Source organism: Bacillus rossius, chromosome 14, assembly GCF_032445375.1.
Source record: "Bacillus rossius redtenbacheri isolate Brsri chromosome 14, Brsri_v3, whole genome shotgun sequence".
NCBI classification, from domain to species: Eukaryota; Metazoa; Arthropoda; class Insecta; order Phasmatodea; family Bacillidae; genus Bacillus; species Bacillus rossius.
This window is the reverse complement of record NC_086341.1, coordinates 48,600,289-48,744,467: the sequence shown is the minus strand read 5'-3', so window position 1 is coordinate 48,744,467 and position 144,179 is coordinate 48,600,289. Positions and strand designations below refer to the sequence as shown.

The 144,179-nt window shown below is 39.7% G+C and overlaps 1 protein-coding gene across 2 annotated transcripts; it reads left to right on the top strand.

The window, feature by feature from the left end:
- The first annotated feature begins 42,789 nt into the window (after positions 1–42,789).
- LOC134538907 (cAMP-dependent protein kinase catalytic subunit 3) lies at positions 42,790–132,040 on the top strand. Of its 2 annotated transcripts, none has more exons than XM_063380518.1 (8): positions 42,790–42,988; positions 77,179–77,347; positions 90,755–90,864; positions 119,875–120,028; positions 123,254–123,345; positions 125,551–125,732; positions 127,776–127,853; positions 128,918–132,040. In XM_063380518.1, exons 1-8 carry the CDS (start codon positions 42,874–42,876, stop codon positions 129,041–129,043), a joined length of 1,026 nt encoding a protein of 341 aa, XP_063236588.1. In that variant the 5' UTR covers positions 42,790–42,873; the 3' UTR covers positions 129,044–132,040. The 2 variants fall into 2 exon arrangements, with proteins under 2 accessions (XP_063236588.1, XP_063236589.1); XM_063380519.1 differs by having other exon boundaries at positions 42,895–43,173.
- Positions 132,041–144,179: the final 12,139 nt, after the last annotated feature.

Here is a 144,179-nt window from a genome sequence, read left to right as displayed (position 1 = left end):
CGCCCAGTCTACAGCCCGGGTACCCGAGGCGCTACAGTTTGGTAAATTTCTACTGCACGGCGAGCACTAATGTAAGTAAAACTTTAATTTATTAATGGTGGAAGAAGAAGTTGTTTTGGGACGGTAGCCAAGATTTCGTGTGGACTTCCCCCCCCCCCCCTCCTCCCGCGGCGTTGAAGGACAGACTTAGACTTATGCGATGGCAAGGTTTTTGTGCCGCAGGTAACGTGATCGCTACGGCCGGGCGTCACATATAGGATTTGTAAATTTTATTTCGTTTTTTATGTATTTTATTCCACTTGTCTGTAGTTCATGTATTATAATTTATCCGGAATAAATTTAGATGTTTGCATATAAAGTAATTGGTTTGAACGCTGCAATAACCTACTGCATACACAATCAAACTTGTAATTTAGTTTTGCGTCTCTACCGCGTTTTCGCAACTAGCCTTGGCGAAGTCAAGGTTAGCGGGGTTGAAAAACAATGCTTGTAACTGGCGGTGCAGGTAGAGATGGACGTGGGCTGTTTGCCCCCGCACGGGGTAATTTTTTACACCCACACAGTGAGCTAAGGTAGTTTTCACATTTTAAGACCACGTTCAAGTGACAAACTACAAAGGCAGCAATGTAATTAATAATATGATGGGCATATTCTGTAATTTCCTGAAGATTGAACGAATAAACATGATCTGATTCATCCTCTATTATCAAGCTGTTGGCATTTTCTTCAGAGTACAAGTATGCTGTAGGAGTTGTCAAATTTATTGTGTTGGCTGAAGAGCAATTTAATATGGTTATTTCCTCCAGTGGTATGGCATTTCCTGTTGTTGTTGGCTTGAGTTCCATATGAACTAAACACTTTGACGCCGACCGCCAATGCTCCTCTATGTCGCATAGACCGCTATGCCTCATCAACGTCTCCTAGAAGCGTGTGCACCGAACGCGCCCGTGCGCGCAGCTAAGTGTAGTGCGTGCGTCGAGGCGATCGCCGTGCAACGAGTGCTGCGCCGGCGGAAGGATCCGGCCGGGTGTGGCATATCCTTCCGCCGCACTACAACAAATTGTTATAATTATGTTTTTCCACAGGATTTTATTAAACATTATTTTTCATTAATTAATAATTCAGTCTTTGCAAAACCATGTTTCACCGTGCGATTTGTCCCGAACCTGGCCGGTTCAGTTTCCCGCGAAATTCACACGTTTCCGCGGGAGGGCTGGCGGGGGAGGGGGGTCGTGCGCGGCGACACCTGCAGTGTCCTTCCGGGAGCTCGAGAGGCCGGCAGCCTGCGCGCAACGCGGAACCTTCAACCTTTGCATTCACCGACATGTAGTTTTTTCCATAGTGTAATTTCTTTTCAACCTTTTGTACAGTTCCGCGGTCGGCCTAAATTTACCATGAGGTACTTAACTTAATTCAATCAGTGCTCCGAGATGAGTGTTTACGTCATACGTAAGTACTGTGGGGAGAGTATGTGTTTTTACGTCGGCGCTTCACGCCCAACCTAGCCTACAGGCTACTTAGTTTTGGCCCGCACGGGGCAGCCAGCAGGCGACACGTGCCATCCAACTTAATAACGATTCAGTCCCTGGGACACACCTAGACACCACGTAGAGTCGCCGGAGACACGGGCCTACGTGTTGCTAGCCCAGTTTATCAAGTGTAATGTGTTAGCGGAATAGTTGTTCGCCTAAGTGTAATTCGTCATGTCAGGGCTTATGTATCACCGTCGTACGGCAGTGCGCCACCAAACTTAATAACGATTCAGTCCCTGGGACACACCTAGTCACCACGTAGAGTCGCCGGTGACACGGGCCTACGTGTTGCTAGCCCAGTTTATCCAGAGCTAGGTATTAGTGTAGTGTATTGTGCTTCAAAATATCGTGTGCCATGTCAGAGTGTCTTTTGTAACTTTCGCGTCACATATACGAGTCTGCCCCTCACGCGCATAAGAATCGTGAGCCGCCACTGAGGAAGTGAGCTGCGCGTGTGACTAGTCGCGTCGGGCAAACCGTTACGGCCAGAACGGGCAGCACCATGTATTGGGCTGTGCTGTATTAAATTCACCAACTATCTGAAGAGGTTTTGTGTTATTATTCAGGCGTCCCGAGTGGCCTCAACAGCTCGGGGGGCCCTACTGCGTTGACCCCTACCTCTAGCCACAAGGCCGAACCTTCCCTGAGATCACGAACTGAACAAAATCACGTCTAAATACTCAGAGGTAGCGGGGACGGCGTCAACTTCTTATAAGCGGATTTGAACTGCCTCACTGTTGGATTGTTGTTGAATCCACCATGCATTCTGATATTACCAAAAAAAAAATTCAATGTGGTCTTGCGAAAATTTATAAGTTGGTATGTATTTCAAAAGTGGCTCACTGGTAGTACATAAATCACTGTAGCAAATTTTCAAACTTTCAATGCAAATCAGAAACCCTAAGAAACATGTCTTCCTGCATGATTGGATCACATTATGATAATTCAGTTTCAAGTTACGTAAATAATGTTCAGCTTCTCCTAAAAATTCCAAAACTGCATCTTTGTTCCCTTCATGTAGTGGTTTATTGAAATCTAACTGCCTCATGTTCTTAGTATTCAACACATAAAACAAGTTGTTCATAATCCTTATGAACCTTAATGTTTCTGCTGAACCTTGAAACTCAGTAACCCCTAATGTCTGTGTCAAAAAGTCCATTGCGTCTGCAACGGAACGACTAAAAAGTTGAGTAGCCAAATTGACTTTCATCTTTTGGTTTTGGAAAAATATGTGCGAGGACTTAAGCTTGTTTCCTAAATGCAACCCTTCCAATTATTGAATGTTATGCAATTTCTCAAAATACTGCCACTGAACAAGATCACCATTTCCATCAACAAGTACCCTTTTTTCTCCTAGTGTGTTTCGAGCCAACTTCACCATATGGCTGGGACAGTGGCGTAGCCAGGATTTGTGTATGGGGGCTGTTAAGAAGCATGCCCCCCCCCTGCCCGTATTAAAGCGGGGGGTCCGGGGGTCCTCCCCCGGGAAATATTTGGATTTTAAGGTGTAATATAGTGCTATTTTAGCAGTTTCCGGTACTTAAATTTAAATATTGTAATAGTAAATTTTTTATTAATTTTAATATGAAATTTGTTTGAGTGATTAATAAGAAATTAATTAATGATTTGGTGCTAAGGAGGGGGGGTTGAACCCCTTAAACCCCCCCCCCCTGGCTACGCCCCTGAACCCACTATGTCCATAAAGTAGTCCGTATAATCACTAGACTTGTTCATTAAATATGTTGAGACATTATATTGTAAATCAGATTAGACATTCCTGGCATGCAAGTTAAAAAACTTTTTACCAGTTACCAGTTGTAGTAGGAATTACAGTGCAAGCAATTTCGGCGCCCCCACAGCTTTGCGCCCGGGGCGTATGCCCCGCTTGCCCCCCCCCCCCCCTAGTTACGGCCCTGCGGTAACGCACAACACCAAAAATTAGGTACATTGGGAAAGAATCGTCACTGCTTACTGTTAAAATCACGAGAAGAGATTCAGGAATTGAGCCTTGTGGAACTCCACGCGTTAATTTACCGTTTACGTAATCAGTTATAACTATAATCGTGTTAATAATACATGCACGTTTTGTTTCATATATTTAAAAAAAAAATATCAGCTTGTTTGCAAACAGTGACATATGTCATACATATAACCAGTGGCGTAGCCGGGATTTGTGTATGGGGGCTGTTAAGAAGCATGCCCCCCCCCCCTGCCCGTATTAAAGCGGGGGGTCCGGGGGTCCTCCCCCGGGAAAAATTGGATTTTAAGGTGTAAAATAGTGCTATTTTAGCAGTTTTCGGTACTTAAATTTAAATATTGTAATGGTAAAATTTTTATTAATTTTAATATGAAATTTGTTTGAGTGATGAATAAGAAGTTAATTAAATATTTGGTGCTAAGGAAGGGGGGGGGGTGTTGAACCCCCAAACCCCCCCCCCCCCTGGCTACGCCACTGGGCTGGGATCAGGAAATATGACTATTGTCTGTTCCATGCCTGGTGGAATGAACCATGATTTTAAAGGTTGTGAAGGATCAAAGGAGCAACCTAATTCCTTGGCCATACTGAAATTGGTTGAAACCCCATCAAACGTGATGGAAACTATGCGTACTCCATTGTCATTTGCCAACTTTACACACTGTAAAACTAAGTTTGCCTTCTGCTCAGAATTCACTCCATCTATTAGAAAATAGCCAACTGGGACCTTCCACTACCCGTTAATCGCAACTAATAAAAATACTAAGGCTTCCTTTGCCAGTTGTCGATCATCATTGTCAACACCTGTGCCTGTATCTACAAAACCTTGGTAAGTGTGACCATCAAATTCCACATGTTTCCTGATGGCCAATTCATCAAAAACAAGGGAGCACAATATTTCACGATCTTCTTGACTTGCCCTCAGTTTTACGGCACGAAATGCCTCGGCTGTAAAACCTGGTTCCCCATCAACATGCTGATACCATTTGCTGATTGTTTTTGGGTGTGGTAAGCAAGAATCAAAACTTTTCCTCACATAACAGTAAGCGCGTGGTGAATAATAATGAAGTGTTACTGCAAATGTGCGAAGTTCTTGGCTATATTTTCTGTGAAGACTTGTGTTCTTGAACTTTGCTACTTGTCTCTTCAACAGATCCTTATTTGAAGTAGCAATACACTGTAGCACATCAAGACCTTCTCCAGCAATCAAACATTTCTTTCTCAAATCCTTAATTACGGCATCCAAATGCGCTACCTTTTTTTTGTACCTCCTATTCTTCTGTTGTATGGTTTTCAGTTTTCTTCTGTAAGACCTTCTCATTTCAATAATCTTCAACCGCAGGCATTTTTTCCTTGGGGACTCAATATTACTGGGTGCCAATGATGAACTTCCCTCACAATGGTATTCATTCTTCTTCTGGCTGCTGGAAACACATCTGTTTAGCTTGAACCTCTTCGGTACTGCCATCACATACCGTAGCATCAACTACACTTGAGGGTGGTGGTTTCCTTTTACGCTGCGCCTTTAACAGACAATGAATTTACAGTAAAACCTATTCAAACCTTATTAATACAAACTTCTTTCTGTCTCCTAGGAATGAGATATAAATTTTCTCAACAAATTAACTATTAACTTTGTTATTTATGCATAAACAATGTAACATTTAGTCCTTTAGTAAAAGAAAGTTATTGTGATGATGTTAATGTTTATATTTTGGATACTAAACAGAGTGGCAAGCATTTTAGAATTTTTCATAGTTGCTGCAAGCACCTGATAATACAAACCCCATTATTACAAAAAGTAAACATTTAGGTCCCTTCCGGTTTGTATTGAAGAAGTTCTACTGCAATTACAAATATACCTTTACGTTTTTTTATATTTTTTATTTAATTGCATTTTTATTTCTTAACCCTCCAAAATAACACAAAAGATATGCTAGAGTTTTCTGATGCAACCCTGGGCACCAGAAGTATGGAATTCCATAAACTCTGGAGCATAATGTAGGGCTTTTCTCAAGGCACTCCTATTACGTACTACTGTCTTCATTCAACTGCTGTTCTATCTTTATCTCATATCAAATGCCAACTCTGTGCAAAGATGTGCTGCCAATAACCACAAAGTAGTGGTCTCACTACATGACATTATAAGATAAATCATTCCATGTGCAGTGGGTTTGGTTAAATTGTAATTATAACATTTCTACTTGTCTCTAGTATCACATTTCTTTTTTGTCATTCCTTCCACAACAGTATACTCGTTAGGACATCGATAAATGGTAAATGTTAAGCAGAACCCGTATTCTGAAATATTATTATTAAAAATTCCAAAATAACTTCATTCTATGCTCTTCACCTTCCTGAATTTAATAAAAAAACTGAGATAAAATTCCAATTAGTTTAGGAGTAATCGCCATTTTCATTTCCCATGTAAAAACATGTGCATTCATTCTGTTGTTACCATTTTGTGCTTCCAATACAGTGTAATTCATTTCTTTTTTACATTAATAACAACCTAAATATTTCTGAATTTGCAAAAGAAATTATGTGAGTCCCTACTGTTTAACCAAGCTCTTGCGTCAACCCTTGACAGGGATGTTTTTTAGCAGTATGGAGGCGCAGACCGCCAACTTGATTACATGCGATAGCACGTAAATTGACGTTTAAAAGGAATAAAAATATTAAAGGAAATGTCGTATACAACGTAAGCATAGAATAGAATAAATTTATTTGGGGATTTTTAATAATATTAACATGCAAGAAACCTTTATTTGGTATTATCTATGTATGTGACATAATAAACCTTATCTTCAGAAACTAAGGCTTTATGAAGCACAAAACATGACTTAGATATTTACATGAATTAATACATAGATTTGAATAAGAGGTAATGTTGAAGGTTAAACAATGTTCATGCAAAGAGGTTGCTAAGAGGTTGCTAAGAGGTTAAAACCAATATCACCACAGTACGTTTTTAATAATTACTTTATCATTAAGACAACTGTTGTAGTCACCAAAAATACATTTCCTTAAGTTAGTTACCTAAACACCAAAACATCGAAACTGCTCATTAAATTATGATCCCATCATTACATTAAAAAAAATATGTTGCATGAATCAATTTTTTGTATCAATAAGTAGCGTTATACAAGCAAAATATTGATTTAAGTTGTCAGAACTGCTGAAGCAAAATTGTAAAAGAAGCAATTTAAACAACACATAGGTACAGGAAAAGCAGTTGGTACAGAACCTTTTGCAAGTGAGGTGGAAAAGCAGGAAATATAGTTGGAAGAGCATTCTCCCATAGTCTCACATAGCACAGAGATGTCCTGTCGAAACACTCATCAGCAATGTGAGAAGAGCATAAAACACTCCTAGTTGACGGTTCCCAGTTTTTCCTTCGCACAGCTTTTATCCACTGCTGTCGCTTCTCCAAGTCTTTCGGAAACCTGAAAAGATACCATTGCACATGTTAGAAACAGTAATTAACCCTCCGTCAGGCGCAATGTCGGGAGTCGCGAGTTTGGTCGCAATGTGCCCAGTAGGCACACATTAAAAAAAAATAATAAATTGCTGTGAAAAAAATGTTTTTATTTTACAAAACTGTTTCTGTACATATTTAGAATGCGTATACGCGTATTTGCCAAGTCTTGGATGTAAAATAAGTTGGCCATAATAACAAATTTAATCAACAACCATAAATTGATAAACATTTATTTTATTTTATTTTATTATTTCTGAACTACATTCTTTGCTGTGTAAACGTAGTTGGAAGATATAAAAAAGACATATATTACACAAAAAAAATTATAATACATTTTTTAAAAAGGTTTTGGCTTTCTACACATCTGCAAAGATGACACCTAAAATTTACAGGATTCAGTTCCTAAATAAATCTATATAATGTTGTCTTGCATATATAATAATTTTTTAACGTTTTATTTCATTATGAAGCACTACTAGAAAACATAATACATTTATGTAACACTAGAAAACAACGGATCACTTAACTTACATATTTTAGCTTCTAATTTAGCAGCAAATATAACAACCACAATCTACATATTTCAATTCCTAAAAACTCTCTTTTTCATGTTTTATGTTTTTGCTGTTTTTTCCTCTCACTTAAAAAAAATACAGGAAGACATAAGACATACATGGAAGAAAACAATTAATCACTTAATATTTGAGGCAGTTTTTGGCTGTTTATTTGTCACTAATGATGGCACCCAAATTTCACACATTTTAGTTCTAAAGTTGTCTTTCACTTTCAATGTTTTCATAATCATTTTATTCATCATAAAACACTAATGCATTACATAAGACTTATATTGCAATGAATAGGGATATGTATCACTTTTTTTTTACCAAATTATGCTTTTTATAGAGCAGAAAATCTTTACAATACATATTACCTGACAAAATCATTCTGTAAATTAAGCGAGTTAGGAAAACAAAAATATTCAGTCAATCATGAACCACCTATCATCTGAAGGCAATGATAGTTACTCACTGAGTGCTGAAAAACAAGTATCACATACATAATTTGCATGAGACAGACAAAGTGCCCGCTTACATTTTCTGCATTCGTACTTTGACAGTCTTCTTATTCCAGTTTCTGCGGTGCATGCAGAACATCGTCGTCGTTTCGATGATGATGATGTTGAAGGTGATGGATCAGGTTCATCATCTGGCAATGGTCGATATCTTTTTAGCCTTTGCTGTAAATCCAAGGGCATGCCAATCGTTTTTACACTCCTTCGACGAAGTTCGCCAATCACCAACTCATGTGACAGTTGTTTCAGAAAAATTCTTCTCCTCATTGCAGCAAGGCCATTACCAAGGTAAATAACTTGGGAATTGATGCCAGCTATGTTCAGCATAAAAAACAAAATGAGCATTGGCCATCTTTTGGTGTTTCTAGCCACATTGTACGTTGAGCACATCTGGTCAGCCGTATCTACACCACCCTTTGTTGAGTTGTAGAATGTTATTATTTCTGGTTTATTTTGTTCACCAGAATTTGGGTCTATTGCACTGTCATCATGAAGCGTTGAAACAAGAATGACGTATTTATGTGGTTTTGGAATATATGATACAATAGTCATTCCCTCACAAAATCCAAAAACACTGGTATGTGTTTTCCTCCCTTTTGTAGCGACGAAAGAAGGCGGGAGCTCTTTTTTATTTTTTTTCAAGGTACCAACATATGAGAGTTTCTTATCTTTCAGTTGGCGGACAAGAGTTAAGTCACTAAACCAATTATCTGACGTAATGTTGCGTCCACTACCAAACAAGGGTTCAGCCAATCTTGTCACTACATCAGCTGGCTTATAACTTTGCGCGAATTGCCCTTCCGGCTGCTTTCCTGGATAGATTTCCATATTATGGGTGTAAATCATTTTTGCATCAACTAGAGAAAAAACTTTCAAGCCATACTTATTTGGTTTGGAAGGTATATATTGTCTGAAAGGACATCGACCACGAAATCCTGGAAGCATTTCGTCAATTGTCACATTCTTCCCAAGAGAATAACTGCTCTTGCAATTCTTCACAAATTTTTCAAAAATCTCCCGAATCGGTGCAAGGCGATCTGTTGCTTTTCTCTGTAATCTAGTACTACGATCATCAAATCTTACACAACGAACTAGAGTTTTGAATCTTTTTATATTCATCACTATTCCAAATTTTTCGATGCCGTCACCATCAGTCCCCCACAATTCTTCCAAACTCTGCCGATTCCCTCGATAAGCTCCTGCTAAGTACACGAGTCCAAAGAAAGCCCTCATTTCTATTATGTCTGTTGTTTTTATATCTCTTTCTCTCGAAAATGATTCTGTAATGCTTTCAATGTGCTGATTGGTGAATCTGACAATATCATCTAACATGTCATCAGAAAAGAAGTTGTCCCAACAATCAACAGCAGATTTTGCGTTTCTGGCATCCCCTATTACTCCAGGCAGTCTAGTAACAATGTTGTGTGGTGGCCTTCGCACTTGTCTCTTAGGAGGAGTACTTCTCCACTTTGTCTGATTGTCTTTCCCCCAAAAGAAATTAGTACCTTCGTCATCTTCTTCATCACTGCTACCCTCATCTTCATTCTCCTGCTCACTTTCCGAGTCAGAATCGCGTTCTTCCTCCCCATCTTCAGATGCAATGTCACTTTTTTCGCCAAAATCTTCATTACTTTCATCATCATCCTCCAGCAAATAGTCCGTAATTTCTTTCCAATGATCAGGGTTATTCAAATCATAGAATTTTAGTGACATTTTTCATGAAAACCTGCCACAAAATAAAATGTATATCATATGTGGGCGCAATGTGTCTGACAAACACAGGGCAAAAACATGCATGTAATAAACATAACAAACACTAAATTTCAGTGCAATATCTTATAAAATGTACAAAATCATCAATTTACTATATATAATTGAAAAGTACACACTTCACAAATTATGATGAGTTCGGGCGCAATGTGCTTCTCAGGCCACTTTGCCACATGCGAGCATAATATTTGGTTTAACACTAACTCACATATACACACTGAAAGAACAATGAAAGTAGGTAATTATAGTATGTATGGGGACACCGGTGGGTGGTGGGGGAGCCGGGGAGCCACGGCGGCCATCTTGGTTTACGTCACTTCCGGCGACCATCTTGGATTACGTCATTTCCGGCGGCCATCTTGGATTACATCACTTCCTGCAGCAATCTTGGATTTGACCTTGACCTTTGAACCCGGAGGCCATTTTGTTTTTCTAGAACTTTCCTCCATTTTGTTTTCTAGATCATTCCGCCATTTTGAGTTTCGTCCGCCATCTTGAAAATCTTTATTTACTATCCGATTTTAATGAAAAAAATTTAAAATTTAAAAAAATTAAATAATCAAAATTTTTAAATAAAATTAAAAATATTATTTAATAAAATTCTAATTAAAAACCTACGCATCGAACACCCCACTCCTCTAAATTACAAATACATCATCTAGCACCCCCACCCCTCTGTTACAATGACATCGTCATCGAACACCCCACTCATTCCTGTTACAATTTTTCATTACATCCACCATCTTGGAAAATCATAATTATTAACTTAGAAAATCAGGAAAAAAAATATACCATCGTTGTCTGCTGGAGGCAGCCATCTTATTTAGTGGAGACTACCATCTTGATTTCATCTGGTGGGTGTCGTCATCGGTTGTAGGTTTCTAAAGTATGTTAGTGTATGTAAGGTCGAGTTACAATTCTCTACCAACATTGTTATGAACCTTATAGACCAAAATCCACAGAATCCACAAGATCCACAAAATCCACAGTCATTTTGTTGTTGTAACCGACATTTTTTCTTAAAGTCTTATCACTTATAGGTTTTAACTAAAATATATGTTATCAATACTGTCGTTGTGGATGCGTTAGTTAAAGTAATGATAATTTAAAAAACATTTATTACTCCATCTTAGCTGACCAGAAATTTTTCATAGTCCTATCATACATGTAAACATACTAAATAAATTAATGTTTGTGTATTCGTGTTTAAAACTGCATGGAAGCAGATATTTAGGTGTTTGTGTATGATAACATTTCTTAGTGTTCGTGTTTGCGTTCCTGTGTTTAAAAGCTGCATGGAAGCAGATATTTTAGGTGTTTGTGTCTAATTACATGATCATTTTACGATATCAAATTAAGTATAAGTACCTTGAGGAATATAGGGCATTAATTAAAAAAAATAATAAGCGATATGTAGGTAAAATTATATTTACTGAATCAAAGAAATATATTGTACAAAACAAAACCCTCAAGGAGAGAAAAATATACTTGTCAAACGAAGCTATAAAAAAAACAGAAACTATATACAAAAACGAAAACTGTTTACAACAAAAAGACTGGAACTATACAACAGATAATTCATCTCCAACATAGCCGTGGGGAACCGTATGGATGCCATCCTCACATATTTGGCGCTTATCATCCTCCCATGTTATGGCCAGCTTATTTGTGCTCTCGCTATAGAGCACCTGCTGCCTCGAGCGTATGGCCCTAACTGCTACCCGTCGTGTGTGGTGATCGTGCAGGGCATCCAGGTAGTCACTGAATGTTATGCGGTTTTTGACCACACACCGCTGGATACCCTTGGCCTTCTTCTCAACTTTGTCACCACACTTGTATGCATACAGTTTGGCCCGCAGACCGACAAACTCACTCATCACTTTCCCCCCACACTCATCCTTAAACTTTCCGACAACCTTTTTGTTGATGGGGGAGAAGCAAGGGTGGTCGGAAGGGTAGCAGCTGGTGTCGAACTTCTCCATGAGTGTAGGATCGGCTTTGAGGTCATGGTAGAAATCATCGGTTTGTATCTCGTATACGAAACTATCGGTGTCCATGTATGCCAGATGAATGTTTTCTGCATATCTGGGTTTCATTGTGCTGTAATGGAAGTCGTACATGAGTGTTTTTGAGAGATCAAGTACTGCGAGTCCGGCATAGATTGGCTTATCGAAAATTATGGTCTCATGGTTCAGGTGGACTAGAGTCAAGTTCGGTTCATACATTGTGCGGTCCTTGAAGGATGGACGACACACCAGTTTCTTGAAACGCTTCTCGGAACATACCAACTCCATTTTGAGCCTCCGCCTCTTGTTCTCCATCAGTTTCCCGAAAGTACTGTTTACAGCGAGCTTAAAGAACTCCTTCTCGAATTCGTTGGCTGCAGCCTTGCGCTTATTGGTGTTGAGCTTAATGTATGGCTCCAACCACGCCGACTGCTCAAACTGGAGGACTCTGTGTACCTTAGTAACTATCAACCCATGTGATACTGCTTGCTGGAGGTTTCTGTAGTGTACAATGTAATGTTCCTTAATTTCTAGTGTTGTCATTAGCTTTGATTGTTTGGAGCCGGGCGGACATTGATTGATGGGGAGAAACGGAAGGTCTTTGTGACTTTCGTGGAGTTCAGTAGGGTACTCCACGTCACATTCGATAATGTACCCGATAGGAGAATTTTCTGGAATAGTCATGACATCAATAGATGTGTCTGACCATTTGAAATGTCGAATCGGAAGCGACAGCGACATCGCCCACCCGTATAAATTATTTGCATCAATGTACTGTAGATATGTGGATGGCTTGGACACATCATGTGTCTCAGGAACGTATTTGTTGTTACCCACACAATGACGTTTGATGCTTTGCGCTACACCCCCACGAATACCTGCTTCCACAAACATATACATATCGTAATCTGTCAGAAGCTCGAGTTGTACTCCTGTGGTGCGAAGCATCGCATCGAAAGCGAACCCAGGACAGGAAATGTAGTGTGACGGGTCTAGACTGTACGTCTCCAAGCAAAGACTGCGAAAATTCTCGAATACGTCCGCCAAAATCAGGACATCCGTCTTTAGGTACAAGTCAGCGTACTCCCCCAAAGTAGCACACTGAAACTTGTCCCAGACATTTTGTGCGTAAGCGTAATCCGCCTCGGAAATACCAGAATCAGTCAGAATATTAAAGAACTCATCGATAGATGGAAGACTAGTATCGTCTAGTCGAGCAAAAGAATCAACGAAGTCGTAGGGGAAGACTCCCTTGCGAGTAACCAACTCCAACTCATCAGGAGCGAAAAACTTAGCAGTACTGACAAACTTGTCTGCAGGCAAGAACTCTGCGAGCGAAGCAAGACCCCGACTCATGAAACGGAACGTATCGACAAACTGAATGCTGAACTTATCATGCAACTTCTTGGAAAAAGTTATCAACTTCTCTTCCGAATTAGGAATGATGAAGATGTCTTTAGTGTCGTACCCCAACTTCCTGATAATGAAGTTCTGGTCGTACGCCAGGTTGTGGAAGAACACAATCATCTTTTTCGGTCTGCGCCTGAGAAGGTTGCAGTCATTACATGCAGGTCCAATAAATTCGCCGGTGAAGTGATTATGATCACGAACTTTCTTTACGACCCCTCCAAACTTTCCTCCACAGTAGCAACAACACCTTGCTTGCAGAAAAGCAGTGTTTTGTGCATGTGTGAGCGGAGTCATAGGAACAGACATAGAAAATATTTTCTGCACGTCATGTCCAATATCCACAATGCGGGATATGAATTTATCTTCTGCGTCACAACCGCGATACACTTCAGGCTGTGAAGGAAGTGAAGAAGTGAGGTGTACTGGAATCACGGAGTTATCTGCTTTCACGTAAATGCAGTAGCTGTACGCTTTATGCTTTTGATACTGCAGTGTGTATGCTTCATCAGGATTCGGGTGACATGTATGGATTTTCTCCAGAATAGCTTCAAAGTCGCAATATACCACGATGGGCATTTTATCACTGTGATGGAAGTTTTTGAACTTCAAAACAGGAGGCAAACCATTTTCATCAACCTGGGGCATTTCCATCCTAACAGCAGCATACTGTTTACAGAGCTCACTGTGTTTTTCCAAACACTGAAGACCAGTAAGCCCGCTAACCCTATCCTGATCATCATAATGCTTGAAGCATCTTTTGCAAACATGAATAGCCTCAGTGTGTGTAGTGATTTGGGACCGAACCAGAGCAGAAAAATTATTGATGTAGGCGAAATGGGACGAATTGTCATTGACCAAGAGCAGAAGATCGAAATGATGTTCTTTTTCTTCAGGAGCAACTCGTGCAGGAACAACATTCAGATTCTCGTCGATACTGTAAATGTTGATGGAGACTCCGGGGTTCTGTTTTTCAAACAGCGGTATTTGCTTGATTGGAGTAGGGGAGTCAATGTTGTTGAAGTTGAACTTCCCCTCCAAGTCATGGTAGCGCTGGTTGACACGTTCAGGATGCTCACCTTCCACGTACTTAACAAGAATTGACCACTTGAAGCACATGTGGTCTTCGAGGTTTTGCGGATTGATCACAGCGTATTTGTCTTTGATGGAAGTAGGTAATTCAATGTAGGAGCTGGCACGGAGTGGATCAAGCTTGTTTATTCGGAGTTGAAGTCGCTTAACGGCCGACAAAGTCCATCCGGACCCCTTACCCATGTAATCTTCCTCCTCCTTGCAGATCTTGGAGATGGACTCGGTAACTGCCTCCTCCACCTCATGAACTGCGTAGAGGGGAACATTCATGGTTTTGAAGGCCCTCTTGTCTTCACAGGCATCTACTGGTTTTTCGTAGTCGCACTCAAGAACGACATTAAACTTCAGCGGTCCATTCTCTTCAATCTCCTCCTCAAGTTGGCTTATTATTTTTGCCTTGATGGAGTCCAGGTACGTACAAATGTCCTTGGCAGAACTTGACGTATTTACAGCAACGTAAGTCTTCAAGTTGCCCTTGAATCCCACTTCGGCGGTGATGAAGCCATGGGTATTGGCCAAACCCGCGCCGGTCACCACCTTTGTTCGGCTGGTCGATGGTTTAGGCAGTACTGCTGGCTTAACTGCTGCCATCCTCTGCTTCTTTGTTGGAGGCGGAGCAGGCCCCTTGCACACCTTAATGTGGTTGCGAAGAGTGTCAGCCCTGACGAACTCTTTAGCACAGTTCGTGCAGGAATGTGCTATGCGGTTAGGGTTAAGACCGCAAGCCGACTTCTCATGTAGTCTGGCGACATCAGCACGGGCGAAGGCCTTATAGCAGAAGCTACACCGGGTGCCTGATGTCGTGGCGACAGCACCAGTACATGTTGACAGGTGCTGCTGCATCTTGTCGCTGCGTGCGACCATCTTGCCACATAGGTGGCACTGCTGGTAGTCACGATGCTGGTTCTCGGCACACTGTCGCTCGTGCCGGTAGCGGTTCTTAGCTGCCGTGAAGGTAGCAGAGCAGAAACGGCATTTCTGCGCGGTAAATGCCATCTCGACAATCGGTAGACTGGTCTCAACGTACGGAACACGCGAAGGAAGCTCGACGTACGGAGAACTATAACATAAGAATAAAGAAAACAATGTAGCTAGATGTTACATGAAAACAAACATATCCTCAAAACTCTAGCCTCAAGCTTTCTAACCTAAACTACTAGCAATGTTACTAAATAAAAAAGTTGCAAACATAACCTCAAAACTCTAGCCCTCAAGCTTTCTAACCTAACTTGATAGCAATGTAATAAATAAAAAAGTTACAAACATAACCTCAAAACTCTAGCCATCAAGCTTAATAACCTAACTTGATAGCAATGTTACTAAATAAAAAAAGTTGCAAACATAACCTCAAAACTCTAGCCCTCAAGCTTACTAACCTAAACTGTTAGCAATGTTACTAAATAAAAAAAAGTTACAAACATAACCTCAAAGCTACTCCTTCATTCATGTACAATCCTAAAAATGCTAGAATATTTAAAGTACTGATAAAAGTCAAAGCTGAAAAATATTCAATGTTAACTAAAAATGATTGATTACATAACCTCAAAACTACTCTAATGCACAACCCAAAAATGCTAGAATTTTAAAGTACTGTTAAAAGTTTAAGCTAAACAATTCCTGGTTACCCACACATAAGTGTACAGAGAAAAAACTAGTTAGCTGATAACCTACGAAAAAGCTGAGAAACATTCAATGTTAACGAAACATGTAGCATACCTCAGAAAAAGATGAAGTGGAGCTGTAGAACACAAAGTAGCGTTGGCGGTAGAAATCGTGGTAGCAGCTAAACTCACACACGAACTAGCTCACTCAAACTCCAAGAACACAATGAAGCTCCGACAGCTAATCCCGGCCTTTTATAGCCGCGGACCTGCTTGTTCTTGGAAAAACCATTAGGAACATAGTATTTTTACCGAACCTACCAATAAGAATATAGTATGTGGAGGGGAAGTACCATTGTCTTCGGAAAAACCCAGCATGACTCATGCGCAGGTCGTAGCAGGTCTGTGAGGGTTGGGAGGTAGAAATGTAGGTAATAACTTAACATAGGAAACCACTCTCGGGTAAAACCACTAATGACCTAGGTGATGAGAGATTAGGTCGCGAGGCACTTCATGCATCGTGACTCATCACTCAGGAATGTCGTCTCGCAGTGCCGAGGGGACCCGAACAATAGACTTGACCGTGCATGTCACAACAGATCCATTAGTCGCCCGACTTTGTGGCGCCATGAGGCGCTCAGGTAGCAGTCATGGTCTACGGCAACAGACTCGTTAAAGTTTCATTACGAAGCACTCAAGCTGAGTTCGAGGAAAATACAGCTAAATATTCATTATAGATATGTAAGGAAATAAATAAAAAATAAATCGGGTAAGTTTAATACATTTGTTAAAAGTAAGAACACATTACAAAACTACAACATTAAAAATTTAACCTACATTTATTATGACCAACATTCGTTTAAAATTTTTTAGCATTTCATTGCGAACAATCAGTTGAACATCCACAGAATGACACATTTTGCTGATGTTCCAGGAACAAACCCTTTTCACAACCATTTAAGGAGACTTTCCTTAAGCTCTCTTTTCATTGGTCAAATAAAACATCTCCCTCTCTTCCCCTCATACAATGATGCTGCTTCACCATCACGCTAAAATTCTGTAAGACCAAACAAAATATACTTCCCTTAAACCTTATGGTAGAAATTTCATCCTAGGATGCTGTTACTGCATCTAGAAATTAAAAATTATATTATCTCATACAGGTTTTATTTACATGTTAGACTTAACCATCCTACCACACACTGGCTCACACTTACACGCACATGCGTGCGCATGCGTGCACTGAGATGAAATACATACTTGCCCACATAATGTACTTTTATTTACAAAGGCAACATATTAAAACACATAATATTTAAATTTTGTGTAGATTGGATGGTACCAGGAAACCATACTGCAAAACGAGCGGACAACACTTGAGTCTTTACTATGATTGGGCTGACGGATTGCCTCTGAACGCCCTTACCTTCAACGACTTAGAATTAATACTTTTATCCATCAAAAAACAAAACAGTTTTACTAAGCAAACATACACCCCACACCCCTCAAAAAATTGTTATTACACAGGGCATTATTTACATGGCAGGAGACCGCATATACGAAGTGCGCAGCTTCAGGTTAGAAATATTGATTAAAATAACTGCTAAAGATGATAATTTGTTTATGAAAAAACTGCACATGAAATACAGACACTTGGTTATTTACACACACATACATACATACATACATACATACATACATACATACACCCTGCATCGCTTCAGATGGAAGTACGATATTTTGAAAACCACTCAAGACTTACATCTGTTTATGAAAAGGAGCTAAAAATTAAAAATTTTCAAAGTTAATTTTAGAGATGAAACATCATGTGCAAGTCCTTGCATGCGAGAACATTTTATTACGCAATTATCTTCATTTTTCCCAAACCATAGGTCTGATGTCTGGATACCACACAAATCTCATACTTAACATATGCACTACGAGATGACTGCGCGCCAGTCCAAGCCCCCTGCGCTTAGAGACGAAACTGCACTAGAAGCGTTAGCAAGCATTGCAATTATCTCGCTTCAGTAATGCAGATTCACCTCTGACTAGGTGGACCTCCTGAAACACTAAACATAGGACAGTGAAACACATTAAAATAATGCATTTCAAAATAATTGAATAATATAAAACACTGCATATTTCTCTAGAATCACCACGCAACTGACAGCCCTTTCAATCACAATTCTGCGAATGCTATCACAGAATGTTATATTAAGAAAGAAAGGATCATTCATTCCTTCATTATGGAACACAGTAATACATCACATGAAGAGAAACAAAAAAGGAACACACTTCGTTCTTAGACTCGTGCCGCCTCCTTGACAGAGAGAAAAGTTTTTACACATAAAATAGTATATATTTCTTTTCCAGCGATGAAGCTGTACTAATATCACCTTGACAAGCTTAGATGATCTAGGGAGAGACAAAGTAAATTAATTAACAATAAAAAAGTCGACTAAAATCATTTACAAACAATATACTTAATATTTCTTCGATTACATATTTTTCTCAATTTAATAAATGTGTGAACACAAAAATTTCCTTAAATCACTATTTATCAATTTTAAACTCTCATGTACATCAGGAAAAAATATATAGTTTCAGGCATTATTAGTTGTAATGTAAAAAATTCAAAACAGTTTCTTTGTGGGATGTGGAATGCTCACTCACGATCGAAAAAAGGAGGTGCTTCGCTGTAACACAAGGGGAGGGGGAAACCATCTTTAAAGTTGTTGTTGCTCATATATTTGGATATATAGTAATCAAGCAAGTAATAACATTTGGTGGTATAATCTCCGGCTGATTAAAGTTTATTTGCTAACATGAATTCACAAATTAAACGAATCTCTAAGTACATTTGCTTATCTTTTATAGAAAAAAAATGCACAGATTGATTTTTTATCATGAATAACCAGGAGCACACTAAAAAAACCAACGAAATTCTCGCCAATAATAACCAACAGCACACGAACAATAGAAAAAAAAACATTTTCTCAGTAATCACATACAGCATGCGGAGAAAATCACCAAAATATTGTCAAGAATATCCATTAATACATGTAGAATACCAATAAAGTCTTGACATAAAAAAGGCTGAAGTGCACGGACAAAAATCATCAAATTCTTGTCAGGTAAAAAAAGCAGAAGCACATGAAAAAAAAAACCAACAAAATTCTAACACAGTAAAGTTGAAGCACACGTAGAAATCTATCGAAATTTCATGTGAAAAAATAGGAGCACTCAGAGAAAACCATCAGGGAGAAGATGTTTAAAAACATCATAAATTATCAATTGTTTAAGCAAAGAGTTCACAAGCTGACTTGTGCTAGAACTCTCATGTTGCTTAAGCAAAGAGTTCTGGCACAAGTCAGCTTGTGAACTCTTTGCTTAAACAATTGATAATTTATGATGTTTTTAAACATCTTCTCCCTGATGGTTTTCTCTGAGTGCTCCTATTTTTTCACATGAAATTTCGATAGATTTCTACGTGTGCTTCAACTTTACTGTGTTAGAATTTTGTTGGTTTTTTTTTTTTCATGTGCTTCTGCTTTTTTTACCTGACAAGAATTTGATGATTTTTGTCCGTGCACTTCAGCCTTTTTTATGTCAAGACTTTATTGGTATTCTACATGTATTAATGGATATTCTTGACAATATTTTGGTGATTTTCTCCGCATGCTGTATGTGATTACTGAGAAAATGTTTTTTTTTCTATTGTTCGTGTGCTGTTGGTTATTATTGGCGAGAATTTCGTTGGTTTTTTTAGTGTGCTCCTGGTTATTCATGATAAAAAATCAATCTGTGCATTTTTTTTCTATAAAAGATAAGCAAATGTACTTAGAGATTCGTTTAATTTGTGAATTCATGTTAGCAAATAAACTTTAATCAGCCGGAGATTATACCACCAAATGTTATTACTTGCTTGATTACTATATATCCAAATATATGAGCAACGACAACTTTAAAGATGGTTTCCCCCTCCCCTTGTGTTACAGCGAAGCACCTCCTTTTTTCGATCGTGAGTGAGCATTCCACATCCCACAAAGAAACTGTTTTGAATTTTTTACATTACAACTAATAATGCCTGAAACTATATATTTTTTCCTGATGTACATGAGAGTTTAAAATTGATAAATAGTGATTTAAGGAAATTTTTGTGTTCACACATTTATTAAATTGAGAAAAAATATGTAATCGAAGAAATATTAAGTATATTGTTTGTAAATGATTTTAGTCGACTTTTTTATTGTTAATTAATTTACTTTGTCTCTCCCTAGATCATCTAAGCTTGTCAAGGTGATATTAGTACAGCTTCATCGCTGGAAAAGAAATATATACTATTTTATGTGTAAAAACTTTTCTCTCTGTCAAGGAGGCGGCACGAGTCTAAGAACGAAGTGTGTTCCTTTTTTGTTTCTCTTCATGTGATGTATTACTGTGTTCCATAATGAAGGAATGAATGATCCTTTCTTTCTTAATATAACATTCTGTGATAGCATTCGCAGAATTGTGATTGAAAGGGCTGTCAGTTGCGTGGTGATTCTAGAGTAATATGCAGTGTTTTATATTATTCAATTATTTTGAAATGCATTATTTTAATGTGTTTCACTGTCCTATGTTTAGTGTTTCAGGAGGTCCACCTAGTCAGAGGTGAATCTGCATTACTGAAGCGAGATAATTGCAATGCTTGCTAACGCTTCTAGTGCAGTTTCGTCTCTAAGCGCAGGGGGCTTGGACTGGCGCGCAGTCATCTCGTAGTGCATATGTTAAGTATGAGATTTGTGTGGTATCCAGACATCAGACCTATGGTTTGGGAAAAATGAAGATAATTGCGTAATAAAATGTTCTCGCATGCAAGGACTTGCACATGATGTTTCATCTCTAAAATTAACTTTGAAAATTTTTAATTTTTAGCTCCTTTTCATAAACAGATGTAAGTCTTGAGTGGTTTTCAAAATATCGTACTTCCATCTGAAGCGATGCAGGGTGTATGTATGTATGTATGTATGTATGTATGTATGTATGTATGTGTGTGTAAATAACCAAGTGTCTGTATTTCATGTGCAGTTTTTTCATAAACAAATTATCATCTTTAGCAGTTATTTTAATCAATATTTCTAACCTGAAGCTGCGCACTTCGTATATGCGGTCTCCTGCCATGTAAATAATGCCCTGTGTAATAACAATTTTTTGAGGGGTGTGGGGTGTATGTTTGCTTAGTAAAACTGTTTTGTTTTTTGATGGATAAAAGTATTAATTCTAAGTCGTTGAAGGTAAGGGCGTTCAGAGGCAATCCGTCAGCCCAATCATAGTAAAGACTCAAGTGTTGTGCGCTCGTTTTGCAGTATGGTTTCCTGGTACCATCCAATCTACACAAAATTTAAATATTATGTGTTTTAATATGTTGCCTTTGTAAATAAAAGTACATTATGTGGGCAAGTATGTATTTCATCTCAGTGCACGCATGCGCACGCATGTGCGTGTAAGTGTGAGCCAGTGTGTGGTAGGATGGTTAAGTCTAACATGTAAATAAAACCTGTATGAGATAATATAATTTTTAATTTCTAGATGCAGTAACAGCATCCTAGGATGAAATTTCTACCATAAGGTTTAAGGGAAGTATATTATGTTTGGTCTTACAGAATTTTAGCGTGATGGTGAAGCAGCATCATTGTATGAGGGGAAGAGAGGGAGATGTTTTATTTGACCAATGAAAAGAGAGCTTAAGGAAAGTCTCCTTAAATGGTTGTGAAAAGGGTTTGTTCCTGGAACATCAGCAAAATGTGTCATTCTGTGGATGTTCAACTGATTGTTCGCAATGAAATGCTAAAAAATTTTAAACGAATGTTGGTCATAATAAATGTAGGTTAAATTTTTAATGTTGTAGTTTTGTAATGTGTTCTTACTTTTAACAAATGTATTAAACTTACCCGATTTATTTTTTATTTATTTCCTTACATATCTATAATGAATATTTAGCTGTATTTTCCTCGAACTCAGCTTGAGTGCTTCGTAATGAAACTTTAACGAGTCTGTTGCCGTAGACCATGACTGCTACCTGAGCGCCTCATGGCGCCACAAAGTCGGGCGACTAATGGATCTGTTGTGACATGCACGGTCAAGTCTATTGTTCGGGTCCCCTCGGCACTGCGAGACGACATTCCTGAGTGATGAGCCACGATGCATGAAGTGCCTCGCGACCTAATCTCTCATCACCTAGGTCATTAGTGGTTTTACCCGAGAGTGGTTTCCTATGTTAAGTTATTACCTACATTTCTACCTCCCACCCCTCACAGACCTGCTACGACCTGCGCATGAGTCATGCTGGGTTTTTCCGAAGACAATGGTACTTCCCCTCCACATACTATATTCTTATTGGTAGGTTCGGTAAAAATACTATGTTCCTAATGGTTTTTCCAAGAACAAGCAGGTCCGCGGCTATAAAAGGCCGGGATTAGCTGTCGGAGCTTCATTGTGTTCTTGGAGTTTGAGTGAGCTAGTTCGTGTGTGAGTTTAGCTGCTACCACGATTTCTACCGCCAACGCTACTTTGTGTTCTACAGCTCCACTTCATCTTTTTCTGAGGTATGCTACATGTTTCGTTAACATTGAATGTTTCTCAGCTTTTTCGTAGGTTATCAGCTAACTAGTTTTTTCTCTGTACACTTATGTGTGGGTAACCAGGAATTGTTTAGCTTAAACTTTTAACAGTACTTTAAAATTCTAGCATTTTTGGGTTGTGCATTAGAGTAGTTTTGAGGTTATGTAATCAATCATTTTTAGTTAACATTGAATATTTTTCAGCTTTGACTTTTATCAGTACTTTAAATATTCTAGCATTTTTAGGATTGTACATGAATGAAGGAGTAGCTTTGAGGTTATGTTTGTAACTTTTTTTTATTTAGTAACATTGCTAACAGTTTAGGTTAGTAAGCTTGAGGGCTAGAGTTTTGAGGTTATGTTTGCAACTTTTTTTATTTAGTAACATTGCTATCAAGTTAGGTTATTAAGCTTGATGGCTAGAGTTTTGAGGTTATGTTTGTAACTTTTTTATTTATTACATTGCTATCAAGTTAGGTTAGAAAGCTTGAGGGCTAGAGTTTTGAGGTTATGTTTGCAACTTTTTTATTTAGTAACATTGCTAGTAGTTTAGGTTAGAAAGCTTGAGGCTAGAGTTTTGAGGATATGTTTGTTTTCATGTAACATCTAGCTACATTGTTTTCTTTATTCTTATGTTATAGTTCTCCGTACGTCGAGCTTCCTTCGCGTGTTCCGTACGTTGAGACCAGTCTACCGATTGTCGAGATGGCATTTACCGCGCAGAAATGCCGTTTCTGCTCTGCTACCTTCACGGCAGCTAAGAACCGCTACCGGCACGAGCGACAGTGTGCCGAGAACCAGCATCGTGACTACCAGCAGTGCCACCTATGTGGCAAGATGGTCGCACGCAGCGACAAGATGCAGCAGCACCTGTCAACATGTACTGGTGCTGTCGCCACGACATCAGGCACCCGGTGTAGCTTCTGCTATAAGGCCTTCGCCCGTGCTGATGTCGCCAGACTACATGAGAAGTCGGCTTGCGGTCTTAACCCTAACCGCATAGCACATTCCTGCACGAACTGTGCTAAAGAGTTCGTCAGGGCTGACACTCTTCGCAACCACATTAAGGTGTGCAAGGGGCCTGCTCCGCCTCCAACAAAGAAGCAGAGGATGGCAGCAGTTAAGCCAGCAGTACTGCCTAAACCATCGACCAGCCGAACAAAGGTGGTGACCGGCGCGGGTTTGGCCAATACCCATGGCTTCATCACCGCCGAAGTGGGATTCAAGGGCAACTTGAAGACTTACGTTGCTGTAAATACGTCAAGTTCTGCCAAGGACATTTGTACGTACCTGGACTCCATCAAGGCAAAAATAATAAGCCAACTTGAGGAGGAGATTGAAGAGAATGGACCGCTGAAGTTTAATGTCGTTCTTGAGTGCGACTACGAAAAACCAGTAGATGCCTGTGAAGACAAGAGGGCCTTCAAAACCATGAATGTTCCCCTCTACGCAGTTCATGAGGTGGAGGAGGCAGTTACCGAGTCCATCTCCAAGATCTGCAAGGAGGAGGAAGATTACATGGGTAAGGGGTCCGGATGGACTTTGTCGGCCGTTAAGCGACTTCAACTCCGAATAAACAAGCTTGATCCACTCCGTGCCAGCTCCTACATTGAATTACCTACTTCCATCAAAGACAAATACGCTGTGATCAATCCGCAAAACCTCGAAGACCACATGTGCTTCAAGTGGTCAATTCTTGTTAAGTACGTGGAAGGTGAGCATCCTGAACGTGTCAACCAGCGCTACCATGACTTGGAGGGGAAGTTCAACTTCAACAACATTGACTCCCCTACTCCAATCAAGCAAATACCGCTGTTTGAAAAACAGAACCCCGGAGTCTCCATCAACATTTACAGTATCGACGAGAATCTGAATGTTGTTCCTGCACGAGTTGCTCCTGAAGAAAAAGAACATCATTTCGATCTTCTGCTCTTGGTCAATGACAATTCGTCCCATTTCGCCTACATCAATAATTTTTCTGCTCTGGTTCGGTCCCAAATCACTACACACACTGAGGCTATTCATGTTTGCAAAAGATGCTTCAAGCATTATGATGATCAGGATAGGGTTAGCGGGCTTACTGGTCTTCAGTGTTTGGAAAAACACAGTGAGCTCTGTAAACAGTATGCTGCTGTTAGGATGGAAATGCCCCAGGTTGATGAAAATGGTTTGCCTCCTGTTTTGAAGTTCAAAAACTTCCATCACAGTGATAAAATGCCCATCGTGGTATATTGCGACTTTGAAGCTATTCTGGAGAAAATCCATACATGTCACCCGAATCCTGATGAAGCATACACACTGCAGTATCAAAAGCATAAAGCGTACAGCTACTGCATTTACGTGAAAGCAGATAACTCCGTGATTCCAGTACACCTCACTTCTTCACTTCCTTCACAGCCTGAAGTGTATCGCGGTTGTGACGCAGAAGATAAATTCATATCCCGCATTGTGGATATTGGACATGACGTGCAGAAAATATTTTCTATGTCTGTTCCTATGACTCCGCTCACACATGCACAAAACACTGCTTTTCTGCAAGCAAGGTGTTGTTGCTACTGTGGAGGAAAGTTTGGAGGGGTCGTAAAGAAAGTTCGTGATCATAATCACTTCACCGGCGAATTTATTGGACCTGCATGTAATGACTGCAACCTTCTCAGGCGCAGACCGAAAAAGATGATTGTGTTCTTCCACAACCTGGCGTACGACCAGAACTTCATTATCAGGAAGTTGGGGTACGACACTAAAGACATCTTCATCATTCCTAATTCGGAAGAGAAGTTGATAACTTTTTCCAAGAAGTTGCATGATAAGTTCAGCATTCAGTTTGTCGATACGTTCCGTTTCATGAGTCGGGGTCTTGCTTCGCTCGCAGAGTTCTTGCCTGCAGACAAGTTTGTCAGTACTGCTGAGTTTTTCGCTCCTGATGAGTTGGAGTTGGTTACTCGCAAGGGAGTCTTCCCCTACGACTTCGTTGATTCTTTTGCTCGACTAGACGATACTAGTCTTCCATCTATCGATGAGTTCTTTAATATTCTGACTGATTCTGGTATTTCCGAGGCGGATTACGCTCACGCACAAAATGTCTGGGACAAGTTTCAGTGTGCTACTTTGGGGGAGTACGCTGACTTGTACCTAAAGACGGATGTCCTGATTTTGGCGGACGTATTCGAGAATTTTCGCAGTCTTTGCTTGGAGACGTACAGTCTAGACCCGTCACACTACATTTCCTGTCCTGGGTTCGCTTTCGATGCGATGCTTCGCACCACAGGAGTACAACTCGAGCTTCTGACAGATTACGATATGTATATGTTTGTGGAAGCAGGTATTCGTGGGGGTGTAGCGCAAAGCATCAAACGTCATTGTGTGGGTAACAACAAATACGTTCCTGAGACACATGATGTGTCCAAGCCATCCACATATCTACAGTACATTGATGCAAATAATTTATACGGGTGGGCGATGTCGCTGTCGCTTCCGATTCGACATTTCAAATGGTCAGACACATCTATTGATGTCATGACTATTCCAGAAAATTCTCCTATCGGGTACATTATCGAATGTGACGTGGAGTACCCTACTGAACTCCACGAAAGTCACAAAGACCTTCCGTTTCTCCCCATCAATCAATGTCCGCCCGGCTCCAAACAATCAAAGCTAATGACAACACTAGAAATTAAGGAACATTACATTGTACACTACAGAAACCTCCAGCAAGCAGTATCACATGGGTTGATAGTTACTAAGGTACACAGAGTCCTCCAGTTTGAGCAGTCGGCGTGGTTGGAGCCATACATTAAGCTCAACACCAATAAGCGCAAGGCTGCAGCCAACGAATTCGAGAAGGAGTTCTTTAAGCTCGCTGTAAACAGTACTTTCGGGAAACTGATGGAGAACAAGAGGCGGAGGCTCAAAATGGAGTTGGTATGTTCCGAGAAGCGTTTCAAGAAACTGGTGTGTCGTCCATCCTTCAAGGACCGCACAATGTATGAACCGAACTTGACTCTAGTCCACCTGAACCATGAGACCATAATTTTCGATAAGCCAATCTATGCCGGACTCGCAGTACTTGATCTCTCAAAAACACTCATGTACGACTTCCATTACAGCACAATGAAACCCAGATATGCAGAAAACATTCATCTGGCATACATGGACACCGATAGTTTCGTATACGAGATACAAACCGATGATTTCTACCATGACCTCAAAGCCGATCCTACACTCATGGAGAAGTTCGACACCAGCTGCTACCCTTCCGACCACCCTTGCTTCTCCCCCATCAACAAAAAGGTTGTCGGAAAGTTTAAGGATGAGTGTGGGGGGAAAGTGATGAGTGAGTTTGTCGGTCTGCGGGCCAAACTGTATGCATACAAGTGTGGTGACAAAGTTGAGAAGAAGGCCAAGGGTATCCAGCGGTGTGTGGTCAAAAACCGCATAACATTCAGTGACTACCTGGATGCCCTGCACGATCACCACACACGACGGGTAGCAGTTAGGGCCATACGCTCGAGGCAGCAGGTGCTCTATAGCGAGAGCACAAATAAGCTGGCCATAACATGGGAGGATGATAAGCGCCAAATATGTGAGGATGGCATCCATACGGTTCCCCACGGCTATGTTGGAGATGAATTATCTGTTGTATAGTTCCAGTCTTTTTGTTGTAAACAGTTTTCGTTTTTGTATATAGTTTCTGTTTTTTTTATAGCTTCGTTTGACAAGTATATTTTTCTCTCCTTGAGGGTTTTGTTTTGTACAATATATTTCTTTGATTCAGTAAATATAATTTTACCTACATATCGCTTATTATTTTTTTTAATTAATGCCCTATATTCCTCAAGGTACTTATACTTAATTTGATATCGTAAAATGATCATGTAATTAGACACAAACACCTAAAATATCTGCTTCCATGCAGCTTTTAAACACAGGAACGCAAACACGAACACTAAGAAATGTTATCATACACAAACACCTAAATATCTGCTTCCATGCAGTTTTAAACACGAATACACAAACATTAATTTATTTAGTATGTTTACATGTATGATAGGACTATGAAAAATTTCTGGTCAGCTAAGATGGAGTAATAAATGTTTTTTAAATTATCATTACTTTAACTAACGCATCCACAACGACAGTATTGATAACATATATTTTAGTTAAAACCTATAAGTGATAAGACTTTAAGAAAAAATGTCGGTTACAACAACAAAATGACTGTGGATTTTGTGGATCTTGTGGATTCTGTGGATTTTGGTCTATAAGGTTCATAACAATGTTGGTAGAGAATTGTAACTCGACCTTACATACACTAACATACTTTAGAAACCTACAACCGATGACGACACCCACCAGATGAAATCAAGATGGTAGTCTCCACTAAATAAGATGGCTGCCTCCAGCAGACAACGATGGTATATTTTTTTTCCTGATTTTCTAAGTTAATAATTATGATTTTCCAAGATGGTGGATGTAATGAAAAATTGTAACAGGAATGAGTGGGGTGTTCGATGACGATGTCATTGTAACAGAGGGGTGGGGGTGCTAGATGATGTATTTGTAATTTAGAGGAGTGGGGTGTTCGATGCGTAGGTTTTTAATTAGAATTTTATTAAATAATATTTTTAATTTTATTTAAAAATTTTGATTATTTAATTTTTTTAAATTTTAAATTTTTTTCATTAAAATCGGATAGTAAATAAAGATTTTCAAGATGGCGGACGAAACTCAAAATGGCGGAATGATCTAGAAAACAAAATGGAGGAAAGTTCTAGAAAAACAAAATGGCCTCCGGGTTCAAAGGTCAAGGTCAAATCCAAGATTGCTGCAGGAAGTGATGTAATCCAAGATGGCCGCCGGAAATGACGTAATCCAAGATGGTCGCCGGAAGTGACGTAAACCAAGATGGCCGCCGTGGCTCCCCGGCTCCCCCACCACCCACCGGTGTCCCCATACATACTATAATTACCTACTAATGAAAAATATACAGCTACTGAGGAGCACAACCCACACTGCCATCTATTGGCATCTAAACGAACTAAAACATATGACCTGTGCCTGTCAGATCAGTTGCGCCCGACGGAGGGTTAAGGGCCACCAAACAGCTTTACACAAAGAATATCGAGATTTCAAGATAAAATGTGCATTTAAAAATTAAAGGGAGAAAATTTGTTTTCTTGAAAAAAAAAATAAAAATTTAATGTTCATACTGGTAGTTTCAACTCTGTGTAATGCTAGCTTTCAAAACATGTTAGCAGACCTACCAAAGTTATCTATTTCCTATTTCTCTAAAACTGTTGAAAACTATCATAGACAAAAGGGGTAAGCCTATACAATTATTTTCAAAACAAAAATTATATCTTTGCTGAACGGTTTTGTCTTAGAAAGGGTGCAAGTACAATTGATGCACTGATTAAGAGTATGCTGGAAGACTATGGAAGCAATTATGTAAAGATTGTATAGGAAATGTAGAAAAAAGCATGCAAAGTGGAAAATTAGTGGTAGAACAACAGCCAAGGAATGTATGAAGCAGATGGGAAGGGAGCTAGAAAGTAAAATAAAGCAGGCCAAACATGATTATTTAGGGAACATAATGGAATGAGGATAAAGGAAGACCTAGCAGTTACAGACCTGAGTGTCTCATATTATGTACGGGGAAGGTAACGGAGAGATTAGTGGTGCAGTATGTGGTTTGACATCATACGGCCGAAGGCCACCCCAAAGCCCGACCTGCACCCGCCAGTACTCGGCTCCGCTAACGGAAAGCACCCCTAGCCATGGCCCACCTTAGTCAAGTGAGCGGACCGCAGCCCAAGGTAGAGAATAGCGAACCATTTTAATTACACATGCAATGCATTCCCCGTCCCTAAAAAATTCCCCACACAATAATTAATTAATCAGAAACAAACAAAAGCCCCTAACTAATAGAGTGCGACGTAGGAGTGCCCGGGTCACTCACGTGTAGCTTTCTACTAAAACAGCTGTGAGTGCAACCCTTGCGGCCTTCAGCCTAAATCCAATAGTGAAATATGTGACGTAACTCAAACCGCCCCAAATTAGCATTATCATTCGCCACTGGAGTAGTTATCAAGAAACAGACAGTCTCTAGTATGACTCTAATATTCAAACTTATTTTAGACAAACTTATTAAATGTCATTTCTAAAACATATATATAGACATATAACATATATATAGATTAAGTTAATCATTAAGTTTTATTGTATGAATTTAGAGCCACTTGTTTTTTATTATTAATGTAATTTTTTACGAATAACGGAACTTTAGAAACTCTGGCGCGACAGGGAGCTCACCCCTCCCCTCGTGCCAGGGCCAGACGCCAGTACAGCGCGACTCGCGGACCGGGACGGACGCACGTCCCACGGGGAGCCATCATTTCTTTGTGTCCATCGAACGTCCATCTGGTAATTATAGTCACAACCGAAACCTTTTTTTAATACTCCCCGTGTGCGCCCGGTCCTTTTCCGGTGTAGGGCCTAACCCAGCCGCGTCAATTTAACACGCCCCACACAAAGCATTACATGGGGCCGTGCAGTATACGGTACGGGCCGTCTCCCGCCACCACAGACCTTTAATTAATCGCCAAGTGCACAAGCACTGGCTACATCCAATCGTAGACGTGTTTTTAATTTAATAGCGAGCCGTGGTCCACACAGGTGGGCCCGCGCGCCGCAGTTTACCAATTACGGGATTAGCCGACTCTAATCAAACACTCTCCCTCAACTGCAACTGGCGTGAGGGCTTAATAAGTAAACACACGTAGAGGCACGCAGGTGTCCCTCTAAGATAACGTGTGCAGTGTAACCGTGTACGTAAGAGCACCACAGGGTGCCGTTTTTTCAAGTGTAATTGTAATAATAGTGTAACCAAAACTTCTACGTGTTTTGATGCCTCACTGGCAGTCATGTACCGCCGAGTAGATATCGCGCCCAATGTAATGAACCAGTGTAAATCGTGAGCAATAAAACGTCCACCCCGCACCTCCCGTGCGCGACATGTGACCCATAAAACAACCAGAACAGTGTATGTAAATTAACCTAAACAACCCAACCTAATCAGGAACCAAATTCCATCACCGCCGACGGTTCTAGCGGGCCACGCTGGGGCAACGAACCCACGACCATCACACGGTTAGACACCGAGCTAACCTGGCGCCCCCCCGGAACAGAAATCTCTAAGAAAGCCAGCCACCCCGCTAGGACTTGCGCCCGACCTCGAACACGAGATCGCGGCGGACGGCAGGTTAAGATTATGAATGAGAGTAAATGGCTTCAGGAGTACCAACATAGTTTCAGAAAGGGTTATTCATGTGTGACTCAGTTGGCAGGTTTTTTTTAGAGGATATGGTGCAGGAAGCTGATATGGGGAAGCAGGTACCGGTAGATGTGTGCTTCATAGACTTTGAAAAGGTGTTTGACAAGGTGTCTCATGCGATGTTGATGAGGAAGGTAGATGATCTGCTAGAGGACAAGTCGTTGGTTAGATGAATTGGGGACTTTCTCAGGGGACTAAGTTTCAGAGTTTGAGAGTGGGGAAGGCAATGTCAGAGAAGGAAGAGGTTACATCAGGAGTACCGCAGGGAAGTGTGTTGGGATCTTTGTTAGTCACCATAATGATAAATGACATGGTATTCAATATAACATGCTTGTATATAATATGCTTGTGAGAACTGTGAGTGGTATGTTCTGCGGGAGAAGCACTATCAATGATAAAAGGCCCGAGACAGAACATTAAACGTATGGTAAACTACAAGGATGTTTAGCGCCCTTGCTGTTAAACAACACAATTAATGATCTTCCAAAGAATGTGATACCAAGTCATATTATTTCCTACCAATCTTATAAATGTTCATACTACTCGATATTGTTAGGTTAAATGACATTGTTAAAACTTCTTTGCATGAAGATCAAAAATAGTTTGTTCCAAATGGTTTTATGTTAGATATCAATAAAACCCTAACTATAGCTCCTTTTTTTTAACAAATGTTACAACTGAATACAGAATAAAAAAAATTGCTGGTTAGGTTTGTAAAAGATGTTAAATTAACTTGGTTGGCTCATATAAATGTAATGCAAATAAGACTGTCATCTATAGTACACTTCTAATGAAACATAAACTAGGCATGCATACTTCTGTATCTCGTTTATTATCAAAATTGTGTTGCAAAATGACAAAAATAGAAATGCAAAACTGTAGACCTACTTCTATTTTGCCAAAAATGTGTATGTATATATTCTGTATCCAGTATTAAAATATATTTATACTAGGCCCAAACAAGAGACATGTTTTAATCTAACCCTAACACTCGAGGACAATGAATAAACTTACTTGTGAAAAGTTAATTTCTTCTGTTTTTCTACTTCCCGCTGTACGGCCCCCTTCCTTGCACTCCTGTTCGTGCACCCATATGCTGAACAAGACGACATTTCACGTGAATACACACTCCAAGAGATCGAAGTCCCGCCCAACACGATCCAACGTCAACACAACTGTCCTAATTTCAGTAAAACACTTCCAATTTGGCGTTTAAAGTTTCCACTTAGTATATAGAAATGTATTTTACTACATACTCTTGTACAAATTCATTTTTCTCGAGTCAACTGTCTTTATTTATTTAATATTCATGCACTTTTCCAACACCATACATACATCACTTATGAGAAAATGTGATTTTCTTCACGGAACAATATGGCGGCAACCTGCTTCCCCCTTACGTCCCCTGGCTTCAGCAGAGATACCTACAAACTGTGTTTATACTCCATCTGTAACTTTCTCTAGTATCTATGTGGAGCGGCCAACTCACACCTCAGTTGAAGCTTGGTTATGGGAATGTCAACATGGCTGCAACGATAAACTGGCACCGAGTGACTATCACCTTTTCCCAACGTTGAAAAAGTGGCTTGGAGGACGACGCTTCAACACCAATGATGAACTGCAGAGCACTGTTAAAACGTGGCTGAATAGGCAGGAGGCATCATTTTAGGACAGCCTAAGATTCACCCCCATAGATCGACATGCCCGAGCACTCACTGGTTGTCCGAGAGTTACTAATTTCTTGTTCCATTCAGCATCATGTTGATGAAAGCGAGCCCCATGCTGATCATCAGTCTCTTCATTCTTTTAAGACAGAGAGTTCACATACACGTAGCTAGCAGCTGCAGAGGTGTGATTGGAAGATCATTGACTTCACTTAACCCCATGGACATATCAGGTTCCTCTCCTGATGGATATCCTTTGTGTTCCTAGCCTGTGTGTCCCATTCCTTTTCTCTTGAGGGCCAATAACCCATTTTAACTTAGTTGTAATTTTTTTTCCCTTGAACCTTTGTTAATCTTTGTTGTTCCAAGACAGATACTTTGTTGGAGATTAAGGTGCCCCTGGACTCATCCTTGGTTAGTTATGCTGTTTATGGAGCTGATAAAGATGAAATGTGGGGTGGATATTATTTGTGTTTCTCAGTCACTTTATTCAGATGTAAAATTTTTGACAACATTGTTTTATAATGATTTAGTGTGGTCATTTACATTTCCTTTAGGAATAATTTTGTCTTTTGCTACTCGTGGGAGACCTGTTATAAACATACTGCTGTGATAAAAAAAAATTAATAAGACAAACTTGCTCCATTTGTTTTGCCCTTTAACATGATATTGGGAAGTGTTGTGTTTGTTTGTTGGTGAGAATCTGATGCTGTGTATGAAATGTTTGTTCAGCTTCTCTTGGGAGAAATCCCTGACGGCATGCCGCGAGGAAGGCGGGCTGAGGGCAGAGCTGCTCTGAAGGCTGGATCCTGGGTGTGAGCTGCAGATCACACTTCAAGGACTCTTCTCTCCAGCTTCAACTAGGGCTGATCTGTCCACAGTTCATGCCTCTCCTGGTTGTATGTCGACCCAGTAATTTTATGATGTGCCAGCCACCACCAAGTTTAACAGGAAGGAATTGTTTCCTGGGCTGTTCAAATAAAATTGTTATTTTTTTTCTTCAGATGTAACATTTTGATTTAACTTATACTTTTCCAGTTTAGAAATTATTATAACTTTTGATGCGAACCCCAGACTCTCTTGTGCAAGTGAGCGTATACTTGGTAATCTTGTATTTCTTTTCCTGATTTAACGTTTGGAATTCTTTGTTTTTTAGGCTTGTGAGGCACAAGCCCTTGTAGACCGGGGTGATGTCACGTTTTGAAAATTCCGTTAATTTATTTTTTTTACAATTTTTCTTTTTTTGTATCCCGTCTGGATAAAGTTCTCCAGTTTGGTTCTCGCTTACGTGCCGGGCGGTGTGTTTGCGACACTCGGGTGATAAAATATAGGTTGCTACGTCCGTAGTTTGCGAGCTTGGCGGGTATTACAGGTCTGCGAGGTTGGCGAATCCTACGGGTTACTGGCCAGGGCTCGACGGGTTGTTGCCACACGCCGTCCTGAATTTCGCGCTAAGCTACGCCAGTGTTTCGTTCTGTTTCTTTTTGCAGTTTGCCATTGTTGCTTCGTTGCCCTTTGTTAACGTGCCCCGGAGACTCTGCGCCGGGCAAGTGTCGCCATCCATCGGCCGGTTCTAGAGGCTCAGCTCGAACAAGAGAGAGGAGGGGAAGTGGGGAGGTACGCTTGCACAGCCAGGGACTGTGAACGTGGCACTTTTTTTTTTCCTTGTGGAGGGGGTCGGGCACCTCTCCCGGCTTTTTGTTTACGCTGCTGCTGTTTTTCGGAGTGGCCTAGTTTTGTAGGTAAAACCTCCTTCCAGGGAGGGACCTAGACTTTTTGCCTGGGGACCTCTCTGGAAGCCGGGTCCACGTCGGTTTGAAACAAATTTTTTTTCTCCGTCTCAAGTCAGAGGGTAAGTGGTTAGCCATGGCTCGTCCACCACAATCTTTTCCCGGGCGGTCTCCGTCTCGATTCTAAATTCAATGTTGTAGTTTAAAGTAACTTAGCTTTTAGTCTTATCTTTTATTCTTTGTTTTTGGTAATGTAGTTAAAAGTAAACAGACGCGGTACCTGGGTGCTGCGAGTAGTTATGTGCCGGGTTGTAGCACAATTAATCTGAGTGGGTGCTAATGGCTAGCGGGCAGCCATGTTATGTAGTAAAGCGTGCTTAGTGAGTACATTAGAGTAATTTAACGTATTGTTATTTATTCATGAATATATTTGTTAACTTATTTGTTATTAATTTATTTGTTAAACATTTTCCAGAGTTTAATTATTGTTATCCTAGTATGTGGCCTAGTAAATAAAATCTGTGCTTGAATGAATTAATAATGTTTCTTTTCAGTGCATAAATCTTACCCTACACTCCCTGTATGGAGAGAAGACTTGGTCTTGGGTACAGGAGCTCTATCATCTTAATCAACCCCCAATGTATAGCTTATTTATTGTTTTATGTATAGGAGTACGTGGGATGTCTGGCGGAGTCCCGTCACAATATATAAACCAAATTATATTGTAATATATATAAGAATAACTATCACATGGATTTACTTCAATATAATAATGCAAATAACGTACCTTGATGACATCAGGTTGGGAATTTAACTCGCATTCAATTCGCGCCCAGGCATCTTTCTTGGCAGCCAAGTTGCTGAAGTCTGTCTTCTTACATTCGATGACATGTGCCCAGGAACGAACAAGCCCTAACATGAATGCTTCGTTCGATGGATGAAAATCGCTCGGATTTTTGAGAGGACGTCATTATGTATTCTCAAGGTAGTTTTTGATTTGAATATAAATATAACAAATACAAGCAACTACAATCAACGTATTATAAAAAAAGTAAACAAGTCAATCGTGGGTCAGTTCCTATTGGCTGTTAACCATGACGTATTCGTGACGTCACGGAGGTTCGGTTAACTTCGGACACGATCGGCTTCACTCGCAATTTAGTAAGAGGCGAACCTTCACTTTATAAAGTAAAGGAACGGGCTGTACTTCAAGCGACTCTGCACGAAACTTAAACTTTAAGGACAGTGTCTCCCTTCATGAAGTATCCCTTAAAGTTAAAATAAAGGAAGACCTCTGCATATGGCTGTTAGTCTCGGAGGCGAGACCTGAGCGTTGAGAGGCGTAAAACCCCCTTGAGGGTGGGGAGTGAGAAATGAGTCAGTTGAAGTAAGTCTTAGTCTCGGAGGCGAGACCTGAGCGTTGAGAGGCGTGCAACCCCCTTGTGGGCGGGGAGTGAGAAATGAGTCAGTTGAAGTAAGTCTTAGTCTCGGAGGCGAGACCTGAGCGTTGAGAGGCGTGCAACCCCCTTGTGGGCGAGCAGCGAGTTCCGAGTCCCCAGCAAAGAGGGCAAGAGACCTTCACCTACGAGTGACAGGACCCTAAAATGCGATCAAGTGGCATGCAAGTCTGTGCGAGTGAACAGGTGCAAGGTAAGAGGCGAACCACTGTTGAGACTGGCTCCAGTTAAGAGTGCTGACTGTGGTCTTGAGTGACAATTAGTGACTCGTGGACAGATATATTGTGTGAACTTTTAATTAGTTTTGTAAATAGTAAAAAATAAAGAAAACCATAAAATAATTTATGGGGCTATCCTTCACGAACTCTGTTTCCTCACAAACTCGTAACAATATTTACATAAGCCACATAGCTGCTGACTCAGTATCTTTAAATTAATTTAATAATGTCTATTCATAACTGTAACTTTTTATTAACATGTAATTTTTGGTATTAAAGCATAGTGTTTTATTTTGTAACAGCAGTATTTTATATTGATATATAGATTGAACACACTGAGCTCGTGCATGGGCGATTATTAACTTAATGTATCACTGGGTTGTACTTTTTTTAATGTGTTTCACGCTTAGGTGAGTTTTGTGGCTTGCATAAAATAGCACACGGCACGGCATTGTGAACAGATTTCTCAGCCAACGTCTTATCAAAGTACACTGCTATGTTACTTTTGTCTGGAAGACACGTAATATTTAAATGTGAGAATAAATATTTAACTTGCGAGAAATTACATTTGTATAGCAAATACTATATACAGGCACACGTAATATATAAAAGGGGGAATTAATATTTAACTTCACATAAATTTTTACTTGTAAATAATATTAAATGAAAGACTATACAGCTCTCTGTTATCCGCGGTGCCGAGCGCTGGTTGACGGCACACCTACGCGTGAGACTGTTTGGGTTATTATTAAAACAAAAAGGGGAGGGGGGAAACACGTCATGATGGAGAGCTAACTACAGGAGAAATTCGACTGAAGAAATGCTAGTATTCTTGACATTACAATACCTTTTAAAAATACTAAAGGATTATATTAAAGAAATCAATCACAATTTAAATAATAACAGCAAACACATAATAAGAAATCAAGAACTTTCTGGGGCTACAGGGGCTTAACTACGCGTTTTCGGCAACATGTTTATTGGCAAAAATGGTTGAAAATAATAAGAGCTTTCTACCCTCAAGCATTGTAACATGAATTTTTATACACTCTGTATATAAATACTATACAGAAATATTACTAAGTATAAAAAATATTGCTGTAAGCTATCACTGTAAGCATACTTGTAATCAATATGCCTATAGCTTTGTTATAGTGTTAGACAATGAATATCCAAGTCTTTAGTGTTTAAACTTTCTTTTTATGAATCCCACCATCAACCAGTACTATAAAAAAGATGGCCTCACTTTGAGCTTAACTGTGAACTAGCACTATAAAAAAATATGGTGGTGTCTTTGAACTTAACTGTGACCTAGCACTATAAAAATATATGGCGGTCTCTCTGACTCATATATATGCTTTTTTTTTAATATATATAAAACATTTTATTTTAAATATCTACCACTGTGGTATTTTATGTGACGCATTAATATAATTCTCTCAGAACTAAAATATATATATAAAGTGGTGAGAAGGAATTATTATTATTATTATTGGTGCGCACTGTGCATGGAGTCCCAGCAGACGAAAACAAGATGGCGGTTGACTGGCGTGCTGTCTGGGGCGAGAGTTGGTATTAAAGATGGCGGGCGATCTCTGGTGGCGAGAGTTGGTATTAAAGATGGCAGGCGCTCTTTGGTGGCGAGAGTTGGTATTAAAGATGGCGGCTTATATCATAGCAAGTACTCGGAGGTGGCATCCCCCCACCCCACCACCATTCTTAGAATATATGGCGACATACCTAATACTGTAACTTATATTCCTTATTTCTTTCTTTACTCTTCAATGTACCTCGTGGTCTAGTGGTTAAGAGTGCTGACTTCTAACCTCGCCCACGCTTTCGTCCCCCGGATAAAACCCCAGCCAGTGCCGCCTCGTTTTTATTATTAGTAAAAATAACTTCAGCGCTACACAGCAACGCCTCCTAGCTCCTAAGCAATGAACCAAAGCTGACGTCATCCACCGAGCTGACGACGAGTTCCAAAGATAACTCCACATGGTGACACACCCACCTGCCACGCCCACCCCAAGCAACCACCTGTTGATAGGAAACAAAATGTCTGCCTCTAGACCGAGAATAACACAGCCTCCTACCCCCTCCACCTCTTGGTGGGTCCCCTTCCCCCTGGGATAGGAATAGCATAGCCTCTTCCCCTACCCCCCTCTACTAAGGGGCCTATCCTTTACACGGTGATCTTACCGCCCCTATCCCCCCCGTAGATCCCACTGTCCCAGAACCAGTTCGGTACCCCTACTGAAAAATTTGCTTCCGGGTAGCGTGGAAGCTGCCGGCCCATGTCAGCTCGCGGCGGCGACTGACTCCCTTCCCAGCGCCATGCTGGAGGGGACATTAACTCCCGCCAAAAAGCATAGAGCGCGGTAAAACAGAAGCGGCCAGTTTTAAGACATAATCGCACGTTGAACAATCTATGTTTATGGCAAAAGCAATTCACAGCAGTTACAAGTTTAAGTCTGTCCCTTGAAATAAATATATGAACCCTTTTTTGTAGTTTGGCGGAAACACCTTGCCACTCCCGGCGGAGTGATATGGCCAACGTGGCCGGTAGCGACGTTATCTTCGTAGTGTTCGCGCGGGGACACACCACAATGCCGAAATACCACAACGCCGAAATGCCAAATTGACCACAACGCCGACAGCTAGAAAACTGCTGTGTACCACAACGCCGAAATACACTAACGCCAAAAAATGTCATTGCAGGACTGCCACAAAGGTTAGGTTAGGTTAGGCTAGACTAGGTTAAGTTAGGTTATATTACACTAGGTTAGGTAAGGTTAGGTTTGATTGTGGTATTTCGGCATTAAGGTACATTTAAGAAACACACACAAATTCATTCAGTTGTTATTTCGGCGTTGTGGTACACAGCAGTTTTCTAGCTGTCGGTGTTGTGGTAAATTTTGACATGCGTTGTGGTAACGACCCCTTTCGCGCACTGCTCATATCGGCACTCCACTGTGCGCACGGGCGTGTTCGTCGCACACGATTGTGGGCAGGTGTTGATGCATAACGGCCTGTGCGACGAGAGGAGCACTGATGGGTGGCGTCACAATAATAACAAAATTTAGAGTGCGAACCATCATACACATTTTGCCAGATAACCAATATCACTCAAATCGTTGAATTCCATGGTCTCTGTCACAAAACCTACTTATTTAAAAAAAAAACTTTTCGGACTTTTAAAATTATATATTTGAAAACCTTGATACATGTGTCTACTATCAACTAAAACTAAATTTAGAGCACAATATGGCCGCCGTGACGTCAGTTGTCGATCGGTCATTGACCCCATCCACAAACTACACTCGTAGGCTACTCCTATCCCTGGACCGGCTATTATATACTACTGATCGTATCATATCGAGTTGAATATTCGTCCAAATGTGCTTCCTTTTAGTCAAATTCGTGTCCTGTGTGTGTATTGAGTGTTTATTACGTGTGTAATGTGTGTTTATTGCGTGTTATGTGTGTGTGTGTGTATTGCATGTCAATTTCCTGTCCTTTACTTTTGTTGAATGTGTGTCGTTTCGTTAAATGTGATTCCTTTTTGACAAATGTGCTTCCAAATGCATTTCATTTTTAATATTGTTTTTACTCGTGTATTAATTTAAATGGTTCGTGTTTTGACTCACATATTATTCCGGCGACCGCAGGTATATAAGCGACACCCAGACAATGAGAATTTCAGTTTGTTACTAGCTACGACGGTGCAAGTTAATTACCTATTTTTTAAAAGATCTTGATTATATCTTTACCATCTTTAACACCGAACACGATGAAAGTTGTACCATCTTCTACGGGAGCCCTGTCGGCAGCGTCGATGACGGCGACGCAGATCCTATTGGCATCGTCGTCAACAACCAAGAAAACCTTGATGAAAGCTGTAGCATCGACTGCAGAGATCTCGTAAGCAGCGACTCAGATCCGGATGGAACGTGTATCGTCGTCACCTACAACACTAGAGGAGACTTCAACAGGCGTGGTACCACCAGCAGAAGAAACTCCAATGACTGCAGTGCTGGCTCCAGAGGAAACCTCGATGAATGACGTTTCGCCGTTGACGGAGACTCAAGGGTTCTTGATTCGTCAACATTTAGCGAGCATCGATGCCGTTACAGTGACAAGATTTTCTCAAACAACGGTAATGCTTGACGACACGAGAAGATAGGATCTACTAAGAATCTACCTCGTAAAACGTTTCGCTGTAAAAAATTTCGCTAGCAATTTGCAAGAAATGCTAAGTTAATAAGACACTTGTAGACATGCAAAGGTCCTGCTGCGCAACAGAAAGTAAAAGTTTTGTTACAATAGCGATTGACTGATGTGCTTAAGAGTAAACCGGGAATTGGTATTACATCGGTTACATCATCATCATCTGGTTCGAGCCTGAAAGGTTCGTTTTTATCAACTATGCATCCTTGCAGGTACTGTGATATGTCGTATGCATTTTCCCATGGTGCATGAAGACATGAGAGGAGCAGATGTGTGAAGAATCCTCGTATGAATTTCGCTATGATAAGTGTCATGTTTGGTTTAGTGCATGGACAGTTTGAGACGCCATACAAAAAATATAGTTGAAGTCCGTTTGCCTACTGCAGAACTACCTGCAGAATTTTGACTTTTGGTTTAGGTAGGAGATTCGTATGCGTACAAGCACAAAAACATATGTTAAAAGATATTTGCACTTTCCTTGATGATATCAAGCAGAACATGATCAGCTTACTGATGAAGTAGCAAATCATGGATCTTTAAAATATAATTTGTGGCTGGACTGCGTTTATGGCAACCCATATCTGTTCGGGGACAAAGTGAAGAAGTGAGTATTTAAGACAGTAAATACTTTCAATTACAATTCCGATGATGTAAAGCAGTCTGTTAAACAATGTATCGAGAAACTCTGTCGGGAAGAAAAAGAAGATTATGTAGGAAAAGGATCTTGCTGGTCTCTGTAATCAGTAAACCTTTTGGAGCTGAGAATTAGTCAGTCAAGCTATTGCAGAACTAAATGTTTATTAGATAGCTAACTTTAGGTAGCGTTCCTGTAGTAAATTAGAAATTATGTAATAAATTTTATTTAAAAAAAAATAGGTTTTTTTTTTCAAACCTGTCACTTTTATGTTAAATGGTTGTGATAGTCAATTAAATTAACTTTTTTTGGCACCCATCAAGGTTCGAACCGAGGACAGGAATCCATCAATTCCATCAGTAAATTAATTAGCTATTTTGATGAATTTTTTTGTTTTCCTGATTTCCAGGTCGATTAATATGGATTTCCAATATGGCGGAAAACATCATCATTGGCTTACTGTAGGCTGGTAGACTAGGAACCAAGGCTGATTTTAGGACTTTCCACCGTATTTGATTATATAAGAGTTTTTATCCTAAAATTATATTTTATAATCGAGCAAGGATTGAAACATGCACCATGAACAATCTAATGAATGAATTAAATAAGTGCTGATTTTTTTTTTATAAATTTGGTACTTTTTCCCGTATTTCTAACTTAAATACGGATTTCAAGGATGGCTGCCAAGATGGCAGACAAGATGGTGGTCGCCCTGGCAATAAATAGTTACTGCTCTCTAGAGGATGACAATAAAACTCGCATGATGATATTGCCCTCTAGCAGACGAAAACAATATATCGGATCCAAGATGCCGGCCTCCAGCAGCAGGATGGCATGGCATATTAGCTGGCATTGGTGGTGGGAGGTCAGTCTATCGTTAGCTTCTGTGGAGTTAGGATCCGTCGCCATTTTTATGTTTCCTCATTGGGTTAGAACCGAAGACTCCACGATGTAAGTAGTGCCTTTATTAGTTGATATTATATTAAAATTGTATTTAAATAATTGTTATATCAATTAAATTTTTTCTGAAATTTTCAAAATGGCGGACGTGACATAAATTCAAAATGGCTTAATTTGTTATTAAAATTTTATTATATAATTTTTTAATTAGTTTAAACATTTTTTCCCGATTTTGTTGCGTACCAAATATGGATTTTCAAGATAGCGATGGTAACAATAATTTCAACGGTTACATCATAATTCAAAATTGCCGGCCATGACATCCTAATGGTCAAGGTCATGACCTCGGCAGCTTAGGAGGGCTTGCCCAACGTGGAATTTAAGCCGCTTTGGGAAAATTTAAAGCCTCTGAATTTTTGATGACTAAAATGTGATATTTTCCCTCAAAACGGGAATTTTTCCTTCGAAGTACGAAATTTTTTATTTTTCTGATTTTTTTAAATTTTTGGCGAATTTCCCCCCCCCCCCCCTCAAAGTGGAAATTTTGGCCAATTTTTGGCGAATTTCGGTCAATTTTTTGTTAATTTTGACAAATTTTAGAAATTAATTAGGTCAGGTCAAAGTCATACAATATGGCCTCCGTGACGTCAAAGTCCAAATTGTCGGACACAAATCTCCATTCTTACTCCTACTCCTAGCATCGGACATAACCAATATATACTACTGTTATGATTTTCTAAGTTAAGACATTTCTAAACAGCGCGGTTTGGGGTTGTGAGTGTCTCATTTATGTGTTTCTAAATTTAAAAAAAAATCTCGGTAATGTCTTTCCAAGTTATTTTATTCCAAGTTGTGTGTTTCTAAGTTAGGATGTTATATGTTTCTTTTTTGTGTGTTTTTTTAAATTTATAATAGCAAGTTGTGTGTTTCTAAGTCATGATCGTTCTAACTTACGACAGTTCTAAGTTGTGGATCCCACCGCACCGCATGGAGGAGCGGGTCGATCGTGCCGCGCGTGGAGGGGAGCGGAGAGAGTGGAGGGGAGCGGTGAGTGTGGAGGGGCGTGAGTGGGTGGAGAGGGAGGGCGGCAGTCGTGCGCCGGGCGGCGAGCAGGCAGCAGTGTGCCAAGCGGCGGTGTGCTGGCAGGCAGCAGTGTGCCACGTGGCGGGCATGGCGTCCTCCGGGCCCACCGCGCGCGCCCGCTCCATCAAACCGGCCGACAGCAGCGACTCTGACGGCGAGAAGGACAGCGGCCTCGACGACTTCGACATCATCAAGACAATAGGCGAGTGTTCGAGGTGGCGGGTGCAGCACGTGTTCACATAGTTTCAGTAGTGTAGTGCCGAACACACCGAGCTGACAAGCTGTGTGGTCCTAGTCATCTGCGGATCTTTCAAAAATAAGCCTTGCTTGGAAAGGTTAATGTTGCATTATTCGTGCAAACGAAACTGACCAACAGATCTTAACTATGTAAGTATTTAAATTAGCATTATCGTTTTACAGGTTTCTCTTAAATATGAATTTTACTGACACAATATGTTTCTTAATTGCATAGTCGGTGTGCTATTTTATCTGCCTTGGATGCATCTTATGCATACAAACAGTTAAGTTGACATTATTAAAATGTGAAACATTATTGTACGTTTTACTTTCAGTTAGCTGAACTTTTTTTTGTTTCAGATATAAAAATTTATTATTAACAAAATATATACATAAATTAAGAGTCTCTGTGGGTGTGGCTATTTAATATATTTGTACAAATCTACATTTTTACTTCGAACTTGATGAAATTTTGCACACTTCAATTTCAAAACAAGATAAATATTACTAAAATCCATACTAAGTATCTCAAATGAATCTTAAAGAGTTTTTAAAGAGTCTTTTTATCTAATCTCGAGCAAATTTTAGCTGAAGTGCCAGTTCATGCTGGTTTCTTCTACCCTGAAGTTCGTAATGGGAGTTTTTCTAGAGGCCCAAAGGCTTAGTGTGAACCTCAGCATCAGAACGTTTTCTGCTTAATGAAACAAAGGACACAGCAAGTATATAATTTTGCTGTGTAAGAAAGGTCTCTTAAATTAAAATTTAAATACACCAACTTTCTTACATGTCTTAACACAAAAGGGATGTATATGCCCATAAGTTTTTGAAAAATTAAGAAATAATATATATAATTTGATAACAAAATGTTAATAGTCTGAGAAGTTTGTTTATAACAAACATATGCTGTCCATCATCTTCTGTATACCCCGAGCGATAACAAATTTTTATGGTAAGGTTGGAAACTTATATATGTTGTTAATGCCAACATTGCGTAAAATTAGCTTATGTAGCCTTGAGAACATATATAGGCCTAAGCTGTATAGTGCAAATGAGAAAATGAGTAGCTCTGTTATTTTCGTATTCATTTAGTTGGTAATCTTACTTACACAAATTAAAATTTACTTAATTATATGTTTTCCTCTAATTGAACTTTATTTAATATCATGATTTTCAATTTTAAATTATATTTTTATTTAATGGCTCAGTTCTAGTTTATTGTAGTTCCAGTCAGAGCCGGATTCTCTGTGCTGTCTCGAAGCGACGCCCACCTGCCCCTGCGTCCCACGTGCTGTCCACGTGATCGCTAGCAGTTTCTATAAAAAAAAATTGCCCTCTGGGCCCTTTTTTCTTCCCTTTTTTCATACCGCCCACACAACCTGGTGGCAGTTCCGTAAGCTTCCAAGCTCAATTGTTTCTTTGTTACTTACACACGTTGTCCATTGTCCAATGCATTCTTCAGGATGGGTACGGTCTGTGATGGTTGTTACTCATCGTGATTTTCACTCCTAAAATTTTGTGAGTCGTCTCACCTTAGCTAAGGTGGTTATTTGGTACTTAAAAATGCTCTAAATTTCTGGATTACTTTTCTCTGTCCTCCATTTTGGATATTTTTCGAGCTTTTATCTTTTATCTATTTATTGATGTCTTGTTGAATCTTCGTCTTCGTCATCTTGGGGAACATGGTTCTACACCGGCAGCTGTACGCAAGGTTTTTTGGTTTGAACCAGTCGCGGAAACGTCTCATCTTTGCTCAGTCCGTCCTTTCCATTATGAATTATTAAATCATTGTTGTTCGTCCGACCATTTAGATACCTAATGCCTACAAAAGACAATTGTCACTCAGTTTAATTTTGACGTGATAATGTCTTATAAATCGATGAACGCCGGCTGCACGCACGAAAAAGCATGAATCATTGTCACGTTCCGCCTGAGCCGAGCGTGCAAGAACCGGCGAACCACCGTGCAAGAAAATCTTCTATGATATCAAACAGGTTAAGGCAGGCTTTTTAAAAGCAGCAATTTAAAAATTTTGATATGACTTTATTACGTATAATTATCGTCCGTAAACCGACTTTACAGACAATCCCTTTTTATTAGTTGTTATTTCATTTTGTTCCTGAAGAAGCTTAATTTTGTAAACGTTAAAAACCCTAATACATATATATTTATTTTAGAATGTAATTCTTGTGTTATATATATATAAATAATAATGTACTCAGGGGCGTAGCCAGGGGGGGGTTTTAGGGGTTTAAACCCCCCCCTTAGCACCAAATCTTTAATTAATTTCTTATTCATCACTTAAACAAATTTCATATTAAAATTAATAACATTTTTACCATTACAATATTTAAATTTAAGTACCGAAAACTGCTAAAATAGCACTATTTTACACCTTAAAATCCAAAATTTTCCCGGGGGAGGACCCCCGGACCCCCCGCTTTAGTACGGGGGGGGGAGGCATGCTTCTTAACACCCCCCATTCACAAATCCTGGCTACGCCACTGAATGTACTGTATAACGTGGGATATTTACTTATTGACATTGGGCACCGAATTCTATATATGGTGTTTCTCCAGAAATAAATAATTGATTATGAATCCTCTTATTAATATTGCTTTATCCATGTTATTTCACTCATTTGTTCCTGGCTAATTTGTTTCCGCTTACAATACATGTAAGTGTCTAAAATGTGTAGTAAATGAGTGTAGCGTGAATCATAAACTAAATATTCAATTATGAATCCGATTTGTCAAATGTATATTAAAAAAATATGCCAAAGGTTAGGAATTTGACGTAACTAGTTATACCTTCCAAAATGTTAATTTTATTATCTTGCCTTAAAAGAACAATAAAACATAAATGAAATCTATTTGGGTGATCAAGTAGTCTAAATAACATATGTACTAGTTCAGTGATAGTTATCTGCATGCGGAAATATATTCCTAGAGAGCCAAAAATCTAAGTAAAGGTATTTCATACCAGTAATGTCACGATTCACGTAACCTTACGCCTAGTTCAGTTGTTCGGAGACACTTCAAACTCTGCAGCACTGGACCTCTGGATTGCGGTAACCAGAGACAAGGAAGTTTTCGACCAGCTGAAAACTAAGACTACTACTGTTCTAGTTGTAAAATTAGATGACGGCAGTCCAGCATCCTTCTCTGATCCTGAAAAGTCTTTATAATTAATGTGAAACAATCTCACCGACGTAGACAACATGGGATCTTAGATGTATGGCCGTCATGGTTGTGTCGGGATCTCAGGTCTCAAAATTCTTGTGACAGCGACTGACGGCACCGACCATCGTCCTTCAGGAATGGGAAATACGAAGATTCAAACCCAGGATGGTCAGGAACGTAGATATCGACCGAAGTGTAAGTTCATTCTTGAAGTTCGGAAAATCCATAATTCTGTCAAATTAATGCAGAATTTTATGAACTCAAATTGACGTCTATCAAAATAACGGAACTCCGCTGTAGTCTCTTCTTGTGAGCTGAACGGAAATGTAAAGAGAAGTACTACCCTCACTCAGTACATATCTTCCTCTCCAGATAATTTTCCTTATTTTATTTGCTTTTAAAGAATCCATATTCTAAAAACCACTATCGAACGAATACCTGTTTATAGCAACCATAGATGAATTAACCAAAGCCGGAATTGAAAATCCACAGACTTATGCAAGTAGGAATAACGAGAATTTAAACCGCGCTAAATATAGTAATGGTTTTATAAATGCATAGATAAAATAGCTTTGCAATACCATCTTTAACTAGATTTAAGGTTCTCTATTCACATCTTCTTACTTTGCTTTTAACATAAAACATTTTAAATAAATTACATCAATTTTGTACTCATAATCTCATAAAAAAAAGAAAAAAGAAAAAGAAAAACTGTAAACATATTGACGGTTTACAGTACTATGAACCATTAATAGCATGTAACTCGGGTGCACCCTAGGTTTTCAATACTTTTATAATTTTACTAAGTTAACATGGCTTATGGTTCTGCTTAAAAAGCACTGTGAAAGTCAGTCCTGCAAATGCTAACAGTTATTATGTTTGACATTTCCAGACACGAATGTGGGTTAAGATCCTAACCTCCCTCTGCAGGGTTGCATGCATAATTAAAACTACGGCTGCTTGCTTGCGTCAGTTTCCGCCATCGTGGATGGTTAAGACTGTTGCCTATGTAGTCAAGAATTCTGCCAGATTGAAGAGTCAAATTGTTTTCTTAACGGTTGGAACCGTCACAGTGACCAAGTCTGTGGCTTTATAGGCTCTACATGAAGAATTAAGACATAATTGTAATATTTGTTTTTCGTCAGTTACTACAGTATGTAATTTATTAGATCATTCCAATTCTGTTCTTAGTTCATGACTTAGAGGACAAGTGAGAACCTAAGAGCAATAGGAGATCTCCCAACCCCCAATACCCCTCACATCAAACTGGTCATCGGGAATAAGGGGCAATGTTGTCGTTTTCTTAGTCGATTTTAACCAACACGGCTGGTGTTTATGAACGATTTTAATATTTTTTTAAATTCATTTTGCATATTATGGCCTAATAATTGCGGCTAGTGACAAATAGTCCTATACTTAATCGCCGTTAGCTAAAAAATATATATTTCATATTAGTTGGCTATGATATTTCTTCCATCATGGCTAATTTTTATAGCTTTATTCTATTGGTATACAGGTGCCAACTACTTATTGGCTTTAAAATGTGTGTAACAAGGCATGCGAAGTGTCAGCACATTAACATCTAGAAATAGCCTCAACACAGAAGTCAACAGTAGGTAGTTAGTTAAAATGTTGTTCAGTTTTTCAAATGTAAATTATTTTGGGATTGGTTTAGCAGAAACAAAGTTTTATTTGAAACACGACATATGGAAGTGCATACATTAAAGTACACACATATCCCTGTGATCTCATACGCTATTCTTATAATTAATATGTATTATGCTTAATATTTTGTTCCAAAGTTTGTTTTGTTGATAACAATTTCAAAGACAGTGCTATTTTAAAATGCTGATTTTATATTGCATGTACTTATCTTGAAATTTTTTTTAATAAGTTTCAATGCATTATAAAAATTCATAACTGTTTACATTTTGAGAGAAATTATAGAAATACATACACCATTTCATAGCATTTTTTCAATACACATATGTTAAGACTGGCAGATAAAATATGTATGGAACAAATTAAACAAGCAATGGTTAGCTGATATCCTTAACAAATGATTTAATACAAATAAAACTATAGAGAATTGACGTAAAAATATCAATACAACACGGAAAACAAGTGATAATAAACCGACGAAACTACAAGGGCTAAATTGGGCTCAATTAGACTATACCACCGCTGCGGGAAGGCTGACAAGCAGACAATAGGTAAAGATGCAAAAAGAAAATATCTCAGTAATAAATAAGAAATAAAACTTTTGTGTAGTACTATAGAAAAAGTAAAATAACTGTGGTCTATGTCCAAGGTATCCAGGCAACTACCCATATATGTTAGTATTTGTCATATGTATGCCATATGTATGTGTTCCATATGTATATATCATATGTATTGTGTTCATGCATAATTTATTTCAAACTCATTGAAGTGAATAAACTTACCTGATTATCAATATAATATAAAAACAATATATGCTCATTATATCATATATCATATTGGCTTAAATCCTGCGGGTTCCCTACCGCAATTTCAGAGTATTGCAAAAATCCTACCATTGAAAGAAAAGGATGTGATTATTTATAAACAATTTTACAAAATAAAGATAGATGATGAATTTGACAAGTGTATAAAATATTTATTTTATAACAAAAGTTGTACAGATATAAGGCTCCTACTACGGGGTCCAGGGTCTGGATTGTGGATTGTCATAGATCCTCTAAGCGCTGGTTCCTGGTTGTGGATTTTCGATTCCTATCTTGGATTCTGATGTCACGGAGACCATCTTGGATAACCTCGACCTTTGACTTTCACCTTGGGTCCACTATCCTGATTTATGATGTCACATCCGTCATTTTATTTTCTGCCATTTTGGGTTCTATAACTTTCCACCACCATTAAATTGAGCGCCCCACTCACAAACGTTGCTATTTTGGTTATGCATGCCATCTTGGATGCGCATGATGTTATCGTTGCACTTTTCGATACGATTGCCATCTTGGATTCTATAATGTTTTAGTTATGGTGGCCATTTTGATTTCTGATCCCATATCTGCTATCTTGAATCTGACATCAAAGTCACTTTTTTCGATTCTGACATAATGTACACCAGCTTGCTGTCGTCTGCTGGAGGCCACCAACTTGGATGATGTCATGGTCGCCATCTTGTTTTTTCTGTTCTGCTTAAGGCCACCATCTGGGATTCCTCCATCTTTGTTTATGTTGTTTGTTCCTAGAGAACACCATCATAGCTCTGTCTCATGAACATAATGTTTCATTACCAAGCTGTTGTGGTCCTTATCGACATATTAAATAAATTTTTATACAAAATACTTTGGAAGCAATGTGATTCGATCCATTACAGCTCTGACATCTGTGTTGGAAAAGATATGCCTTTAACAGCACGGCCATCGAGAGATTTACCACACTGAGAATTTAATAAGGTATATAAAACAATAACACACACGCGTATTCAAACTTAAATTATTTTTTTTTAATTTGAAGGAATAATATCATCACTTACTAAAGGACATTGCTGCCAACTTTTATTTTTAAATACTTGCTACCAAGAGCGCTAGTTAACACACATCGCCTGCTAGAGAGCACTACTGACGCCATCTTGTTTTCACTAGTCGATATAAGGAGCACTAGTGTCAAGTAGTGTCTCTCTGTGTTGAATGACAATGCTCGTGTCATGTTGCACAAGCTGTAAGTGATCTTTTGCGACGGTGGCATTGGGAGATGTTGTAACACCCTCCGTACTCACCTGGCATGAGTCCTTGTGACTACGACCTCTTTTCTAAGATGAAAGAACACCTTCGAGGCATCCGATTTCCTGATGTTCCGTCTGTGATACGAGTAGTAGGATGCTCCGTCGCTGGCATCAACAAACAACACCTTGCCAACGGTATCCTACAGCTGCCTGACTTCTGGCAAAGGTACAAGACTGTGCTGTTGATTTAATTGAAAGAATGTAATGCTCGTTTTTTTGTACATCCATCAAAGTCTTTTTACCAGTTATGTTGCCTTTACTTTATTTAAAACCCTCGTATATTCTGATATCGTTTGGGAAATAAGTGTGTGCTCGTGTAAGTACACTCGGACAGCCACACAACAAGTACAGTGTTGTTACTCTGTGTAACTAGGTTAAAAAATAGTACAATTAGGAAATCAACATTTATCCATCACAGAAGGTTTAACCAAAACTGGTGTTTTTTTTCTTTTTCGTCTTATGTTAGACCATCTTCTCTATCTAATTGTGGTACTGACAGGTCCATCCTACACTCAAGTGGATCCTATTTCATCTACAAATTAATACATACCACGTATGTTAGTTAACTAAGTATTGGATAACTACCTATACCTGTCTATTAGCGATCAGCTCCTACCAACTTATCAATATTCGCAAACAAACAGTACGTAGCATGACAATATACAATGTAAAAGATTGTCATTCACTAATAACGTTAAATATATGGTTTATCTAGTTCCTGGTGCCGACAAATTTTTGCGTCACCAGAAGTGTATGATTGTTTAACAGACAAAAAATAATGATACGAAAGATGGTATCTTGTATAGCAAACAGGACGATTTTGTCACATTATAAAAGTACAGTCGTATTGATATATCATGCAATAATAGAGCTTATTTATAAAGGTTTGTGATGGTGTTAATCTGTATTTGTTGTAATTGCGGTGGGCGCAGAGTGGCGCATTTCTTTCCCTGTGCTGTACCGGGGGACGTGCAACACGAGACGTACTTTTTGAATAACGAGCGAGAAAGTGATAATTGTAAATATTGGTTTATTTTAAACTTATAGGTATTCACAAAACATAAACAAACGCACATGCTTTCTGGTTCAATGACTATAGTCTGGAGGTACACTCATTCTCATAAACCTCCAAATTGCTGCAAAATATAACTTTCGTAGGATAAATTATCATAAATACAATAATTTTTTCAACCCTTGTTTATTGAGGCATATTATATTTCCCCAAAAAAATACTCAATAAAATTTTTAAGCCTCAGAAATATTTTATCACGACTTTACTTTAATCAAAACACTTATTGAAATGTTTCCATCATTATTAAATAATTAGAAACTATGCAACTACTTGATGTTACTTAAAATGATTATATACATGTATACATAAAAATATATTATATCAGCAATTACATCTACATTCGATTTATTTTATTACAACATTGATTACCTTTAAAAACATTTATAAGCTTTATTAAAGTCTGCAAAAATATGATTCATACTATCGTTCATTAAAAGAAGACTTAACTTAAATTCAGTGTAACTAACTGTCGTATCGCACTATCTTTTAGTAAACACGCCTCGAACACTGAGGGTGCAAATGACAGCAGCCCTCGAGCCTACTCGCTCGTCAGCTCTCTGGCCGTGGTAACTCGTCATCATACCGTCCTAGCACTCGCACCGCGGCTCGTTGCACATACTCTGTGTCCTGCGTAGCGAGTAAACTCGCAACTGCGCTGGATTCTTCTAGCCCACATAAACCGTTCATACCAAGAAATTACGTTTTTCACGCAACACCAAAAACTGTTCACTGGCTGCGGTTTCTAGTAAGTTTTTGAATTGTGTTAATTGCTCTAACAACACAGCGTCCTAACAATTCTGTTGCTTGCCCCTTAGCCAGCCGATCTAATTTATGTTTGCCACAACTTTCATTACTTCCTTACTCGTTGGCAATGAATGTACTTCTGACCGCCTTCTTGACGAGGCATCTTTCTTTTAGCATAGAGTTACCTCTACAACAAACATCAGCTTTAATATTTTTACTATGTTACTCCACTTCAAATGTACATTTTTTTTATTTATTACGGAATACCCTCAATCACCGTAACTACCATGCTACATTACATTGTTAACTAGCATAACCATTCTTCGTGACGCTCTTACCTTCTGACGTAGACTCGCTCTATGTCCTCGATACCGCAGTCCTCCGGCTCGGTGATGGACGAAGTCCGGCTATTGAATAATGCATCGATGTCTTATAAATAAATAGGCGAAGTCCAGTAGAAATCATCGTGTTACTTGTTCCGGCAGCATGGCAACTTACGACGTCGGCAGTCTGAACGCAGCTTCGAAGACAAGGTAGCACTGGCTGCACGACAAGGGGTGGTCTCCTGTAGCCATTCGACTCTCTCATTGGCCTGCCGGGGTCCCCTATTTACATCTCCAGCAAGGGAAGCGAACTCTTCCTTCTGGACTGTTCAACATCGCTGTCACCACACGATGGCTATGGCGATGACGTCAAGCCAAAAGCAGGCAGCCATCTTGGGAAACTAGTGGCTGGCCCGCGTGTCGCTGATACAAGGTAGCAAGGAGATCGCCACCAGATGGCACATCGGCTCATGCCTGTCTCGTCCAAAAACGTTTATGGGAGAAGTTACATTGTTGATTGCTAGTCGCAGACCATGCATTAGATAGGTTCATTATTCTTCTGGCATTTTAAGATATTGTTCGGGTTATTAAGTTAAGATGTTAATACACAAGTTAAATTCACAAAGCTTGAAAACTATTCCAATCTAAATTATATATTAGTGAGGGAACGCAAGCGTGGAAGAAGATTCATAATAATTAAATCACAAATGCCCTGCTGGTGAATATCACGAACAAATTGAGAGAAGATCTTTTACGAGTATGGATACTATATATCTACGTTATGTTGACAAACCCGCCAGTGTTGCCAACTACGGGATCTACATCTACACAGTGTCGTGTATACTTACTACAGCATATCAACAGCCAATATTATGCAGTAATGGATGCCTGCATTACGGTGACAAGAGATGGCTGTGTTGCACAGTAACAACGAGTCTGCCGTGAGATGAACTAATATTCGAACTTTTGCGCACGATTTTGACAACAGCTGCGTTGCCATGTGCCATAAAACTTGAGTTTCAAACATCTAAAAAATCAGTGAAACTTGAGGGTTTTAGACTGTGTTTTGTATGTGGGACGGCATCTTTACTGGAACATTGGATCAGTGAGTTAAGTCTAAATTTGTTATGAATTTTCAGTATTGTAAAATGATAAATTTTAGCAATAATAACGTTACTAAATCATTTAAATATAGTTTTTTTTGTTAGGGTGGAATTTTGTATATTTCAACTACTTTTAGTACAATTTCATATCATTTTTAGTAACAAATCTCCTTGCACAGCATCTTGAGTTAACATGACCTGATTTGGTCGTCAGTTGCACGAAGTTTAAAAGTTGAATTTTGTTTTTGAGTCTTCGAATGTACGGTCATTTTGCTTGAGGACAAGTTATCGGTTGTTCTAAAAGAAGTACGTTTGTGCAATGTATGTAATTGACATTGTTATGTGGCATTAAGTTGTATATGTTTCCCAAAAATAGTATTTGAATCTCCTGAAATTATCTGCGTTGTGTTGTAATGAAACATTAAAAATCGCAGTTTAGTCTACAGGGCAAACGTCATTGTCCGTGTTGGATGTTACAATGGAATATTGTATGCAGAGTCTGTTGAAGATTACAAGTTTGAGTGCACTAATTGCATGATTAGAAGATAAAGAATTGTAAGTAAAGATGTTAAACATTGTTGTGTGTAACTATAGTGGTTTTCTGGTGTGAATTAAAACTTGATACTAGATTAACAATAGATGCACCACCATAAAAATAAGTTATTACTCAGATATGTTTCTATCGGCTAAGCTAGCAATTGAGAAGTAAAGTGTAATTTTTCTGAACCATAGTTAGATATGTGAAAAGATTTGAATAAGACATTTGTCAACTCAGCAATCAATTACTCTAATAGTGTTGAAGATTGGACTTTTACTTTACGTGACCATAGTATTTTCAGCGTTATTAGTATGATTTTTGTTTAGTGATAACTTTTTTGATGATTTGGCATATCTAAAAATACATTTTATTCATTATATGTTTGAAATGACAAATAATTATTCAGGTTTTATGTTAGTAGTTCGTAGTTATGATTTATGAATGTTCATTTTAAACTACAATTAACTTTATAATAATGTAAACATAGATAATTTCAAAATTATGAATTTAAATTGTTATGGCGCCCAACATATGTTTATGATTATGTTCACTAACATACAGTACAGAAAATAGTTTACACAAAGTAGGCCACTGCTTTCTTTTAACTCTTGTACTGTGAGTGGTGCAGCATGAAAGCCAAAGTTCTGCTGCCATATGCTGTAGAACTACAGCCGCGTCACTTTAGGGAAAAGTTTTACAAATATTTTGCTTTCGTGATTTATTAATTTTCTTGAATTCATTTGATTTCATAAATAAATAATTGATTGTTGAGCAATGGTTTAATCATTTCAAGAAATTGTTTATTCAATTATTTTAATAACTTTCAAGTCCTATTCATATTCGAAGACTACCAGGAGCTTAGAGCCGATATTAATGTTACATGCATTTCATAAGTTGGTATCCATTTGTATGTAGCCTTTGTCGTAAAGCTGTTTTTATTTCTAGTATTTAATTTATAAACCCGTTGGAAATGTGATATAAGCTCTTTGTAATTTTTGACTGAATTCCATAAATAAACATTTTTACGACAATGACTTCATACAAACAATTAGTCAAAAATTATATTCACATTAAAACCAATTTTAAATAAATGAGAGCTTACATATTGATCACACTTAAATGTTTTTAAAACAGTTTCGAAAACCTTAAATAAATAAAATTGTTTATAAGCTTTCACAGGAGTTTGAATTCCAATCGAGGTAAAATAAAGCGACATTACTTAGGAAACCAGCCAACAATAAGCGATGTAGAGACCCGTGAATTTCGCGGATTCATTTCGTGTTATTCTAAAATTCAAATAATTATACCTTAGTGCTGCTTCTGTCATTGGTTCTCTGTTAATCTGGAGGACTGAGGGCCAATTAGAGACCCTCACTCATAGAAATGTCGAATCACAGGCCACCCAGTCGAGACGACTCACAAGTCAACAGCCAATGAACAGTTGGCATTTGCCCGAGTGTGTAGAGGATATTGGAGTCTATCCTGGAGGTCATTGAATCCGCGAAATTCACGGGTCTCTAGCGATGAGGCAGGCGAGTGTTGGTGTAGCGTCGAGCGCTAGCCGAGAGCATCCAGGCACAGCGGCGGCTACTTTCTCCGCGCGATGCGTGTCACGACCTGGAAGATGCTTACTCTCTCCCGCCGGCCTGACCGCGGGTCTATGAGACTGCTCGCCTGACCGCGGGCCTGTGAGACTGCTCGCCTCTCCAGCACTGCCCAACGCCAGCGCTCTTACAGGCTGGAGTGCCACGCCCACATTGAGATCAACATACCGTGTGTTTTCATATGCAAATCTTGGTTTGGAATTTATTGGAATACATATGCTTGTATATGCTGTAATATCTGGTGAAAATTAAATCACTTACACATCAATAAAGATGCTTTAAATGTTCCTGTGGTTCATTTATATAATTTTACTTATGTATGGCGCATTTTGGAGCACAATGCGAGATGGTGTTCGCCTATTTTTTCTGTACGAAGTTTTTTTTAATGTGTTTTTTTCATAACTGTAACACTACTAAATGAAGTGTTTTGTTAAATTGTGCAATAAATTGTAACTTGAAAACCCAAACTTGATTTTTTTTTTCCGATGATTATTAAAGTTAACTTAATATCAGCACAATGAAGTTTTAAAATTGCAATAATTATACAAATGAGTGTGTTTTATACATGCTTAGCTGGTATGGAATATGTGTAAAGGTAATTTTTTTTTTTGTTCTTAGACTTTTTCCAAATGTTTCTCCTAAGAAACTTTTGTCAGGTTTTAGTACACCAGGCTCTTAGTCTTAGCACTGTTCTGTATGCTCAATCTAGACCCACGTCTTGCAAGTGAAATAAGTTCGTGAATGTTGAAAACTTTTATAGACTGGATTAGTTATTTGTTTTTAGTGTTACTATATGCGTGTCCTCGGGGTTTCGCATATACATTAAATTTTAAACTAGTATCACACTCAATAATCGTACGTAGAGGTAAATATGGAGGAGTGGGGCGTCACGTATGTACAGATCATGTGAAAACCAACCGTCGACACGATTTTAAAGTATTTTTAATGTAGCCAACCTAACCCATTATTTCAAATGGAGCTAAGCTAAAATATGGACTCGTTAGAACTGCAGTAATACCTATGATTACTACCGGAACTATTGCAATGCTGTTTTGAAAAATTATCACTAAAAAAATTTCACATTTTTACCTTTTTTATTTCGGTGGCATTCCTATCCTTCATAATGAGCAAAGTAGAGAAATGCTTCAGGACTGATACACTACAATGAATTTCCTGAGTTTTAAAGAAAATGATAATTCAAAATTTATATATTTAAGGAGTGAAAAACATGCACTGCTACAAACTACAAGTAATATCTCGACTGCTTATAACTTATCTATCAAGTGACTCGTTTTAAACAATGTGCTATTTTAAGTTTATGATTTTTCTGTATTGTGAGTATAAAATTTAAATATATTTTAATTCGGGTTTTAAGCACGTTTACAGAAGATTAATATGAAATCTGAATTTTCCTCGTATTAATTTTTAACTGGGGCTCGCCGTGTAGGAAGTGGAGTTGCGGGCAATGTTTGCGTGTGTGGGTGGCTGGCGGGTGGCTATCGGGCACAAGTGTGTGTGGGTGCTGTGATAGGCGCGATGGCTTGGAGCACGTCTGCTCAGCCAGGCGGGCTGTATGGAGTGGCTACTGGTGAAGATTTCAGAACAACACTACTGTGGTATTGTGTTCAAGTACCGCGGAAAATAAGTACTGTCTTTTCAGTATTTTAGAAATTTTACAAATGTATGAAGTTGGTATTTTAAGTATTTCGCCAGCCTTAGTTACCAATTGAAGTAGAATTGTAATAGAAATATGTCGTTTAGAATTTTTGCCAGCTATATATTTGAACTATATCAAAGTAAAAAAAGGCCTTTAACTTAATTTCGTGACTCCCAGTTAGGCAAAACTTTAATCTAAATTTAATAATTTTCAATATTGTATATAACTCTTGTATTTTTCTATAATTCCCTTAATATTTGCGAAATATTATGGCCAAGACAGAAAGATGGTTTATTTTCGTTTTCTATTTATTTTTATATTTATTTATTTTTTTGACACCAGGTTGTAGTATTTCAGCATTTCAGGTACCTATTTTACACAATTTATGATGTAGGCATATTTTTTGTTCTCTTTTTGGGTATACATTTTTAAAAATAGTTTAATATTTAATGTTATTCAGTGTGTTTTGGCAATATTTCGGGGTGCAAGTTTGGTTCACAGCCTTTTATGTGGTCATGTATTCAGCTGAACAGAATTTTTCGTAAAATTATAGACCAATTTAAGTTAGTTAATTGTTTATTTAATTTGCTATTGTTACAATTCCAAGCCCTAATTCTTTGGAGATTCTGCATTTTTTTCTTCTTGGTTCAACGCCTAGCGTGCGTATTTTGGAGGAAAACAGTTCACATATAAATTGTAATTTAGTTTTTTTTTTTTTTTTTTTTTTTTTATAATTTTGAGAATACTAGCTGGGTGTTGAGTTAGTGGGATCTGACTCTACAAAAGAGGAGGTGACTCAATTACAAGGTTACTATTTTCTAGTTTGTGTAGTTGATGAAAGCTTAGTGTTTTTGATTACATTTTCTTTCATATTTGACGTTTTCTTAAAACAAATTGCTTTTATAAATTTTCCTTCGCTGTCAAGATCAAGTTATAATGATTACTTTGAGTTGGTTAGTGGTAGTACTGTGTTATGAACCTTTGTGTTAAATAAATTTACAAATTGTGATTTCTGTAATAGTTTTTTTTTGCCAGTATTTCCGGCTTGGGAAAGTTGAGTTGTGTCCCTGACAATTTCAACCCTGGCCTTATTTATTCCCAAAGTTACAGGTGGCTTCTTCTTTTGAAATGTTGGGAGCTCAGTGGTGCTATCGACGCGTGATGTTGTGGAATGCTCGGTTTGCTTGCAGAGAAAGAATACTGTCAGGCTAGAGTTTGATTGTCAGAATGCTTGTAAATGTGGGACAGCTGTATGAGCAGATCGCGGCGCACATGTATGCAGGTCCTCAGAAAGAGCCTGAAGTCATGAAAGAAGAGAAAGGATATAAATGACTGCGAGGGGCAACGGAGATGGACCGTAGAGCGTCGAAACTACTTGGCAGCCAGCCTGCCGGGAATATAAGTGTGATGTAAGAGCCAGGAATACACAATTTGGCGGAGTGGACGACTGTTTCTAGCAGTGAGATGTGGAAGTTCATTATGCCTCCTCGGCTGTGCTTTCAGCGGTTTAGTTCAACTGCGATGTTGAACACGTCTTGGTAGCCGTGTTCCATTGCCCTTTTCAAGGGACTATACCAGAGTTTATAAATACTTGTATAACACATTTTTCATTCATAAAAAAGGAAAATTTATGTATTTTTTTCAGTTAAATGTCATTAAAACGAACTTCTCATGTTTATAATATTTTAAAAATATTTTTATGTTTTTTATTAATTGTGTATTTTTCTCTAAATTAAAGGAATTATTTCATCCATCCAGTTTTAATTAGACTTTGGTACTTTTTTATTGGTAAATTGCGAAGAAAAGCTGCCTATTGCAGCGTTTACAGTGGTGCGAATTCCGGGGGAAAAAAAATCTTTTACATCGATTTTCATTTCATGGTCCATAGAACCCAAAACCATCGCCAACTCAAAAGTTTATATATATTTATATACGTATAACTTTACTTTATTTGTACATGGCAAGTAACGCGATTTTTCACAAATCACGTCTAACTGTTAGATAAATAATATAGTATGGAAAATTTTTATTTGAGTTCTTTAATGGGCTAAATCCTAACAAAGGGGTAGTAGAAGTAGTAGTAGTAGTAGTAGTAGTAGTAGTAGTAGTAGTAGTAGTAGTAGTAGTAGTATTAGTAGTAGTATCTGGTTTGACTGGAGTTAATCAAATAAAAAATTACTACATAGATAATACGCACATATTAGTATTTAGTAAACTGAGATTTTTAGACGTTAAATTTTACATAAAGCGTTAATTAGTGCTTAATGTATGTGGCGTGCGAGGGCGCTGTGCCTCCCCTCTGGCGGCAGTCTTCAGTACTTGAAGGTACAAGGCAGGCGTGACTGTCACGTGTGGAAGCTGCAACGCTTACATCACTGAGATCTGCGTGCCGGTAAATCTTATTAATCAAACCTTGGGTCCTTAGTGAACCACGAATACCTGGGCCAGTCTGACTTCTCCTTAGCCACGCGACCGCACCACACAGGGACGCCTCGCCAGAGGGTGTAGACGAGTAACGTGATTGGCCGTGTAAGTTTGTAGCATACAGACTCAGGCTCAGTACCTGCTCATCGGCTCGTGTGGATGAAACCACGGCCGCCAGTAGTTCTGCGCCCAACCTCCTCAGCAATCAACTACCTATGAGGAGAAGGGGGTGCTCAAGGATGTGGTTAGTTGGCAGGGTCTTCACAACACTGGGGCCGGCGACCCACACCAGCCCTGGGTCAGTCCGGGCTAACCTGGCGCCCTCCTGGACCTAGCTCATAGTTGCATTATTGTAAATTACCTCCGCGGCACTGAGTTCAACCCGGTTCTCAGTCACGGGACCGGCAGGTGGTGGCAACAGAAAGAGCTGCAAATAAACGCTTGTATGGTTCAGAATATGCAAGGGCGCACACATGGCGAAGGGAGTAAGGAGGGCTGAAACGTTTTGTGAATCCTAAAAAGTAATTTAAATAATTAAAGTATACAAATATCCACCATAAAATGATAATGTAGTAAGTTTTTCATAAGATTAATTACAAAAGTTTTATTCTACTGTCTTAGCCTTGATGTATTCACATTTATATAAACTTTTATATCCCTTCCTCCCAAAAAAGTTCCTGGGTGAGACCCTGATAATATGTTTAGCCATGGATGAGTCAGTTTCATCGTTTAGGTAACATACATTTATTATTTTTTACGTGGCTTTTTGGCATTCTTAAAAACATCAAAACTGAAACGGGAGATTATTAAAATAATACATGTTACTACTGTTTGTCAAACCCGTATTTAATATTCATCAATAATTATGATAAGCATTTCATATTTTGATTATGTGAATTTCTGAATCAAGGCATTTTGTATTATTTTGCAAAACATTTTTTTTAAATTAATTGAATTGTCGTGGTACATTTGGTTACATTGTGAATACCTACTTATTTACTGTATATATAATCATAATTCAGCCAATATCAAGCTATATTTCAATCATGTGTTTAAAATGTGCTTTAATTAAAAAAATCTATTTAAATTTGAGTACTTTACTTCATGTGTTACATATATTTAATTGGGCGGCTTAATGCCATGTACAAATGATGTGTGGGTCTTATTGCTGCTTACGTATATTCGTAGCATAGGTAAACAAGCTCGAAATTTGTGCATTAAAGAATGATAGAAGAGTACTTTTTCGCAGAGAGTAAAACCTTGTGTGTTTCGACAGGTTTCGTTCTGTTTTAATCTTTCCATCGGCGATTATTTGTTTATTGATCGAAAAATGCGAATTTAGCAGGCAGTTCTCTTCACTTCAAACGTAAGAGTCTTGCTCGTGAGCCATTTTGCCGAGCTGGACTCGCGAGTCGGACTCGTACGTGATTGGGAGGTTTACTCACGCATGTCTGGTTCGGGTATTTTTGACTACTATCCGAACTTTGCTCGTAGATTTCAATATTATAAAAAAATCAAAGAAAGTTGCAGCTGCAGTGGTCATCTTAGACGAATGTAGTTGTGTTACAAGGAGTAGAAAAAAGTATAATATGGAACTGTGTCTAAGAAATGGTTACAACAAAAACAAGGATTCACACATCTAAATTTAATAAACTGTGTCAGAGTTGACAGTCCTGATGCCTACAAACACTATTTTATAATTACTGATGAGAATACCCAGTATTTGCTCAAAATGTAACCCTGTTTACAGCAAATCATTTCACTGTAATGCGAGATGCTACATCACGTGAAGCACGTCTTGCAGCGACTGTTAGATTTCTCGCAACAGGCCGCTCATTTTTAATAATTCAAACATTGGGAAAAACAATTCCGGAAACTGGTAAGTCATATACAAAGTCTCTTAAAGCAAAATATTTGTAAGTGAGGTAAATATTCGGTAACGAACTAACAGGTCACACTAACACAAGTGTGTTCAACACATTACATCCATTGATGATATTTGTTGATTTGTTTTAATTGAGACATGAATGGCGGTTTTTATATCCTCTAGTCAGTATTTCTGCCTAAAACTCCCCTTTACTTTTTTAAGTATGTATTTTTCTGTAAATATATGAAACACTAAACGAACTAATTACGAACAGATCGACGATTACTCATCGGAATAGCCATATGTTTCTGTATTAGTAAATTATTTCACTTCAGCTAGACGCTTTTGGGGCACTTACATGGATTATGCTGACTTACAAATTACTGATTTATCAACTTAACGTCTTACATAAATAAAGGTCTTAAAAATGCCTACATAAAAGTCCGCGATAGCATATGTCTAACTTTTAAGGATGACCCACAGTAACTTTATGCTAGTATGTATATAATTTTTGTAAACACCGGAAACTTACGAGAAATTGATGACTATAAGTAATTTTTTATTTAATCTAATTGACGTGTCATTAGTAGATCTAGTGCGTGCGAAGCCGGGTACCGCTAGTTCGTCTATTAACGTAATCGGAAAGTCAAGCCACATAACGCCTTCGACATGGCAGCCGACATCGTTCCTGCTCACAGAACCTCACAGACTGCAGAGCCCGAGTCCAAGCTCGTTACAGACCACAGACGAGCCAGACTCGTACGTGTATGGCCAGCTTAACTCCTTTTTGACCATGGATTCAGGATACATCCTATCTGGTAAAATATAATGGTCACTGGTTGTATAAAAAATTATAAAAATTAAAATTTCCTGTTTTGAGGTGAAATTTTCTTTTTGATTCCCCAAAAAATTTTGGAATGCTGAAATTTCCCCTTCGAGTCTTAAATTTGCAAGCTTCCAATAAGCTTCCGGAGGGGAGCTTGGACCTTGACCTGGATTTAGATCACCATCGTTGCATTTTTTGTGACGGCCATCATCCTGAAAATCCGTACATTTGCTAGAAATTCGGAACAATTTTTTTTACCTATAAAAATTTTAATTGTAAAATTTAATATTTCATCGTTGCAATTTTCGTTATAGTCGTCATCTTGAAAGTCCGTAAATATGACTTAGAAATTTGGGAAATAATTTACAATTCTTAAAAGTAAGACTCGCATGGAAACTGTGCCGACTCACATATACATGACACGTTTTGCATGGTGAGGCTGTAAGTATTAATCGGGCAGTATTTTCATGTTTTTCGGGAACATTGTCAGTTTTCTGGAAACGATACCATTTGAAAACTGGGAAAACTACAAACGCATCATGGATAATTTATTAATTTATTTAATGATATTTGCGGCTGAAAATTGTTAAAATGGTTTTCAGGCTAAATATTATAAACTAAATTGAATAAAATACCGCTCCAAAGAAAATATATTATGAAAACAAATTTTTGCCTTAAAACCAACTCTATATATAATCTCTTCATAAAAACAAGTTTTGTCTGCTGCTACTTATTTAGGAACTCAGAAGTGAAAGCGACTTGTGCCCCAGCTGTAAATATTTATGCTCAATAAAAACTCTCTAATAAAGGAACCTGTGTGATGTGATGTCTCACCTCAGCGCGACAGAGCTTCTCTGAACACAGACCATGCTGCCCATAAAGTGTCGACGGATGTCACAACAGCAATATTAAGTCAAGAATCTCGTGCCAATTGTTATTTGAAGGAATAAAAAAAATCATTTTCAGGCCGCGGGATTATCGTTGAATTTTAGTCGATAATCCAAAACCGCTTGGAAAGCGTCTACCTTATAAACTAAGTGTATATTTGACAGCTACACAAAAAGAGTCATTTCACTCATAAGCCCCCGCGTCTCTTGGCTGTGGGGCTCCATAAATAACATTTCTGAATCAACAAATCGTTAGTTTTAGGACCATAACCATCACCAGGTACAGAACTATTGGCAACAATTGAGAGGTTAGAATAAGACTTTTATAATAAATCTTCTGTATAGCTGCTACTAAAATATATATTTCAACCACCTATTCTGGCGTGATTTTTGTCCCAGTCCTGTCCATTTCAGTTATAAAACCTCTTGCAAAGATTAGGAATGCCTCAAAGTTAATTATTTTCTGCCTTTCAGCATATTACCAGCTTTGTCCAAGGCGCTTGAATTTATAGCATACCAGCAAATTTCTAGGTTTTTACACAATAATACTCTTCTCGATAACTTTAAATCGGGTTTACGTAGTTGTCACGGCACCTGCACTGCCCTAATTAATATCACAGGTTATATGAATTTAGCCATGGATGGCCAGTACGTAACAATACTAGTGCTGTTCGATTTCAGCAAAGCATTTAATACGGTTGATCACAACATTCATTACTACATAGTATAAAACAAAGTCGCTTCCCGCTGTCTGTCTGTCCCTATGTATGCTTAGATCTTTAAAACTACGCAACGGATTTTGATGCGTTTTTTTTAAATAGATAGAGTGATTCAAGAGGAAGGTTTATATGTATAATACATGCATAATATAGTAGAGAAACACTGATAATTTTAGAGGTTTATAATGTGATGTAAATATATTTTTTTTTTGCGCTTACATTTCAAACGCTGGCTGAACCCTACGAGATAGATCATGTTGTTGATAATTGTTAAATATTTTTTTTGTTTTTAGTCTATATTTATATTTATAATTAGTATATTTAGTATCAGCATTGCACCCGTGCGAAGCCGGGGCGGGTCGCTAGTTTGGAATAAATGAGGTATTATTTCGATGTTTCTGAAAGTGCGTCGTAATGGCTGCGGTCGCCAGCAGAGCGTTGCAACAGACGGCGGCCACTGGCTGCGGACTGCCGCAGCGCCTGTGTTCTTGTTCGTCAGTGCTTGCCCCAAGCTCCCTGAGAACACCTGCTCCGTGCTAGAGTCGGTGGTTGACTGTTCATTCACGTGAATCTCAATCAATATTGATAGGATTAAACATATGTTGACTGGATTATGCCTTACTACCAGAAATCACTTTACAAAGAGAAGTAAAGAATTTTGGCGTTTTCCTCAACAGTGATCCATCTTGCTCAAGGCATGTGAGTAATGTAATCTTTTTCTGCACTACACTCGATTCACCGACAATTTTTTTTTTTTTTTTTTTCAGTTTCGTGCGATGGTGATTTTATTGGAGTCTCTAGTACTGCCCATTACTGACTATTGTGATGTGGTATATGATAATTTAACAGATAATCTGGCATAAAAATTACAAAGTATCCAGAATAAATGTTTACGATTGATTTTTAACTTAGTCTCGTGATCACCTCTCTGAGTATTATAACCAGCTTGGTAGTTTACGACTGCATGAAAGTCAGATTTTAAATAGTTTACCCCTTGTTTACAAAGTTTTGAAAAATACTAGCCCAGTTTATTGGTACAAACGACTGGTCTCGTTAAGTAATAGCCACAGTTTTAATACGCAGTCGAAAATGAACCTTAAACTTTATATTCCCGCCCACAAGACGCAATACAATTCCAACTCCTTCACTGTTTCTGCAGCGCGCGATTGTAACAGGCTCCCTGCAGAGTTGCAAGGCTCAGAATCACTCTCGTAGTTGAAACTTAAGTTTGTTAAATACATTGTTCAATGTCGCCAATGATTCCCAAACCACACTCGCTTAAGTGTATGTGTAATGTTTTTAGTCAAACATACACACACATATATGCTGTATCCCTATTTTTAAATTCTTTTAATTTTTAATGTTATTCAACATGTGTTTGTTTTAATTCTTCAGTAGTCTGGATTTTAGTTCTTAAACTATTAGTTTATGTTAGTTTAGTATAATAAGTTTATGAAGTATGATTTTGTGAATTTGTGTAGTACTGAGGTTGAACGTAACTTCGCCATTCTGATATCCATATTTACTATGTATTCTCAACAAAGGTATCTCAAAAGTTACGTTAAATAATGGTCATTGTACTATACTGTATGGATATTAAATTTAACTTTTCTTTATTTCTAAGCCTAAACGAAACCAGGTGTAGAATACGTTATAAATTGAAGTTTATCGTGACTAATAATGTGTGGGTGGTCAAATGTACAACACGAAGAAGATACTGACCAGATGGACTTCATTCGTGTCTGATCGTTGCTGATCTCAAAGGAAGACGTGAGTTATAGCAGTTCGTTCTATATTTGCATTCATAAAATAAATTGAGCGGGTATTTTGATCCAAGTTTGCAACGTTGACCGGTATAGGCCTACCTGGCGGAGCTTACACGTAGACGGTGTCTGTGCAATCCACAGCTCGTGGCTCCAGTTCCCGAGCTGACACCATGCTGACTGCTGACTGCTGACTGCTGACTGCTGACTGCTGACTGCTGACTGCTGACTGCTGACTGCTGACTGCTGACTGCTGACTGCTGACTGCTGACTGCTGACTGCTGACTGCTGACTGCTGACTGCTGACTGCTGACTGCTGACTGCTGACTGCTGACTGCTGACTGCTGACTGCTGACTGCTGACTGCTGACTGCTGACTGCTGACTGCTGACTGCTGACTGCTGACTGCTGACTGCTGACTGCTGACTGCTGACTGCTGACTGCTGACTGCTGACTGCTGACTGCTGACTGCTGACTGCTGACTGCTGACTGCTGACTGCTGACTGCTGACTGCTGACTGCTGACTGCTGACTGCTGACTGCTGACTGCTGACTGCTGACTGCTGACTGCTGACTGCTGACTGCTGACTGCTGACTGCTGACTGCTGACTGCTGACTGCTGACTGCTGACTGCTGACTGCTGACTGCTGACTGCTGACTGCTGACTGCTGACTGCTGACTGCTGACTGCTGACTGCTGACTGCTGACTGCTGACTGCTGACTGCTGACTGCTGACTGCTGACTGCTGACTGCTGACTGCTGACTGCTGACTGCTGACTGCTGACTGCTGACTGCTGACTGCTGACTGCTGACTGCTGACTGCTGACTGCTGACTGCTGACTGCTGACTGCTGACTGCTGACTGCTGACTGCTGACTGCTGACTGCTGACTGCTGACTGCTGACTGCTGACTGCTGACTGCTGACTGCTGACTGCTGACTGCTGACTGCTGACTGCTGACTGCTGACTGCTGACTGCTGACTGCTGACTGCTGACTGCTGACTGCTGACTGCTGACTGCTGACTGCTGACTGCTGACTGCTGACTGCTGACTGCTGACTGCTGACTGCTGACTGCTGACTGCTGACTGCTGACTGCTGACTGCTGACTGCTGACTGCTGACTGCTGACTGCTGACTGCTGACTGCTGACTGCTGACTGCTGACTGCTGACTGCTGACTGCTGACTGCTGACTGCTGACTGCTGACTGCTGACTGCTGACTGCTGACTGCTGACTGCTGACTGCTGACTGCTGACTGCTGACTGCTGACTGCTGACTGCTGACTGCTGACTGCTGACTGCTGACTGCTGACTGCTGACTGCTGACTGCTGACTGCTGACTGCTGACTGCTGACTGCTGACTGCTGACTGCTGACTGCTGACTGCTGACTGCTGACTGCTGACTGCTGACTGCTGACTGCTGACTGCTGACTGCTGACTGCTGACTGCTGACTGCTGACTGCTGACTGCTGACTGCTGACTGCTGACTGCTGACTGCTGACTGCTGACTGCTGACTGCTGACTGCTGACTGCTGACTGCTGACTGCTGACTGCTGACTGCTGACTGCTGACTGCTGACTGCTGACTGCTGACTGCTGACTGCTGACTGCTGACTGCTGACTGCTGACTGCTGACTGCTGACTGCTGACTGCTGACTGCTGACTGCTGACTGCTGACTGCTGACTGCTGACTGCTGACTGCTGACTGCTGACTGCTGACTGCTGACTGCTGACTGCTGACTGCTGACTGCTGACTGCTGACTGCTGACTGCTGACTGCTGACTGCTGACTGCTGACTGCTGACTGCTGACTGCTGACTGCTGACTGCTGACTGCTGACTGCTGACTGCTGACTGCTGACTGCTGACTGCTGACTGCTGACTGCTGACTGCTGACTGCTGACTGCTGACTGCTGACTGCTGACTGCTGACTGCTGACTGCTGACTGCTGACTGCTGACTGCTGACTGCTGACTGCTGACTGCTGACTGCTGACTGCTGACTGCTGACTGCTGACTGCTGACTGCTGACTGCTGACTGCTGACTGCTGACTGCTGACTGCTGACTGCTGACTGCTGACTGCTGACTGCTGACTGCTGACTGCTGACTGCTGACTGCTGACTGCTGACTGCTGACTGCTGACTGCTGACTGCTGACTGCTGACTGCTGACTGCTGACTGCTGACTGCTGACTGCTGACTGCTGACTGCTGACTGCTGACTGCTGACTGCTGACTGCTGACTGCTGACTGCTGACTGCTGACTGCTGACTGCTGACTGCTGACTGCTGACTGCTGACTGCTGACTGCTGACTGCTGACTGCTGACTGCTGACTGCTGACTGCTGACTGCTGACTGCTGACTGCTGACTGCTGACTGCTGACTGCTGACTGCTGACTGCTGACTGCTGACTGCTGACTGCTGACTGCTGACTGCTGACTGCTGACTGCTGACTGCTGACTGCTGACTGCTGACTGCTGACTGCTGACTGCTGACTGCTGACTGCTGACTGCTGACTGCTGACTGCTGACTGCTGACTGCTGACTGCTGACTGCTGACTGCTGACTGCTGACTGCTGACTGCTGACTGCTGACTGCTGACTGCTGACTGCTGACTGCTGACTGCTGACTGCTGACTGCTGACTGCTGACTGCTGACTGCTGACTGCTGACTGCTGACTGCTGACTGCTGACTGCTGACTGCTGACTGCTGACTGCTGACTGCTGACTGCTGACTGCTGACTGCTGACTGCTGACTGCTGACTGCTGACTGCTGACTGCTGACTGCTGACTGCTGACTGCTGACTGCTGACTGCTGACTGCTGACTGCTGACTGCTGACTGCTGACTGCTGACTGCTGACTGCTGACTGCTGACTGCTGACTGCTGACTGCTGACTGCTGACTGCTGACTGCTGACTGCTGACTGCTGACTGCTGACTGCTGACTGCTGACTGCTGACTGCTGACTGCTGACTGCTGACTGCTGACTGCTGACTGCTGACTGCTGACTGCTGACTGCTGACTGCTGACTGCTGACTGCTGACTGCTGACTGCTGACTGCTGACTGCTGACTGCTGACTGCTGACTGCTGACTGCTGACTGCTGACTGCTGACTGCTGACTGCTGACTGCTGACTGCTGACTGCTGACTGCTGACTGCTGACTGCTGACTGCTGACTGCTGACTGCTGACTGCTGACTGCTGACTGCTGACTGCTGACTGCTGACTGCTGACTGCTGACTGCTGACGTCCCGCACTCCGCTGAGGCTCTGAGACATCTCGCACTCTGCTTACAACCATCACTCATGCCAACCACATTGTCTTAGTTGTCTGTTGGCTTCAGATTGGATGTGGCGCTGGATGGGTTACTCTTTTAAAGCGTTTTACATTATTTGTCAAAGATGCTCAATAAACCATATACCGCCGCGGTGGTCACCTGAAAGGTATTTTTTGCAAGTGGGAAACATGGTGGACGTTGCTGTGAATGACGGGTTTACTCGGGGTACTGCCGTCCCCGCACTCATTCATTCCATCTTATTGTGGCCAATGATCTTGATATCGAACACAGTTAAACAAGATTCAATTCATTTTAATAAACCATTAAACTTTTTAGTATCATCTTAGTCTAAATATTGGTTTTGATTTTATGTCTTTTCCTGAAATGCCATTAAAATTTGACTGACTTAAATTGTTAACCAAGCGATTTAATAACGAGAAACAATAACGGAAACGTAAATCCCAAGTTAATGCAATGGTTCGGCCACATTTGAGATATTTCAAGATCTTTAATAGCGACTGTGTGGTGTAGCATTTTAGTGTTACTACTTTTTTTTTTTTTTTTTAACAAAGCTAACACCACCTTCCGTTCACTTGTGGTGTGGTAAATAAAATCAATAGAGTACAAATCAAATTTCTCATTAAAGTGAAGATGTATTTTCATACCGATCCTAAAATCGGAATTATAAACAAATTTATATTTATCCGTCAAACTCCAAGAACAAGTGCCCGAGTATTGAAAACTTTACAACTTACAACTTTAATTTGAAACTTCAGAAAGAAAGATCACATTTATACAAAAACAAATAAAATTAGCAAAGAGAAATAAACCAGCATATACTTTTACTATAATTTGAAACAAGAACAACTTCATCTACAAACCGCCAAAAAAACCAAAGTTATGACCTTGACAATTAGGATGCCATGGCCGCCTTTTTGAATTGTTATTTAACTGTTGCAATTGTTGTTACAGTCGCCATCTTGAAAATCCATATTTTTATGCTAGAAAATCGGGATCAAATTTTATAATTAAAAAAAAATATTTAATAAAAATTAAAATTAAACCATTCCGCCACCTTAGATTATGACATCACGGCCGCCCTATTGAAAATCGGTAATTATTATACAAAAAATCGGAAACAAAAATATATAAAAAGTTTCATTAATCAAATTTTAATAAAATTTTAATTAAAAACGTACTTACGTCATGGTATACTCGGTTCGAACACAGTGAGGGCAAAATAAAAAATGGCGATGGATCTTTCCTCCACAAAAACCAACAGACTGACCCCTACCAATAAGTAATGAAAAATATATTTATATCGTTAGCTAGTGTGAAGTCACGTTCTCCATCTTGTTCTCGTCTTCTGGAGGTAGCCATCTTGTTTTCGTCTGCTAGAGGCTGCCATCTTGTTTTCTTCTGCTAGAGTGCTACCGTCATGTTAGGTTATTTTTCATCCACTAGCGTGCAGTAATCATTTATTACTGTGGCGCCCGCCATCTTGGAAATCTTTATTTATTAAGCTATAAATTCGGGAAAAATTCCAAATTCATCACAAAAATTTACAATTAATATGTTGATTGATTCTATTGAGTCCCGTCCTTAGTTCGATACTTGCCCGATACAAAAAAATTATATTTTAGTAAAAAAAATATTAATTTAAATAAATTTGATGGAAAGTCCTATAATAAGCTTAAATTACTCTTTTACCAGCCTTTAATGAGCCGACGATGACATATTGACCACCATCTTGAAAATTCGTAATAATTAACTTAGAAATTCCAAAAATATCAAAAAATCACTCATTAATTTACTTATTGTATCGATGTATTCCTGTCCTTGCTACGCCCTTGTTCAATGCAAAAAAAGTAATTTCATTACAATGACCATTAAAGTGATAGTCGAGAAATAAAACACAAGTTCTTTTACAAACATAATTTTAGTACATAATTTTGTATCCTGTACCTAGAAATTAACAATCAGAATGGAAATACATTTTACTATTTAATAATTTTAGTAGGTAATGATAATTTTACATCTATTGCATTTTATAGTCTGGTTAAAGTACTCTTGTTTGCAAAATTTAAATAATTTTCTGTTATTTTTTTGTTATTTGAGCTTGCCTGGCACGCTTGCTAAATATTCCAGCTTCAGTTGTTTTCGGAACGAGCCGTGTGTGCCAGAAGACGGACAAGAAACAAACGACCATCGGCAGAGTGTTGTAGTTTGACCGGCTGCGAGGGCGCAGGCGCGAACTGCCTGCCACGGACGAAGACGCGAGTAACTCGCGCCTCTGGTCGCTTGCGTCGTGGGGTAAAGCAAGGTTGACCCCGACTCCAGGCGCCGGATTTGCCAAAGTATACTACTTACGTGATTTTTATACAGAGAAATGGCGATACTTTGAGGTAGTTCTCCTGCGCATCGCACAACGGCGTCACCAACTTGACGAGGCGATTACAGTGCCATCTCTTGTCGGACAGTCCTACTAGCGTTCAAATAGCAATGAATATTTGTTGTGGCCTGGCTGCTTATATAATTATATTTATATTCAGTGGTTATACTGCTTGAATTGTCCTGATATAAGCGCAGAGAAGAGACCGATTGCAAGTGTTTCTCGCGTACCTGCATTACGTTCACAAGCTTCACCTCACTTTGAAATGTGTTGATTGAGTGATCTGATCTGTGGACGTGTGCTCGAGCCGCAAGGCAGCAGGGTGTGTAGGCGGGCTCGCCTCGTTGCTACCAACACCAAGCACGCATAGCGGCCAAGCCTACTAATAAGGGGTGCCTCCCATTTCTGGTCATTATTTTATATTTATACTATCTGCCCGACCCGGCTTCGCACGGCTATACTAATGGAAAAATTTAAGCCACATCTCCCATTTACAGTAATAGTAAATAAAAAAAATTCAGTGAAAATTTATTACAATGCTGTATAATGTACCGGAGAGAAAATGAATAGCACCGATGGTTTCCTGACTCGTGCACGCAACTTACAACTGATGTACCCGTACTTCGCTACGGCAGTCTACAGGCAGATAGATCACTCTTGCGCCGCTCATTATACATGCCCCTCCTTGTGGGTACGCCACTGCCGCGCGATGCCCGTTGCCATGGAGACGCAGAAGGCATGAACAATGCAAAATCCTGTTCTCATGCAGACAAAGTACCCACTGTTGCCTGGTTTTAACCACCCATGGGATCTAATTTTCGGAAAATGTCATCCTGCGTAACATAAGGAACATTACTGTGAAGTTTCAATTCTGTAAAATATATATACTTGAAAAAAAGGGCAATAAAAATACAAATTAAACACAGAGAGAGGAAAAAAACAATAGTTTAGGTTTGCGATTTAAAGTGATAAAAAGTATTTAAATACTAATTGAACACTTATGAGGGTACTGATTGCTTCGTTGTTAATATCACACGGGTGTTTTTTACTTGTATGGGGAAATTAAGAATGATACGGCATCTAGTGCGTGGCAACAATGTTAATAGGCAATAGGAAATAAACTTCTAGCGCCTGCGTACGTGTACTGCATGTTGTATCTAACCCCTTCCAACGCATTTGATTCTAAATTTGACTTTTAGTAAGGATCCCTAATGTTATTGATAATATAATATAGCATATAGCCTTCCTCGATAAATGTACTATTCAACACAGAAAGAATTTTTCAAATCGGACCAGTGGTTCCTGAGATTATCGCGTTCAAACAAACAAACAAACAAACTCTTCAGCTTTATAATATTAGTATAGATTAATCACTCATCAACTTTTAGACTTTTTCAATTGTTTAATTTTCACGAAATGAATAATATATACAGCACATACGTTTTGCTTAATTAGCTGCTAAAGTTACATTTTTAACGTTTTTGGGTTGTACAAATATGGAGAATTTAATTTATTGCAGAACTGAAACTTTTTAGGTTTAACTTTAATGCCCCTGGCTACTTCATGATATGGTTTGCATTTCTATCACAAAATTTCATTTCAATTTTCTTGGCTGTGAAAATCGTAACAAATTTGAGAAATTAGAAATGCCAGGTAAAATTAATTTATATTTTCTGAAATAAATTCAAACCATTTCAATTCAATTAAAAAAAATTCAGCATTAAATCGATAGTTTTTGTCACTGAATAACATAAACCTGTATCAATAGAACCGGGCGACCTTCGAAGCTAGCTTCTGTAATGAATTAGCTACTTGTGGAAGCAGGTACTGCGGCCCGCGGCAATGAAGATGCTCTCTTCTGTAAATATAGCCAGGGTCCGTTGGCTCGGCTTCGAGTCGACTGCGAGGCGCTAAAATTAGAGCAGGCGCATCAGACCACAAGCGAGCTCTCATAATCTACGTCACAGGACGTCCGCTTTGAGGCCGGATCAGTTCAATGGCTGCGCTCAGAGTGTCTGGGGGGAACAAGTTATTTTTGCGCCTGTGTCTTAACATCTTCTGGCTTCGCTTATTTATGTTCTCTATGTCAGGAAAATTATAAATATTGTAATAATATTTATTAACAACTAGCTGACCCGGCGAACTTCGTACCGCCTTAGCGTAGCAATGATGCACTACTTTATTTTGTATAGCTGACCTATCTTAGGTATGAGTACCTATTCAATTTGAACTGGAATCTATAATATCCTCCATATAAAAATGAATCCATAATTCCCTGGTATCACTATAACTGAAAAGGACCTTACTAATTTAATTAAATAAAAAACAAAATATATATTGTCAAAATAGTGTTTATTCCATAGGATTCAATAATTCCACTAATGTTTTTACAAATTGCTATTGAACAACTTGGCATTTTTAAGTAAACAATGAGCTCAATACCACTCTGAACTGTAATCAATTGCCACATTATAACTGAATGCAGCTCTGTGGGGATTAAACACAACATTCCTATCTTGATATCGATTCCGTTCAAGTTCATTTCGCGCTTCGCGTTGCTCATCACTTTGATTTGCTCGTATATTTCTTTGACTTGCCGTATTTCGAGTTCTGCGGCCTAAGCTTGTACGTCTGGTTGTTGGCATTGTTAAAAACGAAAATCCAACTGAAAATAAAAAGCTCTCATACATTTTCTGTATAACCATGTATACCAAATTATAGTATTGTGTAGTCACCAAAAAGTTCTAAAAATCAATATGAAGCTGTGAACTTACCATGATTAACAAACACTTATTAGCAAACAAAAATCTTCTTAGTCTTTAAAACAATTATATGTCAAACGACATAAAGTTACATTAAAAAAGTTCAAAAATGAAAATTCAACTGTAAATTAAAGAAAACGGTTGTATTATTCTTTATAAGCAAGTATATCACACAAAAACAAACATAGAAAATGTTTACATAATGTATTGATTTGTTTTTCTATTTTTAAACTGCAACACAGTAATAACGAATTATGGCATGACAATGGCCTAGGCAGAATGTACACAGCCAGAATAGCCTGCGCCAGCAGCTCTATACCGAATGTACCGGTACAATATGTAGTAAAACGTTAATGTTGATAAATATTTCCTAAACGATACAGTTTCTTTACATCCTCTTTGAAGATATTTGCAGCAAACATTCTGTCAATTCTATGTCAAACGTCATAAGGTTACTTTAAAAATATTTATATTGTACAAAGTGTTGGGTTAGTTTGGAAATAATTTTATATATGGTGGTTCAGTATTCTTAAATTTTCTAATTTTCCGTGAAATTTTTTCTTTCATAAGAACCTTCTCGTGACAATAACAAACACAACAAAAAAAGAATTAGTGAAATCGGTTCAGTCATTTACGCGTGATGGCGTGACCAAGGGAAATAGGAATTCATTATTCTTAAATTTTCTAATTTTCCGCACAATTTTCTTAATTTTTTCTTTCATAAGAACCTTCTCCTGACCATAGCAAACACAACCAAAAAAAATTAGTGAAATCGGTCCAGCCGTTCACGCGTGATGCCGTGACCAAGGAAAACGGGTTTCATTTTTATATATATAGATTAAGTTTACTTAACTAAACATTCTTATTTTGGTATATAGTTATTTCTCTAAAACATTTGACAGTTTTTTGTGTTGTCAGATGAACTTCGTTAACTATTCAAACAGTATTTCACCATCAAATACCAGCCGGCGGTGGTCGTGACGTGGTGTGGATGCCGGCGTTCCGCCATATTAGAACTGCCAAACGGTTTACCTTGACCTTCAAAAATACCCTCAATTGACTCTACAGAATTAATATTCCCAAAATTTGTTAAAAATTACCTTTTAACTAAAAAAAAAGTTATCAAGGAAAAATTCCTTTTTTTTTCCTCCAAGAGTTTTGGTGACTTAAAATGTCCCAAAGTGTCTACCAGATTGGCTGCTCACTCCCCTTTGGCAATCAATTTAGATTAATAAATTAATTTCATTGAAATAGATTAAAAATATATTTTTTTAAAACTGTTACGAAATTTAACTAAATAAAACCTACGCCATCAAGTTTTGAGTCTTCAGTTCTAACCTGAGGCGGTTATAATAAAAAAAATTATAATAAATAGTAAAATTTAAATAAAATAAACATTTATAAAGAATAAAATTAAAAATCATATAACTCATATATTTCGCCAATACTTTGTTAAATCCCCAGTATATGCACATATAACATTTTTCACAACCCTGCTCCGCAATATTCACCCGGCGACAGACCGCTCCTAATACCAAAGCATACTTTACTCCAAGCAGTGAAGCCATAGGACCTAGAGTACTTGAACTACGGCACCCTCGGCTCCGGGTGTACACTAAACATGAACATATACTAAAGACTCATAATCCTTGTCAATTATTTATACCATAATACCATACACGATACATTTTAAACCTTTATATCGAATACTCATCATTAGAGCCTTCAGTGACTATTTGTGTTGACATTATGCTGAAAATAGGACCTATGACCAACCTAAGAATAGGCTTCCGAACCACTAAGGATTAAAAGCAGACTGATTAGCATAAATCACCTACTATTAAGTCTTATCATAGTATACGACCGTATCCCATCGTATTTTATCCTGTTCCACCTACAGTATCGTTTCATATTCCATCTTATAACTCCTATCGTATCCCGTTGTACGCGTATCCTATCGTATCCCCTTAACGAATCTTACCAAATCTCATAATACTTAGTATCCCATCATAATGACAGATTGTACTCCACCGATTGTATCTCGCTGTATCATATTGTATCCGTCGTTATTAAACTGTGATGTGACGGCCGCGATATTGGATAACCTTGACTTTGACCTCGGATGACCTTGGCCTCTGCCCATCTTTAATTCTATAGCAATATGTACATCTTAAAAAAGGTTACATTCTTCTATTTTTAGATTTCATCTTTGAAGATTTCATAGCCAACATGTTGCCCGACAGTTTAAAAATCATTAATTATCAACTTAAAAAAATGTGTAAATGATTCCAAAAGAATTTTTAAATTTATATATTAATATGTAAATTTCCTGTTTTTATGAATTCACTTGTGATACCAATTTAACTGGAAGTCTTTCAGTTGTCATTGCGTCCCAGATAATCTTAATACGTGACATTAAAGGTTACCAAAAGCACTAACCTATGAAAGTTCCAGACATGTCGGATGATTTAAATTTACTGCTCTATGTTACTATGCATTAAAAAAAATGATAGTAATAATAAAAATATAAATGAGATAACTTAGAACACATACTGTCAATAGTAATCAATAATATGTTAAAAAGTAAAGGTTAATTCTATAGAAATACATGACAGGGAAACAAAATAAAACACGGATATCAGATTGGTGCTGACTGTTATTACTGGCCTTGCAAAATAAAATAAAAAATGAAACATTAACAAAACAGGTTAAAATAACATATCCAACCATTACTGAGTATTGAAAGAGTAAGAGACGATCCCATCTATAACTAGGTACGTACCAATTTATGGATATGAATACAAATCAAAACATTAGTTTCTTAACAACATTTCAAATTAGTTCATAAAAAAAAATTATTCATGTCTTCTTTGAATTTTTACTTCATAGTTCAAATTAACTGCAGAAAGTTTAAAGATGTAAAAAATAGTTCTTTGATTAAAAAATTAAAGTTTAAGTACAGAAACTTTTAGTGCATGTTCAACGCAAAAGGTAATCACGCAATTATAGACAAGTATATGTTCAGTTACATAACCTTGAAAAATAATAATACATTGTTTCTGGCTATTACTGAAGTAATAATATTTTCCATAAAATGTAGTTCCCTGTCTGGAACACCGAAGCCAGGATGAGGCCCATGACTCAACCCGCAATCAAATCAAATGACCAAACATTAACCTCGACTGCCAAGAATTATGACAGAGAGTCACGACAGCGCTGGGTGGACTTGCGGTAACTTTTGTGGGGGTTTTCTGTTTGCAGGGACAGGCACATTTGGCCGCGTGTGTTTGTGCGTGGAGAAGGCGACCGGCAAGTACGGCGCAATGAAAATCCTCGCCATCGGAGACGTGATCCGGCTAAAGCAGGTGGAGCACGTTAAGAACGAGAAAAACATCCTGCAGCAGATTCGCCACCCTTTCATCGTGAACCTGTGAGTTTCGAGTGGCCGCTGAGAGAGTTGTGCTATGATGCCGGCAGCGGAGGGCTGTGCTCTGATGCTGGCAGCGGAGGGCTGTGCTCTGTTGCTCGCAGCGGAGGGCTGTGCTCTGATGCTCGCAGCGGAGGGCTGTGCTCTGATGCTCGCAGCGGAGGGCTGTGCTCTGATGCTCGCAGCGGAGGGCTGTGCTCTGATGCTCGCAGAGGAGGGCTGTGCTCTGATGCTCGCAGCGGAGGACTGCGCACTGATGCTCGCAGCGGAGGGCTATGCTATGATGCCGGCAGCGGAGGGCTGTGCTCTGATGCTGGCAGCGGAGGGCTGTGCTCTGTTGCTCGCAGCGGAGGGCTGTGCTCTGATGCTCGCAGCGGAGGGCTGTGCTATGATGCTCGCAGCGGAGGGCTGTGCTCTGATGCTCGCAGCGGAGGGCTGTGCTCTGATGCTCGCAGCGGAGGGCTGTGCTCTGATGCTCGCAAGGAGGGCTGTGCTCTGATGCTCGCAGCGGAGGACTGTGCTCTGATGCTCGCAGCGGAGGGCTGTGCTATGATGCCGGCAGCGGAGGGCTGTGCTCTGATGCTGGCAGCGGAGGGCTGTGCTCTGATGCTCGCAGCGGAGAGCCGTGCTCTGATGCTCGCAGTGAAGAGCCGTGCTCTGAAGCTCGCAGCGGAGGACTGTGCTCTGATGCTGGCAGCGGAGGACTGTGCTCTGATGCTCGCAGCGGAGGTCTGTGCTCTGATGCTCGCAGCGGAGGGCTGTGCTCTGATGCTGGCAGCGGAGGACTGTGCTCTGATGCTGGCAGCGGAGGGCTGTGCTCTGATGCTGGCAGAGGAGGGCTGTGCTCTGATGCTCGCAGCGGAGGACAGTGCTCTGATGCTGGCAGCGGAGAACTGTGCTCTGATGCTCGCAGCGGAGGGATGAGCTCTGATGCTCGCAGCGGAGGGCTGTGCTCTGATGCTCGCAGCGGAGGGCTGTGCTCTGATGCTCGCAGCGGAGGGCTGTGCTCTGATGCTCGCAGCGGAGGGCTGTGCTCTGATGCTCGCAGCGGAGGACTGTGCTCTGATGCTGGCAGCGGAGGGCTGTGCTCTGATGCTGCCAGCGGAGGGCTGTGCTCTGATGCTCGCAGCAGAGGACTGTGCTCTGATGCTGGCAGCGGAGGGCTGTGCTCTGATGCTCGCAGCGGAGGGCTGTGCTCTGATGCTCGCAGCGGAGGGCTGTGCTCTGATGCTCGCAGCGGAGGACCGTGATCTGATGCTCGCAGCGGAGGGCTGTGCTCTGATGCTCGCAGCGGAGGGCTGTGCTCTGATGCTCGCAGCAGAGGGCTGTGCTCTGATGCTCGCAGCAGAGGGCTGTGCTCTGATTCTGGCAGCGGAGGACTGTGCTCTGATGCTCGCAGTGGAGGACTGTGCTCTGATGCTGGCAGCGGAGGACTGTGCTCTGATGCTGGCAGCGGAGGGCTGTGCTCTGATGCTGGCAGCGGAGGGCTGTGCTCTGATGCTGGCAGCGGAGGGCTGTGCTCTGATGCTCGCAGTGGAGGACTGTGCTCTGATGCTGGCAGCGGAGGGCTGTGCTCTGATGCTCGCAGCGGAGGGCTGTGCTCTGATGCTCGCAGCGGAGGACTTGCTCTGATGCTGGCAGCGGAGAACATGCTCTGATGCTCGCAGCGGAGGGCTGTGCTCTGATGCTCGCAGCGGAGGGCTGTGCTCTGATACTGGCAGCGGAGGGCTGTGCTCTGATGCTCGCAGCGGAGGACTGTGCTCTGATGCTGGCAGCGGAGGACTGTGCTCTGATGCTGGCAGCGGAGGGCTGTGCTCTGATGCTGGCAGCGGAGGGCTGTGCTCTGATGCTGGCAGCGGAGGTCTGTGCTCTGATGCTCGCAGTGGAGGGCTGTGCTCTGATGCTGGCAGCGGAGGGCTGTGCTCTGATGCTCGCAGTGGAGGATTGTGCTCTGATGCTCGCAGTGGAGGACTGTGCTCTGATGCTGGCAGCGGAGGGCTGTTTTTGATGCTCGCAGCGGAGGGCCGTGCTCTGATGCTCGCAGCGGAGTACTGTGCTCTGATGCTAGGAGCGGAGGGCTGTGCTCTGATGCTCGCAGCGGAGTACTGTGCTCTGATGCTGGCAGCGGAGGGCTGTGCTCTGATGCTCGCAGTGGAGGACTGTGCTCTGATGCTGGCAGCGGAAGGCTGTGCTCTGGTGCTCTCAGCGGAGGGCCGTGCTTTGATGCTCGCAGCGGAGGACCGTGCTCTGATGCTCGCAGCGGAGGGCCGTGCTCTGATGCTCGCAGCGGAGGGCCGTGCTCTGATGCTCGCAGCGGAGGACCGTGCTCTGATGCTCGCAGCGGAGGGCCGTGCTCTGATGCTCGCAGCGGAGGGCTGTGCTCTGATGCTCGCAGCGGAGAGCTGTGCTCTGATGCTCGCAGCGGAGGACTGTGTCTCTGATGCTCGCAGCGGAGGGCAGTGCTCTGATGCTGGCAGCGGAGGGCTGTGCTCTGATGCTCGCAGCGGAGGGCTGTGCTCTGATGCTCGCAGCGGAGGGCCGTGCTCTGATGCTGGCAGCGGAGGGCAGTGCTCTGATGCTGGCAGCGGAGGGCTGTGCTCTGATGCTCGCAGCGGAGGGCTGTGCTCTGATGCTCGCAGCGGAGGACTGTGCTCTGATGCTGGCAGCGGAGGACTGTGCTCTGATGCTGGCAGCGGAGGACTGTGCTCTGAAGCTCGCAGCTGAGGGCTGTGCTCTGATGCTCGCAGCGGAGGGCTGTGCTCTGATGCTCGCAGCGGAGGACCGTGCTCTGATGCTCGCAGCGTAGGGCTGTGCTCTGATGCTCGCAGCGGAGGGCCGTGCTCTGATGCTCGCAGTGGAGGGCCGTGCTCTGATGCTCGCAGCAGAGGGCTGTGCTCTGATGCTCGCAGCGGAGGGCTGTGCTCTGATGCTCGCAGCGGAGGACTGTGCTGTGATGCTCGCAGCGGAGGGCTGTGCTGTGATGCTCGCAGCGGAGGACTGTGCTGTGATGCTCGCAGCGGAGGGCTGTGCTCTAATGCTCGCAGCGGAGGACTGTGCTCTGATGCTTGCAGCGGTGGGCTGTGTTCTGATGCTCGCAGCGGAGGACTGTGCTCTGATGCTCGCAGCGGAGGCTGTGCTCTGATGCTCGCAGCGGAGGACTCTGCTGTGATGCTCGCAGCGGATGGCTGTGCTCTGATGCTCGCAGCGGAGGACTGTGCTGTGATGCTCGCAGCGGAGGGCTGTGCTCTGATGCTCGCAGCGGAGGGCTGTGCTCTGATGCTCGCAGTGGAGGACTGTGCTGTGATGCTCGCTTCGGAGGGCTGTGCTCTGATGCTCGCAGCAGAGGGCTGTTCTCTGATGCTCGCAGCGGAGGGCTGTGCTCTGATGCTCGCAGTGGAGGGCTGTGCTCTGATGCTCGCAGCGGAGGGCTGTGCTCTGATGCTCGCAGCGGAGGACTGTGCTGTGATGCTCGCTTCGGAGGGCTGTGCTCTGATGCTCGCAGCGGAGGGCTGTGCTCTGATGCTCGCAGCGGAGGGCTGTGCTCTGATGCTTGCAGCGGAGGGCTGTGCTCTGATGCTCGCAGCGGAGGACTGTGCTGTGATGCTCGCTTCGGAGGGCTGTGCTCTGATGCTCGCAGCAGAGGGCTGTGCTCTGATGCTCGCAGTGGAGGGCTGTGCTCTGATGCTCGCAGCGGAGGACTGTGCTGTGATGCTCGCAGCGGAGGGCTGTGCTGTGATGCTCGCAGCGGAGGGCTGTGCTCTGATGCTCGCAGCGGAGGGCTGTGCTCTGATGCTCGCAGCGGAGGGCTGTGCTCTGATGCTCGCAGCGGAGGACCGTGATCTGATGCTCGCAGTGGAGGGCTGTGCTCTGATGCTCGCAGCGGAGGGCTGTGCTCTGATGCTCGCAGTGGAGGGCTGTGCTCTGATGCTCGCAGCGGAGGACTGTGCTGTGATGCTCGCTTCGGAGGTCTGTGCTCTGATGCTCGCAGCGGAGGACTGTGCTCTGATGCTCGCAGCAGAGGGCTGTGCTCTGATGCTCGCAGTGGAGGGCTGTGCTCTGATGCTCGCAGCGGAGGACTGTGCTGTGATGCTCGCAGCGGAGGGCTGTGCTCTGATGCTCGCAGCGGAGGACTGTGCTCTGATGCTCGCAGCGGTGGGCTGTGCTCTGATGCTCGCAGCGGAGGGCTGTGCTCTGATGCCTTCATCGGAGGACTGTGCTCTGATGCTCGCAGCGGAGGGCTGTGCTCTGATGCTCGCAGCGGAGGACTGTGCTGTGATGCTCGCAGCGGAGGGCTGTGCTCTGATGCTCGCAGCGGAGGGCTGTGCTCTGATGCTCGCAGTGGAGGGCTGTGCTCTGATGCTCGCAGCGGACACTGTGCTCTGATGCTCGCAGCGAAGTCTGTGCTGTGATGCTCGCAGCGGAGGGCTGTGCCTTGATGCTCGCAGCGGAGTACTGTGCTCTGATGCTCGCAGCAGAGGGCTGTGCTCTGATGCTCGCAGTGGAGGACTGTGCTCTGATGCTCGCAGCGGAGGACTGTGCTGTGATGCTCGCAGCGGAGGGCTGTGCTGTGATGCTCGCAGCGGAGGACTGTGCTGTAATGCTCGCAGCGGAGGGCTGTGCTCTGATGCTCGCAGCGGAGGACTGTGCTCTGATGCTCGCAGCGGAGGGCTGTGCTCTGATGCTCGCAGCGGAGGACTGTGCTCTGATGCTCGCAGCGGAGGGCTGTGCTCTGATGCTCGCAGCGGAGGACTGTGCTCTGATGCTCGCAGCGGTGGGCTGTGTTCTGATGCTCGCAGCGGAGGACTGTGCTCTGATGCTCGCAGCGGAGGCTGTGCTCTGATGCTTGCAGCGGAGGACTCTGCTGTGATGCTCGCAGCGGAGGGCTGTGCTCTGATGCTCGCAGCGGAGGACTGTGCTGTGATGCTCGCAGCGGAGGGCTGTGCTCTGATGCTCGCAGCGGAGGGCTGTGCTCTGATGCTCGCAGCGGAGGACTGTGCTGTGATGCTCGCTTCGGAGGGCTGTGCTCTGATGCTCGCAGCGGAGGGCTGTGCTCTGATGCTCGAAGCGGAGGACTGTGCTTTGATGCTCGCAGCGGAGGGCTGTGCTCTGATGCTCGCAGCGGAGGACTGTGCTGTGATGCTCGCAGCGGAGGGCTGTGCTCTGATGCTCGCAGCGGAGGGCTGTGCTCTGATGCTCGCAGCGGAGGACTGTGCTGTGATGCTCGCTTCGGAGGGCTGTGCTCTGATGCTCGCAGCGGAGGACTGTGCTCTGATGCTCGCAGCAGAGGGCTGTGCTCTGATGCTCGCAGTGGAGGGCTGTGCTCTGATGCTCGCAGCGGAGGGCTGTGCTCTGATGCTCGCAGTGGAGGGCTGTGCTCTGATGCTCGCAGCGGAGGACTGTGCTCTGATGCTCGCAGCAGAGGGCTGTGCTCTGATGCTCGCAGTGGAGGGCTGTGCTCTGATGCTCGCAGCGGAGGGCTGTGCTCTGATGCTCGCAGTGGAGGGCTGTGCTCTGATGCTCGCAGCGGAGGACTGTGCTGTGATGCTCGCTTCGGAGGGCTGTGCTCTGATGCTCGCAGCGGAGGACTGTGCTCTGATGCTCGCAGCAGAGGGCTGTGCTCTGATGCTCGCAGTGGAGGGCTGTGCTCTGATGCTCGCAGCGGAGGACTGTGCTGTGATGCTCGCAGCGGAGGACTGTGCTCTGATGCTCGCAGCGGAGGACTGTGCTCTGATGCTCGCAGCGGTGGGCTGTGCTCTGATGCTCGCAGCGGAGGGCTGTGCTCTGATGCTCGCAGCGGAGGCTGTGTGACCAGGAACCCGGGTCCTTCGTGATTCTGGGTGGCCATCCCTGCCTTTCTTTAACTTCTTATGTAACTAAAAATATGCTCTCTGAAGAAATTAAGCAATTGATTAAATATTTCAAAAACATATTTTATGTGATTCAAATATTTTTTTAAATATACTCTCACAAAACAATTTAATGTTTTTATTTATCCTCGGAGATGTTGAGGAAGCTAAAATTTAAAGTCCTTCTGTAGGACTACATTTATGATGCCTAAATTAAATTCATAAAATGGTTATTGATGTGTAAACATATCAGCTCTTGGTATACAGCATTTTATAGGAATAATTTCGTAAATCAATGCAAGTCGATTGGAACGTAAAACTGTCTCTAAACACGGTGCTGCCATCTGTGGAGCCGCATTATTCATCCGGTTGTTTTAAGTTTCGTGGACACATTGGGGGGTGTACTTAGCGTATATGTGTGCCAAACTAAATTTTATAATCGTATAACTATCCTTTAATATTTAATTTATAGTTAATTGTCATAAAAATAAATAATGACAGCTTGAAAATATGCATTACAATCTTGACAATCTTTAGTTATCATTGAAATGTAGAGATAGCGCATCTTACCTCATACTGCAGATGCAAATATAATCGACGTCACAATAGCTAAAATAATTATATTAAATTGTTACTGTTAAATCCTAAATATTGAATAATCTCAATAAATTTAAGGTTTGTTGGAGGATGTATTTACAGACATATTTTGGTCGTTTAGGCATACATATAGTTATAATATGTATTTAAAATATTTCAGATTAAATTTTTTTAAGTGTCTATCGGATTGCAACTTTTAGTTTGAAATATACTTAAAAATAGCCCCGCGTTCGTAATATATTAGAGAACCAACAAAATGTTAAACATCTTTGAAGCCATGTTTGTTCCGACACAATTATTTTTGGCGTGACAACGTTTAATAAATCAATGAACGCCTGCTGCACGCACGAAAAAGTATCCCGTTACGCACATTGTCCCGTTACGCACATTGTCCCGTTACGCACATTGTCCCGTTACGCACATTTTCCCGTTACGCACATTGTACGCTTGCGCTGCATCTATCTCTCTTCCACTCGATTGGAACAACCATCGATTTGACTTTTTCGAGGCACTTTAAACTTGAAACACTCCTTTTCGTTTCCTACTTTTCCTATCATCGTCCTATCCTTAAAAGAATAACACAGATTGGAAGAAGTTAAATAGCAAACATGTATAAAAGTTATAGTTAAAATAATCTCTTCGTTAAAGTAATAAACATATTTGAATTAATGAGTGCAAATAAAAGTAAATTTATCAATTAATTTGTAGATTTAATTTCACTCCTTCTTTATATCCATACAAAATAGTGATAATTCAATAAAGATGATTCAATTTTATTCATAAAAGTATGCAATCATTTCATCAATATTTTGTTATGACGTTGTCACGTTAAACTATCGTCCATAAACCGACTTTATAGACAACCAATATATTTTTTTTTTTTTTTGCAAATATCGTATGACTATTCGACTTTACGAAATTCATTCCAAGATAGTTTCACTAGCATAAAGTTTACTTTGGCACACCAATATGCTTAGTACATCCTCCGATGTTCACGAAAGTTAATACTTATGTGTGCATGTTGCCACACAGGGTCCGCCAGTTTGACGACTTCGTCTTGTGGCCACAGCAGTTTTTGCATGCGAAGGAATGCTTGGGTAGCGGTTAAAGTAGCCCGCAGTAGTGAGAGTACAGTTTTGAAAAAATAAATATACTATAACTTTGTTAATTTCTTTTTTCAAGGAACTTCTGAGCATTCCAGCTTCTTATTATGCTAAGTCACTTCGGCATGAATATAATTTTGACGTCACATTCAATTAGTGTATGGTGTTTAGATGTACAGGAGCTGTTGTCGTGTGATAGGCTATTATCTCAAATTATTTGTAAGGAATATTTCATTGAAAAATATACACGCAGTTTGCTATTAAGAACCTTGACTTTCTTTGACATTTGTTCATAAAATATGTTTTGTAACAGTCTAAAGTACCAAATTAAAATTTTATATAAATAGTTACGCTCATCACTCACTCACTGACTCTGTAACGCCAAAGAGCTATGTACACCTTGGAGACAAGCATATCATGATACAATAATATTAGCCTACTCCATAGAGATGTGTATAAAATATAAAATATAGTTTAAAAAACTAAAGAAACATGCTTTTAAAGATTATCAAACTAAAAAGTAAAAAATAATTTTAAAATTAAATTTATGACAATATTATATAAGCAATACTAGTATAAATGAGAAAAAAGCTTGAGGCGCTTTGTGCCATATTTTTTGAATATTAAGCGCCCCATGCTTTTTTCTCATTTATACTAGTATTGCTTATATACTATTGTCATAAATTTAATTTTAAAATTATTTTTTACTTTTTAGTTTGATAATCTTTAAAAGCATGTTTCTTTAGTTTTTTAAACTATATTTATTTTTAACTTTTTAGTTTGATATTTTTTGAAAGCATGTTTTTTAGTTTTTTAAACTATATTTATTTTTAACTTTTTAGTTTGATATTCTTTAAAAGCATGTTTTTTTAGTTTTTTAAACTATATTTATGTATAATTATCATAGGGAAATGAGTTACCGACACTACCTATTACCATCTGAGATAACAATTTGGAGTTGCAACGTCACAAAGAAATGGTAAAGTCTCTACGAATCATTTGCAGTTAGATGTATGGATATAATATTAGAATTTACCGGGGGAAAAAAAACATTTTTTTTTCGGCGTGGCCGGTAGTAGAACCCACGATCTTTGAATCCGAAAGCTGACGTCACAGAAGTCGCGCGCCTTAGACCGCTCGGCTAACGAACGTAATGAAATGGGTGGGACATTTTACTGTGATGAGTCACTCACTCTTAGTCGAAAGAGTTACAGACGGACAGACAAACATACAGGTGAAGCTAATATACAGCATGTAAAAAAATAGAAGTGTAACAATAGAGTAACTTTTGAAATAGAACTACTTAAGTGGAACACGCCTTACTTAGTTAATTAAAGTGTTTGTAATATTCAGCATTAGGCGCCTTACGAATAACTATGCTTATAATTAATTACTAAAACAGGCTTACCTCAAAACTTTCAGCCCTAAACGAAAAACTGTGAAATGATTTCCTTTCTTTTTGAAATCTACTATTGTGTCTCTGGGAATCTTTTGATGATATTTTGAATTTTGTACTTATGCCCTTTTGAAAATCTTTGTTTTTATCTTTTAAATATCCTTTGCATCTTTGAGGTTTCTAATTTTACTAAAAAACCATTGGTATTTTTGTCTTTTATGTATATAATATGTTTGTATGTCAAAAAGTGTTTTTAACAGATTTTCTTTTTTGTAGTTACGCTGTTTTGAATTTTTGCTTTTTTGTAGTTACGCCCTTTTGAATTTTTATATAATATTTTATTTTGTGGTCACTTAATTTCTTGTGCTAGAATTATCGGTAAATATAACATAAGTACTTAGTTATAATTGTTATATTGTAATTGTTTGGGAAATATTTTTTTTCTTTCATATATTATATACAACATATTAGGGGAAAAAAATTAATTCTTACAATATTAAAAGATACTGAAATTTTAATAAAAAATTATTGTATATTAAATTAAAAGTATTTGGTGTATTCATCATTTTTCAAATGGTGCCTTAGACGCCTTACAAATAACTTAGTTTTATATAATGAACCAACTGCTTGGAAGTGATCAGTTGTTAAGATACCTTGTATTCTAAATGAAAGAATTATTGCTGTGCTTTCATTACAACCTTTTTTATAATAAATATCATAAACTTTACTGAACAATTGCAACTTACTTAGGAGCCTTTATACACGTGACAAAACATTTATTCAACACCCTAATTATTTTTTACCTTTGAAAGGAACTTTGTCATATCAGCAACCAACAGAGAGTGATGCAGGCGGTGTGTTGCCTGACTGCTGCTGTTCCAGGAGGTGGCACAGCCGGGACTCGACCTGCCTGTACATGCTGTTCCAGGAGGTGGCACAGCCGGGACTCGACCTGTCTGTACATGCTGTTCCAGGAGGTGGCACAGCCGGGACTCGACCTGTCTGTACATGCTGTTCCAGGAGGTGGCACAGCCGGGACTTGACCTGTCTGTACATGCTGTTCCAGGAGGTGGCACAGCCGGGACTCGACCTGTCTGTACATGCTGTTCCAGTAGGTGGCACAGCCGGGACTCGACCTGCCTGTAAATGCTGTTCCAGGAGGTGGCACAGCCGGGACTCGACCTGTCTGTACATGCTGTTCCAGGAGGTGGCACAGCCGGGACTCGACCTGCCTGTACATGCTGTTCCAGGAGGTGGCACAGCCGGGACTTGACCTGTCTGTACATGCTGTTCCAGGAGGTGGCACAGCCGGGACTCGACCTGTCTGTACATGCTGTTCCAGGAGGTGGCACAGCCGGGACTCGACCTGCCTGTACATGTTGTTCCAGGAGGTGGCACAGCCGGGACTCGACCTGTCTGTACATGCTGTTCCAGGAGGTGGCACAGCCGGGACTCGACCTGTCTGTACATGCTGTTCCAGGAGGTGGCACAGCCGGGACTCGACCTGCCTGTACATGTTGTTCCAGGCGGTGGCACAGCCGGGACTCGACCTGCCTGTACATGTTGTTCCAGGAGGTGGCACAGCCGGGACTCGACCTGTCTGTACATGCTGTTCCAGGAGGTGGCACAGCCGGGACTCGACCTGCCTGTACATGTTGTTCCAGGAGGTGGCACAGCCGGGACTCGACCTGCCTGTACATGTTGTTCCAGGAGGTGGCACAGCCGGGACTCGACCTGTCTGTACATGCTGTTCCAGGAGGTGGCACAGCCGGGACTCGACCTGTCTGTACATGCTGTTCCAGGAGGTGGCACAGCCGGGACTCGACCTGCCTGTACATGTTGTTCCAGGCGGTGGCACAGCCGGGACTCGACCTGCCTGTACATGCTGTTCCAGGAGGTGGCACAGCCGGGACTCGACCTGCCTGTACATGCTGTTCCAGGAGGTGGCACAGCCGGGACTCGACCTGCCTGTACATGTTGTTCCAGGAGGTGGCACAGCCGGGACTCGACCTGTCTGTACATGCTGTTCCAGGAGGTGGCACAGCCGGGACTTGACCTGTCTGTGCATGCTGTTCCAGGAGGTGGCACAGCCGGGACTCGACCTGCCTGTACATGCTGTTCCAGGAGGTGGCACAGCCGGGACTCGACCTGCCTGTAAATGCTGTTCCAGGAGGTGGCACAGCCGGAACTTGACCTGTTTGTACATGCTGTTCCAGGAGGTGGCACAGCCGGGACTCGACCTGTCTGTACATGCTGTTCCAGGAGGTGGCACAGCCGGGACTCGACCTGCCTGTACATGCTGTTCCAGGAGGTGGCACAGCCGGGACTTGACCTGTCTGTACATGCTGTTCCAGGAGGTGGCACAGCCGGGACTCGACCTGTCTGTACATGTTGTTCCAGGAGGTGGCACAGCCGGGGCTCGACCTTTCTGTACATGCTGTTCCAGGAGGTGGCACAGCCGGGACTCGACCTGTCTGTACATGCAGTTCCAGGAGGTGGCACAGCCGGGACTCGACCTGCCTGTACATGCTGTTCCAGGAGGTACCACAGCCGGGACTCGACCTGCCTGTACATGCTGTTCCAGGAGGTGGCACAGCCGGGACTCGACCTGCCTGTAAATGCTGTTCCAGGAGGTGGCACAGCCGGGACTCGACCTGTCCGTACATGCTGTTCCAGTAGGTGGCACAGCCGGGACTCGACCTGTCTGTACATGCTGTTCCAGGAGGTGGCACAGCCGGGACTTGACCTGTCTGTACATGCTGTTCCAGGAGGTGGCACAGCCGGGACTCGACCTGTCTGTACATGCTGTTCCAGGAGGTGGCACAGCCGGGACTCGACCTGTCTGTACATGCTGTTCCAGGAGGTGGCACAGCCGGGACTCGACCTGCCTGTACATGCTGTTCCAGGAGGTGGCACAGCCGGGACTTGACCTGTCTGTACATGCTGTTCCAGGAGGTGGCACAGCCGGGACTCGACCTGTCTGTACATGTTGTTCCAGGAGGTGGCACAGCCGGGGCTCGACCTTTCTGTACATGCTGTTCCAGGAGGTGGCACAGCCGGGTCTCGACCTGTCTGTACATGCAGTTCCAGGAGGTGGCACAGCCGGGACTCGACCTGCCTGTACATGCTGTTCCAGGAGGTGGCACAGCCGGGACTTGACCTGTCTGTACATGCTGTTCCAGGAGGTGGCACAGCCGGGACTCGACCTGTCTGTACATGTTGTTCCAGGAGGTGGCACAGCCGGGGCTCGACCTGTCTGTACATGCTGTTCCAGGAGGTGGCACAGCCGGGACTCGACCTGTCTGTACATGCTGTTCCAGGAGGTGGCACAGCCGGGACTCGACCTGCCTGTACATGCTGTTCCAGGAGGTGGCACAGCCGGGACTCGACCTGTCTGTACATGCTGTTCCAGGAGGTTGCACAGCCGGGACTCGACCTGTCTGTACATGCTGTTCCAGGAGGTGGCACAGCCGGGACTCGACCTGCCTGTACATGCTGTTCCAGGAGGTGGCACAGCCGGGACTCGACCTGTCTGTACATGCTGTTCCAGGAGGTGGCACAGCCGGGACTCGACCTGTCTGTACATGCTGTTCCAGGAGGTGGCACAGCCGGGACTCGACCTGCCTGTACATGCTGTTCCAGGAGGTGGCACAGCCGGGACTCGACCTGCCTGTACATGTTGTTCCAGGAGGTGGCACAGCCGGGACTCGACCTGTCTGTACATGCTGTTCCAGGAGGTGGCACAGCCGGGACTTGACCTGTCTGTACATGCTGTTCCAGGAGGTGGTACAGCCGGGACTCGACCTGTCTGTACATGCTGTTCCAGGAGGTGGCACAGCCGGGACTCGACCTGCCTGTACATGCTGTTCCAGGAGGTTGCACAGCCGGGACTCGACCTGCCTGTACATGCAGTTCCAGGAGGTGGCACAGCCGGGACTCGACCTGCCTGTACATGCTGTTCCAGGAGGTGGCACAGCCGAACTCGACCTGTCTGTACATGCTGTTCCAGGAGGTGGCACAGCCGGGACTCGACCTGTCTGTACATGTTGTTCCAGGAGGTGGCACAGCCGGGACTCGACCTGTCTGTACATGTTGTTCCAGGCGGTGGCACAGCCGGGACTCGACCTGTCTGTTTATGTTGTTCCAGGAGGTGGCACAGCCGGGACTCGACCTGTCTGTACATGTTGTTCCAGGAGGTGGCACAGCCGGGACTCGACCTGTCTGTACATGTTGTTCCAGGAGGTGGCACAGCCGGGACTCGACCTGTCTGCACATGCTGTTCCAGGAGGTAGCACAGCCGGGACTCGACCTGTCTGTACATGCTGTTCCAGGAGGTGGCACAGCCGGGACTCGACCTGTCTGTACATGTTGTTCCAGTAGGTGGCACAGCCGGGACTTACCTGTCTGTACATGCTGTTCCAGGAGGTGCCACAGCCGGGGCTTGACCTTTCTGTACATGCTGTTCCAGGAGGTGGCACAGCCGGGACTCGACCTGTCTGTACATGCTGTTCGACTACGTGTGCGGTGGCGAGTTGTTCTCCTACCTGAGGAATGCAGGGCGCTTCACGTCAACCACAGGTAGTTGTTGGAGAAACACCATTTCTTGCGCAAAAACTCATTTTCCTGTTAAAATACCCTGAGAGGAGTGTTCCAGCATGCAGTTTCCCGTTTAAAATGCTTAAAATTCAGATTACTGTTTTCTTATTTAAATTTCTTAAAGTCTGTTCCTTAACTTACGTAATAAAACGCGACACAAATAATATTGTCATTTATAAAAATAAAACTTGCAAATCAGCAGAGTATTTTTTGGCGATTTTTTTATTTAAACGTAATTAAAGAGAAACAATAAAACGTAAGGGAATCTTTTTTTTAAGTTTGTACACACATACAAAGCAACTATCTCTTTCTATCTCTTTATATTCATCACTCCATATCTCTCAATCTCCCTATATGTAGGTTTATATCCCTATATCTCACTAAATATATAAATATATGTCTGTATCTCTAAGTATATGTATTCTTCATATATACTATATTTAGTGATATGTAAATGGCAGTCCGAGCCCAGGCTACAGCCTGAAGAGCCGATGAGCCGACCGCCATCTTGGATTGTGATGTACGACGACCATCTTGAATGACCTTGACCTTGAACTTTGAACTTGGACTTCAGCCCGGCGGACATCTTGAATCCGCCAACTTGGTATTGTGTGTCCTCTGTCTTGAATTGTGACATCACGGCGGCCATCTAAGATAAACTGGATTATGACTTTGAATTTTAACCTTGACCCCGGTGGCCATCTTGAATACACCATCTTGAAATCGAGCACCCCACTCACTAATATTGCACTTTTCGTTATGCACGCCATCTTGGATGTGTATGATGTTAATATTGCACTTTTTGATATGGCCACCATATTGGATTATAGAACGCTGCAATTTTCGTTATGGCCACCTTCTTTAATTCTAATAACATGCCCGCCATCTTGGATCTAATGTCACAGCCACTTGTTCGATTCTGACTATATGTCCACCATTTTGTTTTCGTCTTTTCAGAGGTCGCCAACTTGGATGATGTCATGACCGCCATCTTGGATACCGACGTATTTGTTTACACTGTTTATTCCTAAAGAGCGCCAGCATCGCTCTGCCTCATTATATAAGGTCGATGTTCCATTACCTATGAGAGCTTTAAAGTCCTTATCGACACATCAAATTTAAATTTTTATGCAAAATATGAAGCACTGTGAATTGAACAAACACAGCTCTGATGTCTAGTATGGAAAACATACTCCTTTAACCGCTCGGTCATCAAGACATTTACCTGATTGAGAATTAAATAAGGTATATAAAAAGTAACACACATATTCAGAAAATTATTATTATTTTTTAATTTGAACCGCCATCCTGTTTTCAGTACTCGCTACCAGGAGCGCTAGTCACATAGTACACACAGCATATACTAGAGTGCGTTACCGCCATTTTAGTTTAATTTTTACCTGCTAGAGTGCAAGAATCATTTATTGCCAAGGCGCCCACCATCTAGACATTTGGACGCCATCTTGGAAATCTCTAATTATTTACCTAGATATTCAGAGATAGTTTAAAAATCATTTAAAAAAATAATTTGTAAAAATAATAATAGATTTGATGTATTTCCATCCTTGGTTCGAAATTGATCAAAGCAAAAAATATATTTTAGACAAAAAATACTTATTTAATATATCATGTTCAAAATCTTAAAAGCGAATTAAGTTCCTCATCTACCGCCACCAGTAAGCCAATATGCCCACCATCCTGGAAATTTGTATTTTTTTACCTAGTAATTCGAAACAAATTGTAAAATTCATCATAAAAATCACTTATTAAAATAATAATTGATGCAATCGATATCCATCCTTTATTCGATTATCGACCAGTGATAAGAGCAACAAATGCTTAAAATCAAATTAAATTCTGTTTGCTATTACATTTCGTGGATTTTATTTAATATTCTCTTTACGAAATAAAAAAATATTCTATACAAAATACCTGTTCGATGAATTAAATATATTGTCGCATTGCTTAACGCGAAAATTTATATTTTTCGATGAATGAAATCATTCCAACCAGTTCATGTACAATGCTATACGTATAGGCCAAGTGTCTTCGGACCACGAGACCAGGTCATGTACAATGTCAGATGTAAACGCCAGATATCTCCGAACCACAAGACCTTCGTTGATAGCTAATATAATATAAATCAAGCAGTTAAGTCAAAGTCTTCGAACTTTTAGACCTAAAGTATAGATAAAATTAATTGCAAGCAATTAGACCAAGGAACATGTTTTACACTTACTTTAGGACCAAGAATCCCAGAAAAATGTTTTATCAAGACCAAAAGGTTTTTAACCAGTAAAAGTAGGTAATTATAGTATGTATGGGGACACCGGTGGGTGGTGGGGGAGCCGGGGAGCCACGGCGGCCATCTTGGTTTACGTCACTTCCGGCGACCATCTTGGATTACGTCATTTCCGGCGGCCATCTTGGATTACGTCATTTCCGGCGGCCATCTTGGATTACATCACTTCCTGCAGCCATCTTGGATTTGACCTTGACCTTTGAACCCGGAGGCCATTTTGTTTTTCTAGAACTTTCCTCCATTTTGTTTTCTAGATCATTCCGCCATTTTGAGTTTCGTCCGCCATCTTGAAAATCTTTATTTATTATCCGATTTTAATGAAAAAAATTTAAAATTTAAAAAAATTAAATAATCAAAATTTTAAAATAAAATTAAAAATATTATTTAATAAAATTTTAATTAAAAACCTACGCATCGAACACCCCACTCCTCTAAATTACAAATACATCATCTAGCACCCCCACCCCTCTGTTACAATGACATCGTCATCGAACACCCCACTCATTCCTGTTACAATTTTTCGTTACATCCACCATCTTGGAAAATCATAATTATTAACTTAGAAAATCAGGAAAAAAAATATACCATCGTTGTCTGCTGGAGGCAGCCATCTTATTTAGTGGAGACTACCATCTTGATTTCATCTGGTGGGTGTCGTCATCGGTTGTAGGTTTCTAAAGTATGTTAGTGTATGTAAGGTCGAGTTACAATTCTCTACCAACATTGTTATGAACCTTATAGACCAAAATCCACAGAATCCACAAGATCCACAAAATCCACAGTCACTTTGTTGTTGTAACCGACATTTTTTCTTAAAGTCTTATCACTTATAGGTTTTAACTAAAATATATGTTATCAATACTGTCGTTGTGGATGCGTTAGTTAAAGTAATGATAATTTAAAAAACATTTATTACTCCATCTTAGCTGACCAGAAATTTTTCATAGTCCTATCATACATGTAAACATACTAAATAAATTAATGTTTGTGTACTCGTGTTTAAAACTGCATGGAAGCAGATATTTAGGTGTTTGTGTATAATATCATTTCTTAGTGTTCGTGTTTGCGTTCCTGTGTTTAAAAGCTGCATGGAAGCAGATATTTTAGGTGTTTGTGTCTAATTACATGATCATTTTACGATATCAAATTAAGTATAAGTACCTTGAGGAATATAGGGCATTAATTTAAAAAAATAATAAGCGATATGTAGGTAAAATTATATTTACTGAATCAAAGAAATATATTGTACAAAACAAAACCCTCAAGGAGAGAAAAATATACTTGTCAAACGAAGCTATAAAAAAAAACAGAAACTATATACAAAAACGAAAACTGTTTACAACAAAAAGACTGGAACTATACAACAGATAATTCATCTCCAACATAGCCGTGGGGAACCGTATGGATGCCATCCTCACATATTTGGCGCTTATCATCCTCCCATGTTATGGCCAGCTTATTTGTGCTCTCGCTATAGAGCACCTGCTGCCTCGAGCGTATGGCCCTAACTGCTACTCGTCGTGTGTGGTGATCGTGCAGGGCATCCAGGTAGTCACTGAATGTTATGCGGTTTTTGACCACACAGCGCTGGATACCCTTGGCCTTCTTCTCAACTTTGTCACCACACTTGTATGCATACAGTTTGGCCCGCAGACCGACAAACTCACTCATCACTTTCCCCCCACACTCATCCTTAAACTTTCCGACAACCTTTTTGTTGATGGGGGAGAAGCAAGGGTGGTCGGAAGGGTAGCAGCTGGTGTCGAACTTCTCCATGAGTGTAGGATCGGCTTTGAGGTCATGGTAGAAATCATCGGTTTGTATCTCGTATACGAAACTATCGGTGTCCATGTATGCCAGATGAATGTTTTCTGCATATCTGGGTTTCATTGTGCTGTAATGGAAGTCGTACATGAGTGTTTTTGAGAGATCAAGTACTGCGAGTCCGGCATAGATTGGCTTATCGAAAATTATGGTCTCATGGTTCAGGTGGACTAGAGTCAAGTTCGGTTCATACATTGTGCGGTCCTTGAAGGATGGACGACACACCAGTTTCTTGAACCGCTTCTCGGAACATACCAACTCCATTTTGAGCCTCCGCCTCTTGTTCTCCATCAGTTTCCCGAAAGTACTGTTTACAGCGAGCTTAAAGAACTCCTTCTCGAATTCGTTGGCTGCAGCCTTGCGCTTATTGGTGTTGAGCTTAATGTATGGCTCCAACCACACCGACTGCTCAAACTGGAGGACTCTGTGTACCTTAGTAACTATCAACCCATGTGATACTGCTTGCTGGAGGTTTCTGTAGTGTACAATGTAATGTTCCTTAATTTCTAGTGTTGTCATGAGCTTTGATTGTTTGGAGCCGGGCGGACATTGATTGATGGGGAGAAACGGAAGGTCTTTGTGACTTTCGTGGAGTTCAGTAGGGTACTCCACGTCACATTCGATAATGTACCCGATAGGAGAATTTTCTGGAATAGTCATGACATCAATAGATGTGTCTGACCATTTGAAATGTCGAATCGGAAGCGACAGCGACATCGCCCACCCGTACAAATTATTTGCATCAATGTACTGTAGATATGTGGATGGCTTGGACACATCATGTGTCTCAGGAACGTATTTGTTGTTACCCACACAATGACGTTTGATGCTTTGCGCTACACCCCCACGAATACCTGCTTCCACAAACATATACATATCGTAATCTGTCAGAAGCTCGAGTTGTACTCCTGTGGTGCGAAGCATCGCATCGAAAGCGAACCCAGGACAGGAAATGTAGTGTGACGGGTCTAGACTGTACGTCTCCAAGCAAAGACTGCGAAAATTCTCGAATACGTCCGCCAAAATCAGGACATCCGTCTTTAGGTACAAGTCAGCGTACTCCCCCAAAGTAGCACACTGAAACTTGTCCCAGACATTTTGTGCGTGAGCGTAATCCGCCTCGGAAATACCAGAATCAGTCAGAATATTAAAGAACTCATCGATAGATGGAAGACTAGTATCGTCTAGTCGAGCAAAAGAATCAACGAAGTCGTAGGGGAAGACTCCCTTGCGAGTAACCAACTCCAACTCATCAGGAGCGAAAAACTCAGCAGTACTGACAAACTTGTCTGCAGGCAAGAACTCTGCGAGCGAAGCAAGACCCCGACTCATGAAACGGAACGTATCGACAAACTGAATGCTGAACTTATCATGCAACTTCTTGGAAAAAGTTATCAACTTCTCTTCCGAATTAGGAATGATGAAGATGTCTTTAGTGTCGTACCCCAACTTCCTGATAATGAAGTTCTGGTCGTACGCCAGGTTGTGGAAGAACACAATCATCTTTTTCGGTCTGCGCCTGAGAAGGTTGCAGTCATTACATGCAGGTCCAATAAATTCGCCGGTGAAGTGATTATGATCACGAACTTTCTTTACGACCCCTCCAAACTTTCCTCCACAGTAGCAACAACACCATGCTTGCAGAAAAGCAGTGTTTTGTGCATGTGTGTGCGGAGTCATAGGAACAGACATAGAAAATATTTTCTGCACGTCATGTCCAATCTCCACAATGCGGGATATGAATTTATCTTCTGCGTCACAACCGCGATACACTTCAGGCTGTGAAGGAAGTGAAGAAGTGAGGTGTACTGGAATCACGGAGTTATCTGCTTTCACGTAAATGCAGTAGCTGTACGCTTTATGCTTTTGATACTGCAGTGTGTATGCTTCATCAGGATTCGGGTGACATGTATGGATTTTCTCCAGAATAGCTTCAAAGTCGCAATATACCACGATGGGCATTTTATCACTGTGATGGAAGTTTTTGAACTTCAAAACAGGAGGCAAACCATTTTCATCAACCTGGGGCATTTCCATCCTAACAGCAGCATGCTGTTTACAGAGCTCACTGTGTTTTTCCAAACACTGAAGACCAGTAAGCCCGCTAACCCTATCCTGATCATCATAATGCTTGAAGCATCTTTTGCAAACATGAATAGCCTCAGTGTGTGTAGTGATTTGGGACCGAACCAGAGCAGAAAAATTATTGATGTAGGCGAAATGGGACGAATTGTCATTGACCAAGAGCAGAAGATCGAAATGATGTTCTTTTTCTTCAGGAGCGACTCGTGCAGGAACAACATTCAGATTCTCGTCGATACTGTAAATGTTGATGGAGACTCCGGGGTTCTGTTTTTCAAACAGCGGTATTTGCTTGATTGGAGTAGGGGAGTCAATGTTGTTGAAGTTGAACTTCCCCTCCAAGTCATGGTAGCGCTGGTTGACACGTTCAGGATGCTCACCTTCCACGTACTTAACAAGAATTGACCACTTGAAGCACATGTGGTCTTCGAGGTTTTGCGGATTGATCACAGCGTATTTGTCTTTGATGGAAGTAGGTAATTCAATGTAGGAGCTGGCACGGAGTGGATCAAGCTTGTTTATTCGGAGTTGAAGTCGCTTAACGGCCGACAAAGTCCATCCGGACCCCTTACCCATGTAATCTTCCTCCTCCTTGCAGATCTTGGAGATGGACTCGGTAACTGCCTCCTCCACCTCATGAACTGCGTAGAGGGGAACATTCATGGTTTTGAAGGCCCTCTTGTCTTCACAGGCATCTACTGGTTTTTCGTAGTCGCACTCAAGAACGACATTAAACTTCAGCGGTCCATTCTCTTCAATCTCCTCCTCAAGTTGGCTTATTATTTTTGCCTTGATGGAGTCCAGGTATGTACAAATGTCCTTGGCAGAATTTGACGTATTTACAGCAACATAAGTCTTCAAGTTGCCCTTGAATCCCACTTCGGCGGTGATGAAGCCATGGGTATTGGCCAAACCCGCGCCGGTCACCACCTTTGTTCGGCTGGTCGATGGTTTAGGCAGTACTGCTGGCTTAACTGCTGCCATTCTCTGCTTCTTTGTTGGAGGCGGAGCAGGCCCCTTGCACACCTTAATGTGGTTGCGAAGAGTGTCAGCCCTGACGAACTCTTTAGCACAGTTCGTGCAGGAATGTGCTATGCGGTTAGGGTTAAGACCGCAAGCCGACTTCTCATGTAGTCTGGCGACATCAGCACGGGCGAAGGCCTTATAGCAGAAGCTACACCGGGTGCCTGATGTCGTGGCGACAGCACCAGTACATGTTGACAGGTGCTGCTGCATCTTGTCGCTGCGTGCGACCATCTTGCCACATAGGTGGCACTGCTGGTAGTCACGATGCTGGTTCTCGGCACACTGTCGCTCGTGCCGGTAGCGGTTCTTAGCTGCCGTGAAGGTAGCAGAGCAGAAACGGCATTTCTGCGCGGTAAATGCCATCTCGACAATCGGTAGACTGGTCTCAACGTACGGAACACGCGAAGGAAGCTCGATGTACGGAGAACTATAACATAAGAATAAAGAAAACAATGTAGCTAGATGTTACATGAAAACAAACATATCCTCAAAACTCTAGCCTCAAGCTTTCTAACCTAAACTACTAGCAATGTTACTAAATAAAAAAGTTGCAAACATAACCTCAAAACTCTAGCCCTCAAGCTTTCTAACCTAACTTGATAGCAATGTAATAAATAAAAAAGTTACAAACATAACCTCAAAACTCTAGCCATCAAGCTTAATAACCTAACTTGATAGCAATGTTACTAAATAAAAAAAGTTGCAAACATAACCTCAAAACTCTAGCCCTCAAGCTTACTAACCTAAACTGTTAGCAATGTTACTAAATAAAAAAAAGTTACAAACATAACCTCAAAGATACTCCTTCATTCATGTACAATCCTAAAAATGGTAGAATATTTAAAGTACTGATAAAAGTCAAAGCTGAAAAATATTCAATGTTAACTAAAAATGATTGATTACATAACCTCAAAACTACTCTAATGCACAACCCAAAAATGCTAGAATTTTAAAGTACTGTTAAAAGTTTAAGCTAAACAATTCCTGGTTACCCACACATAAGTGTACAGAGAAAAAACTAGTTAGCTGATAACCTACGAAAAAGCTGAGAAACATTCAATGTTAACGAAACATGTAGCATACCTCAGAAAAAGATGAAGTGGAGCTGTAGAACACAAAGTAGCGTTGGCGGTAGAAATCGTGGTAGCAGCTAAACTCACACACGAACTAGCTCACTCAAACTCCAAGAACACAATGAAGCTCCGACAGCTAATCCCGGCCTTTTATAGCCGCGGACCTGCTTGTTCTTGGAAAAACCATTAGGAACATAGTATTTTTACCGAACCTACCAATAGGAATATAGTATGTGGAGGGGAAGTACCATTGTCTTCGGAAAAACCCAGCATGACTCATGCGCAGGTCGTAGCAGGTCTGTGAGGGGTGGGAGGTAGAAATGTAGGTAATAACTTAACATAGGAAACCACTCTCGGGTAAAACCACTAATGACCTAGGTGATGAGAGATTAGGTCGCGAGGCACTTCATGCATCGTGACTCATCACTCAGAAATGTCGTCTCGCAGTGCCGAGGGGACCCGAACAATAGACTTGACCGTGCATGTCACAACAGATCCATTAGTCGCCCGACTTTGTGGCGCCATGAGGCGCTCAGGTAGCAGTCATGGTCTACGGCAACAGACTCGTTAAAGTGTCATTACGAAGCACTCAAGCTGAGTTCGAGGAAAATACAGCTAAATATTCATTATAGATATGTAAGGAAATAAATAAAAAATAAATCGGGTAAGTTTAATACATTTGTTAAAAGTAAGAACACATTACAAAACTACAACATTAAAAATTTAACCTACATTTATTATGACCAACATTCGTTTAAAATTTTTTAGCATTTCATTGCGAACAATCAGTTGAACATCCACAGAATGACACATTTTGCTGATGTTCCAGGAACAAACCCTTTTCACAACCATTTAAGGAGACTTTCCTTAAGCTCTCTTTTCATTGGTCAAATAAAACATCTCCCTCTCTTCCCCTCATACAATGATGCTGCTTCACCATCACGCTAAAATTCTGTAAGACCAAACAAAATATACTTCCCTTAAACCTTATGGTAGAAATTTCATCCTAGGATGCTGTTACTGCATCTAGAAATTAAAAATTATATTATCTCATACAGGTTTTATTTACATGTTAGACTTAACCATCCTACCACACACTGGCTCACACTTACACACACATGCGTGCGCATGCGTGCACTGAGATTAAATACATACTTGCCCACATAATGTACTTTTATTTACAAAGGCAACATATTAAAACACATAATATTTAAATTTTGTGTAGATTGGATGGTACCAGGAAACCATACTGCAAAACGAGCGGACAACACTTGAGTCTTTACTATGATTGGGCTGACGGATTGCCTCTGAACGCCCTTACCTTCAACGACTTAGAATTAATACTTTTATCCATCAAAAAACAAAAACAGTTTTACTAAGCAAACATACACCCCACACCCCTCAAAAAATTGTTATTACACAGGGCATTATTTACATGGCAGGAGACCGCACATACGAAGTGCGCAGCTTCAGGTTAGAAATATTGATTAAAATAACTGCTAAAGATGATAATTTGTTTATGAAAAAACTGCACATGAAATACAGACACTTGGTTATTTACACACACATACATACATACATACATACATACATACACCCTGCATCGCTTCAGATGGCAGTACGATATTTTGAAAACCACTCAAGACTTACATCTGTTTATGAAAAGGAGCTAAAAATTAAAAATTTTCAAAGTTAATTTTAGAGATGAAACATCATGTGCAAGTCCTTGCATGCGAGAACATTTTATTACGCAATTATCTTCATTTTTCCCAAACCATAGGTCTGATGTCTGGATACCACACAAATCTCATACTTAACACATGCACTACGAGATGACTGCGCGCCAGTCCAAGCCCCCTGCGCTTAGAGACGAAACTGCACTAGAAGCGTTAGCAAGCATTGCAATTATCTCGCTTCAGTAATGCAGATTCACCTCTGACTAGGTGGACCTCCTGAAACACTAAACATAGGACAGTGAAACACATTAAAATAATGCATTTCAAAATAATTGAATAATATAAAACACTGCATATTTCTCTAGAATCACCACGCAACTGACAGCCCTTTCAATCACAATTCTGCGAATGCTATCACAGAATGCTATATTAAGAAAGAAAGGATCATTCATTCCTTCATTATGGAACACAGTAATACATCACATGAAGAGAAACAAAAAAGGAACACACTTCGTTCTTAGACTCGTGCCGCCTCCTTGACAGAGAGAAAAGTTTTTACACATAAAATAGTATATAATTCTTTTCCAGCGATGAAGCTGTACTAATATCACCTTGACAAGCTTAGATGATCTAGGGAGAGACAAAGTAAATTAATTAACAATAAAAAAGTCGACTAAAATCATTTACAAACAATATACTTAATATTTCTTCGATTACATATTTTTCTCAATTTAATAAATGTGTGAACACAAAAATTTCCTTAAATCACTATTTATCAATTTTAAACTCTCATGTACATCAGGAAAAAATATATAGTTTCAGGCATTATTAGTTGTAATGTAAAAAATTCAAAACAGTTTCTTTGTGGGATGTGGAATGCTCACTCACGATCGAAAAAAGGAGGTGCTTCGCTGTAACACAAGGGGAGGGGGAAACCATCTTTAAAGTTGTCGTTGCTCATATATTTGGATATATAGTAATCAAGCAAGTAATAACATTTGGTGGTATAATCTCCGGCTGATTAAAGTTTATTTGCTAACATGAATTCACAAATTAAACGAATCTCTAAGTACATTTGCTTATCTTTTATAGAAAAAAAATGCACAGATTGATTTTTTATCATGAATAACCAGGAGCACACTAAAAAAACCAACGAAATTCTCGCCAATAATAACCAACAGCACACGAACAATAGAAAAAAAACATTTTCTCAGTAATCACATACAGCATGCGGAGAAAATCACCAAAATATTGTCAAGAATATCCATTAATACATGTAGAATACCAATAAAGTCTTGACATAAAAAAGGCTGACGTGCACGGACAAAAATCATCAAATTCTTGTCAGGTAAAAAAAGCAGAAGCACATGAAAAAAAAAACCCAACAAAATTCTAACACAGTAAAGTTGAAGCACACGTAGAAATCTATCGAAATTTCATGTGAAAAAATAGGAGCACTTAGAGAAAACCATCAGGGAGAAGATGTTTAAAAACATCATAAATTATCAATTGTTTAAGCAAAGAGTTCACAAGCTGACTTGTGCTAGAACTCTCATGTTACTTAAGCAAAGAGTTCACAAGCTGACTTGTGCTAGAACTCTCATGTTGCTTAAGCAAAGAGTTCACAAGCTGACTTGTGAACTCTTTGCTTAAACAATTGATAATTTATGATGTTTTTAAACATCTTCTCCCTGATGGTTTTCTCTGAGTGCTCCTATTTTTTCACATGAAATTTCGATAGATTTCTACGTGTGCTTCAACTTTACTGTGTTAGAATTTTCTTGGGTTTTTTTTTTCATGTGCTTCTGCTTTTTTTACCTGACAAGAATTTGATGATTTTTGTCCGTGCACGTCAGCCTTTTTTATGTCAAGACTTTATTGGTATTCTACATGTATTAATGGATATTCTTGACAATATTTTGGTGATTTTCTCCGCATGCTGTATGTGATTACTGAGAAAATGTTTTTTTTCTATTGTTCGTGTGCTGTTGGTTATTATTGGCGAGAATTTCGTTGGTTTTTTTAGTGTGCTCCTGGTTATTCATGATAAAAAATCAATCTGTGCATTTTTTTTCTATAAAAGATAAGCAAATGTACTTAGAGATTCGTTTAATTTGTGAATTCATGTTAGCAAATAAACTTTAATCAGCCGGAGATTATACCACCAAATGTTATTACTTGCTTGATTACTATATATCCAAATATATGAGCAACGACAACTTTAAAGATGGTTTCCCCCTCCCCTTGTGTTACAGCGAAGCACCTCCTTTTTTCGATCGTGAGTGAGCATTCCACATCCCACAAAGAAACTGTTTTGAATTTTTTACATTACAACTAATAATGCCTGAAACTATATATTTTTTCCTGATGTACATGAGAGTTTAAAATTGATAAATAGTGATTTAAGGAAATTTTTGTGTTCACACATTTATTAAATTGAGAAAAATATGTAATCGAAGAAATATTAAGTATATTGTTTGTAAATGATTTTAGTCGACTTTTTTATTGTTAATTAATTTACTTTGTCTCTCCCTAGATCATCTAAGCTTGTCAAGGTGATATTAGTACAGCTTCATCGCTGGAAAAGAAATATATACTATTTTATGTGTAAAAACTTTTCTCTCTGTCAAGGAGGCGGCACGAGTCTAAGAACGAAGTGTGTTCCTTTTTTGTTTCTCTTCATGTGATGTATTACTGTGTTCCATAATGAAGGAATGAATGATCCTTTCTTTCTTAATATAGCATTCTGTGATAGCATTCGCAGAATTGTGATTGAAAGGGCTGTCAGTTGCGTGGTGATTCTAGAGAAATATGCAGTGTTTTATATTATTCAATTATTTTGAAATGCATTATTTTAATGTGTTTCACTGTCCTATGTTTAGTGTTTCAGGAGGTCCACCTAGTCAGAGGTGAATCTGCATTACTGAAGCGAGATAATTGCAATGCTTGCTAACGCTTCTAGTGCAGTTTCGTCTCTAAGCGCAGGGGGCTTGGACTGGCGCGCAGTCATCTCGTAGTGCATATGTTAAGTATGAGATTTGTGTGGTATCCAGACATCAGACCTATGGTTTGGGAAAAATGAAGATAATTGCGTAATAAAATGTTCTCGCATGCAAGGACTTGCACATGATGTTTCATCTCTAAAATTAACTTTGAAAATTTTTAATTTTTAGCTCCTTTTCATAAACAGATGTAAGTCTTGAGTGGTTTTCAAAATATCGTACTTCCATCTGAAGCGATGCAGGGTGTATGTATGTATGTATGTATGTATGTATGTATGTGTGTGTAAATAACCAAGTGTCTGTATTTCATGTGCAGTTTTTTCATAAACAAATTATCATCTTTAGCAGTTATTTTAATCAATATTTCTAACCTGAAGCTGCGCACTTCGTATGTGCGGTCTCCTGCCATGTAAATAATGCCCTGTGTAATAACAATTTTTTGAGGGGTGTGGGGTGTATGTTTGCTTAGTAAAACTGTTTCTGTTTTTTGATGGATAAAAGTATTAATTCTAAGTCGTTGAAGGTAAGGGCGTTCAGAGGCAATCCGTCAGCCCAATCATAGTAAAGACTCAAGTGTTGTCCGCTCGTTTTGCAGTATGGTTTCCTGGTACCATCCAATCTACACAAAATTTAAATATTATGTGTTTTAATATGTTGCCTTTGTAAATAAAAGTACATTATGTGGGCAGGTATGTATTTAATCTCAGTGCACGCATGCGCACGCACGTGTGTGTAAGTGTGAGCCAGTGTGTGGTAGGATGGTTAAGTCTAACATGTAAATAAAACCTGTATGAGATAATATAATTTTTAATTTCTAGATGCAGTAACAGCATCCTAGGATGAAATTTCTACCATAAGGTTTAAGGGAAGTATATTTTGTTTGGTCTTACAGAATTTTAGCGTGATGGTGAAGCAGCATCATTGTATGAGGGGAAGAGAGGGAGATGTTTTATTTGACCAATGAAAAGAGAGCTTAAGGAAAGTCTCCTTAAATGGTTGTGAAAAGGGTTTGTTCCTGGAACATCAGCAAAATGTGTCATTCTGTGGATGTTCAACTGATTGTTCGCAATGAAATGCTAAAAAATTTTAAACGAATGTTGGTCATAATAAATGTAGGTTAAATTTTTAATGTTGTAGTTTTGTAATGTGTTCTTACTTTTAACAAATGTATTAAACTTACCCGATTTATTTTTTATTTATTTCCTTACATATCTATAATGAATATTTAGCTGTATTTTCCTCGAACTCAGCTTGAGTGCTTCGTAATGACACTTTAACGAGTCTGTTGCCGTAGACCATGACTGCTACCTGAGCGCCTCATGGCGCCACAAAGTCGGGCGACTAATGGATCTGTTGTGACATGCACAGTCAAGTCTATTGTTCGGGTCCCCTCGGCACTGCGAGACGACATTTCTGAGTGATGAGTCACGATGCATGAAGTGCCTCGCGACCTAATCTCTCATCACCTAGGTCATTAGTGGTTTTACCCGAGAGTGGTTTCCTATGTTAAGTTATTACCTACATTTCTACCTCCCACCCCTCACAGACCTGCTACGACCTGCGCATGAGTCATGCTGGGTTTTTCCGAAGACAATGGTACTTCCCCTCCACATACTATATTCCTATTGGTAGGTTCGGTAAAAATACTATGTTCCTAATGGTTTTTCCAAGAACAAGCAGGTCCGCGGCTATAAAAGGCCGGGATTAGCTGTCGGAGCTTCATTGTGTTCTTGGAGTTTGAGTGAGCTAGTTCGTGTGTGAGTTTAGCTGCTACCACGATTTCTACCGCCAACGCTACTTTGTGTTCTACAGCTCCACTTCATCTTTTTCTGAGGTATGCTACATGTTTCGTTAACATTGAATGTTTCTCAGCTTTTTCGTAGGTTATCAGCTAACTAGTTTTTTCTCTGTACACTTATGTGTGGGTAACCAGGAATTGTTTAGCTTAAACTTTTAACAGTACTTTAAAATTCTAGCATTTTTGGGTTGTGCATTAGAGTAGTTTTGAGGTTATGTAATCAATCATTTTTAGTTAACATTGAATATTTTTCAGCTTTGACTTTTATCAGTACTTTAAATATTCTACCATTTTTAGGATTGTACATGAATGAAGGAGTAGCTTTGAGGTTATGTTTGTAACTTTTTTTTATTTAGTAACATTGCTAACAGTTTAGGTTAGTAAGCTTGAGGGCTAGAGTTTTGAGGTTATGTTTGCAACTTTTTTTATTTAGTAACATTGCTATCAAGTTAGGTTATTAAGCTTGATGGCTAGAGTTTTGAGGTTATGTTTGTAACTTTTTTATTTATTACATTGCTATCAAGTTAGGTTAGAAAGCTTGAGGGCTAGAGTTTTGAGGTTATGTTTGCAACTTTTTTATTTAGTAACATTGCTAGTAGTTTAGGTTAGAAAGCTTGAGGCTAGAGTTTTGAGGATATGTTTGTTTTCATGTAACATCTAGCTACATTGTTTTCTTTATTCTTATGTTATAGTTCTCCGTACATCGAGCTTCCTTCGCGTGTTCCGTACGTTGAGACCAGTCTACCGATTGTCGAGATGGCATTTACCGCGCAGAAATGCCGTTTCTGCTCTGCTACCTTCACGGCAGCTAAGAACCGCTACCGGCACGAGCGACAGTGTGCCGAGAACCAGCATCGTGACTACCAGCAGTGCCACCTATGTGGCAAGATGGTCGCACGCAGCGACAAGATGCAGCAGCACCTGTCAACATGTACTGGTGCTGTCGCCACGACATCAGGCACCCGGTGTAGCTTCTGCTATAAGGCCTTCGCCCGTGCTGATGTCGCCAGACTACATGAGAAGTCGGCTTGCGGTCTTAACCCTAACCGCATAGCACATTCCTGCACGAACTGTGCTAAAGAGTTCGTCAGGGCTGACACTCTTCGCAACCACATTAAGGTGTGCAAGGGGCCTGCTCCGCCTCCAACAAAGAAGCAGAGAATGGCAGCAGTTAAGCCAGCAGTACTGCCTAAACCATCGACCAGCCGAACAAAGGTGGTGACCGGCGCGGGTTTGGCCAATACCCATGGCTTCATCACCGCCGAAGTGGGATTCAAGGGCAACTTGAAGACTTATGTTGCTGTAAATACGTCAAGTTCTGCCAAGGACATTTGTACATACCTGGACTCCATCAAGGCAAAAATAATAAGCCAACTTGAGGAGGAGATTGAAGAGAATGGACCGCTGAAGTTTAATGTCGTTCTTGAGTGCGACTACGAAAAACCAGTAGATGCCTGTGAAGACAAGAGGGCCTTCAAAACCATGAATGTTCCCCTCTACGCAGTTCATGAGGTGGAGGAGGCAGTTACCGAGTCCATCTCCAAGATCTGCAAGGAGGAGGAAGATTACATGGGTAAGGGGTCCGGATGGACTTTGTCGGCCGTTAAGCGACTTCAACTCCGAATAAACAAGCTTGATCCACTCCGTGCCAGCTCCTACATTGAATTACCTACTTCCATCAAAGACAAATACGCTGTGATCAATCCGCAAAACCTCGAAGACCACATGTGCTTCAAGTGGTCAATTCTTGTTAAGTACGTGGAAGGTGAGCATCCTGAACGTGTCAACCAGCGCTACCATGACTTGGAGGGGAAGTTCAACTTCAACAACATTGACTCCCCTACTCCAATCAAGCAAATACCGCTGTTTGAAAAACAGAACCCCGGAGTCTCCATCAACATTTACAGTATCGACGAGAATCTGAATGTTGTTCCTGCACGAGTCGCTCCTGAAGAAAAAGAACATCATTTCGATCTTCTGCTCTTGGTCAATGACAATTCGTCCCATTTCGCCTACATCAATAATTTTTCTGCTCTGGTTCGGTCCCAAATCACTACACACACTGAGGCTATTCATGTTTGCAAAAGATGCTTCAAGCATTATGATGATCAGGATAGGGTTAGCGGGCTTACTGGTCTTCAGTGTTTGGAAAAACACAGTGAGCTCTGTAAACAGCATGCTGCTGTTAGGATGGAAATGCCCCAGGTTGATGAAAATGGTTTGCCTCCTGTTTTGAAGTTCAAAAACTTCCATCACAGTGATAAAATGCCCATCGTGGTATATTGCGACTTTGAAGCTATTCTGGAGAAAATCCATACATGTCACCCGAATCCTGATGAAGCATACACACTGCAGTATCAAAAGCATAAAGCGTACAGCTACTGCATTTACGTGAAAGCAGATAACTCCGTGATTCCAGTACACCTCACTTCTTCACTTCCTTCACAGCCTGAAGTGTATCGCGGTTGTGACGCAGAAGATAAATTCATATCCCGCATTGTGGAGATTGGACATGACGTGCAGAAAATATTTTCTATGTCTGTTCCTATGACTCCGCACACACATGCACAAAACACTGCTTTTCTGCAAGCATGGTGTTGTTGCTACTGTGGAGGAAAGTTTGGAGGGGTCGTAAAGAAAGTTCGTGATCATAATCACTTCACCGGCGAATTTATTGGACCTGCATGTAATGACTGCAACCTTCTCAGGCGCAGACCGAAAAAGATGATTGTGTTCTTCCACAACCTGGCGTACGACCAGAACTTCATTATCAGGAAGTTGGGGTACGACACTAAAGACATCTTCATCATTCCTAATTCGGAAGAGAAGTTGATAACTTTTTCCAAGAAGTTGCATGATAAGTTCAGCATTCAGTTTGTCGATACGTTCCGTTTCATGAGTCGGGGTCTTGCTTCGCTCGCAGAGTTCTTGCCTGCAGACAAGTTTGTCAGTACTGCTGAGTTTTTCGCTCCTGATGAGTTGGAGTTGGTTACTCGCAAGGGAGTCTTCCCCTACGACTTCGTTGATTCTTTTGCTCGACTAGACGATACTAGTCTTCCATCTATCGATGAGTTCTTTAATATTCTGACTGATTCTGGTATTTCCGAGGCGGATTACGCTCACGCACAAAATGTCTGGGACAAGTTTCAGTGTGCTACTTTGGGGGAGTACGCTGACTTGTACCTAAAGACGGATGTCCTGATTTTGGCGGACGTATTCGAGAATTTTCGCAGTCTTTGCTTGGAGACGTACAGTCTAGACCCGTCACACTACATTTCCTGTCCTGGGTTCGCTTTCGATGCGATGCTTCGCACCACAGGAGTACAACTCGAGCTTCTGACAGATTACGATATGTATATGTTTGTGGAAGCAGGTATTCGTGGGGGTGTAGCGCAAAGCATCAAACGTCATTGTGTGGGTAACAACAAATACGTTCCTGAGACACATGATGTGTCCAAGCCATCCACATATCTACAGTACATTGATGCAAATAATTTGTACGGGTGGGCGATGTCGCTGTCGCTTCCGATTCGACATTTCAAATGGTCAGACACATCTATTGATGTCATGACTATTCCAGAAAATTCTCCTATCGGGTACATTATCGAATGTGACGTGGAGTACCCTACTGAACTGTACGAAAGTCACAAAGACCTTCCGTTTCTCCCCATCAATCAATGTCCGCCCGGCTCCAAACAATCAAAGCTCATGACAACACTAGAAATTAAGGAACATTACATTGTACACTACAGAAACCTCCAGCAAGCAGTATCACATGGGTTGATAGTTACTAAGGTACACAGAGTCCTCCAGTTTGAGCAGTCGGTGTGGTTGGAGCCATACATTAAGCTCAACACCAATAAGCGCAAGGCTGCAGCCAACGAATTCGAGAAGGAGTTCTTTAAGCTCGCTGTAAACAGTACTTTCGGGAAACTGATGGAGAACAAGAGGCGGAGGCTCAAAATGGAGTTGGTATGTTCCGAGAAGCGGTTCAAGAAACTGGTGTGTCGTCCATCCTTCAAGGACCGCACAATGTATGAACCGAACTTGACTCTAGTCCACCTGAACCATGAGACCATAATTTTCGATAAGCCAATCTATGCCGGACTCGCAGTACTTGATCTCTCAAAAACACTCATGTACGACTTCCATTACAGCACAATGAAACCCAGATATGCAGAAAACATTCATCTGGCATACATGGACACCGATAGTTTCGTATACGAGATACAAACCGATGATTTCTACCATGACCTCAAAGCCGATCCTACACTCATGGAGAAGTTCGACACCAGCTGCTACCCTTCCGACCACCCTTGCTTCTCCCCCATCAACAAAAAGGCTGTCGGAAAGTTTAAGGATGAGTGTGGGGGGAAAGTGATGAGTGAGTTTGTCGGTCTGCGGGCCAAACTGTATGCATACAAGTGTGGTGACAAAGTTGAGAAGAAGGCCAAGGGTATCCAGCGCTGTGTGGTCAAAAACCGCATAACATTCAGTGACTACCTGGATGCCCTGCACGATCACCACACACGACGAGTAGCAGTTAGGGCCATACGCTCGAGGCAGCAGGTGCTCTATAGCGAGAGCACAAATAAGCTGGCCATAACATGGGAGGATGATAAGCGCCAAATATGTGAGGATGGCATCCATACGGTTCCCCACGGCTATGTTGGAGATGAATTATCTGTTGTATAGTTCCAGTCTTTTTGTTGTAAACAGTTTTCGTTTTTGTATATAGTTTCTGTTTTTTTTTTATAGCTTCGTTTGACAAGTATATTTTTCTCTCCTTGAGGGTTTTGTTTTGTACAATATATTTCTTTGATTCAGTAAATATAATTTTACCTACATATCGCTTATTATTTTTTTAAATTAATGCCCTATATTCCTCAAGGTACTTATACTTAATTTGATATCGTAAAATGATCATGTAATTAGACACAAACACCTAAAATATCTGCTTCCATGCAGCTTTTAAACACAGGAACGCAAACACGAACACTAAGAAATGATATTATACACAAACACCTAAATATCTGCTTCCATGCAGTTTTAAACACGAGTACACAAACATTAATTTATTTAGTATGTTTACATGTATGATAGGACTATGAAAAATTTCTGGTCAGCTAAGATGGAGTAATAAATGTTTTTTAAATTATCATTACTTTAACTAACGCATCCACAACGACAGTATTGATAACATATATTTTAGTTAAAACCTATAAGTGATAAGACTTTAAGAAAAAATGTCGGTTACAACAACAAAGTGACTGTGGATTTTGTGGATCTTGTGGATTCTGTGGATTTTGGTCTATAAGGTTCATAACAATGTTGGTAGAGAATTGTAACTCGACCTTACATACACTAACATACTTTAGAAACCTACAACCGATGACGACACCCACCAGATGAAATCAAGATGGTAGTCTCCACTAAATAAGATGGCTGCCTCCAGCAGACAACGATGGTATATTTTTTTTCCTGATTTTCTAAGTTAATAATTATGATTTTCCAAGATGGTGGATGTAACGAAAAATTGTAACAGGAATGAGTGGGGTGTTCGATGACGATGTCATTGTAACAGAGGGGTGGGGGTGCTAGATGATGTATTTGTAATTTAGAGGAGTGGGGTGTTCGATGCGTAGGTTTTTAATTAAAATTTTATTAAATAATATTTTTAATTTTATTTTAAAATTTTGATTATTTAATTTTTTTAAATTTTAAATTTTTTTCATTAAAATCGGATAATAAATAAAGATTTTCAAGATGGCGGACGAAACTCAAAATGGCGGAATGATCTAGAAAACAAAATGGAGGAAAGTTCTAGAAAAACAAAATGGCCTCCGGGTTCAAAGGTCAAGGTCAAATCCAAGATGGCTGCAGGAAGTGATGTAATCCAAGATGGCCGCCGGAAATGACGTAATCCAAGATGGCCGCCGGAAATGACGTAATCCAAGATGGTCGCCGGAAGTGACGTAAACCAAGATGGCCGCCGTGGCTCCCCGGCTCCCCCACCACCCACCGGTGTCCCCATACATACTATAATTACCTACTAGTAAATATTCAGAGCTACTACAGATTTGACTACACAAATCAACGAACGACACACACTCAGTAAAATAAAAGAACACACAGTACATGCAATGGACACTGTACATACACAGGATACGCAATGAACACACAATGAACACACAATGAACACACTTTGAACACACACAGAACACACACTGGACATGCAGTGGACATGTAAAGCAGACATGATGACGTGTAGTCGCGTGAGTTCATGCTTAGTTAGAATTCAGATTTCGTGGAATAACATCAGTCACTTTTAAAATCACATTTATTTATTTATTTAATTTATACAAATGCAGGTAAATAAGTCATTATCGTATGTAGACAGATTCAATCAGTTCTTTGAGTATGAAGGCTACTTTCTTGTGCGAATAGTTTCCTGCACAAAGCAAAGCATGTAGAAGTCTTAACCTGTCGACCAAACTGTTGGGATCTTTTCATGATTTTTAATCAATCTGTTTTGCTGCTGTCATCTTCCTTGCATGTTTATCATAAATAATTTAATACCACTATCGTCCCAGTGATCATTGTAAGATTTATCAGAATAATTTATTTTATTATGATATTTCCATTGTTTTTGTCTCAGGGCTTCATCGCAGTCTTCGATATTATCTGCTTTAGGTGCTTCAGCAGTCTTCGATCGCGTCACCAGCTCCAGAGTCAATGTCGTCATCACCATAGAAGTCAGAATATTCACCTGGATTACTGTAATAACTCGAAATCGCTGACGTAGAAGCTTCTTCATAGTCTAAAAGCTTCCTTTTTAAGTACCCATCATTATTCCAAAGTATGAAGGATCTACTTGGCATGGGCTTGAATGTATTCTCACTTTTCACGGTAATGATACTTCCATTGGTTTCAGTCTTCCTTAAACCGTCAGCATCCTTCAATTTAAGTTCTTTGTCGCGATGGGGAGATATGAACAGAATCACGCTCAAGACAAGGAAAATTATTTGCATAATGCAATACACTCTGCCTTAGTACTGGCTTTATCGATGTCCTCTATCTAGTAAGTGGGCTAGGCTTTTCAATGTCTTTGGTGTCTTTTTAAGCTATCAATTCGTGTAAACAACCTGCTACATAGATCACAGCTTAACATTTTGTACAATGTTTTTTAACACAATCATTTTTCTCGTGATGTCTAGCATTCCTTCTCAGGACAAAATCATTGCTACAGTATATATAGCAGTGTCCTTCCGATTCAGCTGCAGACAACAGCTTCTGCGACTAATTCTAGATGCAAATTGAAATTTTTTTATTATAAACAGCTACTTAAATACTAATTTGAATAATCCATCAGTGAGAGTTAATGTTCAAATTTGAAAGACTCGTCAAATAATTCTGCTCATCAACAACAGATGTCGCCACATGTTGCGTGGTGGTAAATATTGTTTATTTTTCATGTAGTACGCAGGATGCTCACTCTCGATCGCAAGACAAGGAGTGCTTCGCTAGACATCTAGGAGAAGAAAATTCGTCTTACATGATTGTGATTCTCAACCATCTTAAGACATATTATTGGACTGAGTACCTAATGATATTTTTTGTTTGAATTCCATCAGATAAAATATTGAAAGTGCTGATTTAGTAACAGAAATTCACTAATAAATTTAATTATGAATAAAATTGCTTGACTCATTAAGTAAAAACGTTTTCATGTAGATACCGATTTCTCAGAAATAACCAGAATCACTCGGAGAAAATCAGCAGATGTCTCGCCGGGAATAATCAGGAGCACTCGGAGAAAACCATTGAAATATTAGCAGGAATAATCAGGAACACACAGAGAAAACAAACGCACGTTTTCCTAAGTCTAAATAGTTAAAAAGCCAAAAATAAAAAATTACCTACAGATTCTGAAAATAAAAAATAAAAAATTACAATAACCGCTTCTGCTAGCTTGTGAATTTCTCCGTTGTCCAGTAAGTTTAGGATTCCAGCACCAGCCAGAATTGTTGCAATTTTTTTTTTCAGAATTTATAAATTTGAAATCTTTTACCATTAAAATCTGATAATAATATCGGATTTTCAATATGGCGGCTGTGACGTCATAATACAAGAGGTTGGAATGTTTTATTTAAATTTTTGCCAATTAATTGTTTATATTTTTTTTATTTTTTCCAGATTTTCTAGCATAAAAAATACGTATATTCAAGATGACGGCCGTAACGATAATTGCAACAGCTACATCATAATTCAAGATGGCGGCCTGACATAATTTTATAGGTCATGACCTCGGAGGCTTATAGCGGCTTGTCGCTTTAAGCCACTTTTGTAAATTTTAAAACCGTTGGCATTTTTGAGAACTAAAACGGGAAATTTTCCCTCGAAACGGGAATTTTTCCCTCGAAATAAGGACATTTTTACTATTAAATTTTTTTTTAGATTTTGGCGGAATTTTTCTCTTAAAAAACGTAAATTTTGGCGGGTTTTGGCGAATGATGGGAAAATTTTGGTAAATTTTGAAGACCAAGGTCAAAGGTCAATGTCATCCAAAATGACCGCCGTGGTCACAATCCAAGATGGCGGTCGGCTCCTCTAGCTTCTCCTGGGTAGCTTTGGCCAGTAATAAACAATATATACTACTATGTGTTTTACAGTTGCAATTTTCAAAAATATAACTTGTACTCAGTGAAAATTTCAAATAGTTCATACGAGTCCACCGCTAGTTAAAACTCGGTCGTAATAAAGCTATTAAATAAGCTGTCACTCGCCTTCACACTTGTGCGGGTGCGCAGACAGGTCCGCTCGGCGAGTGGACCACTCGCTCGGCGAGTCCCCACTGCCGTGCTCGCTCTCGTCGCTGCAGCACACTCGTCGCCTGCCTCCAGTCCCCCGCCCCGCGCCTCGGATCCCGACTCGCCCGACGACCTCGGTGACGTAGCTGTACACACTCGTGTCCAGTGCAGCAGTGAACACAGCTGTTCAGCTAGCACCTCGGTTAGTTCGTGGCTCGTGCTTTGTCAGTCTGCACCTTACGACCGCCGAACACGACTGCCTTAACATTTTCACAGTTGAAAAGTTGCTTACAGCTTTCGTCGCTGTATGGCAGGCTTATTTGAAAACAAGTTCCCAAAGTCTACTTCCTTGCTGAATATGGGCTAAGTCCTTGACGTAAAATAACATATGGTGTCTTCCCACTCGCGAATGGCTAAGTCCTGCTGAAGTTTCACTGCTCCTCAGTCTGACAGTGTGACGTTGCGTGGTAGCGACGTAAAACCTGCTCTGTCGTGCTCTTCGGTCACTTCCCTTCTCGTTCGTTGGCTGCTGCTGGCTCGCTGGGTCCCCTATTTATACCCGCAAGCCTGGTAACGAACATTTCTATCCAGAATACCCTATACAGTAGTCGCCACCTGGTCACGTGGCCAGCGCAGGCAGCCAACTTCAGAAAGTGGCAGCGAGCCCGCGCGGCGATGATTGAACCAGGCGACCATGCTCGGCGCACACTTTGTTGATACGTTTCACACGTAATACCGTTCTCACGGGCTTGGGACTATCAATAATACTAGATTAAGAAATGCGTGGGTTACAGAATCTATTTATTATGAACATGAACATCATAAACGTATCAAAAACCCCACATGCATCATACTATAGTACTACAGGCCTCAGTACAAAGATGCAGCTTACCGGAAATAAATAGGTGCTTAGATTGCATACGAAACATTGTCACATGGCAAAGCTTAGATCTTGCCCAACAACGTCGAAACAACCCCGATATCTTGCCCAAAAAAAAGCGAAAAAATACAGAAAACTTTCATATCAACGTCTATAGAACAAAAACAATGGAAACCCCAATGATGACACATGAAAAAAAATACCTAGCATCATGTAACTGCAGGTGCCAAAAACACAGACTGTGGTATAATGTATGTAAATAAGAGCACCATAACCTTTAGTTGCAAAACAATACAATGCTGAACGACATTATAGATTATTTTAATTTGTTTGTTTAGTTTGCAGTGACGATTTTATTAGTATTGATATATATCTAAAAACATAAGACTGTTCTGCATGTCACCAGACTCTATGCTTAAGGAGCGGTCGTTTACAGAAATCCACCAGAACTCTCTTAAGGATTAATTGAATATGTCATGTGTCACGAATTTAAATATTTACTTTTTATAAGATGCCGTAAGTTTCATACACATTTTTGTATTAAAAACAATGACATTTCATGTTTTTGTTTTGAATGTTTGCGTTTGTATGTGTAACTGCTGATTGAAGATCAATGAATTTAATTGCCATAGCTTAGCATCAATATAATTCTAGATGCCTAGGGCAAAATAAATAAGTTTATTTATCTAGAATTTACAGGGCAGTCCCCTACGAGATATTCAGTAAGATTGATTTCTTAAATGAAATACACAGTCAGTCCCAGCCTCATTATAGAACAAAGCTTAAGTGACTCCAGGGGTGTTACATGTAAATCACATGAACTATTGACCTGAAATGAAGAGTAGTATTTTAATGTATTTAATGTATTTCCGGCACCTGATGCTGGTGCGTGGTGGTGGTGGCGATGTATGTTGCCTTGGAACCTACTACTTGGGTGATGTAACGCCAGCCATCTTAGACTCAAATTCCTTTAAAAAAAAAACTCAATATGACTCAAAATTCCTAGAAATTTCCCTATTTCGATGGTAAAATTCGCGGTTTGAGGGAAAATTGCCCGTTTTATTCCTCAAATTTAGATATTCAAAATTCGGGATCTCTCAAAAAACTTTTGCCTTTGAAATAACCCAAAAGTCCGCAATGCGGCTTTAAGTCCACATTTACAAGCCGCCATAAGCTGCTGAGGTCATGACTTTGACCATAAATTTGAAAATCTTTAATTTTTGACCAAAAAGTTCCTAAAATATTCCAAATAATATAAAAAAATTGCTTACTTCAAATGCTCGGTTATGCAATCCATCCCAGTCCTCGGTTCGATTCCCGGCGATACTAAACATGTAATTTATGTATAAAATGTTAAAACATACTTGATTATAATAAAAAGAAGGCTTAAATCACACCCACCATCTTGGATTCTAGAAACATTGCACATTTCGTTACGTTCGCCATATTGAAAATCCGTATTTTTATGCTAAAAAATCGAGAAAAAAATTTAAATTAATAAAAAAATATTTATAAAATATATAATATTTTATATTTTAGTGTAATATTTTAATAGATAACATTCCGCCTACTTGGATTATTATGTCATGGCCACCATCTTCAGAAATTCGTAAGTATTAATGTAAAAACTTGGGAAATTTTTTTTTAAATTTATAAAACAATATTTAATATAATTTTAATAAATTTTTTTATTAAAACGCAATTAAGTCATGGAGTCATTGGTTCTAACCCAGCAAGAGCAATAAAATGGCGACGGATCATTCCTCCACAGAAGCTACCAATGACTGACCGCCCGCAACCAATGCCAAGGTAGCTAGATATATTGCCAGTTAGTATTTCAGCCATCTTGTTTTGGTCCGCTGGATGCCACCATCTTGTTTTCATTTGCTAGAGGATGCTGACAACATGTTAGTTTAAAGTTCATCTGCTAGAGTTCAGTAATCATTTATTGGCAGTATTCCGACATATTGTAAATCTCTATTTATTAAGCTAGAAATTCTGGGGAAATTCATCAAAAAATTCACTTGATAAAATAATGATTTATTCGATCAGTTCCTGTTCTTGGTTAGACACTTGATCGATGAAAAAAAAATTAATATTACATGAAAAAATAAATCCAATAAATGTAGTGGAAAGTCCTAAAAGAGGCTTAAATTTCTCATTTATCAGGCTCCAGTTAGCCGATGATGAGATTTTAATCACCATCTTGGAAATTTGTAAATATTTGGCTAGAAATTCAAGAAAAATTCCAAAAATTATAAAAAAAATTATAATTAAAATAATGATTGATCCCATTGGAATCATAGATGACAACTACGCAGAATTTGATGGAATGTTACCATCGTCACCGACAACATTAGAGGAGACTTCAACATTTGTGAATCAACCAGCAGAGGAATCTTTAATGCCTGCAGTGCTGGCTGCAGAGAAAATATCGATAAATGACGTTATTCCGTCCAAGGAGACTGCAATGGCTGCAACACGACGGGCATCAATGATGTCCACTGAATGTGCATCGGCGTCTTCCCAGCATCGGTGTCGTATCTCTGACAAGATTTTCTCGAACAACAATAATACTCGTCGATACGAGAAGAGAGAATGTGTTAATAATCAACTTCGTACAAAGTTTAACTGTGAGGAAGGTCGCAAGAAGTTTTTAAGAAACGATAAAATGAAAACACGCTTGAAGACATGCAAATGACGTGCTGCGCTGCAAAAATTAAAGGTTTCGGTCCAACAGCCTTGTATCAACGCGCTGAAGAGTACAGCGGTAATCGGTACAATAGCAACAACATCAGCATCATCAGCATCTGTTTCTGGCTTGAAAGGTCCTTGTTCATCGACTGGACATCCTTGCAGCAGCTGCGATATGTCGTTGCATTTGCCCAATATGCAGGAAGACACGAGAGGAGTAAATGCATGAAGAATCCTTTTTCTATGAAGTTTTACTGCAAAAAGTGCTATGTTTGGTTTACTCGTATTCACAGTTTGAGACGAGACGAGAAAAAACTGTAAAGGTGAAGTCCGTGCCCTATTGTGGAACTACCTGCAGACATTTCGACTCGGTTTAGTTTGTAGACTCTTACGCGTACAAGCACAGAAGCAGATGTGCAGAAACCTATTGCGATGATGTCTGGAAATGAAACTAAACCCAAAACTGTGATCGGTGTATAACAGGTAAATAATAATAGATCCCTGGTTAAATCCGCATTTCGTGGACATTCTAAGTTATTTATGTATTCAGTCGTTCAAAGATTATTTTTTATGTTTCTCGGCACTAAAAATTGATTTTTAAGCTCAATAATTGCTTTTTCTCAAGGGTGGAACACAGTATCACGCCCAAGTTACCTCATGCCATAGCCATGGTGCGAGCTAGAGTGAAGCAGGCATTGGGGGTTCGTATCTCCGATGAAACAGTGTGCAGATTGACTGTATCCAGTGGGTCTTTGTTCCAGAAGACCAAACTCAGCGTTTTCTTATAACTAAAGTAATCGAAATTTATGTCAGACCTATGCTCCAGCCCGTCCACATTGTACTATTGCCGACTAGAGCAATTCGACATTCACGAATGAGGCCAGGATAGGTCTGCGCCCTGCCTGCACTCGAACAGGGGCATGATGATGATAACCTGGGCGACACTAGCGATAGAGACATATTATAGAATTCCATCTTACTTGTTTCCGGAATTATAATGTTTTGGTGATACGAATGGTGGGCGGTGTCTCGTTTAATAGCCTTTAATATGTTGTAAAATTATGTTGGCAACTATGTTGCTTCCCTACACAGACCAGACACGGATTTCATCAGTGAGTGGGGCCTTCTATTCCAGATAATCCTTGATGGCCTCATTGAAGACATGACTTGATGGGTGGAAAATCTCATTCGTGTGTATGTAAAACGTACCTCTAATTAATGTGGTGATTGAGGTACCAGTTTAAGACGGAGTTGTTTTAAAAGCATAGGATTTAATGATTTGTTCCCATTATGTAACGAATACGCCTGTTTTAGTGTTCTATTGCGAACAATGCTACCTATTTCTATTCTCCTTGTTAATAGAGTATTTAGTCACTATATTATGACAATGATGCTAAACTTCTGGTATTTCAATCTTTTGTTAAGTTTGTGTGCCAGGATTGTTTATCAATGCCAGATATTCGTTTTCGGTTCTCTTACAACCAAAAACTTATATTATTTTGTTGCGCACATTTATTAATTCTACATTATCAGCAAAGAGTGCGTCTTAACATATTTCAAAGGACAACTAATAAAATTAAATATAACTTTAAACATAACTTACTCGTAAATATAAAGGCAAAATTGAGCAATGTAACTAGCTACTACATAGTGAATACTGCTATAAGCTAAGCTGTAACGACATAAGAGATCGAGTCATCCCCATTGACGGCCTACAGCACATAATCACCATAACCCTTGGCATCCCAAACTGTGAGAGTGTGTTTGCACTGACCATGGAGTATCTTCACGTAAGGGCAATGTTGATACTGTGTGTTTGTTTCAGCCAGCTTCTACGCGGCAGAAATATCACTGGCTCTGGAGTACCTCCACCTTCAGTCCGTGGTCTACAGAGACCTCAAACCCGAGAACTTGTTGCTGGATAAGGAAGGTCATCTCAAAATTACTGATTTTGGCTTTGCAAAAAAACTGACAGACAGGTAAGCCTTAACAGAATTTTTTCATCCTGTTTTCGGTCTTTATCTATTTTACTTGTGCTACAGAGTGTTGTATATCAATGAGATATTTGTGTTGCAAGATAAGTAAGGCAACTCCAGGAAATGTTTTTGATGACTTTTTATCTGGAAAAAGTTATATTGGTTTTATATCATGGGACGAGTTGATTGTAAGTTTTTTTTGGTAGATTTTTTTGTTTTAAGTTAGTCAGTGGTACATGACAGTATTAAAAACAGAAATGAATGATAATTTACAAATAGAGTAAGTTATATGTTTTAAAATTGATGTTGTGTCATTAGTTGCAATTGTTTTAAACAATTTTTTGCTAAACAATGTGATTATTTTTAATCTCTAAAACTTGATATTTATATTTGAATCACGTGTTGCATGACACTGAGCCTTCATTTTACTCCGGTTCAAATACCAGACAATCCATCGTGACCATGTGAACCACTCCCCCGATCATTATCAGTTTATTTATGTGTAAATTTTTATTTCATTATGTGTCGTCAGAAATTAGATTATTAGGAACTTAATCCTACAAGAACACCATAAATAATTGAAACTAAGACGATTTAAAGAATGAATTAGCTATAACCTATGGTTAGAAACCAAACACGAATTTTTCAAAATTGAATTTGTGAAACATATTTTTAAAAAAATGGATGCGTGTACTTATGTACGCGCGTGAGAAGTAGGTAAGTATTATTAAATGCATATATTATAAATATGTAAAATGTTATTAAATACAATTTATTAACTGATAAATAATACAAATAATTCCAAATTCAAGGTAGTATTCACAGATATTCACGGTTGACCTTGCATTACAGTACGTATGGCTGCGCATGCGCACTCACAGCCCTCTTATCGCAAAAACGGTTGAGCGCATTAAAAAATGTTTAAAATAAAATTTGTCTCAAATGTTATGCTCTATAATTTTTAAAATAGATGTTAACATCATTGGAGCAATATAAACAGAAATAATTGCAACAAAAAAAAACTTTTTTTTATTTTCATTTATAAATTACGACGCAGACACGACATTTTATGAGACTTTTCAGACAACTTTTAGAACGCAAAAATTATTATATATACGAAAATTCAGCTTATTATCTCTCATTCCGAGGTTGACCCCTTTTTTATGCTAAAGAAGACTAAAAAAGACATGACAGAACTTGTAAACTCGAGTCCACTTACAAGATACAATACAATGATGAATCACTATTCTAAATATTAATGTGCTGTATGATGAAAATATTTTTCCGTATCTTGAATGTAATTCAGTTCATAGCTCTCCTGATCTCGACAAAGAACTTAAATTGAAGTATGTTGATGATTTAAAGAACACTGACTACAATGGAAGTATCAATACCATGAAAAGTGAAAATACATTCAAGTTCATCTCAAGTAGATCCTCTGTACTTTGAACAAATGATGGACACTTAAAAAGGAAGCAGATCATGAAGAAGCTTCAATGTCATCGATTTTGAATTCTTACAGTAATCCAGGTGAAGAAGCTGACTTCTACGATGATGGCGACTGTGACTTTGAAGCTGTTGACAAACCCAAACACTGTGATGAAGCACCTAAAGCATCAGTTCACGACAAAATTAATTTCTTTGTTGCTGATGTAAGTAACGGGAAATGTCTTAACTGCGTTTAGAAAATTTATTAAATTAAAAAAAAATTCCATTGTGATTTTAAGAACGAAACATAGAAGGGAAAAAAAAACCGTTTTACACGCTGGGAATGCAAGAAGCCAGAGTGCGAGTCACTCATAGTTTGGGATATTATAGCTCTGTGCAGATAGGAGAAAAAATAGTGTTTGTAGCAACAATTTGGTTGTAGTGTTGAGAAAAACACACATCTGAATATAAATTTATTATATTTATTGTTTAGTAATTTTACTATTTATTCTTTTTTGTGACCCTTAAATGTTGCTAGATAATTATGTTAAAAATTTCAAACTTTTGTATCAGAACTATAATTTTTTGTCTTAGACACACATCTGTGGTATTCAGGTGAATAATTTAAAACAAAAGAGTTAATTAACTTGCATTGATTAAATTTATAATTTGTCACACATTGTAACATTTAAACTTTCTGAAAGTATGCAATATTTAGATCAGCACGTAAAGTGTGATAAATGCATTCCCATTCTGGAAGTCAACACGCCACAAAACACACCCGCTGGAAACATATGTCCCATTTACCGTCGGAATACATACATCATACCATTCACAGACAGTACGTAGTTGTGTTATTGTTCATGAAAGTGCGAGCAGTTGTTCCATATTTAAAACACTTCCAGACGTCCATATTTAAAACACAATTTTCAAATTTTAATAGCTCAAATTTGTAAACTGTGGAACCTTGGGTAAAACATTCTTTTATTAACAAGTTATGTTTTATGACAAAATCTTTCCTTACAAATAAAGGTACAACCACATTTTTTTCTTTGTTGTGTTTGATTACACGTATTGTTTGTTCAGGAATCATGTTTATGTGATTTAAGTTATGTCTACGGATATTTTAGTTTAACTATTTGCTCAATGTTCGAAATACCTTCATTTGCGTGTACATCACTTAACAATTAGTGCCCCTGGGTTTAGGTTTTGGCAACTCTTTCAAACTAAGTTTTGTGAGTATCGCACACTCGCCAGACATCGAAGTATTTAATTATAAATTTTATTTTAGTTTCTAGAAAAAATGGTGGGGTGTAGGGTAGTACAACAAGGTACCTTTTTTCGTTACTTTTGACATGTAGATTAATTGTCAGCCTTTAAAAACTACATTATTCCTCTGCATCATCAAAATTTATTGGAAATAAGTGAGTAACTCTAAATTATATCAATTAAATATTATTACTACAGCGACAATATTTGTAATGTTTGTAGAACTTTGTTCAGTTAGACATTATACATATGCTTGGCGTTTCTTCATGAATAGTTTCTTTATTAATTTAAAAAACTTCCAGTTCAGCTCCAACTTCAAAGGCCTATACCATTCTTGGGAAGCACTTAAGACCATATATCATATTTAACTTATTTTTACGTGATAAACTACAGCTGATTTTGTGGGTTGTATGCAAACTCATTCTTTTTATATATACATTTGTGTGGGGTTACATAGCTACACATAGCATAGCATGTGCTTAAACAACTCTGTACAAGGGATGGTTGTGGGAACCGTGTGCTATGTGGCAGGACATGGACACTGTGCGGCACCCCCGAGTACCTGGCTCCAGAAATAATCCAGTCGAAGGGACACAACAAGGCAGTGGATTGGTGGGCGCTCGGTGAGTAGCGCCAATAAGTGCGCGTCACGTATTAACTGAGGCCATTTTAATCAAATATAAGTAGATAGATTTGGTACCTCCAGGAGCAGAGGCTTGTGGCTTCAGATTCAGATCTGTGGTGAGCTTTGACCTCTGACATTACTACAACCATCTTGGATGACGTCATTACTACCATATATGATGACATAACAGCCACCGCTAAATTGCATGTCATCCTAACATGACCTTTGAACTATGATGTCACTACGGATGTGATCTGTGGCTTGAGACTTTGGATCTCGGTTTTACTAATGCTCTGTCATTTGATTTATGAAACTGCCATTTTTGATCCTGATTTTCTTATTCTCTCCAATCCCACTTATATAGTCGCCATCATGAATTTTATTTTCTCATGCCCTGTAATCCCACTTATATAGTCGTCATCACGAATTTTATTTTCTCATGCTCTCACATTATAAATATAGAGCCTCTATCTTTTATTAAGTCATCACAGAAGCCACTAGCCAGATTTAAAACTGTCTTATCACTCTACTGTAAGAGTTTACTAACCCCGACCGCCATCGTGCATTATGTCATAATCACCTTTGACTTAACACATCACCCCACGATGACATCATCAATACCATATTGGTTTTATGTCATCATCATTATATTTTACTATGTCATCACTTTTAACATTTGGTCTATGAATCATAATTTTTACACTTGATAAATAGATCTTCTGTAATTACATCCATTCAATACACTTTAAGCTTAATTGCATGTATTACATTTTCCCATGTTATTTCATTCTTCTTTCATGTTATCCATGTTTGATACTTTTGATTACTGCTAGCTCGGCCTATTTTATAATCTATTAATTATTTTTGATGTTGTAGTCATAGTGTAATCCCTTGATTTTTTTTAATTCGTCAGCTGGTTCTAGACACATTTATTCCAATTTCTCAATTACGTTTTTTTTAGTTACATTCGTTTCACTGTTCTATGTAGTAACCATCCTAACATACTAGAGAGCGATAATTTCATAATTTGCGCTGAAGGCCGAAGAAGTGTGTAATATGAAGACTGCATCTTCCTGATAATCCCAAATACTAATTCTTAAAAATTGTATACTGAGGACTGTATGCAAAGACAAACCCTATAGGTGCGAGAAAATGAATGAGTAGCTATACAACTTTACACACCAAGTACAAAAATTATACAGAATCTATTATAATCTTGTAAATTATTCGACTGTCTTTCATAAGATATATTATCAACTAAACCAAATTTCTAATTTGGTTTCTAATAGCTTTTTCTTTTGAATACATTACTGACTCTTTACACTAGGAGCACATTTTTATGCCCAAACACTTGTTTCAATGTGAGCTCACGTCATAAGGCACAAACAGATGTCAGTTCCCGAAATGTCGCAACTGTTGTCACTAGAAACCTTCTGTGTTGGTCAGTGCTATCGTCGTTGTGTTGTCCATAATACTTGTTTAGTTTCATCGTTGTTTCCGTTTGTCCGACATCAGCTTATTCATTCTTTTTTTTTTTTTTGTTAATTATTTACTTAAAATTTTTATTTGTATTTTTGATTTTCGGAATTTTTCCATTACACACAGTGCAAAACTGCAATGGCATATGTCCAAAAAAACTGTATTATATTTAACATGTAATTATTTTGTTTTTAAGTTGTTCATTTAGCAACAAATTTATTATCGTGTTATGAATTCAACAAAAAAATTTACATTTGTATTTTTTTTTTTTGTAATTCTGTTTTGTGCCGGAAATTAGGCATTTCGACACTTTTTTTAAATTTGTTATTATAATTTAAAATTATTTTTGGAAATTTTATTTTTCTTATAATCTGTTTACTAAAGGGATGATTTACACTTTGTTACATATACATGAAGGTTTTATGCTGTTATGATATGGGTTTGCCATGTTTTTGTGGTTTTAACAAATCATAAATTATCATTTATTATCAAATTCATAAAATATCTTATATTGCTTGTGAACTATTTAAAAAATACATAATTTAATGTTTTTCAATCTGTACTTATTAACTTTATGTGTTCTTCCTAACTCATGACCATCAATAATCTAATTTTTTCTAGCATCATTTGCAAAATTTGTCATTTCAGGTAATTACTGTTTAATATACACAAAATACAGTTAATTATTTTGTGATGTATAAATACGTTTTAAATTTTCTTGCAGGTGTATTAATTTATGAAATGCTGGCTGGTTATCCGCCATTCTTTGACGACAATCCTTTTGGAATCTACGAAAAAATTTTGGCAGGGAAGATCGAATGGCCACGCCATCTAAACCCTGTGTCCAAAGACCTGATCAAGAAGTTGCTGTCACAAGATCGCACAAAGCGGCTGGGAAACATGAAGGTGGAGCATACATATACTATAATTACAATATAATTAGTGTAAACAGTATTCCAAGGAATCAACCATTACTTAATGCATTTCTCATTAACTCTTAAAGACATGGATTCAGTGTATCTCATAATACACGGTAACAGACGTGGAGATAAACACATTTATTTTCGATGCAATGTTCATGAAGAGTTGGGCCTTCTCTACGTAACTTTAATAGCAGTTCCCGTGCAGGAAATAGTGTCTCATGTGTGCAAACAATTAAGTTTTGCTTTGACTAGGGTGGGGTAGTGATGGTTTCCACAGTTTCACAGGTGGAGAGTGACGTACTCTTCAGATTGGTAGAATACAGTGGGAAGGTGTCTGAAAAAATATAAATATATATTATTTTCCTAAATATTTCCCACGATAATTTTGCAGTTTTGAAGTTTTGCTTCAGACACATTTGACTTTAAGTATTCTTTTTTTCAATAAGGTTTTATTAAAAGCAATTCAAATCATCGTTATTCTTTTATAGCTTTTATTAGTTATTCTTGTGTTTGAAATTAATTTTTTTTCTTAATGTAAAAATTAATAATTTGAACAATAACTGTGAAACGCACTTTATTTCTATTCAAAATTAAACGTTTTGATACAGACATTTTTTCATGTGTTTATGTTTAAAGATGACCACTGAAGAACTTGTTTGGTTTCATCGTTGGTTCCGTTTGTTCGACATCAGCTGATTCAGTCTTCTTTCTGTGATTATTTTATCTTCATTTTTTTTTTTCTCGGAATTTTTCTATGCCAAACAGTGCAAAACTGCAATGGCGTATGTCCAAAAAACTGCATTAAAATAAAATGTGTAACGAGAATAAGCAACTTTAAAATACAGTTTATTTATTCCCACCACTTAAGAATTGCTACATGTTAAATAACATACTTCACTGGTTTAAATCACATTTTATGAGTGCTCCGTAGCTGGTTTAGACAAAGTTACTTTTAGCAATGCCATTTAAAAAATACATATTTCATTTGTGGCTGTTACAAATTTGAAATATAAGTCACTAATAAATAAATTTTCAGGAGAAAACATTTAAGCCAGGTTTTTTTCCAAAAATTCGGATACGTTAAGAATGCAAGGTTGGATAGAATGAATTACCCAATGGGGAAAGGACCAGGCGATAGGTTACGCACCAGCGCACCTTTACAGTATTCATGATCTCAGTTGACATCACAAAATACATCATTAAATGTCATTTATAAATGTAATATAACACAGCTGGCGATTTTACCCTTTCTGAATGCACATAAAAAGATCAATTAGAATTCGTTTTATATCGTCACCCACAATACATGCGACAGGTTGACTGTTTCTTGTTCGTTAAATCTGTGTCCTTCCTCGAGACCATTTTTGTACTAGCTGCACGTATATATGAGCTGCTATATACCATACGGCCTGATTTATTTCTTGGACGTATAGGTTAATACTAAGTGACAGACCTCCTGCTTTCCTTTGCTGGTAGGCAGGCGCCTTTCCTGGAATACAGCCTGTACTTGTTTCGCATAAAGTGAGAACCACGTGACAGGATTCATGCTTACTTCCCTGTTAGGTCAGAGTCCTTACTTAAAAGCTTTCTGTACAACCAGAATGTATAGGTAACCACCATGTGAACGGAGGCCTGCCCCTTGCCCTATAAGGTCAATGTTCTTACTCTGGAACGCCCTGTACTACCTGAAGATAAATTGAACACCTTGTCAGGCCAGTTTCCTTTCTCGAGAACACATTTTACGTGTCAAATAGTTAGATCCACGCATCCTTAACATACTTGGGACTCATACTGTCAAACAAGTCTGTGGTAAATAAAGGTTTATTCGTATTGAATGGAAAATAGGTTATTTAGAAGTTTTGTGTTAGAGGTTCACATTTTTAATACTAGGTATAAATTAAAATTAAATTAGTACATTTTAAAATAGTTTTTTTAATATTTAAGTATACTTGAATTTTTAATCCAGCTTGCTTAACATCGTTATAAAACCAGTATTTTTTTCATATAATAGATTTCTTTCTTTCAGAACGGCGCGGAGGACGTTAAGAGACACAGGTGGTTCAAAGGAATCGAATGGCAAGATGTTTACGACCGGAGATTGAAGGTAATAGTTACGAAAGTGTAATGGATTACAGTATTGCACGATGTGTGTTGGTTGTTTTTATGGTTGCGATACCTAAATACATCACCCGGTTTCTATTCCCGGCCAATAATATAAAACCACCACAGTGCCACTCGGCTATCCCTGTCATGAACCAAGGTACTGTAACTTGTCAGCAAGATAGGATGGGTACTTTTTCATTGTTTTCTTAAGCAGTAAAAGGCGATGGAATTGTGGTCTTTCGTTAAATTTTAGCGAAGGTAACATATATTTTAAACTGAGCTCACGACTCTTTAAATTAAAAATTAAAAGGACACACTTGTTCTGAATTCTCTGTGACCGTTTGCATTTCTCAACGGTTATATCGCCATGAACTGTGTTACAGTAAACCAAAATCAGGTTTACGCCTATCTCACTTTCTGGCCCACAAACTATCTTCATGTTAAAAATCATTACTTTATTGCTGCGTGAAATAAGGACAAACCAACAAACCAACAAATACACTTTCGCATTTATAATGTTAGTAGGGAATGCTACCTGGAAAGCTTTGCAAAGGTGCAATTTATTGAAGAATGCGAGTTTAATGCAGATATATGAAAATATGACAATCCCATATAAAATAAAATTTTAAATCATGTTGAAATGATGCTGTTAGGATGTGTTGCTCACTCTCTGCCATTAAATTTCTTGCAAACTAAGTTTAAATTTTGCATTGTTTAAAGTTAGCGTTACATTTTTTAAAATAATAATAAATAACACGTATTAAGTGCTTCATTAAGTATTGCTCATTTTTCAAATAAGTATCTGCTGCTGGATTTCACCCTAAGTTCGACATTTTGCAAAAGTCATCATTACCCTCATCATAAGTAGCAGCAATAACTGGCATGGTAGCAATCATAAAAACTCTGATTGTTTATATAGTAAAAAATATGATTTATTTACATGTGTAGAAACTTTGTCTACTGCAACAGTTTAATCATTTTTGATTTATGGTCGTTGAATTTTTTTTAAGGTTATTTTGAGTAACTACAATTGTACCTATATTTACGTTTGACTATTTGTTTCAGCCCCCAATAGTTCCTACGGTGTCTTATGAAGGTGACACGCGGAACTTTGATGACTATCCTGAAACAGACTGGAAGTCAGCGCCGACTGTAGGCGCTACCGAGCAGAAACTGTTCGATGACTTTTAAACATTGAAATGCTCTGAAGATTTTCTGAAGTGCTTTGCAGGCTCAATAAACAATCATTTTTATTACTTTATTAACTATGGAAATATTTTATTACAAATAAAAAAATTGTTAGTGCTGTTTGACGAGAACTATTTATAGTGCGACAGAGTGAAAGAGTATTTTTTATTATTATTATTATTATTATTGAACGCTTTTAAATTTAGGGTGTATCCTTTTTTTAGTATTGTTAATTTTTTATGTATGTTTTTAAAAAAATTGAATTAAAAAACAGTTTTTGGAGTATTTATAAGCTTATATTTACATGATGCCTTTGGTATTTGTACTTACAAACTTACCAGCCAACTATTTAGTTTTGTAAGAAATTTATGGATGAAGATGCTTCATAATTTTCACATTTCTTAAAGCAATATCTAGCTACTGGCGGTACAGAGTACAGAATATTTTATTCATAAACATAACTTAAAATTTTTGAAGTGTTAATAAATATATATGTTTCAATATTATAGCAAAGCAAATTATTTAAATCTTTAATTTGTATGGTATAAATATTGCTTTGTAGTTTTGTTTCGAGAAATGTTACATTTCTAAAGTATGAGGTGTTGTTAAAACCACAATATTTCCTAAATGTACTAGTAGAGTACAAAGATATTTTATCTTTATGTTATGTTTGTCTCACCCTAATTTCCAACTATATTGGTATTTCAATTCATATGTATACTTATACAAATTGAAAAAAAAAAGAACTTATATAAAATATTTTCATGCACTTTCACTGCATGTCAAACAGAAACCACACAAATAAACAAAATATATGAAATAAGCCAAAATCATTCGATGTCAAATGTTAAACATATAGACAGCACAGATATATTTCCGTGAAAGGAATAAGATGGAAAAAATATCATAACACAAACAGTTGGCTGACAATGACGTGATAGATGTTACAAGCGCAGAAAATACAATCAATCTACAAACAGACAAACCTACCGATGATGCAGAACAGATAATCTGGACAACACAGTGATACACAGACAAAGCCAATGATTAAATTAAACATAATATATTCTGCGCAACACGACGACGGCGGCACACATGAAGGCAGTAGGCGTCCTAAGACCAACAGGAACTACATCTTATCCCATACTACGACACAATAGGTCAATAGTGGACACTGGCCGGCCGCCATCAATGCATCATTGGTCATTCGGGGCATTCAGTGTGTCCGAGATTAGAGACCAAAGCCAATGAGAGGCGAGCAATCACCTTATTCGTCACGCACCTAAGAGATTACCTATGTTATTGGCTGGTGTTTTGCTGTGCAATTAATATCAATCAGGTTGTCGTTAGCAACGCAAGGAGATAAGGTCAAACAAATATAAACACCAGGTTTTTTTTTACAGTGCTGTAGAGACTAAATCATTCCTACTAAGGGGCCCCCCCCCCCTCGCCTAAACCACATAGTTTTAAGCAAGGTTAGGAAAAAATGCAATTAATCAGTGTCCACTATAAGTCTGTTTGTGCCTGAGGATGAGAACAAATGTCATTTCCCAATGTCGCAACTGAAATACGCGTTTTTAGTTCCATCGTTGGGTTTGTGTGTCGCAGTGTGATCCAAGGTTTTTTTTATGACAACTATCTCATGGTTGTCTGTGCTGTGATATGTTTTTTAAAACTAATTCCACCCACGGAATTCTCTGTGCTGTCTGTGATCTTAACATCTGGCGTTGGCTGATTTCAGCTTGTCTTCTGTGAGTTAGTGTATGAATTTTTTCTTGTTTATTCGTGTGGTTTCTCTATGACATACAGTATAAACCATCAATGATGTATAAACTGAATATTTTTTAAATCAATCTTCTCCGTGGCAAGAATCATTCATCATTCAAAGAAAAATATTTTTATTAAATTTATTAAAATAACATGCATTATATATTTTTTATTTTTAATGTGTACATTTTATAATCCACAATAAATTTGATCATTTGTTCAAAATGCTAATGATGTTAAAATGAAAAGTAATATATTTATTGTTCGTAGTTGGTTTTGCACTACCGTCCAAGTGCCTTAAAGTACGGCTCATGAAAATACAAACTTGATTAATAGTAAAACACTTTTTCTTGAAACTTGACCAATCTTAGATACATTTTTTTTTACTTGTTGATTTTTGTATTAACGAATCAACAACCTATCAAGAATCTATATTATGTTTCTTTCATTATATTCTAATGTTTACCTAAGCCTTTATTTTTAGCTTATGAATTTAAAAATAGTCCATAGATTATTGTTTTGCAAATAGATCTCTTATATTAAAATTATGTAAACATTGATACTGATAAAACAGTATAAGTTAGTGGAAACATTTATTAGTTTATACAATTGAATACGAGCTAGAAGTCAGAGCTTGTAGATAACCTTGAAAAAATATCGAGTTTTAGTGTAGAACGTTATAATAATATATTTAAAATTAAAACAACATTTTTAATAACCTTTCAATGAATAAAATGATTACTTTCATGCAAATTGGAATGTGTTTCACTAGTTATAAGTAACAATAGTTCAGTGTCATCTATTATTACTATTATTATCATCCTTGCAAAAAATACAACTCTGACAAACAAAATTTTCAGGTTTGCTCAAGGACTTCGGCATTTAGAAAGATTACATTAAAGAAGTCATATTTGCTACCAAAAATATCCACAGCACGCACAAGTGTTTACTCAATGCGATCTTAAGTGGAAGCCAGATTAGTAATACTATAGATAATTATTTAATGGATCAAAGTAGACATACGTATGTTTAATATAAGTTATGCTATTTTTATAGTAAATTGAAAGTTATAGTTTGAAATTTTATAATAAAACAATTAAAATATTGATATTTATACATAATTTATAAAAAAATTGTATTGCAAATTTATTGTGGTTGGAATTATATAATATTTCATGTAGACATTATTTTTAAGTATTGAATAGAAGAAGAAATGTAGTCAATACATGCTAGTCAACATTAAATTAATAAGAATTTTTTTCAATAACACTGTTGAAGAAATAGTATTTATAGCAAAATAGTTCATAGAAAATAGAAACTAAATGCATTATATGTTTATATTTTCCTGTTTAACTATTCATCATTCAGATTATATTCAGAGGAATTTTATATATAATGTAATTGTGCTATAATATGTATGTATAATTATAAATTCTGAAGTATTTTTAAATAGTTTTAAAGGTAAGAAATCAAGAATTTTAAAAGTTCCAATCAGTATTTTTTTTAAAAGTATTAGAATTGTTACTTTTATGTCAATATTGTAAGATATTTGTTATTTTATTCTTAATGTTTTAAGTGTGCTGTTTAAATTAGCTGTGATAACTTTTTAGGAAATAAAGTATTGAAAAAGAAAACAATAAAATTCATTGGTTTAGATAATTATTTGTTACAGTTATTCAGTCAATAAATAACTCGATAATGTTTAATTTGTTTAATCAATTAAAATCATGTTTCGCATATGACTCAACTGCAAGTTGCCAAAAATCATTAAAACTAAGTACATAAGTAGTATAGAAAAGTATTTTCTGGCCCAGGCTTCAGGTTGAGGATGGAGGCTGGGATAATCCATCTTGGATTACTTTACCTGGACCTTTTACCTTGACCTTCAAAAATTGCCAAACATGACTCAAAATTTGCACAAATTCACTCAAATCTGCCAGAATTTCATGTTTTAAAATACAATCTGCCAAAAATCTAAAAAAAATCTGAATCAATATTTTTCTATTCTAGGAAAAAATTCCCGTTTTAAGTCTTAAAAAATGCCAGTGGCTTGAAAATTTCGCAAAGTGGCTTAAATTCCCCGGCTAAAAACTGCTCTAAGCAGCCGAGGTCATAACCTCGACCATTAGGATGTCGCAGCCGCCATCTTGAGGATACTGGCTACATAAAATGACTTTTTTTACCTGAATTAGTATAAAATTAAAAATTAACAAATATATATTTTTAATTTCAAAATATGATTTTTTTTATTTCTCACAAATCTGATTTGTAACTGTTCTCGTAATACAGTTCCTTTTTTTAATGTGCTTCCAGTTATGCTTTCTTTTGTTTAATGTGCTTCCAAATGTACTACCTTTTTGTCGAATGTGGTTACATTTTCTGTATGTGCTTTTAAATATGCTTCTTTTTTTGTCGAATGTGCTTCCTTTTTTTAAAATGTGCTTTTAAATGTTATTTCTTTTTTTGTCAATAGTGCTTCCTTTTTTCGAATTGGCTTCATTTTTGTCTAAATGTGCTTCCTTTTTAACGAATTTGCTTTCTATTTTGTCGAATGTACTTTTCTGTCTAATGTGCTTCCTTTTTGTCGATTGTGCTTCCTTTTTGTCGATTGTGCTACCTTTTTGTCGAATGTGCTTCTGATACCTTTTTGTCGAATGTGCTTCTGATACCTTTTTGTCGAATGTGCTTCTGATTTCTTCTTATTTGGTCATGAATGAGCATAAATAAGTCTGTACACAGGCATGATTGGCCACGTGGTATATACACCGGATATTTAACATGACCTGTTTAAAATGTTGGTCTCATATCGGTGAATAATACCTCTTGGTTCGCAGACGCATGGCTAATACGCATGGTTTTGTACATGAAATATAAAATTTCTCGCCGAGTATCGAAGAAAAATATCTCTTGGCTACTGAATAAATTTGTTTCACCACCTACTGAATGCGCCTGACTACCAACTGATGTGGCTGGCCTCCTACTGGCCTCTGAATAGACATGCCAGGCTATTGACTGGACATACCGACATGCCTTGCCACCAAGAGGTCAAGCCTGACCAACCGACCAGATGTGCGTGTCTGGCCAACCTATTTGATGTTCCTGGACAACCAACTGGTAGTGCCTGGCTAACCTGCTAGATGTCTTGCCTGAGAACACATGTCAAGGCATGCAAAGGGCTTGCTTCGTACTCTAAGAAGATTCCAAAATACGGGAAACCTTTTTTTTTGTTCTTTCAGAAATTGTGTAATTTTTTTTTATTTGTATTTTGTGTTTTTTTTTTTAAATTTCAAACCTGACATTTCTTTTGGTAATTTTTGATTAAAATATATATTTTTGAATTGATCAAGGATCGAACCGAGGTGATCGATACAATCATTTTTTTAACAAGCGATTTGTTAATGATTTTTGATATTTTTCCGAATTTCCAGTTTAATAATTACGAATTTCCAAGCTGGCAGACGTGAAGCACACGTTGACCGACATGAAATTCCACTTGACAGGGATCAAGTGCATCACATTTTACAAGTTAGCGGATCCAGCAATAAGCACGAGTATTTCCAGACCTATATACTCTGAACTTTATGCCTCCTCTTTAAGACCTGCATATGCAACCACAGTTTTGAAGTGTGTTTTATACACATAATGTAAGTTAATACTAAAAAAACTACCCCACTTTTGTCAATATACACGTTTGATAAATAAATAAAAATTTTGTTGCTTTATAAACGAGAATGCCTAAACCCGAAACAACATGATTATTATTATTGTTCCCAAAATAAGTGACATAATAAAACTATTTCTAATAAAAGAAGCAGCGAGTGGTAAGCTTGAAACCATTATTGGTATGTATAATATGCTATAGTTTATATGAGCCCGTAAGAAGTGTAACAACAAATTGAAGGAAAAAATTGATTAATATGAATCTTTCTAGTAGAGAAAAGTGATTTGCCATGGTTTCCTTAAAGTTCTAAAGTTTTTTTTTAAGTATGTAACATCACAGTTTATGTGTATCATAGTGATAGTTATAAAGCAATCTACGCAAGCAGATTTTTAAATAAACGTGTGTTTTACTAGGTTTCCCCTCATTTATACTTCCAAATAATTAAATTGTAATTTAAATTGCAAAAATATTGTGTATATTGTTATACATTTAGACTAAAGAATAGTTTTAATAAACAAAAAATTCAGCTGCAGTTCGTCCCACTCTTGAGTTTTTTTGTCTCTCAAGGAAACAGTCAAAGCACATTCTTTGTACGCCTTGAACCATGGTGGGAGCAAAAAGTCTAATTATCGATAAAGGTGTTCCCAGCCAAAGAAGGCGAATGCACCTGACACGCCATAATTTTTTTTTATCATGAAGCATTAAGTAGATTTGACGACCACCATATTGAAAAGAGAAATGTTCCGGTTGTTGACTGGCACTTAACTTCCGCTAGCACATGCTCCATCTGGACTCTTTAAATAGGTTTTGCATATTAAGGTCACATGTCAAAAAGAATAGCATAGTAAAACAATTAGTTATGTACTTACTAGCACTAACTAAGAAAAAAATATTTTGAATAACTTTTATGACTTAATACTAACAAACATTCTGTTATAAACATAAGATTATATGGCAGTAGCTTAGCCAAATTTTTAATCAAGAAAGTACATCGTAACTTCAAGTCGTAATGACTGTAACATGATCAAGCTTATTAATAATTCTGATCTGTAAATTGATAGTGAATATTACTATCTTTCAACCATTATGGGGTTTATATTGTAGCCCTACTCCTTATCAGTGACAGAAATGGTTCACAATAAACTTTAAACGCTAGTAAGAGTAATGTATAAAGATTTCAGGCACGATTTTATTAAACAATATTGAGTAACCATTTTTGGGCACATCCTATAACACTCATGACAACCTTACAGCAATGCTTATAGCTTTTCTTCAATACAGGGAGTCATTTCATATTAACCCGACTCCATTAACGATTAATTACATGGGATCATTGAAGTGCCCTAATGCAGGTGAACACAACACCCGTACTCCTACTCAGTCAACACCGTGTCTCTATGAACTAGCTGTTGGGCAGGGCAGCTACTTACGCTATCAAAACCGAACAATATGTACGAGACTATTAATCCAGAACACAAAATATTTTCAAAATACATACATAAAAGCATCACAAGATGAATATATTATTAAGTGTTACATTAGCCCTGATGAATAAATATTAAAGCATTGGCTGGGTGGTTTATCAAAAAGACTAATACCGAACTGTGTAAGTAGTATACAAATGGGCATACTGGGGCTGGTTCCTAGTTCTGGAGCTGGGAGCCGGTCAATGACCGACCGCTCTGACGTCACGGCAGCCATCTTGAATGTTGACGTCACCATGGTACTTTTTGTTACAGTCGCCATATTGGATTATGTCACAGCTGTCACGTGGAAATCCGCCATTTTGGATTCTAGAACATTCTGCTATTGAGTTATGATGCCACCATTCCACTATTCGTTATGGCAGCCATCTTGAATCCTGACATCCAGGCGGCCATATTGTATGACGACATTAATTTTAACCTTACATTTGATGTTGACATTTGACCCTGAACTTAACCTAGATTGTTTACTTTCAACTTAACCATGAACTTTTCTTTGAACTTGAACTTGACATTTGACTATACATTTGACCTTGCACTTGACCTAGACCTTTGACCTTCATGTTTACTTTGACCTCGACTTTTGACCTCAGTTGCCATCTAATTTCGCCATCTTGGAATCAAGCACCCTAATCCCCGAATGTTGCAATTTTCGTTACAGCCGCTATCTTGAAATTCCATAATTTTAAGTTATAAAATTGGGGGAAATTTTTAATGTGTAAAATAAATAATTAAATATTAATAAAAATAACTTCCACCATTTTGAAATTTGTCTGCCATCTTCAACATCATTTTTATACTATAAATTCTGAAAAAAAATTATTTCATTAAATTTTTTATTAAATTCTATAAAAAGGTACTAGGTTCGCACCCGGTGAGGTCATTTGATGAAAAATTGCGACCGATCCTTCCTCCACAGAAGCCACTGGCGAGCCAATAATGCCAAAGCAGATATTACATTGTAACCGATCCGGACACACCAGGTCGGCCACAACCACTAAGCGGACATATCACCCTTATACACTTCACTAGTGAAAAACACTAGTTCGGCAAGCACTGTAAGTGTGAGTTAAAGACGTACTGGGGCTGACCCTAACGAACAGACTTAATACAAGAGGTACCAAAATATATATTTTATTTTATAACAATTCAGAACAATATCATCACAAATAACAAATGTATAAGATATTTATATAGTGGAAATAGATACATTGATATAAAACAATTTATGTTAAGCGCCCATGTCTATATGAATTGCGCTATAATTACGGGCGCACAGTCACATACGAATTACAAATGCAACACACATATATGTCTGCAAAATCTGACGTACTTCCTCTAGACCTTAGCCTTAATAACGTTAGTAATACGATAAGTTAGAGCGCATATACAAATCAACGCACTTGTACAAACAGTACATGCCTTAAACGCCTACTTATGTACGCCATTCAAGTGTTTGGTAATTAAGTAAATTATCATGAACAAATATAAATATACCCGTATAAATATCTGTAATTAAGAACTCTTATTACACAACACGAATAAAACAGAATGCATCTCCTACTAAAGTTAGATAAGCCTAACAGCCCCTAGCAATTTTAAGAACGTAAGGAGGTACTATACCCGAAATTACAATAGAAACACCGGGCATGTGAAGCACAAAGACCGTCAAAGACAGACACTGAAAAACGGAAAGTCCAAGAACAACCTCAGTAGGTGTATTTGGTTCATATGGGGACAGGGGAGGGGGGAGGGGGATTCGGGGATTCGAGGCGGCCATCTTGGATGACGTCACTTCCAGCGGCCATCTTGGATGACGTCACTTCCGGCGGCCATCTTGGATTACTTCACTTCCGGCGGCCATCTTAGATTGCGTCACTTCCGGCGGCCATCTTAGATTGCGTCCCTTCCTGCGACCATCTTGGATTACGTCACTTCCGACGACCATCTTGGATTACATCAAGTCCGGTGGCCATTTTGTTTTCTACAACATTCCTCTATTTTGAGTTTCGTCCGCCATCTTGAAAATCTTTATTTATTATCCGATTTTAATGAAAACAAATTTAAATTTTAAAAAATTAAATAATCAAAATTTTAAAATAAAATTAAAAAAATATTATTTAATAAAATTTTAATTAAAAACCTACGTATCGAACACCCCACTCCTCTAAATTACAAGTACATCATCTAGCACCCCCACCCCTCTGTTACAATGGCATCGTCATCGAACACCCCACTCATTCATGTTACAATTTTTCGTTACATCCACCATCTTGGAAAATCATAATTATTAACTTAGAAAATCAGGGAAAAAAATATATACCATCGTTGTCTGCTGGAGGGACCATCTTATTTAGTGGAGACTGCCATCTTGATTTCATCTGATGGATGTCGTCATCGGCTGTAGGTTTATAAAGAATGTTAGTGTATGTAAGGTCGAGTTACAATTCTCTACCAACATTGTTATGAACCTTATAGACCAAAATCCACAGAATCCAAAAAATCCACAAAATCCACAGTCATTTTGTTGTTGTAACCGACAGTTTTTTCTTAAAGTCTTATCACTTATAGGTTTTAACTAAAATATATGTTATCAATACTATCGTTGTGGATGCGTTAGTTAAAGTAATGATAATTTAAAAAAACATTTATTACTCCATCTTAGCTGGCCAAAAAATTTTCAGAGTCCTAACTCACAAGTAATAATCTCTTCTCATGTTTGCGTACACGTGTTTTAAAGCTGCATGGAAGCAGATATTTTTAATGTCTGCGTTCAATTTCACTTTTATAAACAAGTTCATGTTTGCGTACATGTGTTTAAAAGCTGCACGGAAGCAGATATTTTTAATGTCTGCGTTCAATTTCACTTTTATAAACAAGTTCATGTTTGCGTACTCGTGTTTTAAAGCTGCACGGAAGCAGATATTTGTAATGTCTGCGTTCAATTTCACTTTTATAAACAAGTTCATGTTTGCGTACTCGTGTTTTAAAAGCTGCATGGAAGCAGATATTTTAATGTTTGTGTATAATTACATTTCACCATTCTGTAAGACATTTATAAGTATCAGTACCTCGTGGGATATAGGTTCTATATTAAAAATAATAAACAATATGTAGGTAAAATTGTATTTATTAAATTAAGAACATATTTTACACAACAAAAATGGAGCAAAAACAAAAACTACACATAAAAAAACTGAAACTTTACAACAAAAATGGAAACTATAAATCAAAAACATAAACTGTACAGCAAAAACAGAAAAACTATACAACAAATGGAAACAACTACCAAACTGCCAAACTATTTAAATCAAAAACTATTTACAGAAAAAAAATTATTCGCCGCCTCCAACATATCCGTGGGGTACTGTGTGGATACCATCTTCGCAGATCAGCCGTTTGTCGTCCTCCCACGTTATGGCCAGCTTATTGCTGTACTCAGTATAGAGTATGTGCTGATGGGAGCGAATTGCTCTAACGCCTGCCCTCATTGTGCGGTGGTCTTGCAGGGCTTCCAGGTAGTCATCGAATGTTATGTGGTTTTTGACCACACATCGCTGGATGCCCTTGGCCTTTTTCTCGCTCTTACCACCACACCTGTAGGCGTAGAGTTTGGCCCGTAGGCTTACAAACTCCTCCATCACTTCTCCCCCACATTCATCTTTGAATTTACCGACAACTTTCTTGTTGATGGGGGAGAAGCATGGGTGGTCGGAAGGGTAGCAGCTGGTGTCGAATTTAGCCATCAGTGTAGGGTCGGCTTTGAGGTCTGAGTAAAAGTCTGTTGTCTGGATCTCATACACAAAACTGTCTGTATCCATATACATCAGGTGAATATTGTCATGGTAACGGGGTTTCATGGTATTGTAGTGGAAGTCGTACATGAGAGTCTTTGATAGATCTAGTACGGCCAGTCCGGCATAGATCGGCTTGTCGAAAATGATGGTCTCGTGATTAAGGTGGACTAGAGACAAATTCGGTTCGTACATTGTACGGTCCTTGAAGGACGGACGACACACCAACTTCTTGAACCTCTTCTCAGAGCACACCAACTCCATTTTGAGCCTCCGCCTTTTATTTTCCATCAGTTTACCAAATGTCGAGTTCACAGCGAGCTTAAAGAACTCCTTCTCGAACTCGTTGGCTGATGCTTTCCGCTTGTTGGTATTCAGCCGAATATAGGGCTCCAACCATGCCGACTGCTCAAACTGCAGGACTCGATGTATCTTAGTCACTCTCAGCCCATGAGATACCGCTTGCTGGAGGTTTTTGTAGTGGACAATGTAGTGCTCTTTATTTTCAAGTGTTGTCATCAACTTTGATTGATTTGAGCCGGGCGGACACTGATTTATGGGGAGAAATGGCAGGTCTTTATGACTTTCATGGAGCTCGGGAGGGTACTCCACGTCACACTCAATAATGTAGCCTGTAGGAGAATCATCTGGGACAGACACGACATCAATTGATGTGTCTGCCCATTGGAAATGCCGAATTGGAAGCGGCAGAGACATCGCCCACCCGTACAAATTATTTGCATCAATGTACTCCAGGAATGTGGATGGCTTGGATGCATCATATGTCTCAGGTATGTAGGAGTTATTGGCTACGCAATGACGTTTAATGCTTTGCGCTACTCCCCCCCTAATACCAGCCTCCACAAACATGTACATATCATAATCGGTAAGAAGCTCTAGCTGTACGCCTGTGGTTCGAAGCATCGCATCGAAAGCGAACCCTGGACAAGAAACATAGTGAGACGGATCTAGGCTGTATGTCTCCAAACATATTAAACGGAAATTCTCGAATACATCCGCCAAAATCAGGACATCTGTCTTTAGATACAAGTCAGCGTACTCCCCCAAAGTAGCACACTGAAACTTGTCCCAGACTTTCACTGCATGAGCGTACTCCATCTCTGAAATCATGGAATCAGTCAGACTATTGTAGAAATCATCGATGGATGGAAGACGAGTATCATCTAGTCGAGCAAAAGAATCCACAAAATCATACGGGAAGACACCCTTGCGGGTAACCAACTCCAACTCATCAGGCGCGAAAAACTCAGTAGTACTTATAAACTTGTCTGCAGGCAAGAACTCAGCGAGCGAAGCAAGACCCCGACTCATAAAACGGAACGTATCGACAAACTGAATGCTGAACTTATCATGTAACTTCTTGGAAAAAGTTATCAGCTTCTCCTCTGAATTCGGAATGATGAAGATGTCTTTACTATCATACCCCAACTTCCTGATAATGAAGTTCTGATCGTATGCCAGGTTGTGGAAGAACACAATCAACTTTTTCGGTCTGCGCCTGAGAAGGTTGCAGTCATTACATGCAGGCCCAATAAATTCGCCGGTGAAGTGATTGTGGTCACGAACTTTCTTTACAGTTCCTCCGAACTTTCCTCCACAGTAGCAACAACACCTTGCTTGCAGAAAAGCAGTGTTTTGTGCATGTGTGAGCGGAGTCATAGGAACAGACGTAGAAAATATTTTCTGTACGTCATGTCCAATCTCCACAATGCGGGATATGAACTTATCCTCTGCGTCACAACCGCGATACAATTCAGGCTCTGATGGAAGTGCTGAAGTGAGGTGTGCAGGAATGATGGTATTATCAGCTTTCACGTAAATACAGTAGCTGTATGCTTTATGCTTTTGGTACTGCAGCGTGTATGACTCATCAGTATTCGGGTGACATGTATGGATTTTCTCTAGAATAGCTTCAAAGTCGCAATATATCACGATGGGCATCTTATCACTGTGATGGAAGTTTTTGAACTTCAGAACAGGTGGCTGGCCGTTTTGATCGGGCGATGGCATCTCCATGCTAACAGCAGCATGCTGTTTGCAGAGCTCACGGTGTTTTTCCAAACACTGAAGACCAGTGAGCCCGCTAACCCTACCCCGATCATCGTAATGCTTGAAGCATCTTTTACAAACATGAATAGCATCATGATGTGTAGTGATTTGGGACCGAACCAGAGCAGAAAAATTAGTGATGTAGGTGAAATGGGATGAATCGTCATTGACCAAGAGCAGAAGATCGAAATGATGTTCTTTTTCTTCAGGAGCGACTCGTGCAGGAACAACATTCAGATTCTCGTCGATACTGTAGATGTTGATGGAGACTCCGGGGTTCTGTTTTTCAAACAGTGGTATTTGCTTGATTGGAGTAGGGAAGTCAGTGTTGTTGAAGTTGAACTTCCCCTCCAAGTCATGGTAGCACTGGTTGACACGTTCAGGATGCTCACCTTCCACGTACTTCACAAGAATCGACCACTTAAAGCACATGTGGTCTTCGAGGTTTTGCGGATTTATCACTGCGTATTTGTCTTTGATGGAAGTAGGTAATTCGATGTAGGAGCTGGCACGGAGTGGATCGAGCTTGTTGATTCTCAACTGTAGTCGCTTAACGGCCGACAAAGTCCATCCGGACCCCTTACCCATGTAGTCTTCCTCCTCCTTGCAGATCTTAGAGATGGACTCGGTAACTGCCTCCTCCACCTCATGAACTGCGTAGAGGGGGACATTCATGGTTTTGAAGGCCCTCTTGTCTTCACAGGCATCTACGGGTTTTTTGTAGGCGCACTCGAGCACGATATTGAATTTGAGAGGTCCGTTCTCTTCAATCTCCTCCACAAGTTGGTTGATTATTTTGTTCTTGATGGAGTTCAGGTACGTACAAATATCCTTGGCAGAACTTGACGTATTTTCTGCCACGTACGTCTTCAAGTTACCCTTGAAACCCACTTCGGCGGTGATGAAGCCGTGGGTATTGGCCAAACCAGTCCCGGTCACCACCTTTGTTCGGCTGGTCGAAGGCTTGGGCGTAACTGCAGGCTTAACTGCTACCATCCTCTGCTTCTTTGTTGGAGGCGGAGCAGGCCCCTTGCATACCTTGATGTGGGCTTTTAACTTATCAGCCCTGGCGAACTCCTTAGCACAGTTGTCGCAGGTATGTGATATGCGGTTTGGGTTAAGACCGCAAGCCGACTTCTCATGGCGTCTTGCAAAATCAGCATGGGCGAAGGCCTTGTAGCAGAAGCTACACCGCATGCCTGATGTCGTAGCGACAGCTCCAGCACATGATGCAAGGTGCTGCTGCATCTTATCGCTGCGTGCGACCATCTTTCCACATAGGTGGCACTGTTGGTGGTCACGATGCTGGTTCTCAGCACACTGACGCTCGTGCCGGTAGCGGTTGTGGCCTGCCGTGAATGTAGCAGAGCAGAAACGGCATTTCTGAACGGTAGACGCCATCATCACGACACTCGGTAGACTGGTCTCAACGTACGGAACACACAACGGTAGCTCGACGCACGGAGAACTATAACAAAAGAATTAAGAATACAATGTAGCTAGATGTTAACACGAAAAAGTTGCAAACATAACCTCAAAACTCTATCCCTCAAGCTTATTAACCTAAACTGATAGCAATGTAACTAAATAAAAAAGTTACAAACATAACCTTAAAGCTCTAGCACTCAAGCTTACTAACCTAAACTACTAGTAATGTTACTAAATAAAAAAAGTTGCAAACATAACCTCAAAGCTATTCCTTCATGTACAATCCTAAAAATGGTAGAATATTTAAAGTACCTACTCATAAAAGTTAAAGCTGAAAAAGTATTCAATGTTAACTCAAAATGATTGATTACATAACCTTAAAACTACACTAATGCACAACTCAAAAATGCTAGAATATTTAAAGTACTGTTAAAAGTTTAAGCTAAACAATTCCTGGTTACCCATACATAAGTGTACAGAGAAAAAACTAGCTATCAAATAACCTAAGAAAAAGCTGAGAAACATAAAAATATTAACGAAACATGTAGCATACCTCAGAAAACGATGAAGTGGAGCTGCAGAAGATGATGTATCGGTGGCGGTAGGAATCGTGGTAGCAGCGAAACTCACACACGAACTAGCTCACTCAAACTCCAAGAACACAATGAAGCTCCGTCAGTTAATCCTGGCCTTTTATAGCCTCGGACCTGTCTGTTCTTGGAAAAACATTAGGAACAGAGTATTTCTGTTGTATCCGCCAATAGGAATGTAGTACATGGAAGTACCATTGTCTTCGGAAAAACCCAGCATGACTCATGTGCATGTCGTAGCAGGTCTGTGAGTGGTGGTGGTAGAAATGTAACCTGACAGCCAAACATAGGAAACCACACTCGGGTAAAACTACGAATGACCTAGGTGATTAGAGATTAGGGCGC

Bases quoted from the DNA above. Each gene is read 5' to 3' on its own strand.
- LOC134538907 (XM_063380518.1), top strand. From the start codon at position 42,874: ATGGCGTCCTCCGGGCCCACCGCGCGCGCCCGCTCCATCAAACCGGCC. The intron at 77,348-90,754 runs GTGAGTTTCGAG...ATGCTGTTCCAG, and splicing joins CACCCTTTCATCGTGAACCT to GAGGTGGCACAGCCGGGACT. The intron at 123,346-125,550 runs GTGAGTAGCGCC...ATTTTCTTGCAG, and splicing joins AGTGGATTGGTGGGCGCTCG to GTGTATTAATTTATGAAATG.